This window comes from Miscanthus floridulus, chromosome 6 (genome assembly GCF_019320115.1).
Source record: "Miscanthus floridulus cultivar M001 chromosome 6, ASM1932011v1, whole genome shotgun sequence".
NCBI classification, from domain to species: Eukaryota; Viridiplantae; Streptophyta; class Magnoliopsida; order Poales; family Poaceae; genus Miscanthus; species Miscanthus floridulus.
The window spans coordinates 139,943,958-140,084,316 of NC_089585.1; the positions used below are offsets into that span (position 1 = coordinate 139,943,958).

Consider the following 140,359-nt stretch of genomic DNA (forward strand, 5'->3'; position numbering starts at 1 on the left):
CATCTAAAGGAATAGGGCGGGGGGAATATCTTCCCCATCGGCTCGACAACGGCTAGCGCGCCTTTTGAGGCAATTTTCTAGGGAGACAGAACGACGCCTGCTGCCGTAGCAGCCGAGCACAACGTGGTGGATGGGACGTAATTGTTCCCACAATTAATGAGAAAGAGGTGGGCATGTGGGTGGTAGAATCGGATCGGGGTTAACCACGCCGGATCCAGGGGAAACTTTCCTAATTTCATTGCCCGTCCGTTTCGCCTTCACCCTGCATAAATACGCAAAGAGCCCCGCCCCCCTCACCTTACCTTGCCTACGTTAGCTCTATCCCCATTGAGCCATCGCAAAAAGCAGCGGGTGCCGGGAAGAAGAAGGGAGAAGAGCAAGCCAGGGAGAGAGCGAGAAAGAGAGAGACAAACTCACTGCCGCATTTGAACCCTCCACCGCACTCATGGCCGGCGACATCGTTGTCATCAAGGCGGACCCTTGGGATCCATCTGACGTCACCGTGGAGATGCTTCAGTTGCTCGTCGATGGCGGACTTCTTCGTCCGGTGACGGACCCCAATAGGCCGGAGTGGATCACTCCGTCGGGCGAGCCGGAGCCGAGGCCTCGCGATGGTTACGTCGTGAGCTTTGTCTCATTTCACGAGCATGGCCTCGGCGTTCCGGCGGATCGGTTCATGCGGGCGCTCCCGCACTACTATGACGTGGAGCTCCACAACTTCAACCCCAACTCCATCGCGCAGGCGGCCATCTTCGTCGCTGTCTATGAGGGGTACTTGGGGATTGCTCCCCATTGGGAGTCGTGGCTCCATCTCTTCTGGGCGGGGCACACCACTAAGCCGACGGGAACGTCGGGCACGAGGAAAGCGGTGAGGGCCGGCGGCTGCACTCTCCAAGTGCATCAGGACCGCCAGCACCTCTATATCCCGGCCCAGCTCACATCATCCAATCGTCAATGGTACACGAGTTGGTTCTACCTCCGCAACGACGACGGTGGACTTCCCCCCTACACTGGGCGGATTGTGGGGAGCTGCCCGGAGAGGTGGAAGTATGGTGTCCCAAGGGAGGATCAACCCAAGCTGCAGCCACTTCTAGAGGGGCTGGAGAGGCTGCGGGGCCATGGCCTTACTGCGGCCGTGGTCGTGGCTACCTTCCACCACCGGAGGGTGCTGCCGCTGATGGCTCGGCGGCGGCGCCTGTTCGAGATGAGGCCGGGCGAGCCAAACGAGGGCATCCGAATGTCCTCCTCCGCCCTTTCCGACGAGGAAATTCTTCGCCGGGTGGGGGAGACAGTGGAGGTGAAGCTAAGGGGCGGCAACCTGACCCCCATCGCGATGCGCCCATCACGGGGGTTCCTCTCGCTGGTAAGTCGTGCGCCACTGCAGCCCTCGAGCCTCCTTCGTTTCTCTTTACTTCTCGTTCCCTTATGCGTGTTCGCCGTTCCTGCAGGGGATAAGGGACGTGTGCGCCTCTCCGCCGCCCGTTCCCGAGGATGCGAGGCGGCGGGCGATCAACCGGGCGCACGTCGAGGCGCAGAAAAAGCGGAAGGACATGAAGGCGGCAAAGCGCACGAAGAAGATCCTCGCACGCGAGGAACTGGATAAGCGCCGCCAACCGCAGAGGAAGGATGGCCTCCCGTTGGAGGAATCCCTGTCGCCGTCGCTATCGTCGGAGGCCTCGGACAGGGATGACGAGGGCGAGATGGGGCGAGGTCCCCTGGACCATCTCCCTGACGTAGGGGAGACGGTGCCCGGGGCGTCGACCAGTGGCCCGGCGCTCCCAGGAGGAGGAGGAGCTGAACTGGGGTCGGCAATTGCCCGCTCTAGGGCCGAGGCCGACACGCCCGAGGCGCGGGCGTTGGGCAAACGCGCCATCAGCCCGGTGGGCTCGGCGGCGGCGGTGGAGCAAGTGGCGGTGGAGGCGACGCAACTGCCCCCTCAGAGGACCGAGGGGACGCCGGGGTCCGTTGAGGACCAACCGGCGCCGTTGGACACGGAGGCCATGCCTCTGCCACCGCCATCGCCTTTGCGTACAAGGGTCGCCGTGGCGAAGCGGTTGCCGCCCCGCTCGAGGTAGGTGTATTTTTGGTGGGGTCGCAGTGCTTTCCGTTTGTTCTTTTGTCTTGTGCTGACCCTATGAATGTCTTGTCCTTAGTCGGAAGCGACCTGCGGAGGTGCCTACCTTGGCGCCCCTTAAAGCACTCAAGGTTAACCCCGGCTCCACCGCCCACTGGGTGGCGGAGGCGCAAGCCGCCATACAACGTGGCGCGGCGTCGGCGAGGGTCGACCCAAAAGAGCCGGCCACCCAAGGAGGGGCTGCCGAGGCGGCCCTGACACAGGCGAGGGAGGGAGTGCCTCCGCCCCGCGATGGCGAGGCCCATGGGTCGGATGCGGCCATGGTTCCCTTGGCCGCCGAGACCACCGGGATTGAGGTCCCCGGGGTTTCACTGGCCAGGACGACGGAGGCCTCGGTGCCTAGGACCGTCGAGGCTGCTGCGGTGGGCACCAGAGCCCTCACGACCACCGAGGCCTCGATGGCTGAGGCCGGAGCCCCCGAGACCACCGAGGCCACGATGGCGGAGGCCGAAGCCCCTGAAGCCACCGAGGCCACGATGGCGGAGGCCGGGGCCCCCGGGACCACCGAGGCTGACGTGATCGTGGCGAGGCTGCCGGCCCAGGAAGTGGAGATGAAGGCATCAGAGGCCTTGGTGGCGCCCTTGGTTCAAGGCCTGCCGTTGTTGCGGGAAAGCGCCCAGGAGGTGGAGGTCCTTCCGATCTCCTCCGATGATACTTCCCGAGCGTAGGAGATGGCCGGCGCTGAGGTGGCAGGTGTCATGGATCAGCCGGTTCCAACCCTGGGCGAGGGAAGCTCAGCCCTCGCGCGAGTATGACCCGAGCCTCGTGGGTGGAATCACCCGCGTGTCCTGTGGCAGAGCCGGGATGACCCTAGGGCAGAGCCTCTGTTTGCCCTTGAGGACACGGCCGAGGGCGGCCGCTGGGACACATTTGAGCAGTACCACCAGCTGGCAGAGTGGTCATTACGGACGGCGCTGTCCATGGTGGCCAATGATCTGCCCAGAGTCACCCAGGTTCGTGCTTTCTTCTCTCATGTGGTGGTCTTTTTCTGAGTTTTCTTTGTAGGAATTGACCCCTGTTCTGTTTCCCCCAGGAGCTCGAGACCCGGTCTCTTGGGAAGTCGGTCTTTCTCCACCGGGAGAGGGATGTCTAGGACCAGCTTCAGCGGTAGAAGGGCCTTCTTGTAGGCGCCAACGAGCTCCTATTGGAGCGGAGCGTAGAGGTGGAGGACCTCCGCCTTCGTTGTGCCAACGCGAAGGTCGAGGCGGCCACGGCTTAGGAGTAGCTCGCCCCTCTGGCGGTGCGGGTCAAGGAGTTGGAGGAGGAGCTCACCCGCGTGGCCAGTGATCGGGATGCCTTCAGGTCTCGAGCCGAAGAAGCTATGGCCTCGGGCAAGGCTCTTGCTGGGCAACTAGGGGCGAAACAGAATGCGCACCAGCTGACGAAAGGCGCTTTGGATGAGGCCCTTGCAGCGGCTGAGGCCTCGCGAACCGAGGCTGTGGTTTGGAGGGGAAAGGCCGAGGGTGGGTCCCAGTCCCCTCGTTTTATTCGCTTTTTCTTATGTTCGTTCCCTAACTTCCTGGTGTGACGCAGAGCTGGGGAGTGAGGCTTCTAGGGCGGCCGAGGCTTCTCGGGTCAAGGCTCAGCGCCTGAAGGAGAAAGCCGAGGCCTTTCAGGTCGAGGCCCGACACTAGGAGCTTAAGGCCAAGGGTGAGTTCCGTCGGCTTCCGTCCCTATTTAGCTTGTTTTTTCCTCTCGCTCAACCCCATTCCGTTTTCCGTGGTGCAGAGTCGGAGGCGGAGGTGACCCGAGCGGCCGAGGCTTCCATCGCGGTGCAGACAGTGCTTGAGACCAAGATCAAGGAGCACAACGCGCTGAAGGGTGCCGCCCGTGCCGCCTGCGAGGCCCTGGCGGTCGAGGGGGTTCAGTCAGGCAGCTCCCTTGGGAGCCGTCTGACTGCACTGAGCGGTCAAGTGCATGAGCGGCTCCGAGGGGCGCTGCATACAGGTGTCAAGCACGCACTGGCCGTCATCGCCTCACACTACGTCGGTGTTAACCTCCAAGCCATCAACGATGGCTACGTCTTGCCCGATGATGACGATGAGGCCGATGAGGTGGTGACGAAGCTGTTTGAGGCGGCAGAGAGCCCTGGCACGGCGCTGGCAACTTTGTTTGAAGAGGAGGTGGTCCCTCCCCCACCGTCTGCTAGTGCCGGAGGTCCTAAGCCTTGACCTGGGCCCAAGCGGCCATGTAAATAGGATAGGAATTAACGTTTGTGGCCATGGAGGTCTTTCTTTGGAAGTACTCGTGTTTCTTTAATCGTTTGTCTTGTATTTCTGAGCCTCTGCCCTCTTGTTGTCTCTGATCTAATTTCTTTGCTAAGAAAACCTCCTTGGAGCCTAAGCCGTCCCCTGGGCGAAAGGTGGTGAGGGAGCGCCATAGCCCAGAGGCTTAGGCCATCTCACGACTCTACCGGCCTTCTAGCCCCTGAGACGGGCTTTTGGTCCTTGGGTTTTCCGCAACCGATTCGTCAGAGCATGCAAGAGGGTTTGGCGTCGGAAAAAACGACTAAAAAAATGGTGCGTGGGACTTAGGGGGAATCCCCCATCTAGCCCCTGAGGGAGATTCGGTTCTGCGGGGGCAGAGCCGAGTCTCCCTTACAGTGTCTTCATGTTGCCAAGACCAACGATAGGCTCAGGGGGGTTTCTCGAAAAATTAGAATGACTAAAGAACGCTTTTCAATTGTTATCCGAGAAACAAAATACACAATGCTTGGAATTTTAAGGGTAAAAGCGACGTAGCTGTTCTACATTCCATGCGTTGGTGAAGATTTCGCCCTTCTCGTTGGCTAGCTTGTAGGTTCTGGGCTTCAGCACTTGGGCGATGATGTACAGTCCTTCCCATGGCGGGGTCAGCTTGTGGTGACCCTTGTTGCTCTACGCCAGCCTCAGCACTAGGTCGCCTACTTTCAAGTCTTGGCTTCGAATGCGCCGGGCCTAAAAGCGTCATAGGGCTTGCTGGTATTTGGCCGAGTGCAGCAGCGCGACGTCTCGGGCCTCCTCCAGTTGGTCAAGGGCGTCCTCGCGGGTGGTGCGGTTGCTTTGCTCGTTGTAGGCCTATAGCCTCGGGGATCCATATTCCAAGTCAGTGGGGAGGATGGCCTCGGCTCCATAGACCAGGAAGAAGGGTGTGAACCCCGTGGCTCGGCTTGGAGTGTTCCTCAGGCTCCAGATAACTGATGGGAGTTCGGCGAGCCATTTCTTGCCAAACTTCTTCAACCGGTTATAAATTCTTGGCTTGAGGCCTTGTAGGATCATGCCATTGGCACGTTCTACTTGGTCGTTGGTCCTTGGGTGTCCTACGGCCGACCAGGCCACTTGGATGTGGTGGTCGTCGTAGAACGTCAAGAATTTTTTGCCGGTGAACTATGTCCCATTGTCAGTGATGATGGTGTTAGGGACCCTGAACCTGTGGATAATGTCAGTGAAGAACAACACTGCTTGCTCGGACTTGATTCGATTGATTGGACGAGCCTCGATCCACTTGGAGAACTTATCGATTGCTACTAGCAGATGGGTGAAGCCCCCGGGGGCCTTTTGTAGAGGCCCCACCATGTCGAGCCCCCATACGGCAAACGACCATGTGATGGGGATGGTTTGGAGGGCTTGGGCCGGGAGGTGCGTCTGCCGTGCGTAGTACTGGCATCCCTCATAGGAGCGTACGAGCTTAGTGGCGTCAGCAACCGTTGTTGGCCAGTAGAACCCTTGGCGGAAGGCGTTTCCAACGAGCGTCCGAGGCACTGCATGGTGACCGCAGGCTCCCACGTGCAAGTCCCAGAGTAGGGCTCGACCTGCCTCGGAGGTGATGCATCGTTGGAGGACGCCAGATGGGCTTCACCTGTACAATTCGCCGTTGCTGAGAACGTAAGTCTTGGCTCGCCGAGCAAGCCATCGGGCTTTGGTCCTGTCAGCGGGAAGCTGTCCTCGAATGAGGTAATCAAGGAATAGGACTCACCAGTCCACGTCCTGGTTGGCCTCGGGAGGTTCCGGGTTGACTTCCATGACCTCGGGCTCGGTCAAATGAGCCTCGGCGACAGAGGGGGCCTCGAGCTCTGCGGCAGGCTCGACCGGTGGGCCCTCTTCCGCTGCCGAGGCGTGGTCGATGGAAGGCTTGTGGAGGTCTCTGGCGAAGACGTTCGGGGGGACCGGGGCCCGTGCCGACGCCATCTTTGCCAGTTCGTCCGCGGCCTCGTTGAATTTACGCGCGATGTGGTTGAGTTCGAGACCGTCGAACTTATCTTCTAGGCGACGTACCAGTTTGTAGTACGCCTCCATTTTGGGGTCGAGGCAGTTCGACTCCTTCATGACTTGATCGACGACGAGCTGCGAGTCGCCCCGGATGTCGAGACGCCGTGCTCCAAGTTCGATGGCGATTTGCAAGCCGTTGACGAGGGCTTCGTACTCGGCTGTGTTGTTGGAGGCGGGGAAGTGGAGCCGAACCATGTAGCGCATGTGTACCCCAAGGGGGAGATGAAGAGCAGACCCGTGCCTGCCCCGGTCTTTGTCAGAGACCCGTCGAAGTACATGGTCCAGCATTCTGTCTGCACTTGAGCAGGCGGCAATTGGGTGTCGGTCCACTCGGTCAAAAAATCGGCCCAAGACCTGAGACTTTATTGCTTTCCGAGGCGCAAAGGTCAGGGCTTCCCCCATGAGTTCGACGGCCCACTTGGCTATCCTACCTGAAGCCTCCCGATTATGGATTATCTCTCCCAGGGGGAAAGATGACACCACGGTTACTGGGTGAGATTCGAAGTAGTGATGCAGCTTGCGTCGAGCCAAGACTACGGCGTAGATCAACTTCTGGATGTGGGGGTATCATGTTTTGGTCTCGGAGAGTACCTCACTGATGAAGTAGATAGGTCGTTGGATGGGTAGAGCATGCCCCTCTTCCTACCTCTCTACTACTATGGTAGCACTGGCCACTTGGGTCATTGCGGCGACGTAGAGTAAGAGGGCCTCGTCTCTGGCCAGCGGTACCAGGACGGGAGGATTGGTGAGCAGTGCTTTGAGCTTGGCGAGGGCTTCTTCGGCCTCAGGGGTCCAGAGAAAGCGTTTAGATTTTCTTAAGAGGCGATACAGAGGCAAGCCTTTTTCGCCGAGGCGCGAGATGAAGCGGCTCAGGGCCACAAGGCATCCCATGACCCTCTACACTCCCTTGAGGTCTTTGATTGGTCCCATGCTGGTCACGGCCGAGACCTTCTCTGGGTTGGCTTTGATGTCGCGTTCTGAGACTATGAATCCTAAGAGCATGCCTCGGGGGACCCCAAACACACACTTCTCGGGATTGAGCTTGATGTCTTTCTCTCTAAGGCATTTGAAGGCTATCTTCAAGTCGTTGACAAGGTCCTCGGCCTTTCTGGACTTGACCACGATGTCATCCACATAGGCCTCGACGGTTCGCCCAATGTGGTTGCCAAAGACCTAGGTCATGCACCGCTGGTACGTGGCCCCCATGTTTCTGAGGCCGAAAGGCATAGTCACATAGCAGTACATGCCGAATGGGGTGATGAAAGAAGTCACAAGCTAGTCGGACTCTTTCATCTTGATTTGATGGTAACCAGAATATGCATCAAGGAAAGACAGGGTCTCGCACCCCGCAGTGGAGTCAATGATCTAATCGATTCGAGGTAACAAGAAGGGGACTTTTGGACAGGCTTTATTCAAACTAGTGTAGTCTACACACATCCTCCATTTCCCATTTTTCTTCTTAACTAACACGGGGTTAGCCAACCACTCTGGGTGGGACACTTCCTTGATGAACCTGGCCGCCAGGAGTTTCTACACCTCCTCGCTGATGGCCCTACGCTTTTCCTCGTCGAATCGGCGTAGGCGTTGCTTCACCGGTCTAGAGCCGGCTCGGATGTCCAAGGCGTGCTCGACGACCTCCCTCGGTATGCCCGGCATGTCCGAGGGACTCCATGCGAACATGTCAGCATTCGCACGGAGGAAGTCAACGAGCATGGCCTCCTATTTGATGTTGAGGGTGGCGCTGATCCTCAGCGCCCGGTCGTCGGGGTAGGTGGAGTCGATTGGGACGAGCTTGATGGCCTCTGCGGGCTCGAACGCCCCCGCACGATGCTTGGAGTCAGGCACCTCGCCACTGAGTTGGTCGAGGTTGGCGATGAGGGTCTCGGCCTCCACGAGAGCCTCGGCGTACTCGATGCACTCGACGTCGCAGTCGTATGCATGTTCGTACGTGGACTCAATCATGATGACACCGCCGGGACCCGACATCTTGAGCTTGAGGTAGGTATAGTTGGGGACTGTCATGAACTTGGCGTAGCACGGCCACCCTAGGATGGCGTGGTAGGTTCCCCTAAACCCGACCACCTCGAAGGTAAGGACCTCCTTGCGGTAGTTGGAGGGGGTGCCGAAGCAAACGGGAAGGTCGATGCGCCCGAGGGGTCGCGTGCGTTTCCCTGGTACAATGTCGTGGAAAGGTGCGGCGTTGCCTCGGAGCCTCGACCGGCCAATTTCCAAGAGCTCCAGGGTACTGGTGTAGAGGATGTTGAGGCCGCTGCCCCCATCCATCAACACCTTAGTGAGCCGGGTGTTGCCCATGATCGGGTCAACGATGAGCGGGTACTACCTAGGATTCGGGACATGGCTGGGGTGGTCATCTTGATCAAAGGTGATCGCCTCCCGAGATCAGTCGAGGTACCGCGGAGTGGCCACCTTGACCAAGAAGACTTCTCGGCGTTCCCTCTTTCGCTGCCACGCCGTAAGGCACGCCAAGGGTCCGCCAAAGATCATGAAGGCGTTGTGCACCTCGGGGAACCCGTCGTCCTTGTCATCGTCCCGGTCACCGGCGCCTTTCTGCTTGGCATCATCTTCGAGGAGTCCGAGCCTAGCGTAGTAACGCCGCAACATGGAGCAATCCTCGAGGGCGTTCTTTACCGGGCCCTGATGGTAAGGGCAGGGTTTCTTAAGCATGTCGTCGAAGGGCCTAGGGCCCCTGGGGCCTCGGGGATTCTTGCGTTCTGCGGCCACGACCAGATCTGCCTCGAGGATGACCTGCTTCCCCTGGCGACCCTTTTTCTTTCTTTTGGGGAGGTGGGGAACCGAGGCCTCAGGGGCCTCATCCCTCCGCTTCCCCTTAGCGTCGTTCTCAGGAAAGATGGCCCCTACCGCCTCTTCGCTTGAGGCGAAGTTGGTGGCGATGTCGAGGAGCATGGCAGCCGAGGGCGGCACGTTGCGGCCTAACTCTCGGACCAAGTCTCGGCAGGTGGTGCCGGAGAGGAAAGCCTGGACGATCTCTGAATCGCCGACGCTGGGCAACTCGATGCACTATTTAGAGAAGCGCCGGATGAAGTCCCGGAGGGACTCGTCTGGTTTCTGGCGACAGCTCTTAAGGTCCCAGGAGTTTCCAGGGCACACGTATGTGCCCTGTAAATTCCCGACGAAGATTTTAACCAAGTCGTGCCAGTCGTGGATCTGAGAGGGAGGAAGGTGCTCGAGCCAGGCTCGCGCCGAGTCTGACAAGAGTAAGGGGAGGTTGCGGATGATGAGCAGGTCATCATCCGTGCCGCCTAGCTGACAAGCCAGACGGTAATCGGCAAGCCAGAGCTCGGGGTTGGTCTCGCCGCTATACTTTGTGAGGTTGGCTGGCTGGCGAAACTAGGCTGGAAACTGAGCGTTGTGAATGGCTCTGCTGAAGACCCGAGGGCCATGTGGTTTAGGAGAAGGACTACGGTCTTCCTCACTGTCATAACGGCCAACGCGGTGCGGATGGTAGCCTCGAGCGGGCCCCTCACTATCATGGCGCCATCATCGGCCAACTACCTCGTGGTCGCCCTGCGCCTCACGTCGGTTGTCGAGGCGGTCGTGGACCAAGGGACCCTGTTGATCGTCGGTGCCTGGGCGGGCTCGGGATGAACCAAGGCCTCCCTATCCTACCGATGCGGTGCTAAGGGGAGGTCCGAGATGGCTCCGCACCACCGGGAGGCGGAACTCTCGGCCTGCTGCACCGCGGTGGTCTCGAGGAGGTCCTGGAGCTCGCCGTGAACCCGTCGTCCTTCCGTGGTGGAGGGATTGGGCATCGCGCACACTAGCATCGCCGCAGCCGCGACATTCTGGCTAGCGCGATTGAAGATTGGGGGACGATCGTCCCCTTCGTCGTCGTTGATGTGGTGGTGCACGTCGCGGGCCCGTAGCCAGGCTCCTCCGCCGTCACCATGGCCCCGCTGCTCCTGCTCGAGAGTGTTTTGAAGCTGTTGCAGGAGGAGTCGATCTTGCACGACCTTGGCCTAAAGTTCACGGAGCTACTCCAGGTCCGGTCGTCGAAACTGTCCGAGGGCCAGGTTCTCGCTCCGTGCTGCCGGTGGGATAATACGCGAAGGCGTGGCATCACCCGTTCCCTGACGAAGCAGAGTACGGTTGCCTGCCCCCTCGTCCTCATCGCCCGTGCTTGGCATCCCAAGTCCGACGTGGAAGCACTCACGAGCGGGATCGTAAGTACCTTCATTGTCAGAGTCGGAGTAGCCAAAGCAATAGTCACTCGTGGCCAGGAAGCGACGCATGGCTTCGGGGTCATGAAGTCCGGAGAAATTCACTCCGGCCCACGCCTCGTCCTCTTCTGAGGAGTCAGCGTGGGAGTGAGTCGAAGTCACGGTACCGAAGTCGAGGGCGAAGCGTTGGTGGTGTCCTGAGGGTTCCGCGTGAATGGAAGCGTAGGCGTAAGCGTAGGAGGCGGCGACATTTCTCAACCCGAAGGGGTACGGAGATAGTGCCATCGCCGGATTCCGCTTTGCCGGAGCTGGCGCCTCAGGGGGTGGCGGAGCAGGGCTCGGTGACGGGGCGCTGCCGTATGCCACCGACGTCTCTCCCTGTCCAGGTTCAGGCCAGACAGGTCCCCAACCAGGGCCCTGTGCCAATAGCTGGGCACGGGATATCGGCGGAGCGCGGCGTGTCGTCCTGGGTTCGCGTAGCATTGGGGTGATCCTGCTCGCGTCGTGCCCGGCGAGCGCCGCCGCCCGGGCGCCACCTGCGCCTGGGCTGCCGGTGCGTGACGTCGTCATCGGCAGGCGGGGCTCAGGGTGTGAGGAGTACCATGTCGTACTCGTGCCCTAGAGACATGAACTCTAGGCTCCCAAACCAGACCACCGTGCCGAGACGCAGTGGTCGTACGGGGTCTGCCATTTGGAACTTGTCGGGTTGACAAAGCTGGCACGCAGAGGCCCCTACCTGGCGCGCCAACTGTCGGTGTTTCGGACCGGGGGGGTCCTCAACCAACTAGTAAATGTGAATTGCGTGCCCCTAATCCCAGATGGTGATGCAAAGAGACACAAGGTTTATACTGGTTTGGGCAATTGGTGCCCTACATCCAGTCTGAGAGATCGATCTTGTATTCCTTGCACCGAAGTGCTCGTAGTAGGGGGTTACAAGCTGGGTGAGAGAGGGAGCTAGTCCCAGGTCTCGGCGTGGAGTGATGCGGGTTACTTGAGACGTTGCTCTCAGGCGGCCCGGGAGTATGGGTGTTACAGGGTGATGTTTTTGCGGGTGCCTCCCCCCAGAAATGGCCCAAGTCCTTTCCTTTTATAGTTTGAAGGGAGGACAAAGGTAGTACATGTGCTACTATACGACGTTGTGTGAACGGAGGCGGCATGTCCGAGCCCTGTAGCCTGTTCCTATAGCGGCGTGGTTGTCGGAGTGGTCCGTCCTTGGGGCGCTGGGGCGACGTGCTGGTCACATCCGATCCTGTGCGTCATGGGAGCTCCAGTGCTGCCTCGGAACGGGCGCGGCGGTCAGTGTGCGGATCACTGTGGTTTGACTGTGCGCGAGGCCGAGGCTCGGTTGGTGCCGAGGCGGAACCGTGGTGGGGGTCTCGGCAGACGTGAATCTCGAGATGGCCGAGGCCCTGATGTAGGGTGCCGAGGCTCGGAGGGAGCGGTCGTTCTGGTGCGCTGATTCGGAGGCGATGATGACCTAGGCCAGACTTCCCACGCCACGCTGTATTCGGGGCGGGGATCGCGGGGCACTGTGTAGTGCGGGCGCTGATCGTGGGCACAGCGCCAGAATACAGTGGCCGGTAATCCCCGCCGTGCCCTGTCTCAGCCGGTATGGCGTTGATGCGACTTCTCGTCGCGTCGGCCACTCCGTGGTGTCGAGCCGTCGTCCGGCTGAGATTGCGGGAGTGGTTGATGCATTAACAGGATGTGACATGCTGTCGGAAAGACTGACCGAGGCGGGAGTGATGAGTTATTGACAAGCCAGCCTCGAGCGATACGGAGAATAGCTGTCTCGCTCGAGGCTGTACGCACGGGGCCTCGGGCGAGACGGAGATTGGGCTCCTTGCCGAGGCCTCCTGCGAGAGGCCTTGCGCGAGGCGGAGATTTCGTCAGGGCGCCGAGACCTCCCGTGTGAGGCCTCGGGCGAGGCGGAGAGCCGGTGGGCTCGGACGGGGTCGGTAATGAACCAATGGTTTACCTTCTGGCCTCGTTGTTGATGAGATTTAAGTGACTCTTTTGGTGTACCCTCGGGGTACCCTGTTTTATGGTACCCGACAACACCGTTAAGTAGAAAAGCGGACGGAACGGCTTGGAGAGTAAAGAAGTTTAGAACTGTGGCATATGTGTGCGGTCAACTTTTTTAATGGCCTATGTGTAATTTTAAACTTTTTTAATGGCACACATGAAAAAGTCTTGAATTGGTGTTGACGTCCCCTCTTTCGTCTTTTTACACAGGAGTAGAGACTTTGCTACGCATGCTAATAACTGACATTCTGATAAATGTATGTTGCTTGGGATTTTGCAACTTTGGTATGCAGCCAACGAGAACAGAAACTGGAGCATGGAACTGCAGGCACTGCAACCTCTGACAATCATAAGGCCCGCCAATAAAATAAAGCAAGAAAGTCAATCTTTGTATTCCCTCTGTCGATAAAAACATGCAACTATGCAACTATGAGTTGCGTGACAGGAAAAAGTAGTTCACGTTTAACCAAGTTTCTAGTGAACAATATTTATATTCATGGCTCCAAATCAATTTATTATGAAAATACATTTAGTAATTAATCGAATGATATTAATTTGATACCATAAATATTGATACGTTTTTTTAATCTATAATTGGTTAAATTTATCATACTAAAATGTGACATTGTGCTAAAATTGCATGTTTTCTTGGACGGAGGGAGTATCATTTAGATGATATAAACTATGTCTATTGATTTCCTTTTGCTTTCAATCAAAGATGGGCTTTGGCCTTCTCTCTGAAAAAAAAAGATGCAATAGGTGCTTGAGTATGCCCGCAGCCATATGCTCACAGGCGAATATTGTAATTTTGAATGGTTGGGTGATAACTAATCAATAGACCAGAAAAAAATTATGTTTTCTAACAATATGCCCACGGCAAATTAACAATATGAATGATCGTATATTTAAAGGTAGACAGTGCAAAAGGGGAAAGGATGCCCCTGCCAAAGCCAGTGATATATGGAGTTGCTCTAATTATACGTAGACGCGAAAAAGCAAATATTACCTTAGCAATCAGGTAGTCTTTCGACCACATAATACTTTCTCTGGATGCCATTCCTAGATTAACGAACAATGACCTTTCTGATGTGTCTAATACTCATAAGTTCGTCTTTGCATTCATTTGGTTTTCCCTTCCTCCAAAGCTTCTTTCTGAGCTCTTCTGATGTATCACGCAGATATAATTCCTCAAGGTTTGTGAGGTGTTCAATACCTTGAGGAAGACACTTCAGTTCATGACATGCTTCAAAGTTGAGCTCAGCAAGGCTTGCCATTGCACCTTCCTCTATTTGAACTCGGTTGAGCTGAGGTGCGTGCCATATGGATAGAAAACGAAGTTTTGGAAAACACCCTGCAGTGAAGTGCAGCTTCTTCCCACCAAAAGCCTTGATGAGTGTAAGATGACATAAACCACGTAGCACCAACAGATTGGAAAATGATTCGTCATCAATATTGGAGAATGATATGTGCAACTTTGTGAGGCTATTGTGAAGGACCAAAAACGGCGGCCAGAGGAGGGGTGAATGGGAGCCTTAAATTTCTTTCGAAACTCTAAGCCGTTGTCCCAAAATCACAACCCAAGAGCAAACACACGTGAGATCGGTATGATCACAAGCCAACGGGTGGCTGTGTACCTTTGGTGATGATCAAGAAGTACAACAGATCAACCGAGAACCGACGGAAACAAGAGCTCAAAAGAACGAGAGAAAACAACACAATCTGCATAGGCCCGGACTGTTTGCCGAAGGACTGTCCGTGGGTTAGGTCCCGGACTGTCCGGCGTTCAACTCTCGAAAATCGAACTATGAGAAATAGTTCTGACCTGGACAGGAAGAACAACGGCGGATTGCCCGTGGTTGAATCCCGGACTGTCCGCAAGTCAAACACCAGAAAACGAACTTGTTGAAACAGTTCTGGACACGCTTCAACAGCAGCCCCGGATTGTCCGCGGTGAGGTCTTGGACTGTCCGGAGTTCAGAGCAGCAAAACACGACCAAAAGAGACCTTCTGCTCACGCCATGAACAGTAACATCAGACTGCCCGGGGGCAGGGGCGGAGTGTCCGCGGGTCGCGAAATCAGCACGGCGGATTGTCCAGGGGTCAGGGGCGCACTGTCCGCGGGGCGTGAAATCAGCATGAACAGAGTCGCCCGAAAATCGCCCGGAGCAAGGAAAATCCCGATTTACGGCCAAATCAAAACCAATTGCCACCAAAATTTAACCACATGGTCACAAGCCAATAGGTGAGCTACCCTAAGAGATCATCGCCCAATTTGAAGCCAATCAACGAGAAATCAAGAAACCCCGAAGAACACAGGTTTTCCAACCCTAAAGCTTTGATTCGCCCCGATCTATGAACTCGTGAGGAATTAGATGAAATCCTTCGGCGGAAAGACTCAATTCACGTCCTAGTTCATCTTAGTGTAAAAGGAACGAATCAAAACAGTCTCAAAACGACGAATCGAACCACACAAGACAAGGGAGAAAGGGAGAACGCGAAGAACACAAACACGATTCACAAGAACATCTCACAAATCGAATTCCGGAGGACACGAGGAGGTTAGGGCCTCCATTCCCGCTGCAATCTTTGGTTCTTACACAAATTCTCCAATTTGTGGACCTCTCTCACAAAAAACCCTAAGGGGAGGGGGAAAACCTAGAGAATGATGAAGCAAAAATGAAAGAGGTGAGGGAGATGGGAGCTCCCTTATCCTATTTAACAGGGCTATTAAACAATCCCAGTTTTGCCCCTAGATATTTTGAGTTGAACCACTTAACCCGAGGGCGTTATGATCCAACTCGAGGTAATTTTTATCCGACGGCCACCACACCCTTCATGAGATAGCTTCGCCTCGACGCGAACCCCTCGATGCCGCCACGTGCCGTCCGTTCCTCCTCGGAACCTCCGCCCGGGTGAGGCTGAAACCCGTGAAACCGTCCACCGATGGTTTTGAGGCCCAAACCACCAAACCGCCTGCGAGTAGCGTACTCCATACGCGTCCCCCGCCACTCGACACGTGTCACTGCCATCCTCGATCGGCCGACCGCCAAGTCCTCCTGAGCCCCGCTCGACTCGCATGTCCGCCGTCTTGACTCGGTCAACACGGTCACTCCCATGTACACTTACGCTTGTCGATGTCCCATATATATGCCACCGCAGCTGGTCACCCGGCCTCTTGGTCCCTCAGTCCAAGCCTCACGTCCGTCCTTCATCGCTCCCAGTTCGACGGCACGGCACGTCTCTACTTGACTTTCACCTCGCCGTCGACCACCACCTCCGAATTCCACACCTGCACACCACAAGCCAAGAGACATGTCGCACAACCCAACTCACGTCATGGTTAGTTCACAAACTTAACCCAAGATGCGAATCACGTTGACAATCACTCATCACAAATCCGAACCAATAGGCACATATCAACCTTGTGTTCACATACTGAGGTGAGACCAAGATGACAGAACCTGAGGCATTGATGTTTTCTCCAAGTGCCCTTCTAAATAAAGGACACAGAAGGTTGGAGGTAAATGAAGTCCCTCTAGCCGCAACACTTCTCTCTCCCCAGCTGAAATAATATCTAGATGAACAAGATGGCTCATTTTGTTGATAGCATTTATTAAGTTACTAGAGTGTTCACTTCTCACATTGCAGACACAAAATGTTCTTAGTTTTGTCAAATCCCCAACCTCACACAGAATTTCTAAACTTGCTTCCACACATTGCAAAACTTGCAGTGACGTCAAGTGCCTTATGCCACTAGGCACCTTTACACCACCGTAAGGTTTAAATTCTCCTCCTTGACAAACATAACATGCATAAAGGTATCTCAACTTCTTAAGTTTTACAATGTTGTTTGGTATGTACGACAATCGAGCATTTAAAGCATCCAATACTTCCAAGTTTTGCAACCGGCTGTTCCAAAAAGCGGCCGCTGATGGGGTAATGAGGAAGATGGAGCCGCCTGAAATCAAGTTTCAGTGCAGCCTATACGCCGATGATGTCATCCTATTCATCCGTCCACATGTCCAGGAGGCAAGCGCTGTTAAGCAAATCTTGCACATCTTCGGCGAAGCCTCAGGCCTGAAAACTAACTTGGCAAAGTGCTCCATCACGCCGATCTATGGCAGGGAAGATTCACTGGAGGAGATTGTGTCTATTCTAGGATGTCAAGTGCAGCAGTTCCCCATCAGGTATCTCGGCCTCCCACTGAGCACAAAGCAAATACCTAAGTCCCACTTCCAATCGGTCGTCAAGGGCGTGGCGAGGAAGATGCCACCATGTCACGGCAACCTGATGGCCAAAAGCGGAAGGCTCGTGTGGATTAAATCGGTGCTGTGTGCGGTACCGATCTACGCGATGATGGCGGAGAATCTGCCGCCATGGGCGAGGAAGGAGATTGACACCATATGCAGGAGATTTTTCTGGGCGGGATCGGATGCCTCGGTACAGGGAAAATGCATGGTGGCTTGGGCGACCGTCTGTAGGCCGACTAAGTTGGGGGGGGGGCGTCAACAACTTAAAGCTCGCCGGTTTTGCATTATAAGCACGGTGGCTGTGGCTCCAGAAGACTGATCAGGATAGGGCGTGGAGTCAGCTGCCGATCAAGACATCACCTGAAGTCCTGGCGTTCTTCAAGGCCTCCACTTACACGCTGATTGGTGATGGACATCAGGCACTGTTCTGGGAAGATAAGTGGATACACGGTGAATCCGTCCCAGACATTGCTCCATGCTTATGTCAGTTCATGCCTCCGAGAACGCGCAGAAGACAGACCGTGCGGTAGGGTCTGCTCAACAGGTCCTGGGTGCAGTCCATCTCTAGAGGAGTATCAATGCAAGCTATCCATGAGTACCTAGCACTGTGGGATACGCTGCAAGACATACAACTCAACGATCAACCAGACCGAACCGTTTGGCGTTGGGCCAACGATGGAGCTTACTCGGCGAAATCTGCCTACTACATGCTGCATTCAGCATCCACTCCGTTCTTGGGTCACAAACTCATTTGGAAAACCTAGGCTCCACTGCGGATCAAGATCTTTCTTTGGCTGGCATTCAGACGACGCCACTGGACCGGAGACAGGAGAGCTAGGCACGGGCTAGAAGCAAGGGAGATGTGCTACCTCTGCGACCAAGGGCGTGAAACCATTGATCATATCCTGGCCGAGTGTCCCTTCACCAGAGAGGTCTGGTTCCACATTCTCCAAGCCTTGCAACGCCCACTACCACAATCAGCCACAGCTACAACATTGCGATGGTGGCGACGACTGCGAGCGACATACAATGGTGTCCGGCGCCGAGGCATTGACTCACTGTTTGCGCTAGTCTGCTGGACCATCTGGAAGGAACGAAACGCCAGGTGCTTCAGGGAGGCATCCTCATCGGTGAACGAGGTGCTGCAGCTAGTCAAGGCCGAGGCCGATTGGTGGATCGACGCCGGCGCATGGGGCCTTGAAACGTCGGCTCGCCTGTAGGTGGGATGGTCACCCTTGAATGTTGTTTGTTTCAAAATGTAGCACTTGCAAAACACTAACGCGGCCGTGGAACGGCTTGTATTGCTCAAACTCTTTCTACCTAATACAATGATACGCATCGCTTGTGCGTATTCGAGAAAAAAAAAGTTTTGCAACCTTCCTATTGTTTGAGGTAGACTTTCAATAGCAGTATGCCTAAGTCCCAAATACCGTAGATTAAACAAATTGAATACCTCACTAGGCAACATCTTGATACAAGCCCCTTGCAAATCCAATGTTGACAACAAATATGAAGATGCTAGGATGGGCCGCACCAAATCAATATCGATATACCTGTCGAAAACATGAAGTGAACGGATGTGTGACGCATTTAATGGACTAATTTTGTCAAGGTTTCTACTCTGGATTGATATAAGTCGTATGTGCTCTATAGAAAATTCTCCTTTGCCATCATACACTTTACCAAAGCATTCTTCATCCACTTTATTGAGCGCAACAAGCCGTATGACATCATGCATCCGACAACATTTTAACCGCCCATTGTAATTCCTCTCCACTACCTGTAGTAGGCTTCGGTTCACAAGCTCAATCAAGTACTCTTCCGCCACTTCCTCCAATGTTTGGTTCCCCTTCTTCTTGATGAACCCAGCAGTTATCCATTGCCTCATTACTGTCCTCCTCTTGATAGGATAATCTTGTGGGAATAATGCACAGTGTAAGAAACAGTTTCTCAAGTCATATGGAAGGTCCTCCAAGCTGACTTTTAGAATTGTGTCAACACGGTGCATCACATTTTTAACCAATTGCAGCTCTAACTCGTCATATGTTTTTTTCCATTCAGCATAAGTTTGTCCTCTTCCAGATAGTAGGCTGCCTATACATGCAATAGCAATAGGTAACCCTTCACACTTCTCGACAAATTTCGAAGCCAAATCCTTTGAGTGTGATGGGCACTTTCTGTCAACATCATTCCAAAATGCTGATTTGAGAATAACTCCCAAGACTTATCTTGTTCAAGTGGATGCAAGTGAATAGCTGAATTATTGGTTCCCACCAATGATACTTCACGCTTTCTCGATGTGATAACAAATCGACCAATGCAATTGGATGGAAAAACTGTCCTTATCTCTGACCAGACATCAACAGTCCAAACATCATCCAGAACTAAGATGTATCTTTTACCTTGGAGGTAGTTATTGATGGTCTCAGCTACTCTTTCCTTTTCCATGTTGGCCACATCAGCTTCTATGCCAAACTCTCTAGCAATATTCCTCAGTAGCTCTTGAACATCATAAGTTTGTGACACGGTAACCCACGCGGCAACATCAAAGTCCAATTTGATGGTTTTGTACACATGAGCAACCAAGGTTGTTTTTCCCACACCAGGCATGCCCCAAACAGTGGTAATTTTGCATCTATGTTCTAAATCACCAGCTAGCCACTGAGTCAATCGCTCCTTGTTCTCAGTAATCCCCACAAGGTCCTCATCCCTGGTGAAATTCAAGGCTTGACTAGCATGAAAAGCACCACCTCCAGCACTTCTGCCCATTTGTGTCATGGCGTACTGCTGGTTCCTCTGCTTAGCTCCTTGGAGCCTACCATTGATATCTTGTAGCTTGCGCGCAAGCCGGCGCCAAGTCTCGACATGCTTGATCCTCTTCTTCGTCCTGGCAGCAAATCCTCCGTGCTTGTCCTCCAGCATGTAAGTGAACTCGTCGACAACATCCTCGATCTCAAATGCGAAGCCCCTGATCCTCTCGACAAAGAGGCTGGTGGTCTCATCAGTGTCCTTGAACCGCTCCGCCCCTTTCAGATAAACCTGCATACTCTCAAGCTCATCCTTGGCTTCACGGATCTGACTGAAGATACCCTTGAGGGCAGAAACTTCATGGCAGAGCAGCGACGCGCTGGAACTTGCTGCCTCCTTGAGCAAAGCCGCGCCGAGCTTGCCAACCAACAGCCCAACGACTGCTTCCGCCATGGTGGTTGGCTTTGCCTGTGGTTGGTTGAGAGCTCAGAGTTACATACAAGTAGATGCGTGCGATGCGAGAGAACGTGGTTGGAGGAGGCCGGGTGAGGTCAGGAAGCAGAGAAGGGGAAGGAGTGGGGAGGCACCTGCTGGGAGGAGGTAGGTCGACGCGGCGGAGCGAGGTGGCCGCAACAGGCTCGCCGTGGTGAGCGGCACGGCGGCGGCTGGCCACTGGTGGCCGGTGGCCGATGGGTTGGAGCTGCCTGCCTTGCCTGGACTCCCTCGTTCCGATCTGGAGCTTGGCACAAATGTCTTGGCTACAGGCTACAGGGGAATCGGATGCAGAGGAGAAGCTCGGCTCGGCGTTGACTGGCGGAGCGAGGGAGGGAGGTGGGAGTCGGTCGCGCACTCGCGCTGGGACACACCGGCAACTGGTGAAGCGGACGGAGGCCATGGGAGTGCAGATGCCAGTGCAGCCGCCGCCCTATTGTCCACTTCTTCTCGGGAATCGGGGCTGTGCCCCGCATGCATTCAATGCTTTTTCCATTTCAAATGCCCTACTGCGCTCGGTGATTGAGGACAAGGAGCGGTGTGCCTGAGGAGCAGAGATGAGCTCGTCGCGAGTCGTTTACTGCTTGCCAAAAAGTTTTCTAAAAAGTGGTACAGTAGCCATCACATCGAATCTTATGATACGTGTATGGAGCATTAAATGTAGACGAAAAAAAACTAATTGTACAGTTTGGTTGGAAATCGCGAGACGAACGTTTTGAGACTAATTAGTTCATGATTGAACACTAATTGTCAAATAAAAACGAAAATGCTACCGTAGCCAAATTTCTAAATTTCACGAACTAAACACACCCTAAGTGCCATGTCGTGTTTCCTTGTTGAGTTGTTGGCGTTTATGTATTGGCGCAGTGCAATATACAAGTGATCCATAGACACTTTCGGCAGAAACTTTTAATCTGAAGTATCTGACTTGATAGAGCGGTGAATGTGCATATCTCTCTCATGGTAAGAAATACCATTTTTATTGGAAAACATCGTGTACATGACACATGAAAACTGCAAAGGCGTACACATTTCTCGAAGAACATTTTATTTTTGAAACATTCGAAGAACAAAATTACCGCTGCAACATTCAGTTCATTATTTGCTTTGGCTATCAGTCTGTACTAATCATTGTTGGCAGTGTAGTAGGCGAGGAGCCGGTCCCTGTCCGGCAGGCACTGCGCGACAACCTCGTCGGAAGCGTACTCCTTGGCCCACCGGCGGAGAGCCAGGAACTCGTCGTCGCACAGCAGGCTCACTCCGGTGGACTCCTCGATGACGCCGAGCCAGTGCGCCAGCCCGCACGCCACGAGGTCGAGGTAGCCGATGGAGTCGCCGCCGAAGAACCTCTTCCCCGACCCCTCGGCCAACTGTGCCTCCAGGAGCGCCAGGTTCGCCTTCGTCTCCCTCAGGGCCTCCGCCTGCGCGTCTCCCTCCGACCACACCGACAGCCATAAGCCCATAACGGCCTCGAGCACGTACTGCATCGATGGTTTGTACGATGCCAGCGTTCATCAGTGAAACTTTGGAATCCACGAGGAGAAAGAAGCAGGATATAGTTAAGATGCCTTGTGATCGATGAAGTGCGCCCAGAAACGAGCCATCATGGCGCGGCCGTAGGGGTCCACCGGCAGGAGGGCCGGGTGGCGGCGCCCATAGATACTGATTTGAAGTAGCCATACCATAATCGGTGTGCTGCTTTCTCTCCGAGAATTCAGAGCTTTTTTCCTTTCTTTCTTCTGTTTTTATCTTCTTCTAGTCAAACGTCTGGTTTTTTGAGACAAGATGATATCATGATGACACGATAGAGTTGTAACCAGGTGCCTTAATCCAGGGACGACACTGCCGTTCCCACGGCCGTTCTGGATGTCGTTGCTGTTGCCCCACGCCGACGGCGAGTCGTCGTCGCAGGCGCGGCGGCGCATCCTGGCGGTCGCGAAGAAGAGCCTGTCGCTTCTGGAAGCGCAGCTCAGGGACAAGGGCACGCGCTTCTTCGGCGGCGACTCCGTCGGCCTCGTCGACATCGCCGCCAGCCCGCTGGCTCACTGGCTCGGCGTCTTCGAGGAGGTCGGCGGGGTGGCGCCGGCCTTGCTCAGCGACGAGGAGCACCCCGCGCTGTGCCGGTGGTCGGAGCGCTACGTCGACGACGAGATGGTCAAGCAGTGCCTGCTCAGGAGGGACGAGCTCGTCGTCATGTACTCCGCGGCGTGCAAGGACATGTTCCGGGACATGCCGCCGGCAGCCTGCTTCGCAAAAGTGAGATGTTCGGCCGGCGAGGCGATGCCAAAAAGGAACAAATGTTAACGTGTGGCCACACTCTGAAATCAGTATGGTAGAAGACTGTTACTAGTAAGGTGTAAGGATAATGATGTTCTTGGATTGGAATAATCTTTTGACCCTAGTCAACCAAAGTCCGTTGGAGCGTTCTTCTTCCCTGTTCGGCGCGCAGTCGCCGCTCTCGCCTCACGGCTGACGCCCTCATCTCGTCCATGCGAATCAGACGCCGCCGCCACCGCTGATCTGACGGACCGTACTCTCCCATCCCTCTCTGCTTCCTTCCTCCACTTTGCTGCCGCAGCTGCCGATTCACACCCGCGAAATCGTAGCCACGCTTGTAAAAACAGATGATCTTTTTTCAAAGTTTAAGGCTCAGAATCCTCTCCCCTGTTTTTCAATTGCAAGCTTAACCTTCAAAGTTGAAACGAATTTTTCATATTCACTGTTGTCAGATATCTTTATGCTTTGGACCGGAAGTTCAAAGCCTGCGTAGTGAATTTTGAAAATCTCAACTGAACGTTTTCCTAACCCAAATTGAAAAGGTCAGAACCTGAAATTTCTTGCTGGAATGATGTTCGCCCTTACGACGCTGCAGACTGAAACTGAAGCAAGTTCACATGCCCAAACTGAAACTTGTTCAGCTATGTACCGAAGAAAAATGCCCGCGTATATGACCTATGGATATGCTGAGGTCACTGCTTATGCCAGGCACATGGCTCATTATAGCTCCAGATCTTACGCCACTAAGATCTCTCTGACTCATTCACTCCAGCTGCATTAATCCAAGTGATCATGGACTAATTGCATTCGGCGATGTTTATGGGGCCAAGGAACAGAAGCATGTCCTGTTCGTTTGGCTTATAAGCCGTACTTTTTCAACTAACGAATAATATTTTTCTCTCACGAAAAATCAGCCAATAGTATTTTCAGTGAGATGCTTAACAGCCAAGCGAATAGGGCAGCAATTTTTTATGTTACTGTGTGGACTGAAGGAACATAACCAAGCAACTTCTTTCAGGATCAGATATTCAGATGGTTGTGTAGAGTGCTCCAACTTCTTGTAGAAGAAGCCAAGCAGATATTGGGTTCTCTCCTATAAATAGGAATGGTTCAGTAAGTTTGTCCAAGCAGATAGCAGCAACTAATAGTAGAAACATGTCTCCACCTGTTAAGATCGTCGGCCATTACGCGAGCCCATACTCGCACCGCGTCGAGGCCGCTCTGCAGCTCAAGGGCGTGCCTTACGAGCTGATCCAAGAAGACCTGAGCAACAAGAGCGAGCTGCTGCTCGCCAAGAACCCTGTCCACAAGATGGTGCCCGTGCTCCTCCATGGCGACCTGGCCATCTGCGAGTCCCTAGTCATCGTCGAGTACATCGACGAGGTCTTCGACGGGCCGTCTATCCTGCCGGCCGACCCCTATGACCGTGCCATGGCCCGTTTCTGGACCAACTTCATGGACACCAAGGTATGCTGCTGCATTTGTTTGTTACTTTAGAGAACCTGCTGGCCTCACCTGTTCTGTTCTTATGGAATCTGAACATTTGCTGGTTTTACTGAACACAGTTCTTCCAGCCGTTCCGGCTGGCATACTGGTCGGAGGGCGAGGCGCAGAAGGCTGTGGTGGAGACCAAGGAGAACCTGGCGCTCCTGGAAGCGCAGCTCAACGGGAAGAAGTTCTTTGGTGGCGACACACCGGGCTACCTCGACATCGCTGCGTGTGTGTTAGGTCCTTGGATCGGCGTGCTTGAGGAGGTGACTGGAGTGACCTTGGTGAACGACAACGAGTTCCCTGCTCTATGCCAGTGGGCCAAGGAGTACAGTTCCAGTGAAGCTCTCGAGCCTTGCCAGCCGGACAGGGACCGACTCGTCGCCTACTTCACTGAGAACAAGGAGAAGTACAAAATGATGGCCAAGACAATGTTGCAGCAGTAGTTGGGTGCAATACAAGGGCATGCATGCCTTTATGTGAGGAATAATGTATGGATCGAATCACAAACTGTGTGTGCACTGTGCAGAACAAAATTAAATGTGATCCTTTGAAGTTATCTGAAGTCAACATTTCAAGGATGTTTTTTAGTATTCATTTTAAATGTTTGGTGTGATATAAGTAGCTAGGTTTGTCTTGAAATTTTGTTTTATATAAAAATATGAAAAATATATACCTTCCTTATATTTTATGGATATTTACTTTTGTTTTCAGAAATATACACCTTTGTGTATGGGTACCAAACCACATAGAACTTGTCAATTATAAACTGAAAGTTTTCCCAACCCAGATTGGATAGCCAGGGACCTGAAATTTCTTACTCAAATGACGTTTGCCTTTAAAACTGTACAAACTGGAAGCTGTAAATAAGAAATTCCCCGATCCAAACTGAAGCTTGCTGAGCTACGTACGGAAGAAAGAAACGCCCACACACCACATACTGATGTCACTGCTTATGGCAGATATATGGTTCATTCTAGCTCCCGGCCCGACCAGCTTGCGCTGTGACTGTGTGGTGATTTACTCTAGCTTATAGGTAAACCAAACCTCTCTGACTAACACGGCTCCACCTGTAGGTTTGCATTCAACGATGTTTAGTGAGTTTTACTGGAATTTCTCAAGTTAGTCAGTGGAGTGAAGCAGCCAAAGCGACTTCTTCAGTACCAGAAACGAGAAGTCGAGAACAGCTTTGATGTTCTTGCAGTTGCAGAAGCAGCAGCCCACCAACCTTTGACTAATATATCGATGTGACCCAGGCATTTGCATTTCTCCTATAAATATAGGAATGGCTTACATGTTTAGTAAGTTTCTCCAAGAAGCAAGCAAGGAATAACTAGCAGAGATATGTGTCCACCTGTAAAGATCATCGGCCATTTCGCCAGCCCGTTGTCGCACCGCGTCGAGGTTGCTCTGCAGCTCAAGGGCGTGCGCTATGAGCTGATCCAAGAAGACCTGAGCAACAAGAGTGAGCTGCTGCTCGCCAACAACCCTGTCCACAAGAAGGTGCCCGTGCTCCTCCATGGCGACCGGGCGATCTGTGAGTCCATCGTCATCGTTGAGTACGTGGACGAAGCCTTCCACGGGCCGCCCCTCTTGCCGACCGACCCCTACGACCGTGCCATGGCCCCTTTTTCGGCACATTTCGTGGACAATAAGGTAAACATCTGATCAAGAAGATGGTTCTCGTGACATCTCAAACATCTGCTATCGGTTATCGGTATCGGATAATCATTCATAGGTGTAACCTTGTTCAGATTTTTAAAATCGATGTAAACTCTTAACTTTCTATTTTTCTTATACACAGGAATAACATTCAATATTCACTCTGTATATCGGCATGGTCGGATAAACTTTGCTTCTAGCAATCTTTCAGTCTTCTTTTTGATATCATCAAGAACGTTTGGGTTGAATCTCCTCGGAGCTTCTTTAAACGGCCGATATCCAGGCTTGATTGACAACCGATGTTTAACAATTGATCGGTCTAGATCAGGCATCTTATAATATTCCCAAACGAAACAATCTTTAAATTCCTTTAATAAATCTACCAACTCTTGTTTATACTCAGGATCCAACTTAACACTTACATACGTCGGCCTAGGCCTATCTCCAGAACCAATATCTATCTCTTTTAATTCATCGGCCGACGTAAAGCCTTATTTCCCCGTCCCTTGACGTCTGTCCCTACTCATATCGGCTCTTCTGTTGATCGCGATACCTTTTAATCTCTCTATACTCATCAACCGATATTTGCATCTTCGGGTTGATGGTTCTGCCTTCTTTGGCCCTAGTTGACGTTAGGACTTTAGTCGTCCCTTTGAGCAACCTAGCATCAACCATGTTCTGATCTCTTGGAAAAGGATTATCATCAACTTTTATTTTTCGAGGTGTATCGAATTTGAGCTTTCCTTGCTGAATAGCTTTCTGTATTTGTTGCTAGAAAATTCTGCACTCATTAGTAGAATGAGAAGTGGCGTTATGAAATTTGTAGAATTTCTTATTCTTTAACTAATCAGGAGGCAACATGACATGATTGAGAGGTAATTTGATCTGTCCCCTCTCAAGCAAGAAATTGAAGAGCTTGTCCGATTTTGTGACGTCGAAATCATAGCTCTCTTCAACTCCCTTTCCCCAAGGATTCGGCACCATTACTGTCTTCTTTCCCTAATTCTATTCAGCCGCAGCAATCTCTTCTTCCTCGTCGTCCTTATAGCCGTCATCAACTGAATATGGATTATAGGCTTTGGCAATTGCGGCATTCTTCTAAAATCGGGTATCTCTGCGCATACTCCGGAATTGGCTATTGAGCGCTGCCACCCGTTGAGCCAACTGACCTAAATTGTCAAATTCTTGTCCAAGTAGTTTCTCTCTCCACGTTGGCAACATTCCTTGAACGGCCAAAGCAGCCAGTTGATCATCAGTTAGATTCAATGAGAAACACAAATTTCTAGTCTCTCGGAACCTCTGAAGAAACTCAACACCCGATTCATTAGTTCTATGCTTTATGGTCGTCAAATCGGTAATTTTCTTTTCTCCTTTTCCAGTATAAAAATATGTATGAAACTTTTTCTCTAGGTCAGCCCAATTGGCAATGGAATTGACTGGTAGTGATGAAAACCAAGTGAAGGTTGGTCCTGACAGGGACAAGGAGAAGAAACGAACTCGATGGGTTTCTTCAATGGATGCTTCGCCCAACTATGTAAGATACCGACTGACATATTCTATTGTGCTGGTGCTATCTTGGCGAGTGAACTTAGCAAACTCCGAAAGCCTGTAATTTATAGAAAGAGCGACCAAATCATACCACTCTGGATACGAACGTTTGTACGAGAAGGTCTGCCTTTTTTGCTTCAAACCGAACTGATTCTTCATCATCTCGGTCACTCTAAGCAACAATTCATCAGCACTTGAATCTGGATTTCTCTGTAATTGTTGACCCATCTGTGGATTAAAATTTCGGGTACCTTGATACCCCGGATTTGAAATCATATGAAGGGTATTATAATATGTTCTATAATGATACCCTTGTGGAATTTCTATCTGCTGGGTCCTTTGCTGATTTGCTGCTTGAAGTCTTTGGTTGTAGATGCTAGGATCCATGTCTCTACGAATCCTTTGAACTGATGACGCTATTTTTTAAGCCGACGACGGTATTTGGCCTGATGTACCAAAATTACCCATTTGATTCTAAACTTGCCCCGTCGGCTGTTGCATATACTGTACTGATGATCCAAGATTATTTTGTATCTGATTAGTAGTACCTTGAACTTGTTCAGATGAGCTTTGAACTACCTGGACATTGTCATTACCAGTTAGTGCTGCTTCTTGATAGCTAGTATCGACTTGATTAGTCCCCTGAGTCGATGGATGTGGAATATTGTAGTAAGCCAATCCAACCTGATCAATTGGATATCCATGAAACACCTCTTTCATGGTATTGTGGAATATGCTCAAGAAAGCTGTATTATGGTTTAATATGACGTCATGAACAGATTTGTTTACGGGATCCACGAAGAAACGCCTATCCTCAGCTTCGTCTATATCTGACCGCCCATGCAGCAAAACTCTTGGTAGTAAAAATTTCTGAACAACTTTGTTGTCACGTGTCTTGGTGTAGGACAACAAACCCTTGTTCTAAAATTCTTCTATAGCTTTACTAATGACATCTTTATCCTCATCAGGTAGGTCTTCATAAGGCACCATAAGGATGTCACTGTTGTTGTAAGTTGCCATGACAATTATGGTGTCCCACTGGGCATGCCAGAACATGTGTCGACGCAAAAACGTGTCAATGCGCCTGGCACACAGCAAGCCAGAAGGATCTACTTAGGATGAGCCCGGAGATCCACTTGGCTTCAACGCAGGACCAGTCGACCCTGCGAATTCCTCCCAAGGGCGTGCCAGTCAATTTGACCTACAATTGACAAGAAGAGAAAGTTTATCAGTAATTTAAGGTGGAACATGCCGGTCTTGCCCAAACAGTTCCAAGTGTGCCGCTTCGGGAGCAGCTAGACGGGAAAATCGACTAAATAGCCAATACGAGAAGAAATCGGCTGTTAAAGACTGCAAAACTCGTGGGTCATGATTGATTTTACAGTAACGAATACAACACACCCAGATATAAGTAACTTCATCAGTTAGATAAAATATAACTAGTATAAGCATTGAGCCGATGAGTTTAACGAGAAAGAATATAATATGCGAACAAATCAACTGTCTGGTACGAATGGATCCACAAACGCTTTGAATCTAATCTGTTACCATCAACAGTGAGGTTCAACCGGATCGATGCAGCTATGATGATAACAACAAACTAAAGCCAAAGAATCTATAAAACCATCTATACATTGATAGGTTTCTGAAGGGCATGCTATATTTGTGAAAGCACAGGCGAATCGGCTGAAATAGCCGATTCAGGTAGAAGAAGGATCGTAGCATGAGAACAATCGACTATTTGACGCGAACAGATTTATAAACTTATCAAATCTAATATGTTATCTTTAACGGTGGGGTTCGACCGGATCGATGACAGCCATAATAAAGATAACAGATTAAACCTTTAAAGCAAACAGATCTATTCATATTTAACGAAATCATGAAGACATGCTACGAGCATTAAAGTATGGGCAACCGGCTATTTAGCCGATGCAGGCATAGCAAACAGCTAAGGTCACGCCTGGTCGAAAGCAAGTCTGCCAACTAGCATCCTCCAATCTAAAGTGCCATCAATGGGATCGACCGGATCGTTACAGCCATAATAGCAATCTATAGATCAGATTTAACTAGCTAGTAAACCTTCTCAAGATCAGACATGCATTGACCTCGTACTATGTACGATCAAGATCGAAGTAGAACATCCAATGAAACATAATCCGTCGTCTAAAGTAAGAACTATCGCAATGTAACAAAATAAACGAGGGACTAAAAGGATGTGAGGCCGATCTAGATCGATCTCGATCAATTAGGTTGATATTGCTGAAACCAGTGACAATAAGAACATCAGCAAGATCGGTAACTTAATGAATCTACCCGAAGGATGCCACCCTTAGGTAGAGCCGATAACTTGACCTTGATCTAATTCGAGCAGTGGAGGTCAAACTTAACCGATGCAGCCGTACTTGAACTAGATAAGGATCGATAACTAGCTTATACTAGAGCTTGTAGTGAAGGTCAAACTTAACCGATGCAGCCTTACAAACAGAAGTATAAGCCATGACGGTACTAACAGACAAGCCGAAGGTCGGTCGGACCGATGCAGCCCTGCTTGTTGAAGAACTCACCGAGATCTACACTACTCCTACTCCTAAGGGTTGGCGTGAAGCCAAAAAAAGCAATTAGTATTGATTGATTGGATGTCCTTTACAATAGCCGGGGTCCAATATTTATACCCGGAACCTAAGTATGAATCCTACTTAAGTACGACTCATTACAATGTTTGGTATAAGAGAAAACATTCATAACTTAAGATAACTTGGACCCTAATCTTTTCCTTTTTGTATAGTCTGACACGTCTTTCCCGACACCAATCATAGCTCATTGACGTTATTTGCTGATGTCGCCTAAAGAAAGCCGATCCTAGTGCCACATTTAAATCAGCTGATATCGATCCTTATGTAATCGATTCCTTGATGACACAATCTTGGAAGCTTCGAGTTCCTATGTTCTTCTTCCTAATTTTTGGTGTAAAAAGCCTCCACAAGTCGAAGTGGGGGCTGATCCCTAGGAATCCCTCACATAGGGCGACGAACGCCGCCATGTGTTGGATCCCGTTGGGATTGAGATGCTGTAGCTCGTTCTTATAGTAGTGCAGTAGCCCCCAAAGAAATTTGTGGGCGGGGGTCGCGAGTCCACGGTCGTGGAAGTGGGCGAACGACACCACGTAGCCATCGGGCGGCAACGGCAGATCCTCCTCACCGGGCAGCAACCACTCCTCGGCCGAGGTCTGTGCGCGGAGAAGACTGCGACAGACAAGGCCCTCCATACGCTGGAATGTGATGTCGAAACGGCACCATGGATCCATTAGAGGTGGGGGCGGATGGATGCGGGCTCAACGATGACGAAGATGCAGAGGCAGAAAACCTAAGTGATGACGGTGGCGGCGTGGCTACAGAGGCAAGAATGCAGGCATGGGTATGAAACCTAGGGGGCTAACCCCTATGTTTTATAGGGGCGAAGAGTGCGAGGAAACCAACTGCCCACCTAGATCTCCACGCCTACCACGACCTGCCACCACATCTCGCCGTGGGGCATGCGCACGCAACCTATATCCGTTCCCTCAAAGAACTCGCCGGACATTTCGCCTTCCCAAATGGGCCATGACCCATCATAGGTAAAAGGGATACAGAGCTAAAAATGCTTCTATGGCCCGTCTAGGCCTAGGAGTTTGAAGGTTGGCCCACCGATGGATTCGACAACCGCTCTGGGCACCTTTAGAGTGAGGGGTGGAAAGGGATGGGCTCGCTAGCAGCCAGAACCTAGGCGCATGAGTGCCACAGGCATCCCAGCCCATGTTTGAGTCTCGACCAGATACGATCCATGTTTTTTCCTCAAAGAAAGGTAGAGAGCCCTCGGGAATGGTCGAACGGACCCGAGAACTATATGGATTGACCGCTGAGAATCTAGAGTCGGTCACCGAGCTGACCTAAGCTAGATCCCTATGAACGAGATTCCTAGGCCCCACTCGGACTAACCCATGAACAGCTCATCGAGCACCATGATTCATCCATAGAGGAAAATCATGCACGGCTCGGCCCCTTCGTTTTTATCAAAAAAACGTTTGAGGAAAGACAACCCCAAAGACGAGTCGATCCTCGACCGGACCGCTACTACGGGCGGGGGCTTGAGGAAAGTTGGGCTCGCATGAAGACCAAACATACGGTCGTAGAATAATAGACCCCTGTAGGGGTCAAAATTAGGAAAGACCTTTTCTGACCCACCAAATCTCATGGCTATACCCTCGAGGGGTCTGATCTCGATGAAAGGGAACCACCGTCCCCAAGTCACACGTGGGCAACAAAAGAAGGCCAAGGCCCTCAGAGTCCTCCTGTTTGAAAAAGCATCCGAAGGAGTATTCTACTCCTCCGCAGGCTCGGGGCTACTATCGAGGACCAATACTAGGGTACCCGAAAAGGAGGAGCTAATGACCATCGACATTAATTTGTCCAAGCCATCAAGAGCGTGACTACGGCTCCAACTAGCCCCCAGGTGCGCGGGCTTCGCCTCAACCGACCTCTAGGGAGCCTCTGGGGGCAAGCTTTGCCTCGCCTGACCCATGGGGCGGGCTCTGCCTCGCTCGGCCTCTAGGGACGAGCTTTGCCTCGCCCGACCCTTGGAGGTGGGCTCCGCCTCGCTCGACCCCAAGGTCACGAGCTTCGCCTCACCCGGCCTCTAGGGGCGAGCTCCGCCTCGCCTAGCCTCTGGTGGTGAGCTCCACCTCGCCCAACTTGAGGGCACGGGCTCTGCCTCACTGGACCCTTGGGCGTGGGCTCCTCCTCGCTCGACCCTGAGGTCATAGGCTCCACCTCACCCGACCTCTAGGGCGGGCTCCGCCTCACCTGACCCTGAAGCCATGGGCTTCGCCTCACCCGGCCTCTAGGCCAGGGGCTCCATCTTGGCTAACCCCTCAGGCAAGGCTCTAACGGAAGCCCATACCGCCGCCAACCACTACGTGCCAGAAAGTACAACCTATGGTCAAACTTCTAGCATCATGTAGGGAGCGGGCACATCTCAACATGACCTATGCCCGCAACATGTCACTCTAGGGAACTCACATCATCAACAGTGATGGACACGTGGTCACTATGCTATCAACTCCCTATACAGCCGCTGACAAGCACACTGGTTAGCCGCGTCTCCCGTCGGGACGCAATGGAACGTCACGACCCGCTAACAACGCTAGGGCAGGGCATCAATGACGAAATAGGCGCCCGACGTGGAGCCGTCCCTGTCACCATCTACGGTGTATAGACGCCCGTGTGTGGAGTCATCTCTATCACCACCTATAGTGTCGGTGAAACCCGCGTAAAGGAGAAGAAAGGCCCAGTGGTCTAGGAGGCCTTCCTATCCTTAGCACTTCTCCCTTTTTCTCTCTGTGTAACCTGCTCTTTCCCTTCATCTATAGAAGGGGAAGCAGGACATCCCAAAAGAAGGGAGTTGACCACTCTATGGCTGAGTAGCAACCGAGCTCTCAGCACCCGTTCATTCCTTTCACCAGAGACTTGGGACCCATCCCTCTCTCGCTCATTTGTAACCCCTACTACAAACTTTCAGTGCTAGTAACATGAGCAGCAGCAACAAACTGGACGTAGGGACATTCTGCCCGAACCAGTATAAACCTCGTGTCCTCTTAGCACACCATCCCGAGCCAGATGCGCAATATTAGAAATTTACTCGTTGGTGTTCAACAGCAAGGCAAACTTGATGATATTCCATATAATGTTGAAATCAAGACTAAAGTTGAGTATTGTTGTATTGGAAGATCTTGGAAACAATCTAGTTCAAGCAAAAGACAATAATACAAATGGAATCAATGAAATGGCTTCTATGTTGTGGGATATCGTAGCATCATGTGAAAGCAAGCATATTTGGCAAATGGTAAATGAGGCATGAGTTGATGATTTTGGATTGGTCTCAATAATGGCTTGCTTTGCATGAACAAGAAGAGTTTGATAGTGGATTAGCCTTGATCGAGGATTGAAGAATGAGTCAAGAATGCATAAGTGAACAAATACCAAGCACAGGTTAAATGACAAGGGACACAACTCATATTGGATATAAGTCAGTCTCTATGTTGGTTTGCTTGTATGGATAAAGATTTAGAAAATCACTTTGCATTGAATTGATCAAGCTAGAAGTATAAAGATAAATATTAAAGTGAGTGTTAGGAGTGTCAAGGCAAAATAAAAAGGATATAAGGAATCATGAATTGGCTTGACCATATTGATGTTGATTCATATGTCTCTATGTGAATCAAACTAAAGCTTGATTGATCTCAACATTCATATCTAGAAGATATTCAAGCAAGGATCATAATATTGAAGGAATAGTTTTTCAATGGATGCTTAATATGATGTGACTTGAGTATGGCTCGATAAGGTGCAGATAGCCAGGAAAGAGCTTCAAGGGACTAAGCGAAGGTGAAGGGCAAGCAATGGCTTGAGGACCGAGGTACCACGGCTAAGGTGAAGAATAGAGTACTTGCATTGAGTCAAGGAACTAATCGAGCTATGAGGAGTCATATTATGTTGAGGATCAAATCATTAGTAGAAGTGGCTTGAAGCCATGAGGTGAACTCATATGTATGAAAATGGTTCAAGTCACATGCTCATGGTATGTTTGCTCAAAGAGAGGAGACAAAGTTGATTGCAACCCCTTATGGAGTAATATTGAGAAGAAATGGCATATGAAGACATTGAAGAGTCAAGTAGTTAAAATGGTTATATTCTCTTGATCTTAAGCATAGGTATGTTGTACTATCATGGGGGATGCAATACGAATCATAGACAAGTATCAAGTGCTCAAACAACCACAAGCGTCCTCAGACTCACAGCCAAGACAGTCTACACTTCACTATTTACCCTTACTATCGTGTGGGGTGCGAGCTCCGACTCGCCCGACCCCTTGGGTGCGAGCTCCGACTTGCCTGACCCCTTGGTGCAAGCTCTATCTCGCCCAACCCCTTAGGTGCGGGCTCTGTCGACAAAATATGGTCGACAGTCTACCTAGAGGTGTGTCTAAGGTAGTAGATTATTGGTAGACAGATGCACAAGCTACAAACAAGATGGTGACGCAAGACAGACATGAGGTTTTATCCAGGTTCGGCCACCGTGAAGGCGTAATACCTACGTCCTACGTCTGATTGTATTGATGTATGTCAATGAGAGATGTTTTTTGAGAGGGGTCCCCTGCCCGCCTTATATAGTCTGGGGGACAGGGTTACAGATCTGGAAACTAATCCTAACCAGTTATAATTGCCATAAGTGGCCGGATAAGGATTCCTATACTAACCGACTAGGATCTTGCTTGATCTCCAAGTCTGCCTTGATTCCTTGCGCGGGACTCCAAGCAAATTGGCCGGGCCACACGTCGTCTTCTAGTGGGCCAGACCCCCTGGTCTAGGCCGGCCCAAGCCTAGCCGTAAGGGTATAGGGGTTAATACCCCCACAGCTAGTCCCCGAGCACCATGTATTATGTTGCGACACGCCGTTCGATCTTCTTCGGCTAATGCGATCTGTCTTCATGTCATCTCCAACTGGTTGAAACATTGACCAAGCAAATGTGCCAGTATTCTAGTCAGCACAGAGAGCAGTAGACCATGATTATAGCCGAAGATTCCGGTTGTCCGAAGAATGCATGGTGCTCTAAAGAAAAAAGAAAAAGATTTCTTTCCTGATCAAGTGTGCCCACTTGTATTTCTGAAAAGAAATGTAAGTGACCCTTGTACAATAGTAGTTATGGCCAACAGTCAGAGCATAGGGGTTGATAAAATAAGCTCATTCACCGCAAGGTGAAGTGTGCCCACTTAGTCCCCGAGCCTGGTAGTAGGTGACGCAGGCACGTGGTGCTAGGGTCTAAAAAGAATTTCCAATTAAGTTGAGAATCTAATCGTTGTACAAGCGATACGAGATGCACCGGCAGGTCCATCGTACCGATGTAGTCCCCAAGCTTACTGGAAGGCGAGGTATCAGCCTTGTAGCAAGGTCTAAGTGAGAAAAAAATAAATGCCTCTCAACTATATGTGAGTACAAATCACATGTAGCCGAGGAGACCGGTCTCCAAGCAATGGTCGGAGAGTGGTCGGGGCAGTCCCCGAGCACGAGAGTGGTCGGAACAGTCCCCGAACACGATGGTGCTCTGGATAGTTCCCGAGCACGATGGTGGTCTAGATAGTCCCCGAGCATAAGGATAGTCACGACAGTCCCCGAGCACGAGGGTGGTCGGGACAATCCCCAAGCACAAAAAGTGTGGCAAAAAACCATATGCCACTTGTACTATTATTTTATGTATTTATCTATTTACTTGTTCCGTCATGTCCAATCTGACGCGTCTGGTCAAAAAAGTAGACGGGTATAGCACGTCATACTGTCTTTTTGTCTTGTCAAGCAAACAGTTGCGTGGCACCTGTTAGTAGGTGCGTCAGCGTGGGCCCTCCAACACTAGCAACAAAGAGGCGCATATACTGGCATTGATCTCGAGGCTAAGTAATGCTGCAAACGTGAAAGCAACCGTCTACGGCGCATGTGCACGTCCCCCAAGAATCCCTGGCAGACAAAATGGCATAACTCTTGTGTTAAATACGGTATATGATAGGTCAGTTACTATTTACTGAACCCCATTGCCATTTGCAACCGCAGCTTTCTTCTTCCTCTCACCAACCCTAATACATCCGAAATCACCACCAATCAATCCGCCACCATTTCCCCATTCACCAGCAAGGCCGAAGTCATGGCGAAAAGTGATGCGCAGAAGAAAGCAGGGGTCATGGCGAAGGAGTGGTGGAAATCAAAAAGCAATGAGCAGACCATTGAAGACCTCGTCACCATGGGGGTACTCCACAACAAGGAGCTCGCAGGATGGCGTGCGCCGGAGGGCGAGGGGTACCCCGATCCACAACTAGGTGAGATCGTAGTGTTCGAGGATTTCTTTAAACGAGGATTTGGGGTTTCGGTACATCCGTTTCTTCAGGGGCTATGTCTTTACTATGAGATTGGGATTTGCAATCTGCATCCCAACTCGATCCTCCTTGTCGCCACTTTTATACATCTTTGCGAAGCATATGGTGGCTTCCAGCCCCATTTTGATTTTTTCCACCATCTTTTCTGTCTGCGGAAGAAAGGAAGCGGTGGTTCGAAGATAGCCGGGGGTGTGTACCTCAACCTCCGTGACGGCATGAAAGCCCAGTACCTGCACTACCCATGGAACACGTCGCTCGACGACTGGTACAAGAAATGGTTCTACATCCGCAAAGAGCCGAACATGATCACGCTGTGCGACGTTGGCTACATTCCGGAGAAGAGGACAAGCTGGTCAGAGAAGCCCGAGTACCTAGAATAGATTCCAAAAATATTTGGAATGATCCCGTGGAAAAAACTAGATGGTCTGAGCATGGTCGGGAGCTTCATCAGCTGATGGATCCAGCCCTGCTAGAGGAGGGTGCATCCTGGCTATGAGTATCAAGGGAGCGTGGACCCGACGAGGATGAGGCAGGGGGCGCTTGACAAAATCGAAGTCAAAGCCAGAATTGGCGAGCTATTTAACTTAGCCGATCCAAATTATGCTAGATTGAGCGACATCGAGCACGCTTTCAAGCTTGCCCGACCTCCCCCAAAGGTAACTCGTCTTGCCTTGTACCCGTAGTCTTATATTGTGGTAGGATAAGTGGAAACTTACTATGTTCACTCCCTTTTGTTACTCAGGTTAATGGTCGGGATAGAGTGGCCACAAGGAGCTGATCCCACCACCTAGACCAGTGTCGAGATCGAGGACGAGGACGTCGACTAGGCGGTGCTCGGAGCGGGAGAGGAGGCAGCGGCCAAAGCCACTGGTAAACGGCCGGCTGCCCCCAAACAGTCGAAGAAGAGATCAGTAACCACCCTGCTCATCGGGGGCGCTAAATATCAATGAGCCCGAGGGGGACTCGGAGGAGAACCCTGCCAGCAAGCGTCGGTAGGCGATTTTTGCCTAGCCGGACGATGGCACAGAGGAGGGAGAAGATGCAGACGCCTTTCAACTTGTCCCTCGAAAAAGGAGGAAGCAACTGGAGTCGATGGAGCAAGGAACGCGACCGGCGACGAGAGCGACAACTCAACCGAGCACACCACCGACCACTGCAGCGCGAAGGACAAGCGACAGAGGAGTCGAGGACCAAGGCCCAACAACAGTGCTTGATGTAGATGGAGACCAGGAGTCATCCGCACAGCACGTGGAGCAAGTACGGTCGAAGAGACGTGCCTTCTCCACATCATTCCGCGCTTCCAACATGTAAGTATTTGTAATCTTAATATAGATTAGCAATTTGCATTTAATATGATTGCCTTCTGAACTTATCTTGGATGTACTAGCTTGGCGTCCACCGAAAGTCTGGACCAGCTAGCCGGAAGTGGCATGGCGCCGCCAATAAGTTTAGAGCATACTGTCCAGCAGCCGACCACCGAGGAACCCATAGTAGAAGATTCGTCGGGGCCTCAGCAAGCAAGCAGTCAGACAATAGTCCCTGAGCAGGTGGTCGAGGGACCAGCCGAGCCGGGCAAGAGTGCTCTGAGTGCTAAACCTGCTGAGGGCAACACCTCAGCGTCTAGGGTAACAGAGCAGACCGAGGTGCAGCGGCCGAAGGTGAGAGCACAGACCACATCTACTGACGCTGCAGCTCATGGGAAGGCTGTGATGATCATAGATGCTGCTGACGCTGGGCCAGCACCAGGACCCGAAGAAGAGCCCGAAGAGGATGAGGTGGAGGAGGTCCTAGGCCATCCACAAGACAAGCAACAACATGTGTATGTGTCGCATTGGCGGAACGACCAATGGGTTGTCCATGAGGAAATCCCGGAGGTCAAAGAAACCAAGAAAGTTGAACGGGCGGCGAAACGACTTGTGACGGAGGTGCAGGTAAGCTTTGCTTCACCCCCTGATCTTGCCGTCTAGTCGTAGCTGCCTTACTTAGCTATCTGCACCGAGGACTTAATGAAGACCGCAAGGTACACAAGAAATGCTTCGACCAGATCGAGGGGATCGCTGCAAGCAACAAGGACCTAACAGCGGAGGTGGAACGCTTGTGCCAGCGACTTGAAGCCGCCAATCATGAAAAGACAGTGCAAGAGTCTCAGAACCAGAACCTGGTCATCCAGCTCAGTAATAAAGAGTGGGAAAGAACAAGTAAGTAGCCATTTTAACATACCGACTACTGACAAGTGCTATTGCATTGTTGGTAGTAACAGCTGTAGTGCAGGCTTAGAAGCTAAAGTGATCCATCTCCGAGAGGAGAACAGTCGTGTGGCCAGGGAGTGTGATCGCCTAAACGAGGACAACAGAAAACTGGCACAAGACCAGTCACAGCTTCGGGACCACACGACCAAGATGACAGAGGAGCTAAAAGGTAAGTTGTCCAACCACCTTTGCTCATTTTTGTTGCCTACCGTAGTTTGGCGTAGTATAGCATCTTAACAGCATGTGCGATTTGCAGTTATAAAAATCAATGCAAAGAAGCATCTGGAGGCCGTGATGAAAGACCGGGATGGCTGGAAGGCGCAATGCCAAGAGATCACCAAGGACCGTGACACCTAGAGAAGCCGGTGCCAGGAGGTGGCAAAGGGCATTTTGCCGGTCCTTAACCTCATCGATCCGACGCTAGCAGAAGATGTGCCAAGGATGCCGTAGCTGGGATTGATCGAGAGATACCAAAGGGCATGGGGATGGTTCCAGGAGTTCGTGAAGGAGGCAGGAGAGTATGTAGGCGCACATGTGCTAAGCATGGTACATGCTCACTACCCCTTGATCGATCTCAAGCGCCTGGAGGCTGGATACCCAAAGGAGGTAGATCCAGACAGGAGGTAGATCCAGACAAGGCTGAGGAGCTACGGATGACCCAGCTAGACTTGTCGGCGAAAATAATTGGCGATATTAACCTGTGTGGAGGTGCGACACCATCCGTACAAGGAACGCCGTCAACAAGTTAGCTGGGAGCGCCGTCATTTTCAAGCCAACCGGCAAAGCCTACGGTCTCGACCAGCTAGACATCGGCGGGGCCATCTTCTTTAGCTCGATCAATGCCAGAGTCCCCGAGACCCTTGCACGATGTCAGGCCCAGCGAGCAGCAGGTGCTGCGTGCCCCGACCAGCCAATAGTATAGGCTATAGCTGTAGAAGAAGATGTAGTTGTGTTATTGTAAACTTGGACCTTTTCAGGCAAGCTTGTAATAATGTAACTATATATCAACATAAGCTTGTTTGTTTTGTAGAAAACGTGTTTAAGCTCGGGTATCGTGTTGATGTAACTAAGTTAGAACATGTTGGCGTTCTGTTTAGTTATACTAGTTTAGTCGACACATCATCCTGAAAGGTTTGTATGGCCCTGGTTTGTCTTATGGTCGGAGTGTAAGGTGCGTAGCTTGTGCACACGTAGAAACACACAAGTCAAACTAGAGAGCACCTGTCGATCACCCGTAGCGTAGAGAGCGGATCCCATGCACGTGTTGGGAGGAACCGAAGACAGGGCCTGCTCCGAGAACCCAAGAAGGAATGGTGGTCGGTTTTAACTGGTTGAGTTAGAATAACAATAGACTTCGAAGTGACACATTAGAGTGGTTGGAGAAATCATAATAGCTTTATTGAAATAAATCGAAAGTATAAGAGGGGTACATATCTTAGTAGTTAAGCATAGAAACGCCTAAGCTTGTCGATGTGCCAGGAATTGGGTACGTCTGTTCTGTCTAGGCGAGCTAACCTGTAAGATGTAGGGCGTGTAACCTCCTTGATCATGAAGGGCCCTTCCCATGGGGTTGCGAGTTTGTGGACACCAGCCTGATTCGTCTTCCACTTCAGGACCAGGTCCCCAACCATGAAGAACCGCTCCTTGACGTTCTTGTTGTAGTACCTGCTCAACACAGCAAGGTATTTGGCTGTACGTACGCAAGAATCGAGCCGCTTTTCTTCTACACGATTCACTTCTAGCTCCCGTACTTCATTGGCCTTGTCTTCGTCGAAGTTCTCTACCCATGCTGATTTGAAGGCTATATCTACTGGGAGCACTGCCTTGGCGCCATAAACCATAAAGTATGGTGATACGCTGGTATTGCGACTAGGCTGGGTTCTGAGACCCCAGACCATGGCTGCTAACTCTTTGAGCCATCTTCTAGGAGCTTTGTCATTCTCTCTATACATCCTCTTCTTAAGTGCATCCAAGATCATACCATTTGCCCGCTCGACATGTCCATTAGCCCTAGGGTGTGCCACCGAGACGTATTTTACTATTATGCTCCTTTCATCGCAGAAGTCCCAAAAAATGTTCCCAGTGAACTAAGTACCCAGATCAGTGATGATGCTGTTGGGTATGCCGAAATGGTGGATGACCTGGTCGAGGAACGCGATAGCCTTTTCTGAAGATGCCTTGACCAGGGGCATGTACTCTATCCAGTTGGAGAATTAGTGGATCAGCACAAAGACGCATGTAAATTTTCTAGGAGCCGGTTTGAAAGGCCCGATCATATCCAGTCCCCAGCACGCGAAGGGCCAAGAGGCTGGTATAGTCTGAATCTTGTGTGCTGGTACGTGGATTCTCTTGACAAAAAATTGACAACCTTCACAATGATGGACTAGCTTCTCTGTATCGGCTACGGCTGACGGCCAATAGAACCCTGCTCAGAAAGCCTTGCCAACCAGCGTTCTCGAAGCCGCGTGGTTGCCATAGGAGCCAGAGTGGATTTTGTCTAGGAGATGTTCACCATCCGCCTGGTTTATACACTTCATCAAGATTTCCTCCTTCGTGTTCTTATGCCATAATTTGCCATCAACGAGCAGATACTGCTTACTGCAACGCATCAGGCGTTCGTTTTCTGTCTGATCAGTGTAACCACTGCCATCTGTTAGGTATTTGATGAAAGGTACTCTCCAGTTGGGCTCCTTAGTGGTCGGAGGTGGTTTGGTGGTGTTTGACGCCGGAACCGTAGCCACCAATAGCTGGTCTGGAGGCTTGTCGACCGATCCTCTTCTTTGATGGAGGGCGTGAGTAGGTCTTGAACAAATACGCCATGTGGTACTTTGGCTCAGGATGATCCTAACTTTGACAGCGCATTTGCTGCTTGGTTTTTGTCCCAGACCACATGTGTGTACTCGATGCCATAGAACTTGCCTTCTAGCTTTCTGATCGCTTTGCAGTATGTGTCCATCTTTTCGCTGGTCGTATCCCCGTCCTTGTTGAGTTGGTTGATGACCAGAGCCGAGTCTCCGTAGACATAGAGACATTTGACACCGAGCTCGACCGTGATGCGCAGACCATGTAGGCATGCTTCATACTCGGCGACATTATTAGACGTCGGGAAATAAATCCTAAGGACATATCGGAGCTGCTCCTTGGATGGTGATACAAAAAGGACTCCTGCTCCTGCGCCATCGATGTTGAGAGAGCCGTCAAAGTACATCTTCCAATACTCGGTGGGCCCCTAAGAGGCAGGTGTGCTTAAGTCTGTCCACTCGACGATGAAATCGACAAGTGCCTAAGACTTGATTGTAGTACGGCTTGCAAATTCCAAGGAGAAAGGGCATAGCTCCATTGCCCATTTGACGATGCGCCTATTTGCATCCTTGTTGCGAATGATGTCTCCCAAAGGGTACTCAGTCATGACCACCACACGATATTCGTCGAAGTAGTGTTTCAACTTTTGGGATGTGATTAGTACGGCGTAGATCCATTTCTGAATCTATGGGTACCTGGTCTTGGATTCATTGAGCACCTCACTGACGAAATAAATTGGCCGCTGTACCTTGTAGACATGGTTGGGCTCGTCGCGCTCGACCACCATGGCAGTGGAGACCACTCGATTAGTTGCCGCAATGTAAAGCAAGAGGGTTTCGTCTTCTCTGGGAGCAGTGAGGACCGGAGGTGATGTAAGGAATTATTTCAGCTGTGTAAAGGTAGCGTTTGCTTCCTCCGACCACTCAAACTTCTTGGATGCTTTGAGTAGCTTGAAAAACAGTAGTCCTTTTTGCCTAATCTTGATATAAAACGACTGAGGGCAGCCATGCATCCGGTAAGCTTCTGAACATCCTTCACCTTTTTGGGCGGCTTCATGTCCAAAACAGCTTTTACCTTCTTTGGGTTAGGGCGTATGCCATCATGACTGACGACGTTGCCGAGCAATATACCAGATGGAACACCGAAGATGCACTTCTTTGGGTTTAATTTCCATTGGAATGTGTTAAGGGCTATAAAGGTACGTTCTAGGTTGTCAACAAGGGTGTATGCTTCCTTGGTTTTAACAACTACATCGTCAACATAAGCCTCAACGAGGTCGTCTTTTATCTCGTCTTTGAGGCAGGCCTATATGGCGCATTGGTAGGTAGCCCCGGCGTTCTTGAGCCCGAACGACATGGTCATGTAGTAGTAGGCGCCGAAGGGCATGATGAAGGATGTCTTGATCTAGTCGTCCTTTTTGAGAGTGATCTAGTGATAACCAGAGTAGCAATCGAGAAAGGAAAGCAACTCGCAACCAACAGTTAAATCTACGGCCTCGTCTATGTGAGGTAAGCCGAAGGGGTCTTTAGGGCAGTGTTTGTTGAGATTAGTGTAATCAACGCACATTCTCCATTCATTATTCTTTTTGCGTACAAGAACTGGGTTGGCTAACCACTCTAGATGATATACTTCTTTGATAAACCCGGCTGCTAAAAGCCGTGTAACTTCTACCCTAATAGCCTCCTTTTTGTCACGAGCGAACCATCGTAGCTTCTGCTTGATGGGTTTGGCCTTGCCGTCGACATTTAAGGAGTGCTCGATCAAGTTACGAGGTACACCGAGCATGTCAGTGGGTTTCCATGCGAACACACTTACGTTGCTTCTCAAGAACCTAACGAGCGCGTCTTCCTATTTAGGATCTAGGTTGGCCCCGATAAGGGCCATTTTGCTGGGATCGCCATCGACCAGCTAGATCGCTTTGTGCTCTTTAGACTTGATGTTCTTGCATGAGGCCTCGAGCTCTGGGATCTCCAGGTGATCGGCTAGGGTCTTCTTGGCGTCGAGCGTGGTCTCGGCCATGCAAATAGAGAGGTCGTGAGTCTCTACTATTTTGAAGCTGTCATCCTCACAGGTGTAAGCTGCGTATACGTTGCCCCTAAGAGTTAGAACCCCCTTCTCGGTAGGCATCTTGAGCACCAAATACCTATAGTGAGGTATGGCCATGAACTTGATGAGCGCTGGTCGGTCAAGGATAGCATGGTAGGTGCCTTCGAAGTCGGCGACCATGAAGTTGACATAGTCGGTGCGGAAGTGGTCTGGGGTACCAAATTGCACAGGTAGCGTGATCTGCCCGAGAGGTGTGGAGCTCTATCCGGGGAGAACAGCCCAGAACTGTGCCTCGTATGGCTTGAGATCAGCCTAGGTTATCTTCAGGACTGACAAACTATTCTTGAACAGTATATTGATGGAACTGTCGCCGTCAATCAGCACTCTATCGAACTGAACCTTGTTGATACAAGGATCGAGAACCAGAGGAAAATGCCCTGGCTCAGGTATTGCAGCCCATTGGTCCTTTCTACTAAAGGAGATCTTGTGGTGAGACCAAGGAGGGAGCCGCGGGTCGGCAATGAGGTTGTCGGTATTGGCCACGTTCAAACAAGCGTGGGTGAGCAGCTTGCGTTCTCATTTGGTCTCGATGGACACTCTGCCCCCAATGATGGTGTGGACGCGGTCAGTTGGCTTGATGTACTTGTGATGGGGATCTGCGTCTTCATCATCGTTGTCCTCGTTACGCTGCTCCCCTGCGTTGTTAGGCTTGTCGGATGTATCCGGAGCCTGTTGGCGCGTGTAGATAGATTTGAGAACACGGCAATTCTCCATGGTATGGTTTGACTTGGAATGAAGCTGGTAGGGTCCTTTCAATGCTTTGGCATAGTCTTCTTCGTAGTTGCGACGTCCGCCACCTTTTTTAACGGTGTTGACTTCGCCGTCATCTTCCCGAGCATGCTTGCCCCTGTAATCGTCATGACGATTATGCCGCTGATTACGCTGGCCACGGTGGTCGCAGGAAACACTGCGCTGGTTACGGTGATCAAAATTGTCGTTCCGACCATGGTTGCCGCGGTAGTCGTCGCGGTGTGGGGGGTGGTCGGAGCATGGAACCCTTGCTGCTTCTTCGATGATTATCTTTTTAGCATCATCGGCATTCGCATATTTTTTGGCAGTGGCTAGGAGCGCTGTGACCGATTCAGGTCTTTTGCGGAGGAGCTTGTCCCTTAGGGCATCATGGAAGCAGAGACCAGTGATGAAAGCTTCGATTTCCTCATTGTCGGAGATTGACGGGGCCTTGATGTACATCTCCGAGAAGCATCGGACGTACTTGCGCAGTGGCTCATCTTTGCGATCTTGAATTCGCTGCAGATCATATTTGTTGCTGGGTTGTTCGCAAGTAGCAATGAAGTTGTCGATGAATGCTTGCTTGAGCTCTTGCCAAGAATCAAAGTAGTTCGCCGGCAAGCTGACCAGCCATTGGTGGCCTGCATGGCTGATGGCGACTGGGAAGTAATTAGACATGACATGCTCGTCAGCCATGGCTGATCTGCACGTGGTTTCGTAGAGCATGACCCATAACTCGGGGTTCTCCTTGCCATCGTACTTCTAGAGTTTTTCGAGGTTGAAGTTTTTGGGCCATATGACTTGGCGAAGGTGAGGGGTAAACTGCTTCAAACCCAGAGGGCCGTGGGTGGTATCATATTCCATACGGCAATAGCTTTCGTGGGATGCATGATCGTTGGCTCTTTGGTTAATGCGATCACGCAGATCGCGTTCTCTGAGGTAATGGCAGAGATCGTTATTGCCATCACGGTGATCCCGATTGCCCCCCTAGTTGACCCCGCGACCACGATTATCACAGCAATTGTCGCGGTTGTCTCGGCGGTTGTCGTCCCGATAGTCGTGGCGGTTGTCGTCCCGACCACCATCATGACCATCGTTTCTGCCTTGACGGTTGTCTGATGGGTCATTGTTGCGCGAGCCATGTTGGTTGGGTGGCTATGAGCGGCTTGAGTACTGGTGGCTGCGGCTTGATTCGACTAAGACGGACGGAGCCTAGGCTTGGTTTGCAATCTCTGCGGTCTAGGCTATAGCAGCCGTCAGGTAAGCTTGTACATCATCACGAACTGCCTGGATTTCTAGGGTATTGGGTAGTCGTTGCATTGTCACCATAGCAACAGCTATGCTGGCGCTTAGAGTCCTAAAGACCTGCTTATCCCCTACCCTATCAAAGGCATTGTTGAGATCGTGTGGCTAGACCCTTATGCGTCGTGCCTCCTCTTCTGCCTCGGCTTCGGCTTATCGGCGATTAAACCAGTCAATATTGCGTGCTTCGTGTGCTAGCCTTTCTTGTTCTGTTTCGCCAACTGCTGGTGGCTCGTCATTACTGACGACATTGATCAAGTCTCCTCGCCTTGGTGGGAAAGATGGGAATCGTGGGAAACCTGGGGAGTGGTCTGGGATATCCAGATCATATTCAACTTCTTCATTGTCACGACGCTAGAGCTTAGTGTGGACGGAGCCAATAGATGCGATGCTAGACGGGGAGCTTGAACCGCCCTCTTGAACTGTGTGGACCGACCCTTCTTGATACTCCTCGATCCGAACCATGTTGACGAAGTTGCGTGGCTTTGGCTGAGGTCGATGTATAGAACATAGATCCGAGCAGCGTTGTATATTGTGCACATAGTTGGAAGCAGTGTTCCGCAGGCCGTAGGGCCAAGCCTGGTAGTTCTCCATCGGGGCTTCGCACTCAGTGAGCCGGAGACACGTCGCGAGGGCTGGTCAGCGACGAACGGAGCGCCCTTCAGGAGTAGACGTGACCACGAGATCCGTACCGAGTCGTGCAGGACGACTGGCCCGAGCTGGTCGGGTAGATCTATTGTGGGTAGTGGTTACCTGCTCGGTAGGTTGATTTTAAATCGAATCTACCAAAGCTAGGGTTTTAGCAAGCTTGGTGCTGACCCGATCGATGGAGTCGAGTAGGTCGGTGTTGTCGATCTGCCTCCCTTTGTAGCAAGGAAGCGGACGACGGGTTGTCGGCGTGGCTGAAGATGATGCTGGTGTGGCCGGAGCCAGATCCAACGTGGTCGGAGTCGTAGCTGATGCTGGTGAAGCAGTGGTCGACGCAGATTGGATCTGCGCCTCCTCCGTGGTCATGGCGATGAAGTTGTCGAAGCCAGTGGTCCAGGTGATCTGGTCGATGGTGAATGTGAGCCTGTTCGGCGTAGCCATGGAACCAGGGATGATGACCATCTTGTTCGTCTGGAGAGCAGTACGCACACCCCCTACCTGGTGCGCCACTGTCGACAAAATATGGTCGGCAGTTTACCTAGGGGTATGCCCAAAGTAGTAGATTATTAGCAGACAGATGCGCAAGCTATAAACAAGATGGTGATGTAAGACAGACACGAGGTTTTATCTAGGTTTGGCCGCCGTGAAGGCATAATACCTACGTCCTGCGTCTGATTGTATTGCTGTATGTTAATGAGAGATGTTTTTTGAGAGGGGTCCCCTGCCCGCCTTATATAGTCTGGGGGGCAGGGTTACAGATCTGGAAACTAATCCTAACCAGTTACAATTGCCATAAGTGGCCGGATAAGGATTCCTATTCTAACCGACCAGGATCTTGCTTGATCTCCAAGTCTGCCTTGATTCCTTACGCGGGACTCCGAGCAAATTGGCCGGGCCGCGCGTCGTCTTCTAGTGGGCCAGACCCCCTGGTCCGGGCTGGCCCAAGCCTAGCCGTAAGGGTATAGGGGTTAATACCCCCACAGGCTCCGTCTCGCCTAACCCCAAGGTCGTGGGCTCTGGCTCGCCCGACCCTTTGGTCGTGGGCTCCGTCTCGCCTGACCCCATGGTCGTGTGCTCCAGCTCGCCCGATCCTTTGGTCGCAGCCTCGTCTCGCCCGACCTCTTAGGTGCAGTGTCCATTGTGGGCTGGGGGTATATACACCTTTCCCTTTCCTCTCCAACGGCTAGTTTCTGAACTGCAATGGCTAGTTTGTTTGGGGTCGGTATAAATACCCATTCAACACCTCCTGGTGAAGGGGTTGATGCTCAGATCACTCCCAACCCTTCTCCATCCAGTTGTGAGCTCTCTCTAACCCCTCTCTTTGTGAGAGTGAGTGATTGATTAAGTGTTAGAGAGCAATTAAGAGCAAGCTAATCCTTGAGCACTTGTTAGGCAGCGTCAAGCATTCGTTGCGCATTTGTTACCCTTGGAGGTGAAGCCTCCTAGATGGTTAGGCGTCGCCCGACGAGCTCCCGTGCTTGTGGTGAGCCACGGGAAAGTTTGTATTACCTCCATTGATCTAGTGGAAACCCCTCATCTCAAGAGTTCACTCTCTTGACTTGAGAACGAGGATAAGGGTTGCAAAGCCTAAGCCTTAGTGGCTTCCTCAACAATGTGGACATAGGAAAGCCTTGGTGGCAAGCTTAACCATAGGATAAATCTTGTGTCTTATCTCCTTTATGTTTTGAATTGCATTATCCGTGTTCCACTCGATCTACTTGGTTGTGCGTGCTTATGAGTGCAGGTACTTAGTGGACTTGCCACTAGATATCTCCATGCACATCTCCGAGTTTGAGTTCTAGGCGTAGCTGCTGTTAAAGCTCTCTGCGTAGGTGCGGCAGTGCTGCAGTGCGGCAGTGCCGCGCGACGAAGCAGCAGTGCCACGCACTCTACTAATCCGCTGCAAGTTTTATTTGTTGTTAATTTTCAGTAGCGCCTATTCACCCCTCTCTAGGCGACATCAAGGTCCTTTCAGTTGTATCACAGGGTAGAGATGTAAGACAGAGCGTAGAGGGAAGTAGACCAGTTGCCTACTGGGCTCGATTGCTGCGTAGGCCCGAGAATGGGGACGTTTGGAGGCACACGTTCGGACAAACGCCCTAATCGTAGCGTTACCGTTAGGACGAGGACCACGCAACACACCAACATATATCATGCTGTCATCAGCAGAAACTACCATTTTATTTTATTTAAACAGCATCATGACCCTACTGACATAGGAGTAGTTTGCATGTTCTCACACAACGACGACACAAACAATCCCACACAAACCCATCACCGGATTACTGCTCCAGCAGCAGCGTCGCCATGGCCCATGGCCACTGATTTGACCTTGTCTTTCTTTGCAGAGAATTGGGCTTTGAGATGCTCCATGCTCGGTAGGCACTGCCTCACAGCTTCGTTGGACGTGTACTCCTCCGCCCAGCGGCGGAGACCAGGGAAGTCGTCTCCCCCCACCAAGCTCACGCCGGTCATCTCCTCAAACACAGCCGTCCAACGAGAAAGTGCACTGAGTGCTATGTCCAGGTAGCCGACGGAGTCGCCTCCAAAGAACCTCTTGCCGTCAAGCTGCGCCTCTAGGAGGGCCAGATTCTCCTTCGTCTCCCTGAGGAACCCCTCCCGCAGCTCGCCCTCCGTCAAGAACGACAGAACTAACGGCCTCCGGCACTGCTCAACAAGCAGGCACATATATATATGATATGTTCAGTAATTCAGAAAACGCATGTCATGCATGCATGTTGCAGGACGACGAGATGCAGTAACGATGAAGCATGCATGTACCTTGGTATCCATGAGTTGAGCCCAGAAACGAGCGGCAGCACGGTCGGCGGGGTCGCTGGGGAGGAGGGGCGGCCCGTCGAAGGCCTCGTCGACGTACTCCACGATGACGAGGGACTCGCAGACGGCGTGGTCGCCGTGCACGAGCACGGGCACCTTCTTGTGGATGGGGTTGTGCTGCAGCAGCAGCTCGCTCTTGTTTTCCATGTCTTCTTGGATGAGCTCGTAAGGAACTCCCTTGAGGCGCAGGGCGGCCTCAGCGCGGTGCACGAATGGGCTGTCGAAGAACGAGCCGATGAGCTTAACCGGTGGAGACATCTTAATTTGCTTGAGGTTGTGTGTGCTTGATGAAACACTGTCCCTATATATATATGGATGACGACGAAGAGTTGTCAGCATATATTGTCGAATCTTTTGTGCTTCTTCTCCAAGAACGACTGAACTCAGATGTCTCCTTCAGTCATCAGTTTGTGCTTCTTCTCCAAGAACGACTGAATACAGACTTTCTTTTTCACAAAAAAAGGATTACGTCCCAAGGCAAAATCATACGTCTTAGGTTGATTCAGTCAAACATTTGGGTTGATTCTTCTATAGATGATTTCCCGGTTATTAATTTTCAGAGTCAGACAACGCAAGGGGTCAAAGTATTGTTTGGGTAGCTGTTCTCTAGAACTGCAGACTGTACAGTTATGTATCTGTTCTAGAGCTGTAGACCGTTCAATGTTGTTTGGCTAGATGTTTAGAGGACCTTAGTGTGATTTCTAAAACATGATTCATGTTGTATTTCATGCCATGTTCCGTACTGAACCGTACAAGACCCAACTTGCATGAAGCTTAATGTCACTAAAGGACTGTACATCTTAGTCCTAATAATATCATTCCAAGTTCTTGTGTCGCAGGTATGAGCGTGTCCTCAAAATAATGATTTTGAGTGTTCTGAAGAAGACGCAGAGGCCAGTGTAGTTTCGGTTCACAATTCTTTATTTATCTCCACAGCTCAAAGTACATGAACTGTCTTTGAGTTAGTTAATTAATTAATCAATTAACAAATGTTAGATAATATCTATTGTCTACCCATCCTGCTGCTAGGATGTCATACTGCACATGGCTCAGGAATATGGATTTGAGTTTTTTTAATAAAGAAAATTTTGATTATATTTTCAAGCATATTACATCGAGTTGATACAAAGGCTTAAAAATTAATTCTTCCGACTTCTGCCTGACAAGAAGCACAAAAGCATCATAAGAGGGAACCACGCACACTCGAGTGACTATCGATCCGAAGACTAAAACGTCACCCGTGTGCCTAGGAGAAAAAAACCTTGGTCACATGTGCCAAGCGCTGCGAAGCCACCGCAACCAAATCCTATTTATTAGGCTTCTAAAGGATAGCCCACGTACGGAACCAATGAATAACGAAGAAGATACAAAGAAGATGAATATTTTTTATTTTAAAAAAATATATCATTTCTACGTAACCAAATCAACCAAACAGGTGGTGACAGCTCCTAGTAGAACTAAAGGATTCAAATCTTTACTAATCCCTTCTATCCAATTGCCAAACATATTTAACACGTTACAAGGTTTAGCTACACCTAACACCTAAGAACACTTGAATTATTGACTAAATTGCCCAGGCGAATCGGCAATCAAAAGGAACAAGTGTCTAATTATCTCTTCTGTGTGATAAAATCAACATGTTTTTTTTTTTACCTTGCGAGTTACTTTTCATTAAATTATTTTTTGTAAGTACTACTCCTCTACGTAGATACCATAAAAAATATTGACCTTCAAAGGTGCTTTTATTTGCCAGAAGTGTTGATTTAAATTCAGAGACGGACAAGTCATCCGCCTCTGACCAAAGGTTACTGTAAATCATCATTAAGGAGTCCTTCTCAGGGCTCAAACCTGCGACCTATTACTCAGCAATAACAACTCCATACCACTGCATCACATACTTGTGAGTATGTATATAAGATTATGTTAACTTAAAACAAATATTTGAGACACTAAAAAAATTCAAATAAAAAACTTATTACTGACGTGGTTTTTAAAATTAACGCATTCCAGGTTTCTGACGTGGAGGTTAAAATTAGACAAAAACCATGTACTGACGTGGTTTTTAAAACAGCATCATGGCCCTCCTTACGTGGCAGTACACTACCATTATATCTTATTTTTAATTTAAACAGCATCATGACCCTAATGACGTGGTAGGAGTTTACATGTTCTCACACAGTAAGTCAATGACACAACAATCCCCAGACCCCACACGAACGCCATCGCCGGATTACTGCTGCTGCTGCATCGCCGTGGCCACTGCTTTGACCTTGTCTTTCTTTGCAGTTGCAGAGAAGTGGCCTTTGAGATGCTCTATGCTCGGTAGGCACTGCATCACAGCTTCGTTGGAAGTGTACTCCTTCGCCCAGCGACGCAGAGCAGGAAAGTCGTCGTCTGCCAGCAAGCTCACGCCGGTCATCTCCTCGAACACAGCCATCCAATGAGACATTCCACTGAGTGCTATGTCCAGGTAGCCGACCGAGTCGCCTCCAAAGAATCTCTTGCCGTCAAGCTGCGCCTCCAGGAGGGCCAGGTTCTCCTTCGTCTCCTTGAGGAACCCCTCCTGCTGCTCGCCCTCCGTCAAGAACGACAGAACTAGTGGCGTCCGGCACTGCTCAAGTTCAGTAAAAAATAGTCTTCTGTCAGATCAGAAAACGCATGCATATGTTGCAGCCTTGCAGGACGATGAAGCAACAAGCCAACAAATACCTTGGTATCCATGAAATGTGCCCAGAAGCGTGCCATGGCGCGGTCGTAGGGGTCGGCCGGCAGCAGCGGCGGCCCGTCGAAGGCCTCGTCGACGTACTCCACGATGACGAGGGACTCGCAGACGGCGCGGTCGCCGTGCAGGAGCACGGGCACCTTCTTGTGGATGGGGTTGTTCGCCAGCATTAGCTCGCTCTTGTTCTCCAGGTCTTCTTGGATGAACTCGTAGGGCACGCCCTTGAGGCGCAGGGCGGCTGCAGCGCGGTGCACGAACGGGCTGGCGAAATGGCCGATGAGTTTAACAGGTGGAGACGACGACATCTTTGCTTTGCTTTCTAGTTCTAGCTAGTTATGTACTTATGTTTTAGCTTGGCCATACAATGTCTCTATATATGGACGACAAATAAGAGATCGATGTCAGCATATACTGTCGAATCTTTTGCTTCTTCTCCTCCAAGAATGACTTGTGTTGTCAGTGAGTGTGTATGCCTTTCTTCTCAGTCATTAGTTGTGTTTATCTGCCTGAGATCAGCAGCAGGTAGCTTAGGTTGCTTCGGGACGAAGTTAAGAACTCTTTTTTAAGAAAAAATAGGATTATATATGTCATCATACGTTTTAGTTTGATTCAGTCCAACATTTGGTTTTGACCAACTGGCACATAGTATTGACACTCTTATCCTTTATCAGTGTACAATAAGCCGCTCTCTTGCTTGATTGTGCGCTGTAATTTTAGTGGTTATGTAATAAGGTCTAAATTTAACGGAAGAGTCGATGCCACGATTTACATATAACAGAATTTGGAAAATGAGAAAAATAGTAATTTGATTTACATTCTAATTCAAAAGCAAAAATATGTAAATAAGTAAAGAGTTCATATCAAGTGCAATAGATAAATAACTGACTTTCTATTAATAATAACAACAATAATAATAATGAAAATAATATGTGGGTTTTTATTTGGATGATTGATAAGCAAAATATAAAAAATCAAGAATCCGTGCAACTAATATAATTAATAATAGCTAGAATTGGGACACTATTAAGCAACAAAAAGTATTTTCTCTGGGAAGGCAAGAAATTTACTTCTAATGAAAAACTTATTACCTTCACTAAGAGCATCCCCGAGAGTCTTTCTAAAACCCACTCTCTTATATGATCATTTGGAGATCCATTTGCATCAAAATCACTTTCTATATGTTTTCACCCTCCAACAACTTTTCTATATCTTGTGGGGCCTGTAGGGGACCGTGACGTCTAAGAGGGGGTGAATTATGCAACTTAAAAATCTACTTCTTAACTATGGTCTCTTTTTCTAACCTTAGCAAAACCTATGCAAAAGATAAACTATCTAAATGTGCAACTACGGGTTTGCTAGTGTGTTGCTATCTATACCGCAAAAGGAGTAATATAATCAATATAAATACAGAAGCTAAAGAGTAAGGTACAGATATGCAAACTCCCGTTGACGACTCCGGTATTTTTACCAGGGTATCGAGAAGCGCGCAAGCTTCCCCCTAGTCCTCGTTGGAGCCCCTCGCAAGGAATCCCTCGCAAGGGCCAAGCTCCCGGTCGGGTAACTCCGTGGATAGCCTCGGGCCTTCCCCACGCTCAAGTGGGTCTCCGACGTGCCTTCCAGCAAGCCTCTCCCGGATGCTCCCCGCCGTCTTCACTATCAAGCTTCCGGCCGAAACGCCACGGGCCTTGTTCCCTCCGGTACACGGTGGCGGACACACCACAACCGCAGTTGGTGTGATCTCGCAAGACTAGAAACCCCTTCGATGTACAACAATGGTGCGCGCAAGCATCGAGTGGTAAGAGGTATGCAAACCTCACTAAACACTAGGCCTAAACCTAGAGCAAGCACATAAGCGGTGGTCTAATCAATCTAAGCACTTCGCAAAGCACCTACGCTAATCACCTAATGAATCACTAAGCACTATGCAAGTGGAGATCACTAAAATGGTGTATCAACACCCTTGATATGTTTTCTCAGCTCCACACACTTCATTTATAAGCCCCACTGAGAAAGTAGCTGTTGGGGACGAAATCCCGCTTTTCTGCTACTGACCGGACGCGTCCAGTCGTCCCGACCGTTAGAGCCGAGATCAACTGATCGGACGCTGCAAGCGTCCGGTCACATGCCACCGGACGCGTCCGGTCGCAATTTTGCCACCCTGAAACCTTTTTGTACTCGATCGGACGCTTCTGTTCTGCGTCCGGTCGATTTGCCGCCAGCGTCCGGTCGCTGCTAACGCCTGTTGTTGCCGAGCCTCTTGATCGGAGCGTCCGGTCACTTTTCGCCAGCGTCCGGTCACCTCTGTGAGCTCGTTTCTTCGCGATCTTGCGTGCGGCTTAGTTCTATCTTCGTGCTTGGACTTTGCTTGATATCTTAGGTCTTCTCTTGTGCTTCTAAGGTCTTGCTTATGGTTTTGATCATCGGATCATCACGTCACCTTCATCCAAGTCACGTCTTGCACCCTATTGAACTACAAAACAATCACTTACAAATTCATTAGTCCAATTTAGTTGTGTTAGTCATCAAACACCAAAATCCAAAGTAAATGGACCTAGAGTCCATTTTCCTTATAGGGTCGTGCGCACTCTAAAGAGTCATTCTCGTTTTCTATCTTTGGCTAGCGAGAAATCCAAAATAAATAATGACTATATTTGGATAACCAATTAAAAAAATTATTAGAGGATTTTTCACCAAAATCTCTATTCCTAATGATCAGAAAGGATATAGAGAGTTTTTGGGAGTTGCTAGTAACTCATGTCTGTCCCAGTCCGCTTGCCTACGCAATGCGGTTCTACCTACTGCCTACTGGGGTGCAAGCTAAAATGGACTCCTTGAAGAGTTAAGGATGCAAATGCGGCGGCGGTGGACAGCCCGCCCCCGCGTCCGCTACAACTGCACGCATTATCAGAGCTGTTGCGGCAGCCCACATGTCGCCGCAAACTTTTTGTGGGTTACAGCGGCAGCCCACATAATGCTGCAGTCTGAATCTGATGCATGCAGGTGTTCGCTCGTGTGCGCTGGCAACCAAAAAGAGACGCTAGCAAAGTCACTGACGTGATCCAGTAGGGGCGCGAACATCGCGTTCGCCTGCGTGGTGGCGTAGTTCAAATGGTCCAGCCAGAACAAGGCCCCTGGCCTGAGCACCCTGTACACCTTGGGCCATCCACCCGCCGCCGCCGAGCTCGTGCCCCACGTGCACAATGTCCATGTCGAACAAGGGCAGCCGGTGCGCGGCGGTGACATGCAGCGCCACCAGGCCGCGCGACACGACAAAGCTGCCGAACGGCGCACCGGAGTTGACGGTCGCGGTGAGCACGGTGGCCCCCGCGCCGCGAACGTGCCGGAGGGGAGCCGCTGCCGAGGTCCAGGCCAATGCGCACTGTGTCGTTGGGCTGCGCCCGGAGCACGGCGTCGTTGGAGTAGGACAAAGCACCGTCGTCGGGCGCCCACCGGGCCTGCTGCTGCTTCCCCCTCTCGTGCCGCAGGTCGAAGCATCCATCACAGCCGCTGATGGCGCCGTCGTGGGGGGCCGCGAGGCACAAGTAGTTCTTGCACGCGTACGCGTCCCAAACGACGGTGGTGTCTGGCGGCGTGGTCACGAGGCTCCTGGGCAGCGGCGCCGGCTGCGTGTACCCTTGGGCGACTACGGGCGGCACCGGCGGTGTGGCAGGACGAGGAGATGCATGTGGGCGTCGGGGTCTTTGGATCGATCGGCCGAGAGGAAGGCAACATGATGGGGATCAGCGGCGAGGAGCAGGAGGACGACGGCGGTGGGGAGCCGGACGCGTAGCTCGTGTCGTCGGGCACCACGACGCCGCGATGCCCACCCGATGCGGGACGTGGGTTGCCAATGGGATTATGTGGGCCGAACGCTTCAGCCCACTCTGTCTAAGTGGGTTAGGTTTCAGTCTCATGTGGGTTGGTGGCGCAGGCAGCCCAGCGGGTTGGCGTGGCAGCCCGTCCCACCTTGCATCCTTAGTTGAGAATCATCTGGGCAAGTCCACAAGTGGAGCTTGATTCTTCACAAAATCCGAGGCGATTTAAGAGCAAATTGGTTTCTTGGCCCTAAAAAAAAGTTGAGCTTAGTTTCGTTTCTTGGCCCTATTTCAGTTGAACTTTGTTATTTGGCCCTGAACCGAATTTCGTTTGGGAATTTGGCCATTCCGTTAGTTTCACTGGTTGACGGTGTTAAAAGCAAGGTGACATGACCTTTTTACCACTAGAGCGAAATAAAACACTTGTGCAATGTAGAGTACACTCGTACATGCATCTCAGGCTGTATATTATCATTAATCTTCCAAAACAAGTAAAATACTTTTTGAAGCATGAAATTATTATTTTGCATTTATATTTGCCCATGACATCACACTGACCATTTGAAATGCATATAAATCCACACTCCAAGTGCACACGTACACAACGATTTCAAACCAATGGATGAAAACATTAAGGCGATAGGTTCAAGTCATACTTGAACAAAGTCACATATACAAGAGATGTCTAAGTTCATAAATAAGTTCACATTAACCAAGTCAAACAAACATACATTACATGGCATCAAACATGAGAACATGAATATCAAAGGCTAAGTCTTCTCTTGCTTCGTGTACTCATTGCAGGGCTAGGTGGTTGTGTTTTTTTGCTTTATATTAGTACCCTTGGATGGGCTGTCAAGTGGCACTTATGAAGTGTTAACATCCTTAGTACTTGGCACTTTCTTCTTCTTTATGGGTTTCACCTTCTTTGTAACCTTAGCCTTCACAGGTTGTTTCATATGTGAGGGATACTCGATGGAAAGTGCTTCTGGCTGATTTGAGCCACTTCTTAACCTTCAAGCGTTCATTTTCAGAAGCAAATATTGTTAGTTTAATATACAATAGTCGAATGGAAAAAATTCAGACTTAGGAAAAATACCTTTTTGATAGCCCAGAGCTAGATTTATTAGTTTTTCCCTTAGTCTTACTTGAAATCTCTAAGCTTTGGCTATGACGATAGAGAGCATATATTTAGTTTCCTAACCAAGTGGCCATTAACGATAACACAAATTTCAGCACTAGTGTCAATTACCTTCTAGATGCTTAGGGAGTACAATCATCACTATTTCTCTTTTTGCTAGTTGTTGTTTCCAAGTTTTGACTAGAGGGGGCAAAGTCATTATTTAGAATTTATGACAAGTTTCAAACAGCAATTAGAGGAAGTAATAAATTGCAAACCTTGGTGGAAAAGTCATGGATGCAGCCGGTGCATTGTCCTCCAAAGGAACAATAGAACTGTGGGCAGATTTAGCCCTCTTCTTTGGTGGACCCCTTCAAGAACAAACCATCAAATCACTAGTTTTGTGGAAAGAAAAAACATAAATGATAGTAAGAGTAGACACATTATCACCTGATTGCTTTCATAGCTTCAATGTCTTCTGGTCTGCCCCTCTTGCAGTTATGCTAATGATGTCCATAGTCCCCACAAATAGGGCACTTGTGTTGCCCTTTCTTTTTTTCTTGTCACCATTGCCTTTATGCCTTTCAGTTTTAGGCCTACCCGCTACTGGTTTCAATAAAGGTGGATACATGAAAAATCCATGGGTGGATTTAGGCTATTGTGATTTGTCAGGCATAGTAGGAATAAGCTGACTGTATGCAACTCTAAATTTATCAACTGAGTAATACAAGTCAACATATTGCTCAATTAGTGCAACTCTAAGTTATGAGGAAGTCCTTCACCTTTTCACAAATCCAATGCTTGGTTGCATTCTTCACCTTCTTTTTTCTTCTTGAACTAGAACAATTGTGAGCAAAAGGGTTTTTTACCTACAAAACATAATTAGTAACACAAAAAATAATTAGTAACCAAAAACATAATTAGTAGTAACAGCTCAAGGGATCAAAATAATAATTACTAAGGTTCAATAATTACCGTCACAGTGGTACTACCTTACTGGTAGATGCGTACAGCCACCATGGACACTTGTCCAAGTCTCTCCTTGAACAATATGCCCTGAACCTTTGAGGTCTAGCAATATTGAACTCAAACTGATGTTTGATTACATGCTGAGACATAGCCAATCTAAAAGTAGGCATGCTAGAATAAGTGGAGCCTCCTACCATTAGAGGATCTTCTGTGTCACACTCTACATTTGGAGCGTTATTTCCATCATTACATGGCACCTCATCTTCCTCCTGTACCTCATCATCTTCCTCCGCTTCGTCATCCTCACTACCATCCTCGGATTCATCACCATCCTCACTAACATCAACATAATCTGGGTTCTTTTGGTTTTCAATTGGATAATTCACAACATGTAGTGCTTTTCTGTGCTTGAGTCTCTAAGTACATTGCCTCTTCATCTACACCTACAAGTTCATTTTGTGGAGTAGGGTTTCTAAGGTAATCATCCTTATGAAGCTCGATATTGTTTTTGGGTTGGCTATCAACATTAAAATCCCACTTTGTGACTGGCTCATATGGATCAAAAGGGCCTCGATATGCAATGAAGATGATGATAACCTTGCTCTTGCAGTGCTTACTAAACATAGACATCAACTCTTGGTCGGATTTTACTCCAGGGAAGGTTTTTAGAGCTTCATCGTAGTACTGAACATGAGCTACTTCCATATACCCTCGAGGATATTTCTCTACCACTGATTCTATCAAATCCTTGTAATTTGTTCTATCTGAATCCACAACCATCTCAAAGCTAAAACAATTAACATCCTTTCTACGAGTCCTACTGTTGCCCAACAATTTAATTTCCAACTTAAAACTAGAATCCAACCTGTTAATAGAAGGAATCCACCGTGTTCATAGCCATGCAAATTTGTAGGTGATGGAAATAAAAATGACAATGGTAGACTCACCCTCCGAGCAAGTCACTGTGGTCGTCGTCGGTGCCTTCCTCGTTGGCCTGGCTCACGGCGCTCTGCTAGGCCAGCCCTGCGGCGCCCTGCCTCGCACGGCCAGCAAATAGGTCCAAGCTGACGGCGGCCAGGCCCGCAGCGCCCTCCTCAGGCTGCCCAGCGGCGCCCTGCCTCGAGCAGCCGGCAACCATGCTCGAGCTGACGGTGGCCAGCCCCGCATACTCACCCTTCGCAGCCTGCCCCGCGGCATCCTCATTCGCGTGGCCAGCGGCCTCTCCCGCGATGCCCTGGGTCGCGCGGCCGCCGCCCAGACCCACGGCGCCCTGCCTCGTGCGGGGTCGAACATCCTCGACACCAGCTGAGACGCCCTGCTGTGTCACGAACGAGGTGGATCCAGCGCCAGCCCAGGTGGATCTGCTGGCGGAGCCTCGTCGGAGCCGTCCATCTCCAGTGCCGGTCTCTAGGGTTTGCAGGGAAGCCGCCCAAAATCTTGTCGCCTCCAATTGCGGGTCACGAACGGGTACGGGGAAGGAGAGGGGAAGACTCACACGCCTATGCAAAGGGGTACGGGGATATGTTCGTCTTTTTGCACATGACCCCTCACCTAGTTGACGGTAGACACGTACGGAATGGACGGGAGGGCAAAAAAAACTAAACAAAATTCGAATCAGGGCTAAATAACTAAGTTCAACATAATTAGGGCCAAGTAACTAAGCTGAACTTTTTTTAAGGCCAAGGAACCAATTTGCTCAATAGAGGGCATGGGCCGTGCAATTTTTAGTGGGGGAAAAAGAGTCTTGCAATTTAGGCCTAGCCTGCCTATTGGGATGGCCCAGAACATGTTGGGCCTGCTTGTTGGTAGTGTCTGTTTGCTTTTGGTTAGGCCATGTAATTTTCATTGGGACGGGGCGCCACCTCTTTCATCCATCTACACAGGAACCGGCAGCCCCGCACTCCCTAGCTTCCAATCAATAGTGGTGGTGAGTCTCCTAGAAAAATGATAATGATCTGGTGAGAACGTCTCCAAACGCAATTCAAAGCCTTCCATGTCGATTCTGATTTACTTCACATATATATAAAACATCCACACACAAGTTTTCCATTTCAGATTTTGAATGGCTTCATTCCAAAATTTCTCTGGTTTCAAATTGCTCGTCTCAATTTTGAATAATTGTTCTATCAATCAGCGCTCGAGCATGGGCTAAATTTGTGGCTTACGGCTCTGTTCGGCTGGTCTATAAGTCCCTTGTGCTGATTTGTGCGACTGATTTGTTGAGAGAGAAAAATACCGTACCATGACTGATAAGCCTAAACCGGCTTATAATGGCAGACGAACAGAGCCTACATCTAATCAAATTTGTTTATTACTCGCAAACTAATGGCGTGTTTGGTTAGCCAGTTTGGCTCATCCGGCGTGGGTCAATCCGGAATGAGGTGGTCCGCTACTTTTTGACTGGATGGACTCGTTCCTCAAATTGACATGTCACTGGTATGTTTATAAGAACCAACATCTCAAACCGAACAGGGACATAGCCTTGATGGTATTTTTATAAGAACTCCAAAAATACTTTGCATTCGAACCGAGTCTCAGCTCCTTAGGCCACCGTAGCAACAGAGAATCAGAGCTAAATGAACCATTCCAAACGGATCCACTTCATCCCTTGTAAAATAACTGCACATCTTATTTTCAATATTTATATAAAAATAGTATCAATATTTATTTCTTCTAATAAATTTATTATAACAAATATATTTTATTGTTAATCTAATGATACTTATCGTGTATCATAAATAATAACATTTTTATTTTTATATATTCGGTCATGCTTAAAAAGAATTTGACTGCTTAGAAATTAAGATGTGCGATTATTTTAGAATCAATACATCACATCACTGGTTCTCTGGTGACAGAGAGGAAGGTTGTACGGTTGGAGATGAGGAAGGCAAAGAGATGTGGACGGCCGTCCCGTCCTTGTCAAAGGAACGAACGTGGGTGACAATAAGGTTAGGCTACGTTTAGTTTGTGAAATAAAATTTTTGAATGTCACATCGGATGTTTTGAATGTTGGAAGAGGTTTTCGGATACTAATAAAAAAACTAATTACATAGCTCGCCTGGAAACTGCGAGACGAATTTATTAAACCTAATTAATCCATCATTAGCGCATGTTAGTTACTGTAGCACTTATGGCTAATCATGGACTAATTAGTCTTAAAACATTCGTCTCGCGATTTTCAACCAAAATGTGCAATTGGTTTTTTTCGTCTATATTTAATACTCTATGCATGCGCCGCAAGATTCGATGTGATAGTTTGGGGTGAAATTTTTTGGGAACTAAGGCCTTGTTTAGATTGCAAGTTTTTTCACTCTCTCTCCATCACATCAAATCTTTAGACACATGCATGGAGTATTAAATGTAGATAAAAAAAATAACTAATTACACAGTTTGATTGTAAATTACGAGACGAATCTTTTGAGCCTAGTTAGGCCATGATTGAACAATAATTGTCAAATACAAACGAAAGTGCTACAGTGTCAAATACTGATTCCTAACCCCAATCTAAACCAGGCCTAACAGCCTGTTCGTTTCGCTGTGGCTTGTCGTAAACGATCGTAAATTTCCAGCCGAAACAATATTTTTCTCTCACATAAACTAATCAATAATACTTTTTCACGAACCAGCAACGATACGAAGCAGCCAAGATGTCCCGGCCTTATAAAAAAAATGTCTGAAGCTGCCACCAGAGTCCACCAAAAGCGACCGGGTGGGTCAGCCGCTGAACTGGAACTTTTTTCTTTCAACTATGGAACCGCTGAAGCTTGCTTAACAAAATGGAAGGAATTAAAAAACCCCTCATATCGATGCTGAGGTCATTGCTTATGCCAGGCAATCAGTTATGGCACTCGATGGTTCCTGATCTGCTCATGTGGCCATAAATCTAGGATTGTTTGGCCAGGATAGCAGCAAGTGAGCAAGAATAGTAGCTAGTAGGAGAAGCAGCAACTAGCAAGGTGGACATGTCGTCTCCGCCGCCGCCGCCGGTGAAGCTGATCGGCTTCTTCGGCAGCCCGTACGCGTTCCGCGCGGAGGCGGCGCTGTGCCTCAAGGGCGTGGCCTACGAGCTCATCCTGGAGGACCTCTTCGGCACCAAGAGCGACCTGCTGCTCCACCACAACCCCGTCCACAAGAAGGTGCCCGTGTTCGTCCACGGCGACGACAGGGCCATCTCCGAATCCCTCGTCATCGCCGAGTACGTCGACGAGGCCTTCGACGGGCCGCCGCTCCTCCCCGCCGACCCCTACGACCGCGCCACCGCCCGCTTCTGGGCCGACTTCATCGAGAACAAGCTCACCAAGCCCTTCTTCATGGCGATCTGGGTGGAGGACGGCGAGGCGCGGCTGCGGTTCGAGAAGGAGGCCAAGGAGCTCGTGGCGCTGCTGGAGGCGCAGCTCGAGGGCAAGAAGTTCTTCGGCGGTGACAGACCGGGATACCTCGACGTCGCCGCCTCCGCGCTTGCGCTCTGGCGCAGCGTCATCGAGGAGCTCAACGGAGTGACCCTGCTGAGCGAGGACGAGCACCCCAACCTGTGCCGGTGGAGCAGGGACTACTGCGCCTGCGAGGCTCTCAAGCCGTGCATGCCGGATCGGAGAAGCTGCTCGCCCACTTCACCAAGAACTTCGACAGGTACAAGCCACGGCCCAGGTAAGAACTTCACTAAATTTTTCATATGGAAATCGGTAAAATCCAATGTATAAATTCAGTAAGCAATGGTAAAATTTGCTCTGCAATTTTGTATTTTTCAGTAAGTACAAACTAACACAAGTTTGTCCTCTATATATAGTGCAAACACAGCATTAATTTTGTTGAAACTAGTTCTATATTTCAAATTTTGTTAAAATTATAATAACATACTGCAATACTCTCTTTGAGCTCTGACCATTAAATTTGTCACCTGTTCTTTTTTTATGAATAAACACTACATCAAAAAATTATTGTTGATTAATTTTGGAACTGACAGTGATAATGTATCATTACAGGTTCATGCCATTAGTTAACCGGCAGTGACCATGGATAGTCTATCACTGCCGGTTCAAGCCACGGCCCGGTAAGTCGTTGCTTGAACTGTCCGTGATAGGCATGTCGTGTCAGAGAATTCTTTCCCCTGTTTTAAGTTGAAAGCTTAACCTTCAAAGTTAAAACGAATTCTTCATATTCCCTGTTGTCAGATATTAGATATCTTTACATTTTGGACCAAAAGTTCATAGGCCAAACGAGTAAAGTCTCAAAATATGAACTGAACGTTTCCCTAACCGAAATTGGATGTTCAGAACCTTAAATTTCTTAATGGAATGACGGTCGCCGTGACGACGCTACAAACTGAAACTGGAAGAAGTTTCCATGCCAAAACTGAAACTTGTTCAACTATGTTCGGAAGAAAAATGCCCACACATGGATATGCTGCTGTCACTGCTTATACCAGGCCTATGGTTCAGTATGGCTCCAGATCTTTGGTAAATAAAACCTCTCTGGCCTAAGCTGCGTTAATGCTAGTGATCATGGACTAACGGGTCCACTTCCACCTGAAGGCTTAATTGCATTCGACGATGTTTATTGGGCCAAGGGACAGTTCTTTTTAAGTTATTCTGTGGATTGAAGCAACCAAGCAACTACTTGTGGAATTTTTTAAGCATCAGATGGTTGTCTCAAAGTGCTCTTTCTTCTTGTAGCAGACTAGCAGCAGCATCCCCCCTGCCTTTGACCATATCTATATGAGCCGGAGGCGGCCCTCTCTTCTACTTCTACAGCGGTGGAGACCGGTATCATGACGTCGGTCCCTGCAGCGGTGGAGGAACCAGAGTACGCCCCCGCTGCACAGGGACGTGGCCCGGCACCCCCACCACTGGAGGTCACCGCCCTGATGGCTGCACAGGGAGGTGGCTCGGCCACATCGACGGAGGAGACGCTCCGGCTTGACTCGTCGTCACCCAATGTTGAGGTGGCTCAGGTGATGGAGTCCACCGCTGCGGAGGTTCAGGAGGGGGGCCCTACTTCGCCACTCGCCCCCCTGTCCACGCCGACCGGGGGAGAGACAGTGGTGGTGCCGGCCTCTGCTACCTGGGGAGAGGTAGCGGGGACTACCGCCACTGCTACTCTCTCCACCAAGCCTGGAGAGGCTGTGGAGACGCCACTGCCTGCTGCACCCTCTCCCCCTGCTACGACCTTGGGAGAGGCAGCGGTGGCACCAGCCGGTGCATCTCAGGCCGTCTTGGAGGCAGCATTGTTGGAAGGAGCGGGTGCTACCTCACCATCTCTTGAGGGAGCCTCCAATCCCACACCTGTGGTGGTTCCCATCAAAGAACTACGACGGAGCACCAGAAACGCAACTTTAGCGGATGTTCATACACTCCATAAGGCGGAACGTTTGACGGCGAAAAAGAACCTCGAATTCTCAGGTAACTCTTTTAATACCTTTCCAGATTCGAAAATTATTTCAAACCTTGGTAGGGTAGGCATCAACCTAGAATCCTCTACTGTTGCAGTTTTAAAAAATATTGAGGTAGCTAGGTCAGCCTTTTGTCAAAATACAAAAAAAGGTTGTTCTTCCTCTAGGTGCTCTGATATAGAGAGTGATGTTGAGAAAGAGGACCACCTTGAGGGTATTCTCAGCCACGCTTGTGGAGATCTAAATGAGAATATGCCGGTTGCTGAGTTGGATTCCATCATTGATGCACCACCTCTCAGTACAAAGAAGATTTATAACAATGCCAAAATTCGTGGCAAAGTCAAACTTCTTAAAAAGGCCAAAACCCCTTCTAAAATCATTATAAAATGAAGGGAGTTTTCTGGAATAGCAGAGGTCTTGCAGACTTGGCTAAACATAGGTACTTGAGGGAACTAGTTAAGGAAGAGCAAATCAATTTTATTGCAATTTCCGAGACTGGACGTGAATCCTTTCCAGATCATGTCCTCAAAGATCTTTGTGCGGGACATGAGTTTCTTTGGCACACCATGGCCCCCCATGGTAGATCAGGGGGCATTCTTTTAGGGGTTGATCTGAATTTTTTTGATATTGGAGCAATAGATGAGGGAGATTTTTATGTAAAATTCACCCTACGGTGCAAATCTAATGACTTCAAGTTCGTACTATATACAGTATATGGACCTGCCCAAATTCAAAACAAGAATGCTTTCCTGGTAGAACTAGCTAACACTTGCTCTAAAGAATCTCTTCCTTATATAATAGGAGGGGATTTTAATATAATGCGAGAGCGAGAAGATAAGAGCTCAGGGGATTTTGACTATAAGTGGCCTAATCTTTTCAATGCTGTCATTGATTCTCTGGATCTTAAAGAGATTGTCATGTCAGGCCGCCAATATACTTGGGCAGGACCTGGAGATGACCCGACTTTTGAAAAGTTAGACAGAGTCCTTGTGACCACTGAATGGGAGAATCAATTCCCACTCACTACAGTTGAGGCTAGAGATAGAAATATCTCTGACCATACCCCTCTCGTTCTTAGCACTGGCCACTCGACCCACCAGTTAAATAATCACCCTTTCAAATTTGAGAGAGGGTGGCTATTAAGGGAAGGGTTTTATGGTATGGTTGCAAATATCTGGCAATCTCCTTGTTCAGGATCAAATTCTCTGGAGCGGTGGCAATCCAAAATCCGCAGACTCAGACAGTATCTGAGGGGATGGGCTAAACATACTGCCGGGTCTTATAAAAAAGAGAAGAAGACTATACTAGGACGCTTAGAAATTCTTGACAAGAAAACTGAGACTTCTCAGTTATCTGATCAAGAAATTAATTTAAAACATTATTTAAAAGAACGTCTAGTTAATCTGCTGAGAGAGGAGGAACTCAAGTGGTATGAGCGTGCCAAGGTGAAAACACTATTGGAAGGTGATGCTAACACTCGTTTCTTCCATCTAGTGGCTAATGGGAAACACCGAAAGCAGCATATCTACAAACTTGAAAATGATCAAGGTGCTGTAATTGGTGATGATTGCCTCAAAAGCCATATTACAAACTATTATAAGAATCTCTTTGGGTCCCCCGAACAATCTGCTATCACTCTTGAGGAGGATCATATTGTAGATATTCCTCAAGTGCCCCCGGAAGAAAATGATATCTTAATTAGTCCATTCACCGAATCTGAGGTGAGGGATGCAATCTTCCAGATGGAACATAATAAAGCTCCAGGACCAGATGGTTTTCCTGCGGAATTCTATCAGGTTTTTTGGGAAATTATCAAGGAGGACCTTCTTTGTCTCTTTGCAGACCTACATTTGGAGACACTCGATCTCTACAGTTTGAATTTTGGAGTCATTACTCTAATTCCAAAGATTCAAAATGCCACAAAAATTCAGCAATATCGACCAATTTGCGTCCTCAATGTGAGTTTCAAGATATTCACAAAAGTGGGCACAAATAGACTGAATACGGTTGCCAAAACAGTGGTGAAACCAACACAGTCGGCCTTTATGCCAGGTAGGAATATTATGGAAGGTGTGGTAATTCTCCACGAAACCATCCATGAATTACACTCTAAGAAAAGAAACGGAGTCATTTTCAAAATTGACTTTGAAAAAGCATATGACAAGGTCAAGTGGTCGTTCTTACAACAGACTTTGCGTATGAAAGGTTTCTCACCTAAATGGTGTAGGTGGGTTCAGAATATGGTCTCTGGAGGAAGTGTGGGGATTAAAGTTAATGATGACATTGGCCCATACTTCCAAACCAGAAGGGGACTCCGGCAGGGTGATCCTATGTCACCTATCTTATTTAACATCGTCGCTGATATGCTAGCTATTCTTATTAATAGAGCAAAAGCGGATGGGCAGATAAGTGGAATTATCCCTCACCTGGTTGATGATGGTTTATCAATCCTACAATATGCAGATGACACCATCATGTTTCTAGACCACGATCAAGAACAAGCGAAAAATCTCAAACTTTTACTATGCGCCTTTGAACAATTATCTGGGCTCAAAATTAATTTCCACAAGAGTGAGATTTTTTGCTTTGGGGCAGCCAAAGAAATGGAATCCTTCTACACTGATCTCTTTGGCTGTAAAGCAGGGGAATACCCCTTCAGATATCTAGGCATCCCTATGCACCACCGGCAACTCCTTAATTCTGAATGGAGAAAAGTTGAAGAGCGATTCGAACAAAAGCTCTCATGCTGGAAAGCGAAATACTTATCCTATGGGGGACGTCTAGTACTGCTTAATTCTGTATTAAGCAGCCTACCCATGTTTATGATGTCTTTCTTTGAGATCCCAAAAGGAGTTATCAAAAAACTCAATCATTTTAGGTCGAGGTTCTTCTGGCAAGGATCCTCAGAGAAACATAAATACCGCCTTGCCAAATGGGATATCATTTGTCGTCCCAAGGATCAAGGTGGACTAGGTATTCTGAATTTACAACTGCAAAATAAATGCCTACTAGCAAAATGGCTAGTGAATCTCATGAACACAGAAGGCATATGGCAAACGCTATTACAGAATAAATACCTAAATTCAAAAAGTTTATCCCAGGTCACGGCAAAGCCAAATGATTCACATTTTTGGAGAGGCCTCATGCATATCAAGGATGAGGTGCTGGCAAAAGGTTCTTTCGATATTAAGGATGGAACCACGGCTAGATTTTGGGATGATGTATGGGTAGGTGCTAGGCCTCTGAAAGTTCGTTATCCATCTTTATATAATATTGTGAGAGATCCTCACGCTACAGTCTCAAAGATAATGAGCACTAGCCCTCTGAATATTTCTTTTAGGAGGGCTCTGGTGGGTAATAAACTTACAGAATGGCTTAGTCTAGTAGCAAGTATTTCTCATGTCGAACTAATAAATGGATCTGATCATTTTAGATGGAGTTTAACCAGCTCAGGTTCATTCTCAGTCAGATCCATGTATCTCAACCTTATAGATACAAATACATCTTTTCGGCATAGGAAGATTTGGAAGATAAAAGTTCCTCTAAAAATAAAAATTTTCCTCTGGTTCCTACAAAGAGGTGTCATTCTTACCAAAGATAACCTGTCTAGGAAAAATTGGAAAGGGAGTCAGAATTGCGTTTGTTGCAATGGGAATGAAACTATTCAACACTTATTCCTGGACTGCCCTATTGCCATAATGATTTGGAGGATTATCTTCTTTGCTACTAGTTTAACTCAACCTAGATCAATCAGCCACATGTTTGGTAACTGGCTGTCTAATCAAAATAAAAGGATTAGAAATTTGATTTGGGTGGGAGTGGCTGCTATGTGTTGGGCTATTTGGAGATGCCGTAATGATGTTGTTTTTAATAAAATAAAATCTAACTCTATTATGCAGGTCATTTTCAGGGGAGCGTACTGGTTACGCTTCTGGGCCCAGCTGCAGCGTGAAGAGCAAGCTAAGGACGCGCTCTCGACAATAAGCAAGAAATTAGAAGTTATTGCTCTAGAGATATCCAATAACGGATGGAAACAATTTTATTGTTTAAGTTAGCGTCTTGGTCATGTTATAAGACCTTGGCTTTCTTTTTGGTTTTATCATTTTCTGTAATTTTGGGCTGTGTACATCTACGGATGTAGAGGCCGGATGTTTATCCATTATCTAAAAAAAAATATCTATATGAGCCAAGCAGTCTTGATTTTCTCCTATAAATAGGAATGGTTCAGTAAGTTTCTCCAAGAAAACAGCAAGCAGCCTGCAGAACCAGCTTAGCTAGCAGAAACATGTCTCCGCCTGTTAAGGTCCTCGGCCATTTCACCAGCCCATTTGCGCACCGCGTCGAGGCCGCTCTGCAGCTCAAGGGTGTGCCATACGAGCTGATCCAGGAAGATCTGAGCAACAAGAGCGAGCTGCTGCTCGCCAACAACCCTGTCCACAAGAAGGTGCCCGTGCTCCTCCATGGCGACTAGGCCATCTGTGAGTCCCTCGTCATCGTCAAGTACATCGACGAGGTCTTCGACGGGCCGTCTCTCCTCCCGCCCGACCCCTACGACCAGTGCCATGGCCCGTTTCTCCGCAGACTTCATGGACAAGGCATTCTGATTCTCATTTCAGAAACTAGAAGGCCCCGGTTCTTCTAAAATCTGAACATCTATTTGTTTTACTGAACTCTGGTGTGATGAAACAGCTCGTCGTGCCATTCTGGATGGCACACCGGGTAGAGGCCGAGGCGCAGAAGACTCTAGTGGAGGAAGTCAAGCAGAAGCTGGCGCTTCTGGAGGTGCAGGTCAAGGGGAAGAGGTTCTTTGGGGGCGACACCATCGGCTACGTCGACATAGCCGTTCTGTTCGCTTGGCTTACAAGCCGTACTTTTTTAGCTAACAAATAGTATTTTTCTCTCACAATAAATCAGTCAACAGTATTTTTAGCCATGACTTATCAGCCAAGCGAACAGGGCAATTATCTGACAATAAATGCCTCTGTGTTGACCTAGCTGCCTCTGTGTTGGGTCCTTGGCTCAGCATGGCAGAGGAGGTGACCGGAGTGCTTGTGCTTGACGAAGACGAGTGCCCTGCTCTACGCCGCTGGTCCAAGGAGTACAATTCCTACGAAGCTATGAAGCAGTACATCCCGGACAGAGACCAGCTTGTCGCCTTCTACACTGAACGGAAGGAGAAGTACAAAAGCATGGTTGAAGAAGCAATTGGGTTCTACAAGTAGCTAGAACATATCTTTGTGTGTGGAATAATGTATGGATGACAAATGGCCTGTGTTCAGATGTTTACTACTTTACAAAGTGTATTTGCATTTCTTCTCTGTGGGCTACCTGCTAATTTTCAGCCCATTCCGATGGTCAACTCATATAAATAAACCCAGTTCAAAACCTTTCATGTCCATTCTGATTTACTTCACATATATATATAAAAGAGTTAAATGCATGGGTGCTCCATCAACTTGCGTTCTAGTTTTACTTAGGTCCATCAACTCTGAAAATAGGTTTTTGGGTCCATAATCTTGGTTAGTGACGCATTCCTAACCCATACCCCATTTGTTTTAATTTTTTAACTGACGTGGCACCTCCGGGTCCACGTGGACGCTGCACACACGCATGGAGGTGCATGCATGGCTCTCGGCGCACGTCGTCGACTGGTCCGCGCACACCATCAGGTCCGCGAGGAGGCAGGGAGGAAGCTCATCGTCGACTGTGCCGCGCAGGGCGTCATGTTCGCCGAGGCCAACGCTGACCTCACCGCCGATGACTTCGGGGACGTCAAGTGCCCGCCGTTCCGTGCTTCGAGCAGTTCATACTCGAGAGCACCACCGTCGCCGACGTTGAGCCCATCGTCGACCGCCCGTTGCTCTACGTCCAGGTGACGAGGCTCAAGTGCGGAGGCTTCATCTTCGGGCAGCGGATCTGGCACTGCGTGGTGGATGCGCCGGGCGCCATGCAGTTTGAGAAGGCCATCTGCGAGTTCGCGCGCGGGGCCACCGAGGCGCTGCCGTCGGTGGCGCCGTCCTGGGGCAGGGAGATGTTCATGGCGCGTCAGCCGCCGCGGCCGTCGTACCCGCACCTCGAGTACCGCGAGCCCGCGGGAGGGGCCGAGCCCGACAGGATGATGACGACTCCCCCGGGCGACATGGTGCGCGTGTCCTTCTTCTTCGGGCCCCGGGAGATCGCGGGGTTGCGCCAGCACGCGCCGCCCGGCATGCGCTGCTCCCGCTTTGAGCTCGTCGCCGCGTGCATCTGGCGCAGCCGGACCGCCACCCTGGAGTACGCGCCGGACGAGGAGGTGCGGCTGTCATTCATAGTGAACGCGCGCGGGCGGCCCAAGATCCCGCTCCCCGAGGGATTCTACGGGAACGCCTTCGCCTACTCCGTCGCGGCCACCATCGTCGGGGAGCTCTGCGGCGGGGACCTCGGGTTCGCGCTGGACCTGGTGAGGAAGGCCAAGTCGGCGGTCACGTACGACTACCTGTTGTCGGTGGCCGACCTGATGGTGCTCACGGGGCGGCCGCTGTTCGCGCTGTCCAGGACATACATCGTGTCGGACGTCAGCCACGCCGGGTTCAAGAGCGTCGACTTCGGACGTAGCACGGCACGAACGGCGAGACGCGCACGTCCGCGGCGTGTAGGCCCACGGCGGCGGCGTCTGCGTGATCGGCGTGGCCCTGCGGGAAGTAGTAGACGGCGGTGCCGACGGGCGGCACGGCGCACAGGGAGCCCGCGCACGCCTGCCACAGCTGCGGGTGCACGCCGCGCCCCTCGGGCTTGGCACGGCCGGAGCAAGCAGCTGCCTCTCACCAACTTCCTAGAGGCCGTGCTTGTGGGCACGCTGCTAGGCACGATCTACATCCACGCTGGCTACGGCGAGGCCGGCACGCACAAGCGACTGGGCCTGTTCGCCTTCACGCTCACGTCCCCGAAGTCATCGGCGGCGAGGTCAACGTCAGCCTCGGCGAACATGACGCCCTGCGCGGCGCAGTCGACGACGAGCTTCCTCCCTGCCTCCTCGCGGACCTGATGGCGTGCGCGGACCAGTCGACGACGTGCGCCGAGAGCCATGCATGCACCTGCATGCGTGTGTGCGGCGTCCACCTGGACCCTGAGGTGCCACGTCAGTTAAAAAATTGAAACAAATGGGGTATGTGTTAGGAATGCGCCACTAACCAAGATTATGGACCCAAAATCCCACTTTCAGAGTTGATGGACCTAAGTGAAACTACAGCGCAAGTTGATGGATCACCCATGCATTTAACTCTATATAAAACGTCCACACACAAGTGTTCCGTCTCAGATTTTGAATGGCTTCATTCCAAAATTTCTCCGGTTTCAAATTGCTTGTCTCAATTTTGAATAATTGTTCTATCAATCAGCGCTCGAGCATGGGCTAAATTTGTGGCTTACATCTAATCAAATTTGTTTATTATTCACAAACTAATGGCGTGTTTGGTTAGCCAGCTTGGCTTATCCGGCGTGGGTCAATCCGGAATGAGGTGGTCCGCTACTTTTTGACTGGATAGACTGGTTCCTCAAATTGACATGTCACTGGTATTTTTATAAGACCCTGGCCCTGTTCGGCTTACCCCATATTCGGCTTATTCGGCTTCTTTTTTTCATGCAGAACAGTGTTTTTCTCTCACAACAATTCAGCCGGAACAGTATTTTTCAGTCAGTTTCAGCCAAGTTTCAGACCAGCGAACGGGGCCACCTTGACGATATTTTTATAAGAACTCCAAAAATACTTTGCATTCAAACCGAGTCCTAGCTCCTTCGGCCACCGTAGCAGCAGAGAGTCAAAGCTAATTGAACCATTCCAAATGTATCCATTTCATCCATCCTAAAATAACTGCACATCTTATTTTTCAATATTATAAAAAATATTATCAATATTTATTTCTTTCTAATATATTAATTATAAAAAAATATTTTACTGTTAGTCTAATAACACTTATCATGTATCATGAATAATAGCATTTTTATTTACATATTCGGTCAGGCTTAAAAAGAATTTGACTGCTTAGAAATTAAGATGTGCGATTATTTTAGAAACAATAGAGCACATCACTGGTTCTCTCGTGACAGAGAGGAAGGTTGTACGGTTGGAGATGAGGAAGGCAGGAGATGTGGACGGTCGTCCTGTCCTCGTCAAAGGAACGAACGTGGGTGACAAGAAACGTCTGAAGCTTATCCAAAAAAAATTGTCTGAAGCTGCCACCAGAGTCCACCAAAAGCGACCGGGTGGGTCAGCCGCTGAACCGGAACTTTTTTCTTTCAACGGATAAGGTGAAAACCAAGCTTATGTGCAAACTTTGAAAACTATCAATCTGGACCGCTGGATCTGCATCCGATGGCTTCATATAGAGGTGGGCGCGTTTTGCAATTAAACGCCCGCAATTAGCACACTAGTTGCGTTGTTTTGCGAAAACCCCCCAGCGCAAACAGGAGCCTGGTCCGTCGTTCCGGCTGGCAGCGCGTCGATTCGCGCAAGAGCCGCGGATCGCGCGTCCTTCCATCTGGCCGCCGCCGGCGCATCCAGGTCCTTCGACGAGCTGACCCCTGCGTCGGCAAGCGATCGGCAAGAGGTTCTTCCGTCTGGCCGCCGGGAGCCGGGCACGCCGGGGACGCCGTCGCGCTCGTCGGCAAGCGATCGGCCTCCACAAGCTGACCCCTGCGTGGATCGAGACGGTTGCGATTTGGAGTCCGCCGTGGAGTTCGTTGCTACATGAGTCCGGTCCTCCTGTTGGTACGTGAGTGTACCATGGATTCGTTCATGGTTGTTTCGATAGTGAGATGCTTGTAACCAATTTGTAACAGATCAGTCTGTAGGCGAAGGCACGTCAAGAGGCCGTGAGTCTGCGCCGCCGCTGCCATGGAGTCTGGCGCGCGTGACGTTCCCGCTGATGTTGTCGTCGCCGTTGATGCTGTCATCGTCGAAGATCCCGTCTCCATCGAGGCTGCCGCCATGGATCATGTCGCTGATGCCGTTGGAGCAAGTGATCCCGTTTCTGCAGATGAACTGGAACATCCTAGCACACCACGGTCAAGTTCCAAAGAAAATTTGAAGCCAAGGATTGGAGTGATCTTTGATACACTCACAGATGTGGAGGATTTCTACAAGTCATATGCACATGAAGCTGGTTTCTCTGTTCGTGTTGGTCAACACAAGAAGCAAAATGACGAAATATTATTCAAGAGGTATTGTTGTTCAAGGAAAGGGTATAGAAAGGAGAACGTAACAAATGTTAGTGATGATTCTGGGAAGAAAAGAAAGTCACATAATATCATGGAAACCAGATGTGGTTGTGAGGCACATATTGTCGTGAAGCTTGGCAGCGACAAGAAGTATCGAATAGCTTCAATGGTTGAGAAACACAGTCATGGTTTTGTGTCGCCAGATAAGAGGCATTTGCTAAGATCCAACCGTAATATCAGTGAGAGGGCAAAGAGTGCTTTGTTCAATTGTCATAAGGCTAGCATTGGCACCTCACAGGCATATCGACTTCTCCATGTCAGTGAGGGTGGGTTTCAGAATGTTGGGTGCACACTGATGGATTTGAAAAACTATTACCGTGATCTCAGAACCAAAATTAAGGATGCAGATGCACAAATGTTTGTGGCACAACTTGAGCGAAAGAAGGAGGTAAATCCAGCCTTCTTTTACGAGTTTATGGTGGATGAACAAGGACAACTTGTTCGTGTATTTTGGGCGGATGCTTTATGCAGGAAAAACTATAGTGTTTTCGGTGATGTGGTTTCGGTAGATGCAACATATACCACCAACCAGTATAACATGAAATTTGTGCCATTCACTGGTGTCAATCATCACTTGCAAAGTGTTTTCCTTGGGGCAGCATTCTTAGCAGATGAAAAGATCGAGTCATATGTATGGTTGTTTAACACCTTTCTTAAGGCTATGGGTGGAGTAGCACCTCATCTAATCACAACTGATGAAGATGCGAGCATGAAGGCTGCTATTGCTCAAATTCTACCGGATACAACTCATAGATTTTGCATGTGGCATATCATGGATAAGGTGCCTGAGAAGGTCGGGCCCTCTATAAGAAAAGATGAAAAGTTTTAGGAAAGACTAAACAAGTGTGTTTGGGGGACCGAGAATTCAGATGATTTTGTGTCACAATGGAATTCTATCATAACAGATTATGAACTCATGGGAAATGATTGGTTTTCCACTAGGTTTGCCATTCGCGAGTCATGGATTCCGGTATATTTTTTGGACATACCTCTAGCAGGAATGCTTAGGACTACATCACGATCGGAGAGTGCAAATTCTTTTTTCAACCGTTTCATTCGTAGGAAGTTGACCTTTGTTGAGTTCTGGCTAAGGTTTGACACAGCTTTGGAGTGCCAGCGCCAAGAGGAGTTGAAAGCCGACAATGCAAGTCTACACACCACTCCTAAATTGATGACACCATGGGCCATAGAGAAGCAATGTAGTGTGATATATACACATGAAGTTTTCACTAAATTTCATGAACAAATCTTAGCTGCAAGAGACCATTGCATTATTCAAGGTATTTCAGAGAGTGAAGATCTAAAATGTTTCACCCTCAACAGCTAAACTGGAAAAGACCGAGTTGTTCAAATGAACAAGTCAAACATGTTTGGTAGGTGTTCCTGTAAATTATATGAGTCTTATGGCATCCCATGTCGTCATATCATACAAGTGCTTAGAGCTGAGAAGCAAAGTGAGATACCATCGTTATATATTATGACGCAATGGGAGAAAAGATATAAAAGGTGTGTACTTTATTTTTTCTCCTTCTCTGTTTACCTATATTTTCTATTTTGTACAATAGTCTTGATCAGATATTTAATTTTACAGGGAACTATTCTTTGATGAGGAAGGTAACCTACTAGATGAAAAGCCTAAAGATCCTATGGAGGTGGCCTTGCGGAAAAAGATTTCAGATTCACGCAACAAGTTTGAAGATCTTATTCAAATGGCCAACAAAATGGAAGGAATTAAAAAACCCCTCATATCGATGCTGAGGTCATTGCTTACGCCAGGCAATCAGTTATGGCACTCGATGGTTCCTGATCTGCTCATGTGGCCATAAATCTAGGATTGTTTGGCCAGGATAGCAGCAAGTGAGCAAGAATAGTAGCCAGTAGGAAGCAGCAACTATGCCCTGTTCGCTTGATTTATAAGCCGTACTTTTTCAGTCAACGAACAGTATTCTTCTCTTGCAACAAATCAGTCAACAATACTTTCAGCCATGACTTATCAGCCAAACGATCAGGCAAGTCGCTTTGGCTGCTTCACTCCACTGACTAACTTGAGAAATTCCCCCCTGTCACTTGGCGTGTCAAACTCACTAAACATCGTTCAATGCAAACCTACAGGTGGAGCCGTGTTAGTCAGAGAGGTTTGAATGCAAACCAGGGGCCGTTCACTGGTCTTATCAGACCAGCCAGCCGGTTGATCCTCCTCTCAATACACTTTCACCAAACCAGTCAAACGGTGCTTTTCTCTCACAACAAATCAGCCAAAACAGTGTTTTTCAGTCAAGTTTCAAACCAGCGAACGGGGAAGGAAAAAAAAAAACTATACGCACGGCACACGGACGCGGTACGAGGCGAGAGCAGGGCAGGGCGTTTGGTGAAAGACTACTCGGATTAGTATTAAGTTGGACGAAAAAATATTAGTGGTAGAAATTTTGCCTCTTTAAGCACGAGGTGAGAGCAGGGCAGGGCGTTCGGTGAAAGGCTACTCGGATTAGTATTAAGTTGGATGAATAATTATTATTTACAAAAATTTTGCTTCATTAGTTTTTTTTGTTGTTGTTGTTGAGAATTACACAGACGTCCAACTCTTATACAGAGAGAAGTAACAACTACATACACTGCAGAAAAACGGTTCTGCCGAGATAAAAAGCACACGTTTATCTAGGCACACCACTTATGTTATTTCAGCGCATGCCACGTGTGATTCTTGCACCCAATTAGTTCCTGGCTTACTGCTGCAACTCTGCATTGGACAGCGTTTTGTACTTCTCCTTGTTTTCAGTGAAGTAGGCGACTAGTCGGTCTCTGTCCGGGACGCACTGCTTCAGAGCTTCGCAGGAATTGTACTCCTTGGACCACCGGCGTAGAGCAGGGTACTCATCTTCGTCAACCACCGTCACTCCATTCACCTCCTCCAGCACGCTGAGCCAAGGACCCAACTCACAGGCGGCTACGTCCAAGTACCCGACGGTGTTGCCCCCAAAGAACCTCTTCCCGTCGAGCTGCGCCTCCAGAAGCGCCAGGCTCTGCTTGGCCTCTTCCACTAGAGCCTTCTGCGCCTCGCCCTCTGTCCAGTGTGCCAGCCAGAACGGCTTGAGAAGCTGTTCAGCAGCAGGTTCAGTAATTAAAACTAGCAGATGTTTGAGATGTCACGAGAACCGTCTTCTTGGATCAGATGTTTACCTTATTGTCCACGAAGTGTGCCCAAAAACGGGCCATGGCACGGTCGTAGGGGTCGGTCGGCAAGAGAGGGCGGCCCGTGGAAGGCTTCGTCCACGTACTCAACGATGACGATGGACTCACAGATCGCCCGGTCGCCATGGAGGAGCACGGGCACCTTCTTGTGGACAGGGTTGTTGGCGAGGAGCAGCTCACTCTTGTTGCTCAGGTCTTCTTGGATCAGCTCATAGCGCACGCCCTTGAGCTGCAGAGCAACCTCGACGCGGTGCGAGAACGGGCTGGCGAAATGGCCGATGATCTTAACAGGTGGACACATATCTCAGCTAGTTATTCCTTGCTTGCTTCTTGGAGAAACTTACTAAACATGTAAGCCATTCCTATATTTATAGGAGAAATGCAAATGCCTGGGTCACATCGATATATTAGTCAAAGGTTGGTGGGCTGCTGCTTCTGCAACTGCAAGAACATCAAAGCTGTTCTCGACTTCTCGTTTCTGGTACTGAAGAAGTCGCTTTGGCTGCTTCACTCCACTGACTAACTTGAGAAATTCCCCCCTGTCCCCTGGCGTGTCAAACTCACTAAACATCGTTGAATGCAAACCTACAGGTGGAGCCGTGTTAGTCAGAGAGGTTTGGTTTACCTATAAGCTAGAGTAAATCACCACACAGTCACAGCGCAAGCTGGTCGGGCCGGGAGCTAGAATGAACCATATATCTGCCATAAGCAGTGACATCAGTATGCAGTGTGTGGGCGTTTTTTTCTTCCGTACGTAGCTCAGCAAGCTTCAGTTTGGACCGGGGAATTTCTTATTTACAGCTTCTAGTTTGTACAGTTTTAAAGGCAAACGTCATTTGAGTAAGAAATTTCAGGTCCCTGGCTATCCAATCTGGGTTGGGAAAACTTTCAGTTTATAATTGACAAGTTCTATGTGGTTTGGTACCCATATACAAAGGTGTATATTTCTGAAAACAAAAGTAAATATCCATAAAATATAAGGAAGGTATATATTTTTCATATTTTTATATAAAACAAAATTTCAAGACAAACCTAGCTACTTATATCACACCAAACATTTAAAATGAATACTAAAAAACATCCTTGAAATGTTGACTTCAGATAACTTCAAAGGATCACATTTAATTTTGTTCTGCACAGTGCACACACCGTTTGTGATCCGATCCATACATTATTCCTCACATAAAGCCATGCATGCCCTTGTATTGCACCCAACTACTGCTGCAACATTGTCTTGGCCATCATTTTGTACTTCTCCTTGTTCTCAGTGAAGTAGGCGACGAGTCGGTCCCTGTCCGGGTGGCAAGGCTCGAGAGCTTCACTGGAACTGTACTCCTTGGCCCACTGGCATAGAGCGGGGAACTCGTTGCCGTTCACCAAGGTCACTCCAGTCACCTCCTCAAGCACGCCGATCCAAGGACCTAACACACACGCAGCAATGTCGAGGTAGCCCGGTGTGTCGCCACCAAAGAACTTCTTCCCGTTGAGCTGCGCTTCCAGGAGCGCCAGGTTCTCCTTGGTCTCCTTCACCACAGCCTTCTGCGCCTCGCCCTCCGACCAGTATGCCAGCCAGAACGGCTGGAAGAACTGTGTTCAGTAAAACCAGCAAATGTTCAGATTCCATAAGAACAGAACAGGTGAGGCCAGCAGGTTCTCTAAAGTAACAAACAAATGCAGCAGCATACCTTGGTGTCCATGAAGTTGGTCCAAAAACGGGCCATGGCACGGTCATAGGGGTCGGCCGGCAGGATAGACGGCCCGTCGAAGGCCTCGTCGATGTACTCGACGATGACTAGGGACTCGCAGATGGCCAGGTCGCCATGGAGGAGCACGGGCACCTTCTTGTGGACAGGGTTCTTGGCGAGCAGCAGCTCGCTCTTGTTGCTCAGGTCTTCTTGGATCAGCTCGTAAGGCACGCCCTTGAGCTGCAGAGCCATCTCGACGCGGTGCGAGTATGGGCTCGCGTAATGGCCGATTATCTTAACAGGTGGGGACATGTTTTCTGCTACTAGTTGGCTGTTTCTTGCTTAGCTTGCTGGTATCTATCTGCTTGGAGAAACTTGCTGAACCATTCCTATTTATAGGAGATAACAAAGATTTGCTTGGCTTCTTCTGCAAGAAGTTGGAGCACTTTACACAACCATCTGAATATCTGATCCTGAAAGAAGTTGCTTGGTTAGGTTCCTTCAGTCCACACAGTAACATAAAAATTTGCTTCTGTTCCTTGGCCCCATAAACATCGCCGAATGCGATTAAGCCTTGAGGTGGAACTGTGGAAGCGTTAGTCCATGATCACTAGGATTAACGCAGCTCGAGTGAATGAGTCAGAGAGATCTTAGTTGCGTAAGATCTGGAGCTGTAATGAGCCATGTGCCTGGCATAAGCAGTGACCTCAGCGTATCCATAGGTCATATACGCTGGCATTTTTCTTCGGTACATAGCTGAACAAGTTTCAGTCTGCAGCGCCGTAAGGGCCAACATCATTCCAGCAAGAAATTTCAGGTTCTGACCTTTTCAATTTGGGTTAGGAAAACGTTCAGTTGAGATTTTCAGAATTCACTACACAGTACTTGTGTGGGCTTTGAACTTCCGGTCCAAAGTATAAAGATATCTGATGACAACAGTGAATATGAAGAACTCGTTTCAACTTTGAAGGTTAAGCTTCCAACTGAAAAAAACAGGGGAAAGGATTCTGAGCCTTAAACTTCTAAAAAAAATCATCTGTTTTTACAAGCAGAGAGGTGGAGGAATGAAGCAGAGAGGGATGGGAGAGTATGATCCGTCAGATCAGCGGTGGCGGCGGCGTCTGATTCGCATGACGAGATGAGGGCGTCAGCCGTGAGGCGAGAGCGGCGACTGCGCGCCGAACAGGGAAGAAGAACGCTCCAACGGACTTTGGTTGACTAGGGTCAAAAGATTATTCCAATCCAAGAACATCATTATCCTTACACCTTACTAGTAACAGTCTTCTACCATACTGATTTCAGAGTGTGGCCACACGTTAACATTTGTTCCTTTTTGGCATCGCCTCGCCGGCCGAACATCTCACTTTTGCGAAGCCGGCGGCATGTCCCGAAACATGTCCTTGCACGCCGCGGAGGACATGGCGACGAGCTCGTCCCTCCTGGGCAGGCACTGCTTGTGCTTGGGCGTCTCGTGGCCGACGTAGCGCTCCGCCCACCGGCACAGCGCGGGGCACTCCTCGTCGCTGAGCAAGGCCGCCCGCCGACCTCCTCGAAGACGCCAAGCCAGTGAGCCAGCGGGCTGGCGGCCATGTCGACGAGGCCGACGGAGTCGCCGCCGAAGAAGCGCGTGCCCTTGTCCCTGAGCTGCGCTTCCAGAAGCGACAGGCTCCGCTTCGCGTCCGCCAGGAAGCGCCGCCGTGCCTGGGACGACGACTCGCCGTCGGCGTGGGGCAACAGCAACGACATCCAGAACGGCCGTGGGAACGGCAGTGTCGTCCAGATTAAACGTTAAAGATGCCCCTTTTTTAGGCTCTGGAATGTATGGTGATCGATTATGGTATGGCTACTTCATCGATCAGTATCTATGGGCGCCGCCACCAGTGTCTCTGTGACTCTGTTTGGAGTAAATACGAATAACGAATGGGTTCTCATACAGAGATATCGAGAAGAGTCAGAGATGTCGCCGCCGGTGCAGCTCATCAGCGCCTTCGGCAGCCCGTTCGCGCACCGTGCGGAGGCGGCCCTGCGCCTCAAGGGAGTTCCCTTCGAGCTCCTCCTGGAAGACCTGGAGCACAAGAGCGAGCTGCTGCTCACGCACAACCCCATCCACAAGAGGGTCCCCGTGCTCCTCCACGGCGACCGCGCCGTCCTCGAGTCCCTCGTCATCGTTGAGTACGTCGACGAGGCCTTCGACGGGCCGGCCCTCCTGCCAGCGGACCCCTACGACCGCGCCACGGCTCGTTTCTGGGCGCAGCTGCAGGGGTCAGGGAAGAGGTTCTTCGGCAGGCGACTCCATCGGCTACCTGGACCTCGCGGCGTGCGGGCTGGGGCACTGGCTCGGCGTCATCGAGGAGTCCACCGGAGTAGGCCTGGTGAGCGACGACGAGTTCCCGGCTCTTCGCCGGTGGGCCGAGGAGTACGCCGCCGACGAGACCGTGGGGCCGGACAGGGACCAGCTTCTCGCCTACTACACTGCTAACAATGATCCCGCATGCATGCTGGCTCACCGTCCTTCTCCGCACGATCCCGGATGCATGCCGGCCGCCCACCCTCTTTTCCCGCTCACTTTCCCTGTTGTTGACGTGTGACGTAAAAAAATAATATTTATTTCAAATTGCTATATCTATTTTTAATTTTGTTTCCACCAATGTCTTACGAGACGAACAAAACTAGATCTCACTTATATATGTTTCGAAGAATTTTTTTTTAGCACTAATTTATGTATCGGCCTGTTCACTAGTTGATTTCTGGACTGATAAGTTCAGTTATTATTAATTTGTTACGAGAGAAAAACACTGTTCACTAGCTGAAACAACCAGTTGATTATCTCATAGCTTATAACTTATGCAACATGTGACATGTCTCCGCCGCCGCCGGTGAAGCTGATCGGCTTCGTCGGCAGCTCGTACGCGTTCCGCGCGGAGGCGGCGCTGTGCCTCAAGGGCGTGGCCTACGAGCTCATCCTGGAGGACCTCTTCGGCACCAAGAGCGACCTGCTGCTCCACCACAACCCCGTCCACAAGAAGGTGCCCGTGCTCCTCCACGGCGACGACAGGGCCATCTCCGAATCCCTCGTCATCGCCGAGTACGTCGACGAGGCCTTCGACGGGCCGCCGCTCCTCCCCGCCGACCCCTACGACCGCGCCACCGCCCGCTTCTGGGCCGACTTCATCGAGAACAAGCTCACCAAGCCCTTCTTCATGGCGATCTGGGTGGAGGAGGGCGACGCGCGGCTGCAGTTCGAGAAGGAGGCCAAGGAGCTCGTGGCGCTGCTGGAGGCGCAGCTCGAGGGCAAGAAGTTCTTCGGCGGTGACAGACCGGGTTACCTCGACGTCGCCGCCTCCGCGCTCGGAACCTGGCGCAGCGTGATCGAGCAGCTCAATGGAGTGACCCTGCTGAGGGAGGACGAGCACCCCAACCTGTGCCGGTGGAGCAGGGACTACTGCGCCTGCGAGGCTCTCAAGCCGTGCATGCCGGATCGGGAGAAGCTGCTCGCCTACTTCACCAAGAACTTCGACAGGTACAAGGCGGCCGTCAATGCGACGTTATCGCAGTCGCAGCAGTGAAAAGTCAGTAACTGGGTACCGCCGCTGGTATTTCTTTCTCACGATAAATCAGAGAACCGTACTTTCAGTGCGCTTATCAGCCAGCAGTATGCATTACCACACGTCGTGTCTGCGCGTCTACGTGGGACACGCATGGCCCAGTGAAATACGTAGTAGTAGTACTGATGTACTGTAGTTTCGAGTTTTTAATTCTGAAAACCAACAAGTTTTTTTTTGAACGAAACAAACCAACAAGTTATTACTTTTTTGATTTTGTACCGGAGTACTAGTGAAATTGTATGCAGAGTTCTTGTTTCACCAATGAACCAAAAAAAAAAAGAAATATATGTACTAGACCTTTTTTACCATTATGTAAAAAAAAGATAAATATTGAATATGTCAGTCCCCACCCAGAAAAGTAGGGAATTGCTGGCCCCCGGACGTTCGATGGGATACCAAACGGCCCAGCAAAAACGCGCCGCACTCCCAGTACAGTCCTTCACCGTCTGCCTTGTCCCGCCACACACGCATACCCCGCCCCCTCCGTCTCGCCCTGCCCCGTGCGCGCCGCTCCTTCCCCTGACCGCCTCTCTCTCTCTCCACGCGGGCGGATGCGGAACTCGGGAGTCGGATGAGGATGAGCACTCCCCGTCCGCAGGACCCAAGGCGCACCGCACGCCCCATCCACCAGCTCGTGCCCCTTCCCCTACGCCCGGGCCGTGCCCCCATGACTCTCTGAACATACACCTCTGAAACACGAAACACTGGCAACATGAAACACTTGAATGCAACATATGTCTGAAACAGATGATACATTTGGAACATACAATTGCAACATGTGTGTGAAACAAAAACAACATCCAGATAAAACACTTGCAACTTGCAACATAAAAATACTTATTGCAACATAAGACTGAAACCGTTGAAGCATTCTGAGCATACTTGTCGGTGCGAAAAGTAACCAACACGTAAATATTTGTAGTTTTGTCGTACGTTGTGATCGGATGTGGCCTAGCACTCAATGACACAGGGTTTATACTGGTTCAGGCAACGTGCCCTATGTCCAGTTTGAGTCAGTCGGTGACTTTATTCCTGAGCCCAGGTGCTCGAAGTTTGCTGTGGGGTTACAAACGAATGGAAATAAGATGGGGGTGTTAGAGGTCCGGTCGGACTCTGGACTGAAGGGCCGAGAGTGACGGGAGCTCCTACGTGCGCTAAGTATTGGAACGTACGCTCTGTGTAGCTTTAGAGTTCTAGAGCAGTGAACTGTTCTAGTGCTCAGAATGCCTAAAGCTAGCAGAGAGAGAGAGTCGGAATTGATCGTCCTTTGTTGGGAGAGAGCGCATCCCCTTTTATGGATGAAGGAGACAGCCTTACAAGTTCAAGAGAGAGAGAGAGAGAGCCCTAGTCTTGTTGCCCACGCCGTCGGGTACAAGACAGTTTGTCGGCGCCCACAATACTGTTGACGCCCACATGCATTTGGCAGCCTCCATCGTGTTCTTCTGGTATGGTAAATGTCGGCGCCTACCATACTGTAGGGCAAATATTGGCGCCTACAACACTGTTTGTGTTCTGACATGTCTGGAAGGCTGCAAAGTACCCTTCTGACAGTTCCTGACAGTACTGTCCTGCAGGTGTGCAGGGTACGGTCCTCGGTATTTGTGGTTGACTTGAGCGCCTTACCTTATTTGCTCCGCTTGATTTCTTGGGTCCTCACCGAGCGGGTATCCCCGACCGGTCATTCCCTAGTCTAGTCCGACTGCGTCGGTCAGGAGAAGAGCCGTAAGCAGAGGTTCAGTGTATATACCCGGTCGGAGAAGCGGGTCGGAGTCGGAAGCGAGCGTCGTCCCCTGCCTTGGCCAGGCCTTCCGATCAGAGAAGCGGGTCGAAGTCAGAAGCGAGCGTCGTCCCCTCCTTAGCCAGGCCTTCCGGTCGGAGACTAGATCGCTCTTCCGGCCTGTCGTTAGGTATCTGGCTCGGCCCTAGGAGTTGCGCATCGTTTGTAATGCCCTCTGCTGGGCCAAGCTTTTGCTGGGAAGCGAGCCCATTAGGGACCCCGGGTTTATGAACCCGACAATACTCTTGCAACATATGTGTGAAACATATGCAACATCCAAATAAGCACACTTGCAACATACGTCTGAAAAAACATATAAAACTTGGAACGAACGCTTGCAACATACGTGTACAACCATTGCAACATGTAGAACATCATGCTCTATTTTTGCAACATCCATATGAAACACTTGCGACATACCTCTGAAACATCTGAAATAATTAAAACGTACTCTTGCAACATGCGCTTTCAACGCAACATCTCCTTGCTGCTCGGAAGAATGGAGGCTCATTAGTGTGTGGTGTTCACCGGAGGCAGCGGCCCGGCGGCGCTTGTAGGCAGTGGCCCGGCGGTGCTTGTAGGCGGCGGGCCGGCGGTAGTGGTTGCATGTCGCGGAAGGGAGGCATCGGCCACACAAGCGGCGGGGAGGCTGCGGCCGCACGACTTGGGGAGGGCAGCAGGGCGCCGCGCCTAGCAGGGCCGGAAGCCAAGCGCCACGACTCAGAAGCGGCCGCACGCTCTAAAAAAGAACACATAGAACAAATTTAACTAGCGGACGTTCGCTCGTAGCAAACGATTCCATGGTAGTGATCCCCGAGCCTCAGCGTTCATGTAGTTTTTTTCCTCCTTTCTTTCTTCCTTTCCTTTTTTATTTTTTCATATTAACCAAAACCATTTTTCTTGTATATACTACAAAACAAATTAAGTTGATAATTTTTTTTCAAAACAAATTATATATTGCACAGGATAAGTTGCTTATATTTTTTTTTAAACATGGAACAATGAAAACTTACGTGTACAAGTTATGTTATTAGTAAATTTATTATATAAAAATTGCGTTAGAAACATTATGTGAAGAAATTGTTATGACATATTTATCCATGGATAATTATATTATAAACAAAAGTTAGTTTTAAAGGTTATATCGGTGAGCGAGATCTTCAACAAGTTTGGGTGGTGTTTTAAAAATCGGATTGAGTCCTAATTTTTATGTCTTTGCTTTGTATATGGAGTCTTAACGATTCGTATTACCGTGTGGTGGAGCATGATGTCAGTGCCATGAATTTGTACTAAACGGCTACACTCATTCATTCGTGAATGTTTGGAGACCGAAATTTATATTCCTTAATTCAAAAAAACAAAAAGTTATCGGAAAACACATTTAAGATTTAGTTAAGGAACACAGCCGCGTACCCTTTTTTTATTAAAGCAGTCAAACAAAGTTGGAACCAAACACATGCATCTGGACAGATGGCATTTGCCTGAGAGCATATCCCGGGCTTTGACAGAGCCATCATACGTGACAGCAGTCCTGTCCACTTGTTACAATACTTTTATGTTATCCATGCACCCAAGTCAACAACCCCCTCTCGACACAAACAATTCGTACTGTGGCATGCACGCAGGACTACTTCTCCGGCGCCGGCGCCATTGACCTGGCCGTGGCCACAAACGAGTCCTTCCTGGCGCTGAAACGGGCGAGGAGCTCCTCCCTGTCGGGCAGGCACCGCTTCACGGCGTCGTGGGAGGTGTACTCCTTCGCCCACCGGCACAGGTCCGGGTACTCCTCGGCGGTGACCAGGCTGACGCCGGCGACCTCCTCGCAGACCGGGAGCCAGTGTGCGAACGCGCTGGCGGCGACGTCGAGGTAGCCCACGGCGTCGCCGCCGAAGAACCGCTTCCCCTTGACCTGCCCCTCCAGGAGCTTCAGGTTCTCCTTTATCTCCTTCACGAACCCCCTCTGCACCTCGCCCTCCGTCCACATCGCCAGCCAGAACGCCTTCGAGCACTGCCGACGTCCAGGAACATGCACACCATTCGATCGATCACGATTCACGACTTCGAACGAACCTGAAGAAACCTGCGATGTCAACCGGACGGGGTTAACTGTTACCTTGTCGTCGATGAAGCGGGCCCAGAAGCGGGCGGCGGCGCGGTCGGCGGGGTCGGCGGGGAGGAGTGGCGGACCCTGGAACGCCTCGTCGACGTACTCGACGATGACGAGCGACTCGCAGACGGCGCGGCGGTCGCCGTGGAGGAGCACGGGCACCTTCTTGTGCACGGGGTTGTGCTGCAGCAGCAGCTCGCTCTTGTTGCGCAGGTCCTCCTGGATGAGCTCGTAGGGAACTCCCTTGAGGCACAAGGCCGCCTCCGCGCGGTGGCTGAACGGGCTGTCGAAGAAGCCGATCACCTTCACCGCGCTGCCGCTCATTTTTGCTTGCTTGCCCTCGCCGGCCGTAGTCACCGTCGTGATCTTGTTTGGTTGATGGTACTGGCTCCTGGTCCTGGGTGGGCTTTATTTGCTGGTGTTTGTAGCGCCTGATGCTGATGGCCCTGATTACTGAATTGAGTACTGATGGACTTGGTGTACACCACCTAGTTGACTTGATTTTTTTGCTGAATCTTCTCCAGGAAGAACTGAAGGGTTTGTCAAACGACGCATATATGTTTATGTGCACGAAGCTTCTCGACTGCGTCGTTCGTCAGTTTGACTGATTCGTTTAGCGCGCTCACCTAAACCATATAGTTTATTAGTTTAACAACATGTGAATTATGTACCAAAAAAAAATATACAGAGTATGATATTAAACTGTACTAATTTCAAGAAATTGATTGTCACGTACGAAAATATTTGACTTTGGACAAAACTAGAACAACCGTATTTGTGAAGTAGAGGCCTAGAGGGAGTAGTTTGGTACAGCAGTAGACTGTAGCTTGGAAATGGGCTAAGAGTAGGTCATTGTTTAGTTCACCAAAACTCTCAACTTTGGCACTATGCAAAAAGAAGATTTCCCGTCACATCAAATTTGCGGTACATGCATGGAGTACTAAATGTAGACGAAATCAAAAACTAATTGCACAGTTTGCTTTAACTTTGCGAGACGAATCTTTTGAGCATAATTAGTCAGTGTTTGGACAATAATTCATAAATACAAACAAAATGCTACAGTGGGGAATCTTTTACTATGCAAATTTTGGTCTTCCAAAGTTGGTCGAACTAAACGCACCCTAGGATCTACTTCATTCCAGCTTTGCGTGCTTCTAAATCATCAAAGGACGTGCATCGATTCTGAGTTGTTGTTCATGGATTCAAGGACTGATTGGAAGGAGGTGGAGAATTTGTAACCAGAGCATTTGTAAACTAAACATGTAGTCCGTACTTGCAACCAGAGCATTTGTAAACTAAACATGTAGTCAAAACTTGGTGGATTATGATAAGGGCACTGCAAGCGCCCCCACGGACGCCCGCGTCCGGCCATGGGTGTAGTCTGTTTCTGCGCCGTCTGCTGCTCTCAGGAAACCGCGCCCCCAACTCGCGCCTCTGTTTGGACGCCCATGGCTCCTCCGCTTTTCGCCCAGGCCCCTCCGCTTGCCGCACCCGGCACCGCATGCCACGCGGGGACCGCCTGCGCCCCTACCGCCATCGCCCTCCGCTCCCCATGCGCATGCACGGCGCCCAAGCAGCTGCAGCAGGCGGTTGTGGCAGGGTGGGTCACATTGCAACATGTGCAACATCCCGATCTACTTTTGAAACAACTAGATGAAACACTTGCAACATACGTTCGAAACAGCTGAAACATGCGTCTGAAACACTTGCAAAACACTTCAAAACTCTTGAAAATTATTGCAAACATATGCAATATCTAGATAAAACACTTGCAACATACGTGTAAAACATATGCAACATCTAGACGAAACACTTGCAATGAACGTCTGAAAAAACAGATGAAACATATGGAACATACACTTGAAACGTACGTGTATAACCATTGCAACATATACAACATCACGATCTACTTTAATTTTGCCACATCAAGATGAAACACTTGCAATATCCAGATGAAACACCTTAAACACTTGAAACATAAGCTTGCAACATGCGCTGCGCAAATGTCACCTTGCTACTTGGACGAGGTAACAGAGCAATGCGGGCACCGACGAAGGAGAGCGTCGCAACGGCTAGGAGCTTCCACACACCGAGGTCGAGATCCTCGCCAGGAAGGTCCACGTTGATAAGCGCCGGAGGAGGTCGTTGTTGTCCTCGTGCCGCTGAAGACGTCCAACTCGTCGACCACGCCGACGTCGACGAGGTTCTGGAGGAGGAGTGGGCACGTCATAGTAGCAGACACGGCGCGAAGCGGGATGGGGGGCCCGCGCAGCGCGCAGCAGTGAGGCGGAGTGGGGCGGGCGCCAATGTGGTGAAGCCATGAATTTATGTCGATAGGGGTTTGTCGGGGACCAATACTAGGGTACCTAAAGAGGAGAAGCTAATGACCATCGACATTAATTCATCCAAGCAGTCAAGAGTGCGACTACGGCTCCAACCGGCCCCCAGGTGCGTGGGTTCCGCCTCGACCGACCTCTTGGGAGCCTCTAGGAGCAAGCTCCACCTCGCCTGACCCCAAGGTCATGGGCTCCGCCTCGCTCGGCCTCTAGGGACGAGCTTCGCCTCGCCGGACCCCTGGGGGCGGGCTCCGCCTCGCCCGACCTCTGGGGACGAGCTCCGCCTTGCCCGACCTCTAGGGGTAGGCTCCGCCTCGCTCGACCCCAAGGTCACGGGCTCCACTTTGCCCGACCACGAGGCTACGGGCTCTGTCTTGGCCAACCCCTCAAGCGAGGCTCTGACGAAAGCCCATACCACCACCAACCACTACGTGCCAGAAAGTACAACCCAAGGTCAAACTTCTGGCATCGTGCGGGGAGCGGGCACATCTCAACCTAACCTATGCCCACGACATGTCACTCCAGAGAACTCACATCATCAACAGTGATGAACGCGTGGTCACTATGCTACCCACTCCCTGTATGGTCGTTGACCAGCAAACTGGTTAGCCGCGTCGCCCACCGAGACGCAATGGGACGTCATGACCCGCTGACAACGCCAAGGCGTGGCATCAACGATGAATAGGCACCCGACGTGGTGCCATCCCTGTCACCATCTGCAGTGTACAGACGCCCGACGTGGAGCCATCTCTGTCACCACCTACAGTGTCAGCGGAACCTGCGTAAAGTAGAAGAAAGGCCCGGCGGTGCGGGAGGCCTTCCTCTCCTTAGCTCTTCTCCCTTTTTCTATCTGTGTAACCTGCTCTTTCCATTCGTCTATAAAAGGGGAAGCAGGACGTCCCAAAGGAAGGGAGTTGACCACTCTACACGGCTGAGTAGCATCCGAGCTCTCAGCACCCGTTCATTCCTTTCACTAGAGACTTGGGACCCGTCCCTCTCTTGCCCGTTTGTAACCCCTACTACAAACTTTTAGTGCTAGTAACACGAGCAGCAGCAATGAACTGGACGTAGGGACATTCTGCCCGAACTAGTATAAACCTTGTGTCCTCTTAGCACACCATCCGAGCCAGACACGCAATATTAGAAATTTACTCGTTAGTGGTAACTCGAAACACCAACAGTTGGCGCGCTAGGTAGGGGCCTTTTACGCATCTCGACATCAACACCAGCCCTCAGATGGCTAGTCATGACGTCAGCTGGGTCCCGAGCGCACACGTGCGCTTCAAGGACCTATACTTCATCGTCACAACGAAGGGAGAGTTGGTGCGGGCTCCTGCCGCTGTCCAATCTCTCCACTTCACCGGCCTCGACGCGATCACCGAGGCGCTTGAGGAGCTACAGCTGCATGCACCGGAGGCCCACGCCCCCAGGTGTGACTAGCTCCTTGGCTTCGACTATGGAAGGTTAGAGCGCCAGCTCGGTGCCTTCCTAGGACCCCGACCGTCCCGGGAGGACCTACGCCACCTCACCTTCTCGTTTGCCAATGTCATGGCACAGCTTGCCGGAGGAGAGCCGCTCTCTCTGTAATACCTCATCCGAATCGCCTCAACAGCGCTCCTGTCTGGTCTATGCAATGCCACAGATACCATTGGCCACCTTGTGGGGCAACGCACGCCTCCATCCCCCATGAACGACGAGTTCGCGGGGATGACCGAATATGTCGTGGAATCTTTCCATGACCTCCTCGTAGGAGAATCGGAGTTGCCCTCCAGCTCTGACACCAGCAGGGGAAGCCATCACCCCTCTCATGAATGTTTCATGGCAGGTACCCCTGAGGGATACCTCGAAAGCATCCACGAGGGAGAGGCTGCCCCAAAAACAACCTTGGCGATGAGGTCGAGGGGGATGCAGGGGCCCCACCTCGCCTGCGGGTAGAGCAGCTGAAGGTCCGGCACCAAGAGCTCAAGGAAGCGCGACTCCAGCTCGAGCAGGAACGCACAGAGATCAAGCAGCACGGAGATGGTGGATGTGCACGTGTCATGGCTCACGACATGAACCGGAGGATCATCGAGGATGATGAAGCCCTCTCACACTTCACCCGGGCAAGCCAGAACATCGCCGCCGTAGCGGCCTTGCTCCGAGGGCTTCTGGAGCCCACGACACCCAGGATCATCGAGTCCATCATGAGATTCGCACGCTACTCGAGCATGCGAAAGCGTAACAGACCGAGGGCTCGGTATCCTGACGATGCGAGCTTAACGCCAGTCAGCACGCACCCTCAGAGCCACCCGATGAGGACGTGTTGGTCCACCAGGTGTAGCAAGGTGGTAGGCCACGCACCGCGTTTTCGGTGCATGAGCGTCTCAGCCTCCACCGAGACACATGCGACACCCTCGATGCCTGCAGACATAACGCGCCCTCAAAACAATTCGACGAGGACATGTCGGTCCACTAGTCGTAGTAAGTTGGCAGGCCACGCGCTGCGGTTCTGGTGCATGAGCGTCTTGGCCTCCACCGCGACGCATGTGACACCCTCGACACCCGCAGGGGTACCCACGATGATGTTAGGGAGGGGGCTAGCTGTGGCTACCACCCACATCATGGCGGACGCTACGACAGCGATGAGGACCGAAGCCCGAGCCCCGACTTGTAGCGACCTCAGGCCTTTGATCGACACATCCTCAAAGGCAAGACGAAGCGGGATGAGGATGCCGGTGAAGGCGCCTTCAACCGTCCTAACAAGAAGAAGAACAAGCAGCGGTGCGAGAGCTCACTCGTGGCCACCGCCGACCGTAAGGGGGTCGAAAGCCCACTTAGGATAACTCGAACCACTTCGAGAAGCTGCTCGAAGGGTCATGCCCGAACCATGCTTTCCCCGTTGAGCACCTATACAAGGATTGCGGCCTCTTAAAGCGATTCTTGTCCAGAGGCTCCGACAAAGGGGGAGCATAGGAAGGAGACCAGCTAGATGAAGTGTGCGACATCACCGTCCTCCGCTCGACCAAATACCAGCAAGCCTTGTGCCGGCACCATAGCCGTCGAGTGCGGGGTCGGGCCTTCAACGTTTGGGACCTAGTGCTTCGCCTCATCCAAAGCAACAAGAACCACCACAAGCTCTCTCCGCTGTGGGAGGAACCATATGTCGTCGTAGAGGTGCTCCGACCAGGCACCTACAAGCTCAAGACCATCGACGACGTAGTCTTCGTCCATGCCTGGAACATCGAGCAGCTAGCTTTTACCCTTAATATATGCACACTTTCTCTTATCAGTTTTTGCTATCGACTCCTCGATCTTTAGTGACACCCGACCCCAGCAACGGTAAGGGGTTGGGCCTCATTTGGGGGCTAATAAGAGCATATATATGCGGTAGACATTCTCTACGTCTGACCCTCTCCCATGTTGAGACCTAGAAGCAAAGGTGTGTGGAAACAAACTCTGAGTAAAACTGGTCGGACTGCGAGAAACCTACGCCCCAACGGCTATGGTGCCTATTCTCACCAGTGTGATCAGAGTTTATTCACCCACACCCCGAGCTTTTTAGCCTTAGCTATGGAAAGAGTTGGTACGTGTTTAAGAGTATATCCACCTGACAAATGTTCTCTATGCCCGACCCTCCCTCACGTTGAGACCTAGAAACTAGGGTTGTGGAAACGAACGCTGAGTAAAACTGGTCGGACTGCAAGGAACCTATGCCCCAACGGATACAACATTTTTGCTCACCAGCGTGATCAGAGTTCGCTCACCCGCACCCTAAGCTTTATGGCCTTAATGACCGAAAGGGTCGGAACGCACTAACCTTTTTATACAAAAAGGGGAGAAGGGCTAAAAAGCTGTTTGGCCATAACGAAATTTAAGAGCTTGTCCATTTATTATAAGTTCACCACCTGGCTTATCTACCTAACTAATTTCTTGGGTGAGATGTTCTCATCCTCTATCTCTGCAGGTAAATCCTATGCCAGCGGGTCACACAAGTCGATCGGACGACTTGGGCCGCTGCTGAGAGACGGGTAGGGAGCAATGGGATGCCCCATGCGGGTTACGCCTACTCCATCATGAACGATGAACCTAAATTCCACTCGAACATATCCGGTAAGAGCTCCTCGAACCTGTCACTCATGCCATCGAGGTAAGTCCTGTGCCAATCGAATGGCTTCAGCCGCTGCCGAGAGACGGGTCACCCTTAATTTACGCATGTTTCCTCTTATTAATTTCGCTATCGAGCCCCTAACCCTAGCAATGGCAAGGGGTCGGGCCTCACTCGGGGGCTGGCAGGAGTGTCTATTTGGTAGACATTCTCCACGCTCGACCCCTTTCTAGCGCTAAAAACTAGAGGCAAGGTGTGTGGAAATAAATTCTGAGTAGAACTGGTTGGATTGCAAGAAACCCACTCCCCAGTGACCATGACATTTTTGCTCACCAGCATAATCAGAGTTTTTGTGCCCGCACCCTGAGCTTTAGCCTCCACGTTCCTAGGAAGGGTTTGGAGGGGCCCACTTGTGGAATCTCCATGGAGGAGAGGCCGCCAGGTCGCCTAGGTCGATCGAACAGCTCGGGCTGCTGTCGAGAGACGGGTAGGGAGCAACGGGATGCCCCATGCAGGTTACGCCAACTCCATCACGAACAATGGACCCAGACCCCACACGGACATATCCGGTAAGAGCTCCCTAAACCCATCACTTGAGCCATCAAGGTAACGTTACCAACCCCTATTTCTACTTTTCCAGTACATGATCATTCATTCATCCATTCTCATGCATGCATTCATACTGTCGGGTACCTTAGAACGGGGTACCCCAAGCAAACATCAAATGGGTCGCTAAAGTCCCATCTAAAAAATAAAGCTAGAAGGTAAGCCGTGGGCCCCTCACCCGCCACGACCGAGCTCGCTGGGTCCTCCTCCTCCTCGCCCCGAGCCTCGAGCAGGAGGTCTCGGCATCCGGACACAAACTCCGCCTCGCGCGAGGCTCTCCAGGGAAGGCCTCGGCAGGGAATGCCGTCTCCGCCTCGCCCGAGGCTCTCCACGGAAGGCCTCGGCAGGGGGTGCATTCTCCATATCGTGCGAGGCGTCTCGCGCAAGGCCTCGGCAAGGAGCCCGATCTCCGTCTCGCGCGAGGCCTCATTCTCCGTGTCGCTCGAGGCCGGGTCGTCCGCAACCCATCACCTCCCGCCTCGACTGACCCTCCAGACAGCGCGTCATGTCTCATTAATGCTTCAACCACTCCCGCAATCTCAGCCGGACGATGGCTCAACGCCACAGAATGGCCGACGGGACCCGAGGTCGCATCAGCGCCATACCGGCCGGGACAGGGCACGACGGGGATTACCGGCCACTGTGTCCCAACGCTGTGCCCACGATCAGCACCATACCGGCTGGGACAGGGTACGGCGGGGATTACCAGCCACTGTGTCCTAACGCTGTGCCCACGATCAGCCGCCCACTCAAGGCCTCGGCACTGTACACCAAGGTCTCAGCTATCTTGGGGTTCGCGCCTGCCGAGACCCCCCAGCCTCGCGCACAGTCCGTCCACAATGGCTTGCACGTTCACCGCCGCACCCACTCCGAGGCAGTCCTGGGGCTCCCACGACGCACAGGATCTGATGGGACGACCATGCCGCCCCAGTGCTCCAAGGATGGACCACTCCGACGACCACGCCGCCACAGGAACAGGCTACAGGGCCCGGACATGCCACCTCTGTTCACACGACACCGTATAGTGAGCTCATGTACCGTCCTTGTCCTCCCTTCAGGCTATAAAAGGAGAGGACTTGGGCTGTTTTAGGGGGACGAAGGAGAACACCTTGTAACACACACACGCGCACATCCCTGCCGCCTGAGAACAACGCCTCAAGCGGCCCGCACGATACCTTGCCGAGACCTGGGACCAGCTCCCTCTCTCCCTCAGCTTGTAACCCCCTACTACGAGCACTTCGGTGCAAGGAATACAAGATCGACCTCTCGGACTGGACATAGGGCCTCGATTGCCTGAACCAGTATAAACCTTGTGTCTCTTTGCATCACCATCCAGAATTGGGAGCACGCAGAACAAATTCACTGGTTGGCTGAGGACCCCCCGGTCCGAAACACCGACAGTTGGCGCGCCAGGTAGGGGACCTCTGCGTATCAGTTTCGTAATCCCAGCAGGTTCCGGATGGCAGACCCCGTACGACCATTGCGTCTCGGCACCGTGGTTTGGTTCGGGAGCCTAGAGTTCATGTCTCTAGGGCACGAGGACAACATGGTACTCCTCACTCCTCGAGCCCCACCGTCCGACGATGAAGTTACGCACCGGCAGCCCAGGCGCAGGCGGCGCTCGGGCGGCCGCTCTCGCCGCGCTCGCCAGGCACGACACGAGCAAGGCCACCCTGACGCTATGCGAATCCGAGGCAGCACGCCACCCCCCACCGATATCCTACAACCAGCCGTTGGCACAGGATCCCTGGCTGGGGACCTGTCTAGCCTGAGCTTGGACAAAGGAGAATCACCGGTGACACACGGCGATGCCCAGTCATCAAGCTCTGCTCCACCACTCCCTGAAGAACTGACCCCAGCGGAGCAGAATCTGGCGACGACACCATCCCCATACCCCTTTGGGTTGAGAAATGCCGCCGCCTCTTACGCCTACGCTTACACTGCCGCTCACGAGCATCCCTCGGAACGCCGCCAGCACTTCGCTCTCGACCTGAGCACCCACGCCGACTCCTCGGATGAGGACGAGGCATGGCCCAGAGTGGATTTCTCTGGACTCCACGACCCTGGGGCTCTGCGCCAGTTCTTGGCCGCAAGCAACTACTGCTTCGGCTACTCTGACTCCGACGACGAAGGCACCTACGACCCCACTCACGAGTGTTTTCACATCGGGCTCGGGATGCCAAGGGTGGGCGAAGAGGACGAGGGGGTAGGTAGCCGTTCCCCGCTCCACCCAGGTGCAGGCGCCGCCACACCTCCACGCGCCGTCTTGCCGGCCACACGAAATGAGAACGTCGCTCTTGCGCGATCTCAGCGCCCAGACCTAGAACAGCTCCATGAGCTCTAGGCCAAGGTCGAACAAGACCAACTCCTTCTGCAGCAGCTTCGAGACTCTCTCAAATAGGAACAGCGAGGTCGCGGCGAAGGCGGGGGAGCCCGACGGAGGGCTCGCGATGTACATCATCGCATCCACGACGACGAGGGGAGCGAGCAACCCCCAGTCTTCAATCACGCCAGCTAGAACGTCGCGGCCGTGGCAATGCTGGTCCGCGCGATGCCCGAGCCTTCTACCACGGAGGGGCGGCGGGTCCACGGCGAGCTCCGAGAGCTCCTAGAGACCGCTGCGGTTCAGCAGGCCGAGAGTTCCGCCTTTCGACGACACGGGGGCGTCTCGAACCTGCCTGCGGCACCGCCTCGGCAAAACAGGGAAGCCCCAGCTCGTCCCGAGCCCGCTCGAGCACCGATAGCCCGCAGGGCCCCCATGCTTCTGGACCACCTCAGCAACCGACGTGAGGCGCAGGACGAGCACGAGGTAGTCGGCAGGCGATGGCGCCATGACAGCGAGGGGCCCACCCGAGGCTACCATGTGCACCGAGGTGGCCGCTACGACAGCAAGGAGGACCGCAGTCCTTCTCCTGAGCCACCTGGCCCTCGAGTCTTTAGCAGAGCTATCCGTGTCGCCCAGTTCCTGGCCCGTTTTCGGCAACCAGCCAATCTCGCAAAGTACAGCGGTGAGACCAACCCTGAACTCTGGCTTGCCGATTACCGCCTGGCCTGCTAGCTAGGTGGCGTGGATGATGACCTGCTCATCATCCGCAACCTCCCCTTGCTCTTGTCAGACTCGGCGCGAGCCTGGCTCGAGCACCTCCCTCCCTCACAAATCCACGACTGGCGCGACTTGGTTAGGATTTTCGTCGGGAACTTTCAGGGCACATACGTGCGCCCTAGGAACTCCTGGGATCTTAAGAGCTGCCGCCAGAAGTCGGACGAGTCTCTTCGAGACTTCATCCGGCGCTTCTCCAAGCAGTGCACCGAGTTGCCAGCGTCGGCGACTCGGAGATCGTCCAGGCTTTCCTCTCCAGCACCACCTGCCGAGACTTGGTTCGAGAGTTAGGCCGAAACGTGCCGCGCTCCTCGACATCGCTACCAACTTCGCCTCGGGTGAGGAGGCTGTCGGAGCCATCTTCCCCGACAGCAACACCAAGGGTAAGCGGAGGGACGAGGCCCCCGAGGCCTCAGCCTCCCACCTCCCCAAGAGAAAGAAAAAGGGGCGCCTGGGGAAGTAGGAGGTCCTGGAGGCTGATCTGGTCGCGGCCGCAGAACGCAAGAACCCCCGAGGCTTCAAAGGCCCTAGGCCCTTCGACGACATGCTCAAGAAACCCTACCCTTACCACCAGGGCCCGGTCAAGCACGCTCTCGAGGATTGCACCATGCTACGGCGTTACTACGCCAGGCTCGGGCTCCCCGACGATGACGCCAAGCAGAAGGGCGCCGGCGACCGGGACGAGGACAAGGACGGCGGGTTCCCCGAGGTACGCAACGCCTTCATGATCTTCGGTGGGCCCTCAGCATGCCTTAAGGCGCGGCAGCGCAAGAGGGAACGCTGAGAAGTCTTCTCGGTCAAGGTGGCCACCCCCCAGTACCTAGACTGGTCTCAAGAGGCGATCACCTTCGATCGAGATGACCACCCTGACCATGTTCTGAATCCCGGGCAGTACCCACTGGTTGTCGACCCGGTCATCGGCAACACCCGACTCTCCAAGGTGTTGATGGACGGAGGCAGCAGCCTCAACATCCTCTACGCCAACACCCTGGAGCTCTTGGAGATCGACCGGTCGAGGCTCCGAGGCGACGTCGCACCCTTCCACGACATCGTGCCAGGGAAGCGCATGCGACCCCTCGGGCGCATCGACCTTCCTGTCTGCTTTGGCACCCCCTCCAACTACCGCAAGGAAGTCCTCACCTTCGAGGTAGTCGGGTTCGGGGGAGCCTACCACGCCATCCTGGGGCGGCCGTGCTACGCCAAGTTCATGGCAGTGCCCAACTACACCTACCTCAAGCTCAAGATGCTAGGCCCTAGCGGTGTCATCACGATTGAGTCCACGTACGAACATGCATACGACTGCGACGTTGAATGCATCGAGTACGCCGAGGCTCTTGCGGAGGCCGAGACCCTCACCGCCCACCTCGACCAACTCAGCGGCGAGGTGCCTGACTCCAAGCGTCGCGCGGGGGCGTTCGAGCCCGCGGAAACCATCAAACTCGTCCCGGTCGACCCCACCTGCCCCGACGACCGAGCGCTGAGGATCAGCGCCACCCTCGACATCAAATAGGAAGCCGTGCTCGTCGACTTTCTCCGTGCGAATGCCGACATATTCGCATGGAGTCCCTCGGACATGCCGGGCATACCAAGGGAGGTCGCCGAGCACGCCCTGGACATCCGGGCCGGATCTAGACCTGCGAGACAACGCCTGCGCCGCTTCGATGAGGAAAAGTGTAGGGCCATCGGTGAGGAGATACAGAAACTCTTGGCGGCCAGGTTCATCAAGGAAGTGTCCCACCCAGAGTGGTTGGCTAACCCCGTGTTAGTCAAGAAGAAGAATGGGAAATGGAGGATGTGTGTAGACTACACCGGTTTGAACAAAGCCTGTCCAAAGGTCCCCTTCCCATTACCTTGAATCGATCAAATCGTTGATTCCACTGTAGGGTGCGAGACCCTGTCTTTTCTTGATGCGTATTCTGGTTACCATCAAATCAAGATGAAAGGGTCAGACCAGCTCACGACTTCCTTCATCACACCATTCGGCATGTACTGCTACGTGACTATGCCTTTCGGCCTCAGAAACGCAGGTGCCATGTACCAGCGGTGCATGACCCAGGTCTTTGGCGACAACATTGGGCGGACCGTCGAGGCCTACGTAGACGACATCGTGGTCAAGACCAGGAAAGCCGAGGATCTCGTCGATGACTTGAGGATGACCTTCAAATGCCTTAGAGAGAAAGGCATCAAGCTCAACCCCGAGAAGTGTGTGTTCGGGGTCCCCCGAGGCATGCTCTTGGGATTCATAGTCTCAGAACGCGGCATTGAAGCCAACCCAGAGAAGGTCTCGGCCATAACCGGCATGGGACCAATCAGAGACCTCAAAGGAGTACAGAGGGTCATGGGATGCCTTGCGGCCCTGAGCCGCTTCATCTCACGCCTCGGCGAAAAAGGTTTGCCTCTGTACCGACTCTTGAGAAAATCCTAGCGTTTTTCTTGGACCCCCGAGGCCGAAGAAGCCCTCGACAGACTCAAGATGCTGCTCACGCATCCTCCCATCCTAGTACCCCCGGCCAGGGACGAGGCCCTCTTACTCTATGTTGCCGCAACGACCCAGGTGGTCAGCGCTGCCATAGTGGTAGAGAGGCAGGAAGAGGGGCATGCTCTGCCCACCCAACGCCCTATTTATTTCATCAGCGAGGTGCTCTCCGAGACCAAAGCATGCTACCCCCACATCCAGAAGCTGGTCTACGCCGTGATCCTGGCTCGGCGCAAACTGCGTCACTACTTCGAGTCGCACCCAGTGACTGTGGTATCATCTTTCCCCCTGGGCGAGATAGTTCATAACCAGGAGGCCTCGGGCAGGATAGCCAAATGGGCTGTCGAGCTTATGGGGGAAACCTTGACCTTTGTGCCTCAAAAAGCGATCAAATCTCAGGTCTTGGCCGATTTCATGGCTGAATGGACAGATACCCAACTGCCACCTGCTCAAATTCGGACGGAGTGCTGGACCATGTACTTCGACGGATCCCTGATGAAGACCGAGGCAGGCGTGGGTTTGCTCTTCATCTCGCCCCTCGGAGTACACATGCGCTACATGGTGCGGCTCCATTTCGCCGCCTCCAACAACACGGCAGAGTACGAGGCCCTCATCAACGGCTTGCAAGTCGCCATCGAACTTGGGGCACGGCGCCTTGACGTCCGAGGCGATTCGAGGCTCGTCATAGATCAGGTGATGAAGGAGTCAAATTGTCTCGACCCCAAAATGGAGGCTTACTGCAAATTGGTACGTCGCCTAGAAGACAAGTTCGACGGCCTCGAACTAAATCACGTCGCGTGGAAGTACAACGAGGCCGCCGATGAGCTGGCAAAAATGGCCTCGGCACGGGCCCCGGTCCCCCTGAACGTCTTCGCCAGAGACATCCACAAACCTTCCATTGGATACACCTCGGCAACAGAGGAGGGCCCACCTGTGGAACCCGCGGCGAAGCTCGACGCCCCCTTTGCTGCCGAGACCCCCTCGACCAAGCCCAAGGTCATGGAAGTCAACGCCGAGCCTCCACGGACTGATCAGGACGCGGATTGGCGAGTCCCATTCCTCGATTGGCTCGATCGGGGGGAGCTTCCTGACGATAGAACCGAAGCACGATGGCTTGCGCGGCGAGCCAAGACCTATGCCCTCTACAACGGCGAATTATATAGGCGAAGTCCCTCAGGTGTCCTCCAACGGTGTATCAGTTCCGAAGCGGGCCAAGCCCTGCTTTGGGACTTACACGCGGGCGCCTGCGGGCACCATGCGGCGCCTCGGACGCTCGTAGGGAATGCTTTCGCCAAGGGTTCTACTGGCCGACGGCAGTCGCTGATGCTACAAAGCTGGTATGCTCCTGCGAAGGATGCCAGTACTACGCTCGGCAGACACATCTCCCGGCCCTGGCCCTACAAACCATCCCCATCACATGGCCGTTCGCCGTGTGGGGGCTCAACATGGTCGGGCCTCTGCAAAAGGCCCTCGGGGGCTACACCCATCTGCTGGTATCAATCGATAAGTTCTCTAAATGGATCGAGGCTCGTCCGATCAATCGAATCAAATCTGAGCAGGCGGTGCTGTTCTTCACCGACATTATCCATAGGTTTGGGGTCCCCAACACCATCATCATCGACAACGGGACGTAGTTCACCGGCAAAAAGTTCCTGACGTTTTGCGACGACCACCACATCCGTGTGGCCTGGTCGGCCGTAGGACACCCAAGGACCAATGGCCAAGTAGAGCGTGCCAACGGCATGATCCTACAAGGCCTCAAGCCAAGGATTCACAACCGGTTGAAAAAGTTTGGCAAGAAATGACTCGCCAAACTCCCGTCGGTCATCTGGAGTCTGAGGAACACTCCAAGCCGAGCCACGGGATTCACGCCTTTCTTCCTAGTCTATGGGGCCGAGGCCATCCTCCCCACCGACTTGGAATATGGTTCCCCGAGGCTGCAAGCCTATAACGAACAAAGTAACCGCACCACCTAAGAGGACGCCCTTGATCAACTGGAGGAAGCCCGAGACGTCGCGCTACTACACTCGGCCAAATACCAGCAGAGCCTGCGGCGCTATCAGGCCCGACGTGTCTGAGGCTGAGACTTGAAGGTAGGCGACCTGGTGTTGAGGCTAGCACAGAGCAACAAGGGTCGCCACAAGCTGACCTCGCCATGGGAAGGACCGTACATCATCGCCCAAGTGCTGAAGCCCGGGACCTACAAGCTGGCCAACGAGAAGGGCGAAGTCTTCACCAACGCTTGGAACATAGAACAGCTACGTCGCTTTTATCCCTAAATTTTCGAGCATTGTATATGTCGTTCCTCGAAATACAATTAAAAAGCATTCTTTAGTTGGTCTAATTTTTTGAGAAACCCCCCGAGCCCATCGTAGGCCTCGGCGATACAGTAACACGGCAAGGGAGACTCGGTCGTGCCTCGGCAGAACCAAGCCTCCCTCGGGGGCTAGAAGGGGGACTCCCCCTAGGTCCCACGCACCATTCTTTAGTCGTTTTTCGCAAAAATTCCTACGCCAAAACTCTAGCATGCCCTGACGAATCGGTTGTAAAAACCCCTTGGACCAAGGTCTGTTTCCTAAGCAAGAGGCCGGTAGAGTCGCGAGACGGCCTACGCCCCCGGGCTACGGCACTCCCTCACTACCTCTCGCCCAAGGGACGGCTTAGGCCCCAACGGGGTGTTTTGCAAATGAAATCTGATCAGGAGCAATAGAGGGCAGAGGCTCGGAAACATAAGAAAAACAACTAAGAAACACAAATACTTCAGAAATAAAGGCCTTGACGGCCACAAGCATCATGATACAAAAATAACTCCTACTCTATTTTTACATAAAGCCCCTGGGGCCCAGATCAAGGCTCAAAGCCCTCAACACCAGCGGGTGGTAGGGTAGGAACCACCTCCTCTTCAAAGAGCATCGCCAGCGCCGTGCCAGGGCCTTCCGCCGCCTCCATCAGCTTCGTGACCACCGCGTCCGCCTCCTCGTCATCATCAGGCAGGACATACCCATCGCTGATGGCCGGGAGGTCGACGCCGATGTAGTGAGAAGAGATGACGGCCAGCGCGCTCTTGACACCCGTGTGCAGCGCTCCTCGGAGTCGCTCGCGCATCTGGTTGCTCAGTGCGATCAAACGGCTCCCAAGGGAGCTGCCCGACTGAACCCCCTCGACCTCTAAGGCCTCGCAGGCGGAAAGGGCAGCACGTTTCAGCGCCTCGTGCTCCCCGATCTCGGTCTCGAGCACCGTCTACACCGCGCTGGAAGCCTCGGCGGCCCAAATGACCTCTGCCTCTGACTCTGCACCACGGAAAATGGAATGAGGTTGAGCGAGAGAAAGAACAACCTAAGTTGGGGACGGAAGCCCACGGAACTCACCCTTGGCCTTCTGCTCCCAGCATCAGGTCTCGGCCTGATAGGCCTTGGCCTTCTCCTTCAACCGCTAGGCCTTGACCCGAGAAGCCTCGGCCGCCCTGGAAGCCTCGCTCCCCAGCTCTACGTCACACAAGGGAGTTAGGGGGCGAACACAAGGAAAGGAAAACAAAATGAGGGACTAGAACTCGCCCTCGACCGTCCCCCTCCAAATTATAGCCTCGGTCCATGAGGCCTCAGCTGTAGCAAGGGCCTCGTCCAAGGCACCTTTCGTCAGCTGGTGCGCCCTCTGTTCCGCCCCCAGTTGCCCCGCGTGAGCCGTGGCCGAGGCCGTAGCTTCAACGGCTCGGCCCCTGAAGGCATCCCGGTCGCTGACCATGCGGGTGAGCTCCTCCTCCAACTCCTTAACCCATGCTACCAGAGGGGCGAGTTGCACCTGGGCTGTGGCCGCCTCGACCTTCGTGTCGGCACAACGAAGGCGGAGGTCCTCTACCTCCGCGCTCCGCGCCGATAGGAGCTCGTTGGCGCTGGCAAGAAGACCCTTCTGCCGCTAAAGCTGGTCCCAGACGACCCTCTCCCGCCGGAGAAAGACCGACTTCCCAAGGGACCGGGTCTCGAGCTCCTGGGGAAGCAGAACGGGGGTCATTGATTGTAACAAAACCAGAAAAGGACAACGTCGCGCGAGAAACGAAAACGCGAACCTGGGCGACTCCGGGCAGGTCATCGGCCACCACGGACAGGGCCATCTGTAGTGACCGCTCCGCCAGCTGGCGGTATTGCTCGAAGGTGCCCCAGCGCCCGCCCTCGGCCGCGTCCTCAAGGGCGAACAGGGGCTCCCCCTCAGGGTCGTCCCGGCTTCGCCACAGTACCCGCGGGTGATCCCACCCGCAAGGCTCGGGTCGCACCCGCACAAGGGCCGAGCCCCCCTCGTCCAAGATCAGCGCAGGCTGATCCACGGCACCGACATCCTCGGCGTCGACCACCTCCCATGCCCGGGAAGTATTGTCGGAGGAGATCGGATAGACCTCCGTCTCCCGGGCGCTCTCTCGTAACAACGGCAGCCCCTGAACCAAGGGCACCACCAAGGCCTCTGCCGCCTTCATCTCCGCCTCCTGGATGGACGGCATCACCGCCATCGCGATGGCCTCGACGGTCTCGGGGGCTTCGGCCTTCGCCATCATGGCCTCGGTAGACGCAGAGACACCAACCGCGGCCACTGCGGTCTCGGTGGTCGTGGGCACCGTGGCCTCCGTCGCCTCAGCCTCGAAGACCCCGGGGGCCTCGGCAACCAAGGACACGCCGGCCCCAACCGACTCGTGAGCCTCGCCCCCACGAGGCGGAAGCGCTCCCTCCCTCGTCTGCGTAGGGGCCGCCTCGGCAGCCCCTCCTTGGGCGGCCAGCCCCTTTGGGTCAACCCTCGCCGACGCCGCGCCGCGTTGGATAGCGGCTTGTACCTCCACCACCCAGTGGGCGGAGGAGCCAGGGCTCGCCTTGAGCGCCTTAAGGGGCGCCAAGGGGAGCTCGTCCGCAGGCTGCTTTCGACTAAGGAAAATTAACCTACAGGGTCAGCGCGACACCAAGAAAGCAAACGGAAGGCACTATGACCCTGCCAAAAATGCACTTACTTTGAACGGGGCGGCAACCGCTTCGCCACGGCAAACCTCATCCGCAACGGCGGAGGCAGTGGCAGAGGCGTCGCCTCCGTATCCATCGGCGCCGGTCGGTCCTCAGCGGACCCTGGCGCCCCTTCGGTCCTCTGCAGGGGCGGTGGCGTCACCTCCACCACCACCTGCTCCACCATGGCCGCCGAGCCTACCGGGCTGACGGTGCGTTTGCCTAACGCCCGCGCCTCGGGCGTGTCGGCCTCGGCCCCGGAGCGGGCAACCGCCGGCCCTGGGTCCGCTTCTCCTCCCCCTCTCGGGGGTGTCGGGCTGCTTGCCGACACCTCGGGCACCACCTCCACGATGTCAGGAAGGTGGTCCGGGGGACCTTGCCCTCCCTCGCCCTTGTCGTTCCCGTCCGAGGCCTCCATCGACAACGACGTCGATGGGGATTCCTCCAACGGGAGACCATCCTTCCGTTGTTGACGGCGGCGCTTATCCAGCTCCTTGCGCGCGAGGATGTGCTTCGTGCGCTTCACCGCCTTGGCGTCCTTTCGCCTCTTCTGCGCATCGGCGTGAGCACAGTTGATCGCCCGCAGCCCCGCGTCCTCGGGAACGGGCGGCGGAGAGGAGCGCACGTCCCTCATCCCCTGAAGGAATGACAAACGCGCAGGAGGGAACAGGGGGTAAGGGGAGACTGAGGAGATTCAGAGGCTACAGCAGCACACGACTTACCAGCGATAGGAACCCCCGCGATGGCCGCATCACGATAGGGGTCAAGTTGCCGCCCCTCAGCTTCGCCTCTACCGTCTCCCCCACCCGACGAAGAATTTCCTCGTCGGAAAGGGCAGAGGAGGACATCCGGGTGCCCTCAATGGGCTCACCCGGCTTCATCTCGAACAGCCGCCGCCGCCGAGCCATCAGCGGCAGCACCCTCCGGCAGTGGAAGGCGGCCACGACCACAGCCACGGTGAGGCCATGGCCCCGCAGCCTTGCCAGCCCCTCCAGGAGCGGCTCCAGCTTGGGCTGGTCGACCTTCGGGACACCCCACTTCTATTTCTCTGGGTAACTCCCCACAATCCGCCCAGTGTAGGGGGGAAGCCCTCCGTCGTCGTTGCGGAGGTAAAACCAACTCGTGTACCACCGGCAGTTGGAGGACGTGAGTTGGGCCGGGATGTAGAGGTGCAGGCGGTCCTGACGCACTTGGAGAGTGCAGCCTCTGGCCCTCGCCGCCTTCCTCTTCCCCGACGTACCCGTCGGCTTGGTAGTATGTCCCGCCCAGAACAGATGGAGCCACAACTCCCAATGGGGAGCGATCCCTAAATACCCCTCGCAGACGGCAACAAAGATAGCCGCCTGAGCGATGGAGTTGGGATTAAAATTGTGGAGCTCCACGCCATAGTAGTGCAGGAGCGCCCGCATGAACCGGTCCACCGGGAGGCCGAGGCCGCGCTCGTGGAAGGAGACGAAGCTTACGATGTAGCCGTCGTGAGGCCTCGGCTCCGGCTCACCGTATGGAGCAATCCACTCCGGCCTAGTAGGGTCTGTCACCGGGCGGAGGAGCCCACCGTCGACAAGCGACTGGAGCATCTCCTCGGTGACGTCCGATGGATCCCAGGGGTCCGCCTCGACAACGACGTTGTCGCCGGCCATGGGTGCGATGAAGGAATCAGGTGCGGCGGTGACTTTTTTTCTCTCCCTCCCACGCTCTCGCTTTTTTCTCGCTTTCTCCCTAGGCTCGCTCTTCTCTCCTTCCCGGCACCCGCTGCTCTAGCGATGGCTCGACGGAGGCGGTGCTAATTCAGGCAAGGTAAGACGAGGAGGAGTGAGACTCCTCGGGTATTTATGCAGGGAGGAGGCGAAACGAACGGGCGACGAAATCGGGGAGGTTTTCCCCCCGTCCGGCGCAGTTAACCACGAGCCGATTTCGCCGGCCCATGCGCCCACGTCTCCCACATTAAATGCGAGGACAGTTATGTCCCATCCACCACGTCACGCTCAGCCACTATGGCAGCAGGCGTCGTTTCGACTCCCCATGAAACCGCCTCAAAAGGCGCGCCGCCCGTGCTGAGCCAATGGGGGAAGATATTCCCTGTGGCCTATTCCTTTCGTATGAAGGAACCGGGCTCCGAACCTATTACGATCTAGGGGTTCGAAGGCTGGGCCCCAAAGGGTTTCGACAGCCGCCCCAGGATAACAGAGTCAGGGACGACCGCGAGCGAGCCCATACGGGGCCGAGGCCCAAGCAAGCGAAACGCTTGGGACGCCCAAAGTTGTGTCCGAGACCGGAGGAAAGTCTCCGAATGGGATCCCACCGTAGGGAGGCACCGAGCCACCGAGGCCCAGCGAACGGCCTCGGCACCCACTAGAGACATCCTCTGGTACTCTTGGAGTGTGTCTCTCGACCGCTAGCCGTCCCCTAGCGAACGGGGTTCGGGCCTCCACTCGGACTACCCGATAACAGCTCACCGGAAGTGCCACCGCTCGTGCCCACCGAGGGTAGCGAGGCACATTCCACCCCTCCTTCCGAGCGAAAAGGAAGCGTGAGGGTCGTACAAAAAGTCAGGGGAACCCTTGACGGCCCTCTCACCCTGTGCAGAGGCTAGGGGGCTCTTCCTGCAAATACGCCGAGACCCCACAACTCGGGCTCGCGCCCAAAAGGGGGCTCGGTAGACAAACCCTCACACGTGAGGGGCGTATAAAAAGTAAGGGGAACTCTTGACGGCCCTCTCGCTCCGCGCAGAGGCTAGGGGCTCTTCCTGCACCCTTGTCGAGACCAGAATGGGCTTAGCAAACGAACCCTCCATCCAAACGAAAAGGATATGTGAGGGGCGGATGAAAAAGTAAGGGGACCCCCGACCGCCCTCTTGCTCTAGGCGGAGGCTCGGGGGCTCCTCTTGCACCCAAAGACCAAGACAAACGGTCCAAGCCCACGCTAGAGGTTTCATTACAAGACACGACAAAGGGCACCGAGCCCGTTACGGTCCAGGGGTTCGAAGGCTGGGCCTCCGAGAGGTTTCGACAGCCGCCCCAGGGCAACAAAGTCAGGGACGACTTCGGGGCGAGCCTACGAATGGCCCAGACCCGAGCGAATAGTCGCTCGGGGCATCCTAAGTCGTGTCCAAGACCGGTAGGGAAGTATCCGAATGGGATCCCACCGTAGGGAGGCACCGAGCCACCGAGGCCCAACGAACGGCCTCGGCACCCACTAGAGAAACCCTCTGGTACTTTTGGAGTGCGTCTCTAGACCGCTAGCCATCCCCTAGCGAACGGGGCTCGGGCCTCCACTCGGACTACCCGATAACAGCTCACCGGAAGTGTCCACACTCGCGCCCATCGAGGGTAGCCTGGCACATTCCACCCCTCCTTCCGAGCGAAAGGAAGCGTGAGGGTCATACCCAAAGTCAGGGGGCCCTTGACGAACCTCTCGCTTCGTGCGGAGGCTAGAGGGCTTTTTCCTGCAGCCTCGTCGAGACCCCCGCAACCTGAACTTGCGCTTATGGGCTCGGCAAATGCAATAAGAGCTACTCGCTCAAATGCGAAAATGGAGAAAGCCCCTGGAGGAGTCACTTCACTCCTCCAGGGGCTCGGGGGCTACACCTGGCGGGTGCGCTCGCGCGCACCCACCGGAACCTCAAAAAACAAACCCCAATTCCTACGGAGCAGGTATAAACCCAGCCTCGGCAAACCCTTAGGGAGAGTGCACGCACTCCCCCCGAGGCTCGGGGGGCTACTGTCGGGTACCTTAGAACGGGGTACCCCAAGCAAACGTCAAACGGGTCGCTAAAGTCCCATCTAAAAAATAAAGCTAGAAGGTAAGCCGTGGGTCCCTCACCCGCCACGACCGAGCCCGCTGGGTCCTCCTCCTCCTCGCCCCGAGCCTCGAGCAGGAGGTCTCGGCATCCGGACACAAACTCCGCCTCGTGCGAGGCTCTCCAGGGAAGGCCTCGGCAGGGAATGCCGTCTCCGCCTCGCCCGAGGCTCTCCACGGAAGGCCTCGGCAGGGGGTGCATTCTCCGTATCGCGCGAGGCGTCTCGCGCAAGGCCTCGGCAAGGAGCCCGATCTCCGTCTCGCGCGAGGCCTCATTCTCCGTGTCGCTCGAGGCCGGGTCGTCCGCAGCCCATCACCTCCTGCCTCGACCGACCCTCCAGACAGCGCGTCATGTCTCATTAATGCTTCAACCACTCCCGCAATCTCAGCCGGACGATGGCTCAACGCCACAGAATGGCCGATAGGACCCGAGGTCGCATCAGCGCCATACCGGCCGGGACAGGGCACGACAGGGATTACCGGCCACTGTGTCCCAACGCTGTGCCCACGATCAGCACCATACCGGCTGGGACAGGGTACGGCGGGGATTACCGGCCACTGTGTCCTAACACTGTGCCCACGATCAGCCGCCCACTCAAGGCCTCGGCACTGTACACCAAGGTCTCGGCTATCTTGGGGTTCGCGCCTGCCGAGACCCCCCGGCCTCACGCACAGTCCGTCCACAGTGGCTTGCACGTTCACCGCCGCACCCACTCCGAGGCAGTCCCGGGGCTCCCACGACGCACAGGATCTGATGGGACGACCACGCCGCCCCAGTGCTCCAAGGACGGACCACTCCGACGACCACGCCACCACAGGAACAGGCTACAGGGCCCGAACACGCCGCCTCTGTTCACACGACACCATATAGTGAGCTCATGTACCGTCCTTGTCCTCCCTTCAGGCTATAAAAGGAGAGGACTTGGGCCGTTTTAGGGGGACGAAGGAGAACACCTTGTAACACACACACACACGCACATCCCTGCCGCCTGAGAACAACGCCTCAAGCGGCCCGCATGATACCTTGCCAAGACCTGGGACCAGCTCCCTCTCTCCCTCAGCTTGTAACCCCCTACTACGAGCACTTCGGTGCAAGGAATACAAGATCGACCTCTCAGACTGGACGTAGGGCCTTGATTGCTTGAACCAGTATAAACCTTGTGTCTCTTTGCATCACCATCCGGAATTGGGAGCACGCAGAACAAATTCACTGGTTGGTTGAGGACCCCCCGGTCTGAAACACCGACACATACATTCATTCATACATTCATACATACATTCATCCCATACATTCAAGCATTGCATATGCAATTATTGCATCACAACGCTTCACATCTCATGACAAAGCGGTAGTCATCTCATTCAACATGAGCGGCGACCGATCGAGGTTCGAAGGCCAGCCTATGAAGGGCTCGAGGCCGCCTCGCATCAAATAGAGCCAGGGAGAAAACACAGATGAGCCCCAGCGGCCTTGCCCAACCCCGCTCAAAAGCAGACAGGGACATCTCGACCTTCTTGTTCGATCCTAACCGCGAGCCAAGCCCACAGAATCTCCATCGAGGAGAGGACAGTGGGCCACCTGAGTTGGTCTCTGGAATGACTCGAGTATCTGTTGGGAGCTAGGGTTAAGGAGCAGTGGAATGCCACATGAGGGCTATGCCAACCTCATCATGAATGATGGACCCAGATTCCACTCGGACATGCCCGTTAGCGAGCTCACCGAGCGCGACACTCGAGCCATCGAGACAATTGTCATTAGCTCAGCCCCTCTGATTGCAGAAATCATAGATGGGGTGTGTTGATGCAAAAGTGGATCTGCAAACACAAAGGGCTAATACCCGAATCGATATCCAAAGCGTGCCAGTCGATTTGACCTGTTAATCGACAAGGATGAAGATACGAGCACTTTGGTCCTGACAACAGCGATACGCCCGGAAGTCACGGCCAAGAGGTACTCACACGGAACTCGAGAATCGCCGAAGGTCGCACTGAAGCTATGCAACTCGCCGAATCAATGAGAACTCGTAAAAAGGAAAAATATGCAAATTGACGAAGTCGCCGAAAAGTAAGTAGATGCAAATAGGAGTAAAAATTGGTTTTGATATTGATTGATATATATTTTATTACATTGCCCCTCACTCCATATTTATACCCTGATCTAAAGAGACACAACCAAACACAACTAGGACACCAAGCCCATATCTAAGGAAACACGTGACTCTTACATGAATCATACTCTAACAAATATAGAAAAGGAAATCAACTCCTATCTATTTCCCTGTCCGCCTCAATTACGATGGAAATCTCACCGTCCTCCTTTCCATCGGCATACTCCCTGTTTCATCGGCAGTAGTCTTCAAGCCTTCCTTCATCGGCATCGACAATAACATCTCCAACCTTATCGGCAATGCCCGAGTCTAAATCAACCTTTCCATCGATCACCACCATTCATCGGCAACCATCTTTACAAACTGATTTTCATCGGCTGTCAGCGTGCACAGTAACTTTCCTCTGCCGATTAGCCCACTCTGATCATTTTAACACGTGCAAAAAACGGTGTCAACACATGCCCCCCAATTTCAGAGTATAAAACCATTAATGCTCCAAAATTTACTCCAGATAACGTTTGCCTTCGCCCAATTACCGTAACTCATCCTTCAAGCCAAAACTTGATCTGTTATCAAATCTAATCAAATCTAATCCTGATTCACGCACCTCAGTAAATATCGCACAATTGCCAACCACTCTTGTCTTGATTATGGTTAAGATACCGAAACAATAATCCATCGGCAAGATCCTGACATAATAATGTCGCCACTTTCAGAATTAAAATATCCTGTACCGATATCTCTTCCAAGTCATGATTACTTGCCATCAAATCATCTGTACAATCCCTTGATTATCGTGCGAACAGTTACCATATCCATCTGAACCACCTCGACCTACATGCGCGCGGTATAGAGATAAGTCCAAAATACCCCTACTCCAAGCGGCTTATAAATAGATTTCTCCGGAACGCTCGTCTTCTACCCTCAGACCCTAATCTTTGACATTCTCTCTTTCCGGCGGCGACTCCGATGAACAACTACGTGACCTCAAACAACAAGAACTTTTCTCCAGCGTCAACCTCGAGTCTCCGGCTCGTGCCCCCATCTACCTCAAGATAATGGCAATCAACTTCGACGTCCCTGCGGTTCGTTCCACTTCCGTTACCTTTTACCTCGATTCCTCTGGTCTTTGCGAGTTCATACAGTCGGTAATTTTTTCTTTTCTTTTGTTCTTCGGATTCTCTAAATTTAGGAACTGCGTAACAAATTGGTTATTCCAACCGATCAGCCACATGTCCAATGCCTAAGACCAATGGGTAACCCAGATCCAACCGATCTAATTAATGCAGAAGTCAATAGAATCCCCTTTAGAGCCCAAAATTTCTCTCTGAATTTATGGAAAGATACATTCCGAACTTGGCCCAAAACCACCAAAGGGTGGAAAGATTGGTACTTAAGGGTCAATAGGTCGATGCAAGTATACTGGGCAGAACGGAAGCTAGACCAATGCATTAGGCTATCTATTGCCGATATGCAAAAGAATGAGTCAATGATGATTGCAGCTGCTTACTTCTGGTTAGACACAACAAACACTTTTATGTTTGGACATGGCCCAGCTACTCCCACACTTGCCGATGTCCACATGCTCACTGGCTTGGATATTTCAACTGCCGATGAAGGCTCCATCTATGGCAGAAAATCTGAATATAGGGTGAATACCCACAACATCGGCGGTTGGACAGGATACATTCAAGAATGCCAGAAGACCGGGACAATTAACCAGAGGGAACATGCCACATTCTTGAATATGTGGTTACAAAAATTTATCTTCTGTGGTCGATCAGTAGGACCAACCAACGCCTTCCTCCCCGCAGCTGAACTTTTGGCTAATGGTGTAAGGTTCCCTCTTGGCCGATATCTTCTGAGCTCCACTTATCATCTTCTTCATCAAGTGTCTCAGAAACTTTTGCTTGGCGAACCCATCGGCAACTTAAGAGGCCCATGGTGGTTTATCAACATGTGGCTGAATGCCCATATGCACAAACGTTTGCAATGGGACTTCTTTGCCCAACAATTCCCACGAGAAATTGCTGAAGACCATGTGCTTGGGGACGAGGAATCGGCAACACGCTCACCCCTCAATTTTGGTGAAGCAATAATTGTCCTTCCTGGAACAGAGGCCAATGAAGACCAGATCGACAGATTCTTCCAAAGCTTCTACAATGGTCTTTCTCGTGATCATAGAGCCTGGGTACCTTATATTGATGAAGAAAACAGATTCCCCCTTCTTTTCAACTTTGCCGATGACACTCTGAATCAGGATAATGAACTCATGATGGCCATCATTACTTCCAGGGCAATTCCAGTAAACACATTCGGTAGCAGGAAAAACACCACTATCACGTACGAATTTTACAACCCATCAGCAGTATCCTGTCAATTGGCTTTTGGGCAACTACCAATCAAACTTTGTTTTGCCGATGTGATCAAACCCAGAGAAACAATCACCTGCGGAACAGATTGGAACAAGGTAGTGCGACTTTCCCCCGATGCCGATACTACAGATGTTGATATATCCATCTGGACGCCAGTATCTTTCATCACCGAGTCATATAAGCAATGGTGGCGAGAGTGGAAGGAACAACTGTTTGCAACATCTGCTCACACATATCGGCACATGATCGACCCTGAATACGCCATCCCTGACGATGCAGTAAGTTTCTTTTAACTCCCTTCTGCTTTTTCTTTTCATATATTGGTAACTAACTTTCTCATGACAGGTTAACAACCCAGCACCATCTATGAGTAAAAGTGGGAAACCTTTCAATCTTCAGCCTGTTTCCCCGATATCACCGATCGGCTACAACGCCCCCACCTTAGCTGCTTTGACTCACCAGAAGACCCGTACCAAGACCATCACCTCAAAGTCCAAATTGGCTACAGCTAGGGCCACTCCATTGGCTGCTGCTACAACCCTGATCAAGGCATTCAAGGTAACAACCCCGCTTAGTTCTACTCATGCCGATCACAAACTGCATTAACATTAATCATCAGGGTGTAAGAGCCGCTGCTGGATCGTCATCGGCAATTCCTCCGACATCAAGCACCACTACTTCTGACAAACCTTCAGAGGTATTCCTTCGATTTTACATTTTATCTATTAAATATCATACCTTACACTTGTTTTGCAGCAACAAATGGGTACATTGGCAAGCGTACCAGATGTCCAAGCTCCACAACCAACAAGTGCCGATGCCCCCCAGCCAATCGTTGCTGAGACCCAAGCAAAGCACAAAGCCTTAACATATGCCGAGGCACAGCCAAAACGACAGAAGTCCATGCCGATCCCCACATCTGCCCCAACGTCTGCAAATCGGCCAGAATCAGTCGATGCAACTGAGCAAGCAGTTAATCCTCCTGTACAGGACATACCATCGGTCATCATACCCCAAGAGCCAACCACCAATGAGGCCACAGAGGATATCCCATCGGCAATCTCAGCCGATCCTCCACACGGCATACTCCAGGCTGCTTCCTCCAGCCAAGCACAGGAAATTGCCTTGAAACAGGTAAGCCGATTGACCTAGTCGATTTATAATATTCATACTTATCCTTAACTGACCTCTTTTTCTTTTCCTCAGGAACAAGACTCCCCAAACAGCCTATTTTCCTTTGCCATTGACGTTTCTGATGATGATGGAGAGGAAACAAGTTCTTCCCTTGCACTGGGAACAATATCGGTAGAAATTAAGTCCAAGTTGGAAGCTCTCCTGAACTTGCTACAGCAGGATACCGCCCAACTGGTAGATGACTCGGACCCCGCAAAGGCAATTTTCAAAACAATCCATGGCTAGGTCCCTGCCGATGTTGAAGAAGTACTCTTCCCAGCAGCCCATTTAGAAAGCCGCCAACTGCAATATCAACGGGCTGCTCAACGTATTGCCGATAGAGCAGCTCAAGCCCAACTCAAAGAAGAGATGCTACAACTGAAACAAATTGCCGATGAGAAGCACAAGGGCATCGGCAACTTGCAGACTTCGGGCGCTGAACTTAAGCAGAAAAACTTAGATTTATCGGCAAAGAAGATGGCTCTATTGGCTGAATTGAAAGAAGTCGATGCAGCCTTAACTCATGCTCAACAAGAAGAAAGCCAGCTACCCAATGCCATCAAGGCCCTTCAGCAAGAAAGAGACATCCAGGCTCGCAAAGCTTTGGCCATGAAGAAAAAACTCAAGCCTGTGGAGGGTGCTGCCGATGACGACATCAAAGAAATGGAGGAAGCCGACCAGATTCGCCTGCGTGCGATATTAGCTATCCAATCCTTGTTAAACTTGTAATCTTGTTTATTGTATCGGCACTTTATGAGACATTGACATCCTTGCATAATTCTAGCCGATAGGACTGTTATCGGCACTTATACTTTTATGCATCCATCCAGATACTAGGGTAATATTTCTTTAAATATTTTCTATTTAATGCTTTGGGAAACGCAACCCCATCGAGGGTTTCTAGAATATATGCGTTACCAGGAACAGACTGATTTATCCGATATGGACCTTCCCAATTAGGAGACCACTTTCCAAACTTTGAACTTTTAGTCCCAATCGGTAAAATCAATTTCCAGACCAGATCTCTATCGGCAAACTCCTTTACCTTCACCTTCTTGTCATACCATCTGGCTACCCTTTTCTTATTTTCTTCGATGCTAACTAAAGCCCTTAATCGATGACCCGCCACATCTTCCAACTCATCCTTCATAAGAGTATCATAATCATCGGCTGTCAGCTGATTTTGAGAACGTATTCGCCTAGAGCCAGTTTTAATTTCCCAAGGCAATACTGCGTCGTGTCATACACTAACTGATAAGGCGTTACTTTGGTTGCACCATGATATGACATCCGATATGACCACAAGGCTTCATTTAATACTGTATGCCACCTCTTAGGATTTTCTTTAATTTTGCGCTTAATGAGTTTGATGATCCCTTTGTTAGAAGCCTCAGCCTGACCATTAGCTTGAGCATAATATGGAGAAGAATTTAAAACTTTAATTCCCATACCTACAGCAAACTCATCAAATTCTCCTGATGTAAACATAGTACCCTGATCGGTAGTGATAGTCTGAGGAATACCAAATCGGTAAACAATATGCTCCTTCACAAAATCGATCATATTAACCGATGTCATCTTTTTTAAAGGAATTGCCTCAACCCATTTTGTGAAATAATCGGTAGCAACCAGAATAAATTTATGTCCTTTGCTCGATGGCGGATAAATCTGACCAATGAGATCGATAGCCCATCCCCGGAACGGCCAAGGTTTGATTATAGGGTTCATAGCCGATGCAGGCGCTCTTTGAATATTACCAAACTTTTGACACCCCTGACATCCTTTAAAATATTTAAAACAATCTTCAAGAATAGTCGGCCAATAGTATCCATTCCTTCTGATCATCCACTTCATCTTGAAAGCCGATTGATGCGCCCCACACACTCCTTCATGAATTTCACCCATCAAGCTTTTCGATTCATCACTTCTAACACATCTAAGTAAAACTCCATCTATAGTTCGATAATATAATTCATCATCGAGGAGCACATACTTGGTAGCTTGGAACCTTATACGTCTTTCAACCTTTTTATATGGATCCTTTAAATAATCGACAATCTCCTTCCTCCAGTCATCGGTATCAACTGCCGATGTTAGCACTTCCTGAATAGGCTGATACCCTGAAGCATGCTGAGCTAGTCAATTAGCCTCCTCATTATGCAGTCGAGAAATATGTTCAAGACGAAAATCTCTAAATCCTTTCAACAATTGCAAACATCTTTCATAATACGAAATCAAAACTTCACTTCGGCATTCATAAATTCCAGCCAATTGATTTATAACTAGCATAGAATCACCAAAGATTTCAACAGCATCGGCACGTATCTCCTTCAGTAATTCTAACCCTTTTATCAAGGCTTGGTATTCAGCCTGATTGTTTGTCGACATAGCAACAATCGGCAATGAAAACTCATACTTCCTTCCTTGAGGTGAAATTAACACAATGCCGATACCTGCTCCTTCACCACATGTGGACCCATCGAAGAAAAGTGTCCAGGGAGCAACCTCCAGAGAGACCACTGTATTACAATGCTGAGTGACAAAATCAGCCATAACTTGCCCCTTAACTGCCTTAGTTGATTCGTAACGTAGTTCAAATTCTGATAATGCTAAAATCCACTTGCCGATTCTACCACTTAATATCGGCATTGACAGCATATACTTGACTACGTCGTCTTTGCATATGACCGTACATTCGGCAGATAACAAATAATGTCTTAATTTGACACAAGAAAAGTATAAACACAGACATAATTTTTCGATGGCCGAATACCTTGTCTTAGCATCCACTAATCTTCTGCTCAAATAATAAATAACACGTTCTTTCCCCTCAAATTCTTGAATAAGAGCTGAACCGATAACGGTATCATCAGTTGACAAATACAACCTGAAAGGCTTCCCGTGTTGAGGTGGAACTAGCACTGGAGGACTTGTTAAATATTTCTTAATTTCATCGAGGGCTAACTGCAGCTCAGCTCCCCATACAAATTCCTGATCGGCTTTCAATTTAAGTAGTGGACTGAAAGCCTTGATCTTACCCGACAGATTAGATATGAATCTTCTAATGAAATTAATCTTACCGATCAAAGATTGCAATTCAGTCTTATTGGCAGGAGCAACCACCTTGTTAATTGCATCAATAGACTTCCTACTGATTTCGATGCCCCGCTGATGCACCATAAAACCCAAGAATTGTCCTGCCGATACACCAAATGCACATTTATTAGGATTCATCTTCAATCCATGCTTCCTTGTGCACTCCAGTATCTTTCGTAGATCGGCTAAATATTTTGTGACATCTCCAGACTTAATCACTACATCATCAATGTAGATCTCCACTAATGTGCCGATGTATTCATGAAAAATAAAGTTCATAGCTCTTTGATAAGTAGCGCTGGCATTTTTCAAACCAAACATCATGACTATCCACTCAAACAACCCCACATGACCTAGACATCTGAAAGCAGTCTTGGGAATATCTTCTTCAGCCATGAATATTTGATTGTAACCTGCATTACCATCCATGAAGATGATAATTTGATATCCGGCTGCAGCATCAATCAACAAATCAGCAATCGGCATTGGATAGCCATCCATCGGTGTGGCTTTGTTGAGATTCCTGAAATCAATACAAACACGAAGTTTTCCATTTTTCTTATAAACAGGAACCACATTAGAGATCTACTCTGAATATCGACACTGCCGAATAAACTTCGCCTCAATTAATTTAGTTATTTCGGCCTTAATATCAGGAAGTATATTAGGGTTGCATCGGCGCGCTGTCTGCTGATGTGGCCGAAATCCAGATTTGATAGGTAACCGATGTTCAACTACCGATCGGTCTAATCCAGGCATCTCAGTATAATCCCAAGCAAAACAATCTTTATACTCTTTTAACAAGTCAATTATTTGCTGCTTACACTTGGAATCTAACTTAGCACTAATAAAAGTAGGTCTTGGCCTATCGCCATCACTAATATCTACTTCTACTAAATCATCTACCGATGTAAACCCTTGACCTAATTTTCCATCATCGGCAAACCCATCCATTAAAACTCTTCTCCAGAACCGACTGCTTGGATCGGTGGAATTTTATAATCAGCAACTCTAAGGAACTCTTTTTCCCAAATTTCTCCTGATATGCATTTAGTTCGCTCATAAGTATCTGATTCTGCCGACGCGATGATATAAGAAGAATCACCAGGGACAACCTCAATCTTATCCCCAATCCACTGTACGAGGCATTGATGCATTGTAGAAGGAACACAACAATTAGCATGAATCCAATCCCTCCCTAGAAGCAGATTATATGCACCCTTGTCATTAATAACAAAGAACGTCATCGGCAAGGTTTTGCTGCCGATGGTCAATTCAACGCATACTGCCCCTTTAGCCGGTGACACATTGCCTTCAAAATCTTTCAGCATCATATCGGTTTTGGTCAAGTCTTGATCTCCCTTACCAAGTTTCTGATACACATAAGGCATAATATTAATCGTAGCCCCTCCATCGATAAGTATCTTAGATACAGGCTGCCCATCAACTCTGCCTTTCACAAACAAAGCCTTAAGATGCTGTCTCTCGTCATCGGTAGGTTTCTCAAAAACAGCCATCATTGGATCTAGTGTCAACTGAGCTACTTGATCAGAGAGAACAACTTCTTCCTCATTATCAGATAGTGCCAAAAACTCCATCGGCAACATGAATACCATATTAACATCTGCCGATGGACCCTTATTTTTGTGTTTTACCTGCCACTGTTGATGACCAGACCTCTCATTGGAGGAATTTTCCTCTCGGTATAAATCCTCCTGATGTTCACGTTGCATCCTCCTTTTCTGTGTCTTTGTCAGACCCTCCGGACACCATCGAGGAAACTTGGTTTTCCAAACCGGCTGATAATAGGTCCTAGTTGATTCTACACGGCGTATATTAGAGTCCCTATAGAATATTTCTTCATCAGGAACTCTTGCGTTTGCCATCTCCTCAAGCTCCTCTTGATTCCTTGGAAAATATCCAGTGCGTTTACCAAGCCTCTCATGTACACTAAGTCTGCCCCCAGCCGATCATGCACTGATGCTCTGCCTCTGATCGGCTCATTGATAAATAAACCCTAATTGCCAGGTTGAAACCTCCTTTCTGACCGATTGACCCCATAATAGCCATTGCACTCAGGGCAATTTTCAACAGTTGGCAATTTAATACCTTCTTCCCAGCAATGGATGAAAAACGGGCACCTCCAATGATCTTTATGCCAATGCCATTCTTCCCGACGTCTCTCTTCTTGCTGTTGTCGATATCAGTCATTTCGCTGACGCCAACTCTCCTGCTGCCTTCGATGAGTAATCACAATGCCAGGTCGAGGAGGATTTTTGGAACTACTGCTTTCTCCCAGCAGACCCTTACTTTTTGCATCATCGGTAGTTATCCGATGTTGGGGATCCACTGATGCGTTTTTCTCAGCAGCCTCTGACGTCAATACCTTGGTCTTCCCTTTGGCCTCCAACATATTTGCTGAAAAAAGGTGTTGATCAATTTTCATCGGCTTCTGGGCCTTGGAAGTACCAAACTTAATTCTTCCAGATTCAATAGCCGATTGTAACTGTTGCCTGAACACCTTGCACTCATTTGTACTGTGTGAAGTTGCATTGTGCCATTTGCAGTACAAGATTTTCTTCAACTCTTCTGCCGATGGGATCACATGATTAGGTGATAGCTTAATTTGGCCCTCTTGAAGCAGAAGATCAAATATCTTGTCGGCCTTGGTGACATCAAAGGTAAACTTTTCTGGCTCTTTCTGACCAAAGGGACAAGATATCGGCCTTTTATTCTTAACCCACTCAGCTAAGCCGATAACTGGTTCTTCATCAGAATTAGAATCTCCTACTTCTTCAACAAATGATACTTTTTTACTCCAATTCTTTTTAGGTTCAAAAACCCTAGTGTCTTGATCAGAAATCCTTTGCATAAGATGACTGAGACTTTCAAACTCTTGAGAAGCATATCTGTCTTTAAGATGTGGCAATAACCCTTGGAAAGCCAGATCGGCAAGCTGCCGATCATCCAGCACCAGACTGTAGCACTTATTCTTTACATCTCTTAGCCTTTGCACAAAGCTTTCTACCGATTCATCATTACGCTGTCTCAATTTTACTAAATCGGTAAGCTTCTTTCATGGATTCCAGCAAAGAAATACTTATGAAATTGTTTTTCTAGATCAGCCCAAGTAATAATAGAATTTGGTGGTAATGAAACGAACCATGTAAATGCCGATCCAGACAAAGATGATGAAAATAATCGAACTCTTAATTCATCTCTGCTAGCTGCCTCTCCACATTGAATAATGAAGCGATTGACGTGTTCCATTGTTGATGTATCATCTTGCCCAGAGAATTTAGTGAAATCTGGTACCTTGTACCGATTGGGGAGAGGAATTAAATCATATGCAGGAGGGTATGGAGTCCGATAAGAATAAGTATTGACCTTAGGCTTTATCCCAAACTGATCCTTCATAATTTCTGCTATCTTATCGGCCCAAAAAGCATCAGCCTCCTGCCGACAAACTGGCTGAATTTCTACAGGAGGTACCTGCTGATATCCCTCCACATATCGTTGTGGCCCATGATCTCCAGCAATCGGCATATTTGCCGTTACTTGTGGTCCATTAATCTACTGGAAAGGATTCATCGGCTGAGCTGCTGATGCTTGATTCTGGAAACCAGCTTGCATATGACCTTGTTGAATCCCTGCAACCTGCTGATTTTGCTGAACTGTATGTTGAATAGGTAACTGTCCTGACCAACCATTATTGGAACTCATCGGTACAAAACTTACCGATGGCTGGTAATTTGCTGACATTGTTGGATAATTATAACCAGCTTGAGGCATGAACTGAACCCTAGTTTGACTCATGGCAGGGGCTTTCTGCTGCATCGGCAGTAAGCTTGCCGATGGACTTGAATTGGGTGTTTGAACCAAAGGCATCTGGAAACCTCCTGGAGTTGGTTGCACAGTAGTTGCTGTGGCATATTGAGGCACTTGAGCTATCGGCGAAACAGCCGATGGTATAGGAGCTTTTCCTACTGCATCAAACACTTGAGGTAACCTAGGATTGAAAGCAGATGACTCTGGAGGCATACCATATCCCCACCAATTAGCAGGAATCTGGCTATTCTGAGACACAGGGCCTGACATAGCTGATGCCGATAGATTTGTATTAAGCTGAACTCGTCCTCCTGGTAGTACCGGATCTGATCGTATTGGTGTAGATTGAATATTAGGTAAGTCTACCGATACTAGAGGGGAAGTAACTTCTGTACCCACAACGGCCGAGGGAGCCGATGGAGTATTGACAGATGCCGGCTCTGGTTGGTGATAGGCAGGCCCAACGTAATGCGGTGACGCTTGTCCTTCTTTGAGAGTTCGAACCACATCATTATGAACAGTATTGGATAGCACATTGGAATGATTAATCAAAGCATGATTTACTGCAGAATTAACCATCTCTTGAAGTTTACCAGGATTGGAGTCAAAGGTAACCTGCCGAGGCAACGGCAAATCTTGCTTCTGGATGACTTGTCCACTCTTGTTCAGGCTAAATGATTTCAGACAAAGCTGCCTGTATTCTTCTACAACCTTTTCCATAACCTGCCTCTGCTCTTCCTTAAGATCTTCTTCTGATACCGCGATAATGTTCTCTGAATTGATCTCGGAATTGAACATATTGATCGGATTGATTTGTCTCACCGGGCGTGCCAAAAGATGTGTTGATGCAAAAGTGGATCTGCAAACACAAAGGGCTAATACCCGAATCGATATCCAAAGCGTGCCAGTCGATTTGACCTGTTAATCGACAAGGATGAAGATACGAGCACTTTGGTCCTGACAACAGCGATACGCCCGGAAGTCACGGCCAAGAGGTACTCACACGGAACTCGAGAATCGCCGAAGGTCGCACTGAAGCTATGCAACTCGCCGAATCAATGAGAACTCGTAAAAAGGAAAAATATGCAAATTGACGAAGTCGCCGAAAAGTAAGTAGATGCAAATAGGAGTAAAAATTGGTTTTGATATTGATTGATATATATTTTATTACATTGCCCCTCACTCCATATTTATACCCTGATCTAAAGAGACACAACCAAACACAACTAGGACACCAAGCCCATATCTAAGGAAACACGTGACTCTTACATGAATCATACTCTAACAAATATAGAAAAGGAAATCAACTCCTATCTATTTCCCTATCCGCCTCAATTACGATGGAAATCTCACCGTCCTCCTTTCCATCGGCATACTCCCTGTTTCATCGGCAGTAGTCTTCAAGCCTTCCTTCATCGGCATCGACAATAACATCTCCAACCTTATCGGCAACGCCTGAGTCTAAATCAACCTTTCCATCGATCACCACCATTCATCGGCAACCATCTTTACAAACTGATTTTCATCGACTGTCAGCGTACATAGTAACTTTCCTCTACCGATTAGTCCACTCTGATCATTTTAACACGTGCAAAAAATGGTGTCAATAGGGTGACACATAAAACTTGGTCGACCCCTACCGAGCCCAATGGGGCTCAGGGGCTCGAGCTGCTCGACCCCAACTTGGGAATCCGATCGACCGAGGTTTGAAGGCTGACCCACGAAGGGCTCGAGGCCACCTCGTGTCAAAAAGGGCTAGCAAGAGTGTCTATTCGTTAGACATTCTTTGTGTCTGACCCTTTCTGACACTAAAAACTAGAGGCAAGGTGTGCGGAAACAAACTCTGAGTAGAACTGGTCGAATTGCAAGAAAACCACGCCCCAGCGGCTACAGCATTTTTGCTCACTAGCATGATCAGAGTGTTTCTCCCCGCAACCCGAGCTTTAGCCTCTGCCTTACCAGGAAGGATTTGGAGGGGGCCACCTGTGGAATTTCCATCGAGGAGAGGCCTATGGGTCACCCAAGGTCGATCAGACGGCTTCAGCCGCTGCCGAGAGACAGGTAGGGAGCAGTTGAATGCCACATGAGGGCTATGCCGACCCCGTCATGAACTCACTGAGTGCATCACTCGAGCCATCGAGGCAAGTGATATTAGCTCAACCCCTCCGGTTGTGGAAACCATAGATGGGGTGACGATCACAAAGACAAGCCGACCCTCGATCGGACCCCCGCTACGCGTAGGGGCTCGAGGAAAGTCAAACTCGCAAGGAGACCGAATGCGCGGTCACAGAACGATGGCTCAGATCCTAGGGAGGGGGTACGTGTGAAAACTAAGAATAATATTTCTAAAACAAGAGACACTTTCTCCTACTAGTTTTGCTATCCTCTCCTCGATCTTTAGTGACACCCGACCCTAGCAACGGCAGGGGTTGGGTCTCACTCGGGGGCTGTTAAGGGTATATACATAGCCTTTCTGAAACAATCGCTGTGCCTAACCCCTTCCTCACATTAAAAACCCTAGTGGCAAGGTTTGTAGAAACGAATGACTGAGTAAGGCTGGTCGGACTACAAGAAACCTACGCCCTAGCAGCTACGGCTTTCTTTCTTACCAGCATGATCAGAGTTTTCCTCCTACACCTTGAACCCTACGATCTTAACAAACGGAAGGGTCGAAATGCATTAACCCCTTTTCACACATAAAAAGGGAGGAAAAACAAATTCGTTCACACCGAAACAAAAGAACAGATTTGATCAAACAAAATGACAAGTTTGTTTAAACGATACAGAAGGGTCAAAACTTGTTCGCTTAATACAAGAACGACCGCCTGACCTATTGAACTAACTAACCCCTCTAGGGGAGAACTATGCCTTTGATCCTATCTGCCAGGTCCTGCAAAAGGGAAGCCACCGCCGTCTCCATCTCCTCCAGCTCATGGACTTCATAGCCAGCCACGTAGCCTTGGCTTATCGCCTCTAGATCGATGTTGTCCCCATAATGAGAATGAGCAATCATGAAGGACTGATTGACCCTAGCACAGAGGGCATTCCTCTCGATCTGACATACCCAAGCCATTGTCTCAACGACACGAGCCATGAGCGAGCTGGTCCCCTCTGACTTCACCACCTCAAGGTCATCGTAGACCACTCTGAGGGTGGTGCTTAGGATACTAAGCTCGTCACTCTTCGCCTAAAGATTTCTCCTCACTTCGGTGAGGTCCACAGCTAGCCCGGTAGAAATGCTCTCAGCCTCCAGCTTTTGGGTCGTCGCGCTTTTCGAGCTCAGCCTGGAGGGAGCTGACCTTCTGCTGTGCGTCGTTGTGCTCTTGGTAGGCCTGGTCACGCTCTTAGAAATCCTAGTCACGCTCCTCGCAAGCCACGCCATGTTTCGAGTGAAGCCTCTCCAAGGTTTGGAGCAGCTCATCCCGCTCCTTGCACAACCGAGCGACTGCCGCGGCATTCAGGCTCGCCCTCTTCTCTAGGTCCACGAGCTTCTCCTTGGCCCCTAGCTTCAGATCCCTTTCCTTCTCAACCTCAGCTAGAAGGTCAAGGATCCGCTGGCGGGTCTCGGCGTCCTTCTAGAGCAACTCATCCCGCTCCTTCCTGACCCTAGCAGCCTCCTCATCGTCCTTCCGTGACCTCGCCGATAGGGCCTTGAACACCTTTTCAGCCTCATCAGGATCCTGACGGGCCTCGGCCTCCCGCGACTGGAGATTGGCCACCTCCTTGATAAGGGGAGTGAGCTCAGCCACCCTTTGCTGGGTGGCAACAAGCTAAGCTATCGCCTCCCCACATAGTCGCGCCTCCTCGATGAGGCGGTCCTAGGCTTCCTTATGTTGACGAAGGAACTTAGACTTCCCCCAACTACGAGCTATAAGGGACTGCAGAAAGACAATGGTTAGGATACAAAAAGTATATAAAGGAATATAAGGGCAAGAGGCAGGAACAAACAATACCCAACTGGAGGAAACAACAACATCGCGCAACGCGCCCGTGGCGTGGTTCAGGGCCTCGAGCACGGACACGATCCCTACATCGAGGCTCTCCCGCTCCATGCTCTCTATGGCAGCGTCAAGGGGGAAAAGCGCCGACATCGCATCCCACAGATCTACCCATTGGAGCAGGGGCTCGCCCTGTGTAGGTGGGTCACTGCCCACCGACGTTAGGGCCAGGGACAACTCCCCGCTGGCTCCAAGTGCCCCTGACCCCTCTCGCGTGATGCCCCCATCGGGACGCCCCCTCCAGCGATGGAAGGGGACAGCGATACAGACACCAACCTCTCGAATAGCACCACGACAACCAGGGACCCCTCGATCGCATCCTCCTCCATGCGGCCCGCACCAGGCGCCATCGCTTGGGTCACCGATGGCACTGGTCGCGCTCGTGCCTCAGGCACAGCTACGGTTGTGTCCGGCTATGACCCATCTATCACGGCCACCACCACCACCTGCGTCGGTGGGGTAACGAACGTAGTCAGTAGCCCCATCCGCCCTACCATCGGCAGCGGTATCACGGCCATCGCCGGCTGCTCCACGACCTCTGAAGCCGCCCCTTGAGCCCCCGCGTCAGTCCATCCCACCAAGCGCACGGGCGCCACCATGGGCGATGTCCGACTGGCCGACGACGCGGTCACACTAGCGCCGCTCCTGCCTGAAATGGGCACAACACCAGCCGACGGCTGTCGCCTCGATTGGAGGGTGATGCTCTTCTTCGGTGCCAGCGCCAAAGGATTCTGCTGCCTGCCGATGCCATATTGGATGAAAAACATAAGTCTTGATGAAATCCAATCAAAATAGGAAAAAACAGAGGAACTGGTAACTCACCGCAGCGCCGACGGGCGACAGATTCATTTGGGGGGTGAACCCATCGACCTTTGCTCTGCCTCATCAGAACAAGGCCGTTTTGGGCCCGCTCCCCTTGGTTCTTGAGGCTTGACGGTGGAGCCACCCGCCTCCGCTGGCACCTCGGGCTCGACGGTAGAGCCGCCTGCCTCTGTTGGCTCCTGGGGCAGGCCGATGGTATGTTTTGCCCCCGTCGGCTCCCTAGACGTACCCTCTCCTCCGTAGAACGGGAAGGGTCCCGATGCTTGTAAGGACGAACCGACACCTGTCAGCACATCCTCGTTCTCCAGGTTGTCCCACTCAATATCATCGGCTACCTCATCATCGTCACCATCGTCATCATTGTCATCACTGTCGGTGTCCTCCCCCCATTCCCGTGCCTACAACTTCCGCTGCTTCTTCCTCTTCTTGTCCTTCTTCGCCTTCCTCAGCTGCACGCCCTCGACGCGATTCACCATCCTCATGGTCGAATCCCTCGGCAGTGGTGCTAGGTGATCCATGAGAATGAGGTCCCTCGACTAGACCCACCCCTCTCAAAGTTAGTCTCAAGGGGTCGGGAAATCGATTGGAGAAAAGGCAGGAGAAAGGGGGACTTATGAAGACGATGTAGCCTGGCTCTGGCCACATTGAAGGATGCCCCAGCACCGGGTAGACGAAGTCAAGGGCGGCACCCACGTTGTCCCACAGAGGCTCCATCGCCTCCTTGATACATTGTGCGATCTCGAAGTTGGGGAGCATCCCCTCGGTGAGTGCGTTCCATCGAATGATGCCTCGGGCGCCATCATATATAGTGGGAGCGCGTGCGTCATCAATGACGCCACCCTCCTTGCATGGTAAGCCCTAATGACGCCTGACCCCTTTAGGCCATTCTCCTTCAAGATGTGGATGGCGATGATGTGGTCTTGGATCTTCTTCTTGTCCTTCTCTGGGACGCCCCACTTCCTCCATGACTTTGGGGCCTCTTCGATCAAGCGCCCGATGAACTCCGGCAGAGGGGCAGCGGCATCGTTCTTGAGTTAGAACCACTGCGAATGCCACCCCCTTGTTGCATGTCGAGAGCCACATGGACGGGTACTGGCTAACTTGATTGTTCCAAAGCTGGATGCTGGCGCACCCCATCGGCATATGCAGCTCCTGCCTGCTGCTTTTCTCCCTCTTCTTCTGGAGGTTGATGGCAAAGAAGTGTCTCCACAAGTCGAAGTGGAGGATGATCCCTAGGAATCCCTCACACCGGGCGATGAACACCGCCATGTGCTGGATCCCGTTGGGATTGAGATGCTACAACTTGATCCTATAGTAGTGCAGCAGCCCCCAAAGAAATTTATGGGTGGGTGTCATGAGCCCACAATCATGGAACTAGGCGAACGACACCATGCAGCCATCGGGCGATGACGGTAGATCCTCCTCACCGGGCAGCAGCCACTCCTCGACCGAGGTCCATGCATGAAGAAGACTACGACGGACGAGGCCCTCCATACATTGGAAGGTGATGTCAAAACGGCACCACGGATCCATTGGAGGTGGGGCGGATGGATACGGGCTAAACGACGATGGAGATGTAGAGGCAGAAAACCTAAGCGATGACGACGGCGGTGTGGCTACAGAGGTAAGGATGCAGGTGCGGGTATGAAACCCGGGGGGCTAACCCCTTGGTTTTATAGGGCAAAGGGTGCAAGGAAACCAACCTCCCACCTAGATCTCTGTGCCTGCCACAACTTGCCACCACGTCTCACCGCGGGGCGTGCACACGCAACCTATATCCGCTCCCTCGAGGAACTCACCGGATGTCTCGCCTTCCCAAAATGGCCACGACTGGTCACAGGTAAAAGGGATACGGAGCTAAAAACACTCCTATGGCCTGTCTAGGCCCAGGAGTTTGAAGGTTGGCCCACCGATGGGTTCGACAACTGCTCCGGGCACCTTTAGAGTGAGGAATGGAAAGGGATGGGCCTACTAGCAGCAATAACCCAGGTGAACGAGCACCGTAGGCATCCCGGCCCATGTTCGAGTCTCAGCCAGATACGATCCATTGTTTTTCCTTGAAGAAAGGTAGACAGCCCTCGGGACCGGTCGAATGGACCCAAGAACTATAAGGATTGACCGCTGAGAATCTGGAGTCGGTCACCGAGCTGACCCAAGCCGGATCCCTATGAATGGGATGATTGGGCCCCGCTTGGACTAGCCCATTAACAGCTCACCGAGCACCATGATTCATCCATAGAGGAAAATCATGGCACGGATCGGCCCCTCCATTTTTATTAGAAAAAATGCTTGAGGGAAGACAACCGCAAAGACGAGTCAATCCTCGATCGGACCCCTGCTATGGGCGGGGGCTCAAGGAAAGTTGGGCTTGCATGAAGACCAAACGCATGGTTGTAGAACAATAGACCCCCGTAGGGGTCGAAATCAGGAAAGACCTTTTCCGACCTACCAAATCTCACGGCTATACCCCCGAGGGGTCCGATCTCAATGAAAGGGAACCACCGTCCCTAGGTCACGCTGTGGGTGACAAAAGAAGGCCAAGGCCCTCAGAGTCCTCTCATTTGGAAAAGCCTTCGAAGGAGTATTCTATGCCTCGAGGAGGAGCTAATGACAATCGACATTAATTCGTCCAAGCCATCAAGAGCGCGACTACGGCTCCAACCGGCCCCTAGGTGCATGGGCTCCACCTCGACCGACCTCTGGGGCGCCTCTGGGGGCTAGCTCCGCCTCGCCTAACCCCTAGGGCGGGCTCTGCCTCACTCGACCCCAAGGTCGCGGGCTCCGCCTCGCCTGGCCTCTAGGGACGAGCTCCACCTCACCCGACCCCTAGGGGTGGGCTCTGCCTCGCCTGGCCTCTAGGGGCGAGCTCTGCCTCGCCCGGCCTCTGGGGGTGAGCTTAGCCTCGCCCGACCCCAAGGTCGAAGGCTCCGCCTTGCCCGACCCAAGGGCGTGGGCTCCACCTCGCTCGACCTGAGGGCGCGGGCTCCGCCTTGCCCAACCTCTGGGGGTGGGCTCCGCCTTACCCGACCCCGAGGCCACGGGCTCTGCCTAGCCTGGCCTCTAGGTCAGGGGCTCCATCTCGGCCAACCCCTTAGGCGAGGCTCTGATGGAAGCCCATACCTCCATCAACCACTATGTGCCAGAAAGTACAACCCAAGGTCAAACTTCTGGCATCGTGCAGGGAGCGGGCACATCTCAACATGACCTATGCCCGTGACATGTCACTCTAGGGAACTCACATCATCAATAGTGATGGACGCGTGGTCACTATGCTACCCACTCCCTGTACAGCCGCTAACCAGCACAATGGTTAGCCACGTCGCCCGCTAGGACACAATGGGACATCATGACCCACTGACAACGCCAGGGCGTGGCATCAATGATGAATAGGCGCCCAACATGGAGCCGTCCCTGTCACCATCTACGGTGTACAGACGCCCAACGTGGAGCCATCCCTGTCACCATCTCTGTCACCACCTACAGTGTCGGTAGAACCCGCGTAAAGGAGAAGAAAGGCCTGGCGGTCTAGGAGGCCTTCCTCTCCTTAGCTCTTCTCCCTTTTTCTCTCTGTGTAACCTACTCTTTCCCTTCATCTATAAAAGGGGAAGCAGGATGTCCCAAAGGAAGGGAATTGACCACTCTACATGGCTGAGTAGCAACCGAGCTCTCAGCACCCATTCATTCCTTTCACCAGAGACTTGGGACCCGTCCCACTCTCGTCCATTTATAACCCCTACTATGAACTTTCAGTGCTAGTAACACGAGCAGCAGCAATGAACTGGACATAGGGACATTCTGCCCGAACCAGTATAAACCTCGTGTCCTCTTAGCACACCATCCGAGCCAGACACGCAATATTAGAAATTTACTCGTTGGTGGTAACTCGAAACACCGACAGGGTTGTTGTAAGTGTATCTAGCCGCTTAGTGGGTTTTGGTGAATTGAATGACAACACCATTAAAGCTCTAATAAGTTTGCTAAGTGTTGAATAGGAAATTGAGTTTATTGCATACACCTGTGAATTGTGAAATAAGAAGTGTATATAGGTTCAACAGCAAGGCAAACTTGATGATATTCCACATAATGTTCAAATCAAGGCTAAAGTTGAGTATTGTAGTATTGGAGGATCTTGGAAACAATCTAGTTAAAGCAAAAGACAACAATGAAATGGAATCAATGAAATGACTTCTATGTTGTGGGATATCATAGCATCATGTGAAAGCAAGCATATTTGGCAAATGGTAAATGAGACATGAGTTGATGATTTTGGATTGATCTCAATAATGGCTTGCTTTGCATGAACAAGAAGAGTTTGATAGTGGATTAGCCTTGATCGAGGATTGAAGAATGAGTAAAGAATGCATAAGTGAACAAATACCAAGCATAGGTTAAATGACAAAGGACACAACTCATATTGGATATAAGTCAGTCTCTATGTTGGTTTGCTTGTACGGATAAAGATTTAGAAAATCACTTTGCATTGAATTGATCAAGCTAGAAGTATGAAGATAAATATTGAAGTGAGTGTTAGGAGTGTCAAGCCAAAATAAAAAGGATACAAGGAATTGGCTTGACCATATTGATGTTGATTCATATACGTCTCTATGTGAATCAAACTGAAGCTTGATTGATCTCAACATTCATATCTAGAAGATATTCAAGCAAGGATCATAATATTGAAGAAATGGTTTTTCAATGGATGCTTAATATGATGTGACTTGAGTATGTCTCGATAAGGTGAAGATAGCAAGGAAAGGGCTTCAAGGGACTAAGCGAAGGTGAAGGGCAAACAATGGCTTGAGGACTGAGGTACCATAGCTAAGGTGAAGAAGAGAGTACTTGCATTGAGTCGAGGAACTAATCGAGCTATGAGGAGTCATATTGTGTTGAGGATCAAATCATTAGTAGAAGTGGCTTGAAGCCATGAGGTGAACTCATATGTATGAAAATGGTTCAAGTCACATGCTCAAGGTATGTTTGCTCAAAGAGGAGACAAAGTTGATTGCAACCCCTTATGAAGTAATATTGAGAAGAAATGGCATATGAAGACATTGAATACTCAAGTGGTTAAAATGGTTATATTCTCTTGATCTTAAGCATAGGTATGTCATACTATCATGGGGGATGCAATACGAATCATAGACAAGTATCAAGCGCTCAAACAACCACAAGCATCCTCAGATTCACAGCCAAGACAGTCTACACTTCACTATTACCCTTACTGTCGTGCGGGGTGCGAGCTCTGACTCTCTCGGCCCCTTGGGTGCGAGCTCCGACTCGCCCGACCCCTTTGGTGTGAGCTTCGACTCGCCCGACCCCTTGGTGCGAGCTCCGTCTCGCCTGACCCCTTGGGCGCCGGCTCCGGCTCGCCCGACCACAAGGTCGCGGGCTCCGGCTCGCCCGACCCTTTGGTCGCGGGCTCCGTCTCGCCAGACCCCATGGTCGCGGGCTCTGGCTCGCCTGATCCTTTGGTCGCAGTCTCGTCTCGCCCGACCTCTTAGGTGCAGTGTCCGTTGTGGGCTGGGGGTATATACACCTTTTCCTTTCCTCCCCAACGGCTAGTTTCTGAACTACAATGGCTAGTTTGTTTGGGGTGGGTATAAATACCCATCCCATGCCTCCTGGTGAAGGGGCTGATGCTCAGATCACTCCCAACCCTTCTTCAGCCAGTTGTGAGCTCTCTCTAACCCCTCTCTTTGTGAGAGTGAGTGATTAGTGATTGATTAAGTGTTAGAGAGCAATTAAGAGCAAGCTAATCCTTGAGCACTTGTTGGGCTGTGTCAAGTATTCGTTGCGCATTTGTTACTCTTGGAGGTGAAGCCTCCTAGACGGCTAGGCATCGCCCGGCGAGCTCCCGTGCTTGTGGTGAGCCGTGGGAAAGTTTGTATTACCCCCATTGATCTAGTGGAAACCACTCATCTCAAGAGTTCACTCTCTTGACTTGAGAACGAGGATAAGAGTTGCAAAGCCTAAGCCTTAGTGGCTTCTTCAACAACGTGGACATAGGCAAGCCTTGATGGCGAGCTAAACCACGGGATAAATCTTGTGTCTTCTCTCCTTTATGTTTTGAATTGCATTATCCGTGTTCCACTCGATCTACTTGGTTGTGCGTGTTTATGAGTGCAGGTACTTAATGGACTTGCCACTGGATATCTCCATGCACATCTCCGAGTTTGAGTTCTAGGCGTAGCTGCTGTTAAAGCTCTCTGCGTAGGTGCGGCAGTGCCGCACTCTCAGTGAGATAGTGCTGCAGTGCGGCAGTGCCGTGCGATGGAGCAGCAGTGCCACGCACTCTACTAATCCGTTGCAAGTTTTATTTGTTGTTAATTTTCCAAAGCGCCTATTCAACCCCCCCCCCCCCCCCCCCCCCCCCTCTAGACGACATCAAGGTCCACGAGGTAGAGATGTAAGAGAGAGCGTAGAGGGATGTAGACCAATTGCCTATTGGACTCGACTGCTGCGTATGGCCGAGAATGGGGACGTCTGGAGGCACACGTTCAGACAAACGCCCTAATCATAGCATTACCGTTAGGACGAGGACCACACAACACACCAACATATATCATGCTGTCATCAGCAGAAACTACCATTTTATTTTATTTAAACAGCATCATGACCCTACTGACATAGGAGTAGTTTGCATGTTCTCACACAACGACGACACAAACAATCCCACACAAACCCATTACCGGATTACTGCTCCAGCAGCAGCGTCGCCATGGCCCATGGCCACTGATTTGACCTTGTCTTTCTTTGCAGAGAATTGGGCTTTGAGATGCTCCATGCTCGGTAGGCACTGCCTCACAGCTTCGTTGGACGTGTACTCCTCTGCCCAGCGGCGGAGACCAGGGAAGTCGTCTCCCCCCACCAAGCTCACTCCGGTCATCTCCTCAAACACAGCCGTCCAACGAGAAAGTGCACTGAGTGCTATGTCCAGGTAGTCGACGGAGTCGCCTCCAAAGAACCTCTTGCCGTCAAGCTGCGCCTCTAGGAGGGCCAGATTCTCCTTCGTCTCCCTGAGGAACCCCTCCCGCAACTCGCCCTCCGTCAAGAACGACAGAACTAACGGCCTCCGGCACTGCTCAACAAGCAAGCATATATATGATATGTTCAGTAATTCAGAAAACGCATGTCATGCATGCATGTTGCAGGACGACGAGATGCAGTAACGATGAAGCATGCATGTACCTTGGTATCCATGAGTTGAGCCCAGAAACGAGCGGCAGCACGGTCGGCGGGGTCGCTGGGGAGGAGGGGCGGCCCGTCGAAGGCCTCGTCGACGTACTCCACGATGACGAGGGACTCGCAGATGGCGTGGTCGCCGTGCACGAGCACGGGCACCTTCTTGTGGACGGGGTTGTGCTGCAGCAGCAGCTCGCTCTTGTTTTCCATGTCTTCTTGGATGAGCTCGTAAGGAACTCCCTTGAGGCGCAGGGCGGCCTCAGCGCGGTGCACGAATGGGCTGCCGAAGAACGACCCGATGAGCTTAACCGGTGGAGACATCTTAATTTGCTTGAGGTTGTGTGTGCTTGATGAAACACTGTCCCTATATATATATATGGATGACGAAGAGTTGTCAGCATATATTGTCGAATCTTTTGTGCTTCTTCTCCAAGAACGACTGAACTCAGATGTCTCCTTCAGTCATCAGTTTGTGCTTCTTCTCCAAGAACGACTGAATTCAGACTTTCTTTTTCACAGAAAAAAGGATTACGTCCCAAGGCAAAATCATACGTCTTAGGTTGATTCAGTCAAACATTTGGGTTGATTCTTCTATAGATGATTTCCCAGTTATTAATTTTCAGAGTCAGACAACGCAAGGGGTCAAAGTATTGTTTGGGTAGCTGTTCTCTAGAACTGCAGACTGTACAGTTATGTATCTGTTCTAGAGCTGTAGATTGTTCAATGTTGTTTGGCTAGATGTTTAGAGGACCTTAGTGTGATTTCTAAAACATGATTCATGTTGTATTTCATGCCATGTTCCGTACTGAACAGTACAAGACCCAACTTGCATGAAGCTTAATGTCACTAAAGGACTGTACATCTTAGTCCTAATAATATCATTCCAAGTTCTTGTGTCGCAGGTATGAACGTGTCCGCAAAATAATGATTTTGAGTGTTCTGAGGAAGACGCAGAGGCCAGTACGTAGTTTCGGTTCACAATTCTTTATTTATCTCCACAGCTCAAAGTACATGAACTGTCTTTGAGTTAGTTAATTAATTAACCAATTAACAAATGTTAGATAATATCTATTGTCTACCCATCCTGCTGCTAGGATGTCATACTGCACATGGCTCAGGAATATGGATTTGAGTTTTTTTAATAAAGAAAAATTTTATTATATTTTCAAGCACATCACATCGAGTTGATACAAAGTCTTAAAAATTAATTCTTCTGACTTCTGCCTGAGAAGAAGCACAAAAGCATCATAAGAGGGAACCACGCACACTCTAGTGACTGTCGATCCGAAGACTAAAATGTCACCCGTGTGCCTAGGAGAAAAAAAACCTTGGTCACATGTGCCAAGCGCTGCGAAGCCACCGCAACCAAATCCTGTTTATCAGGCTTCTAAAGGATAGCCCACGTACGGAACCAATGAATAACGAAGAAGATACAAAGATGATGAATATTTTTTATTTTCAAAAATTATATCATTTCTATGTAACCAAATCGACCAAACATGTGGTGACAGCTCCTAGTAGAACTAAAGGATTCAAATCTTTACTAATCCCTTCTATGCAATTGCCAAACATATTTGACACGTTACAAGGTTTAGCTACACCTAACACCTAATAACACTTGAATTATTGACTAAATTGCCTAGGCGAATCGGCAATCAAAAGGAACAAGTGTCTAATTATCTCTTCTTTGTGATAAAATCAACATTTTTTTTTACCTTGCGAGTTACTTTTCATTAAATTATTTTTTGTAAGTACTACTCCTCTACGTAGATACCATAAAAAAATATTGACCTTCAACGGTGCTTTTATTTGCCAGAAGTGTTGATTTAAATTCAGAGACGGGCAAGTCGTCCGCCTCTGACCAAAGGTTACTGTAAATCATCATTAAGGAGTCCTTCTCAGGGCTCAAACCTGCGACATATTACTCAGCAATAACAACTCCTTACCACTGCATCACATACTTACTTGTGAGTATGTATATAAGATTATGTTAATTTAAAACAAATATTTAAGACACTAAAAATTTCAAATAAAAAACTTATTACTGACGTGGTTTTTAAAATTAACACATTCCAGGTTACTGACGTGGTTTTTAAAACAACATCATGGCCCTCCTTACGTGGCAGTACACTACCATTATATCCCCGTTTGGCAGGGCTTCTCCTCCGGTTTCAGGAGTCGTTTGGAGCCGTTTTCTACCAAACGGGGTAAAGTAAAATAGCTTTACTTGTGAAGCCCCTAAAAACATGCTCTTACAGTGATTTAGGGTGGGATGGAGCCAAAAAAAAAGTGGCTTCTCCCGGCTCCTCCTCCAGACCCCTAAAAACATGTTCTCACAGGGAAGCCATTTTGCCAAACGGTTTACCAAAACCGCTTCAGCTCCACCGGTGGAACTGTTCGTGGAGCTGAAGCAAAAAAAATGACTTCACTAGTGAAGTGAAGCCCTGCCAAACGGGGACGTGGCAGGAGTTTACATGTTCTCACACAGTAAGTCAATGACACAACAATCCGCAGACCCCACACGAACGCCATCGCCGGATTACTGCTGCTGCTGCATCGCCGTGGCCACTGCTTTGACCTTGTCTTTCTTTGCAGTTGCAGAGAAGTGGCCTTTGATTTGCTCTATGCCCGGTAGGCACTGCATCACAGCTTCGTTGGAAGTGTACTCCTTCGCCCAGCGACGCAGAGCAGCAAAGTCGTCGTCTGCCAGCAAGCTCACGCCGGTCATCTCCTCGAACACAGCCATCCAACGAGACATTCCACTGAGTGCTATGTCCAGGTAGCCGACCGAGTCGCCTCCAAAGAATCTCTTGCCGTCAAGCTGCGCCTCCAGGAGGGCCAGGTTCTCCTTCGTCTCCTTGAGGAACCCCTCCTGCTGCTCGCCCTCCGTCAAGAACGACAGAACTAGTGGCGTCCGGCACTGCTCAAGTTCAGTAAAAAAAAAGTCTTCTGTCAGATCAGAAAACGCATGCATATGTTGCAGCCTTGCAGGACGATGAAGCAACAAGCCAACAAGTACCTTGGTATCCATGAAATGTGCCCAGAAGCGTGCCATGGCGCGGTCGTAGGGGTCGGCCGGCAGCAGCGGCGGCCCGTCGAAGGCCTCGTCGACGTACTCCACGATGACGAGGGACTCGCAGACGGCGCGGTCGCCGTGCAGGAGCACGGGCACCTTCTTGTGGATGGGGTTGTTCGCCAGCATTAGCTCGCTCTTGTTCTCCAGGTCTTCTTGGATGAACTCGTAGGGCACGCCCTTGAGGCGCAGGGCGGCTGCAGCGCGGTGCACGAACGGGCTGGCGAAATGGCCGATGAGCTTAACAGGTGGAGACGACGACATCTTTGCTTTGCTTTCTAGTTCTAGCTAGTTTTATGTACTTATGTTTTAGCTTGGCCATACAATGTCTCTATATATGGACGACAAATAAGAGATGTCAGCATATATTGTCGAATCTTTTGCTTCTTCTCCTCCAAGAATGACTTGTGTTGTCAGTGAGTGTGTATGCCTTTCTTCTCAGTCATTAGTTGTGTTTATCTGCCTGAGATCAGCAGCAGGTAGCTTAGGTTGCTTCGGGACGAAGTTAAGAACTCTTTTTTAAGAAAAAAGAGGATTATATATGTCCCAATGTAGTATCATACGTTTTAGTTTGATTCAGTCCAACATTTGGTTTTGACCAACCGGCACATAGTATTGACACTCTTATCACTACGGAAACAGGGCCTTTGCCGAGTGCAACTTTCTTTACCGAGGGCTAAAAGTCGGACACTCGGCAAAGAGCTATTTTGTTGAGTGCCGTACTCGGTAATGATATACACACGGCAAAGAAGGCTTTGCCGAGTGTTAGGCACTCGGCAAAGCCAGACATTCGGCAAATGCCCTTTTTGCCGAGTGTCAGGCCCTTGGCAAACCCTGGCGCTTGGCAAAAAGCGGCGTTAGGTAACGGCCGCCGCCTGCCGTCCAGGTTTGCTGAGTGCCAGCGGGTAGGCACTCGGCAAACCACTTCTTTGCCGAGTGCCAGACCCTGACACTCGGCAAAGAATAACGACAAACTATTTTTTTCCCACTTTTAAACTCCAAAATTTTTCTCGAGTCCTCCTACAGTACATGAGACTCCATGTTAGAATTTGGTACATTTTATGGCCTTTTGCTATATTTAGTTAATTTATTTCATTTAATTGATTTTTTTCGAAAAATGCAAATTTGAACTGCACGTGCATCGAATAATGGAATTTAATGATTCAAAAAATGATATTCATGGTATTGAGTGTAGTGTGAGGCCGTATCCAGAAACGGACCCGAAATTTCGAACATCTTGTTCACGAAACATGATCACGAACTTGCGAACGAATTTAAATTCTATAAAATGCAAACGAAGTCCGAAAATTATGAAACTTGTCAAGATGTGATGATATCGTATGTGGAGGATGTGATAAAAATTTAAGAAGGTTTGGTGCATGTTATCACGTACGATGCTTATAAACCAGGACATCTCCATATGTGATATCCGATATCACATGTGGAGATGTCCTGGGCCCGCCGTCCTGCCCCGCCCCGCGCACGCCGTGCCCGCTCACCCACCGGCGCGCCCCCGCCGGCATGCCCCCACCACCTTCGCCCGCCCCGCCCCGTCGACGTGCCCCCGCCCGCCCCGCCCCACCGACGCGCCCCCGCCGGCGTGCCCCCACCGCCTTCGCCCGCCGGCCCGCCCACACCGGCGCGCCTCCGCCGGCCGCCCCGGACACCGCGGCCCGCTGGCGCCCGCCACTCCAACCCCGCGGCCCGTGCCCCGGCCCACGGCAGCGCCGCCCTGACCCTCTCGGCGTGACCCCGGCCGTCCTCGGCGTGCCCCCGACCACCACGGCCATCCTCTCCCCGTCCCCGGCGCGCCTTGGCGAACCCCGACGCCCCGACGCCTTCCCAGCCCTCGACACCATAGGTGAGTAGTAGAGTAGTAGTGGTAGTATGTTTTAGTAGAAGTAGAGTTCGGTAGAGTAGTAGTAGTAGGTGGTTGTGGTGGTGGTAGTAGTAGTACAGTAGGTGGTTGTGGTGGTAGTAGTAGTAATAGGTGGTGGTGGTGGGGGTGGTTGTAGTAGAAGAGTAGAGTGGCGGTGGTGGTGGTGGTGGTGGTTGTAGTAGTAGAAGAGTAGAGTGGCGGCGGCGGCGGTGGTGGTGGTGGATGAATGTGACTTGGCAATGATATGTTGAATTGAATGCATATGTATATGTGGTTGTCGACCAACGTGTCGTATGTTTTTTTGCAGGTTTTGGATACCTCACCGTGCAGGGGAGGTTCTGCCGAAATTTTGAACTGAGATAGTATTTTGTTCTTTTTTTTGCAGAGAAGAGCCGTCGTAGCCGAGCCGGAGTATCTCGGCGACCTCGATCGTCTTCCTCGCCGCTGTGGGTCTGCCTGCACCGCGTCGCCTCACCACTGCACCGACCCGCCATGGCTCCGCTAGCCTGACTCCACTGCCACCCTAGGTATAACCCCTCTTTCCGTATCATGGTCGTAGATCGCGTAACCCAGTTAGACGTCTCCCGTTTGAAAGAGATACGGTTGGAGGTATGCAGATCTTTGCATATCTATGACCGTATCTGTTTTGGATTGTCCACGTTTTTTGGACAGCCCGCGGATGCGTAGATGGGTTAGTTTTCATGGTCTGTTCCGATCCGAGATAGAGTTTCGGCGTCACCTCCCTGTTGTTCTCTAGATACACACTCTCCCTGGTAAGACGTGTATCTGGAGAACAGCGGGGAGGTGCTACCGAAATTCTGTCTCGGATAGGAGTAGACCATGGAGACTAACCTCATCTACGCATTCATGGGTGGGATTAGGACCGATCCTCACCTATTAGACAGTAGGAACACCATGTAGATGCAATTGATGGTTACTTTGCTCGGTGATATATATGTTAGAGGATGGATGACCGTCAGTGGATGTACACGGGCCGGAGAAGTCAAAGTGATTACACCAATGAATGGATGAACAAGACCAATGCTTTCTTGAACCGTGTATTTGGCAAGGCAACTAAATCCCCGAGTCTAGTTTTATGTCCCTACAGCAAATGTGCAAACAGGAAAAGGGTAAACAAGGACAACATGGGTAAACATCTTTTGAAGAATGGATTTACGCCGGACTATACCCAGTGGGTCCACCATGGTGAAGCCCATCGTATGAGAGAGGAGGTGGTGAGACCACGCGTCGAGGCTTATGATGCTGATGCCGGGGTAGCAGACATGTTAGATGACGTTCACCAAGCATAGTTCGCTGAAGGACATGAGGAGGAGATGGAGGCAGCCGCACAGGCGTTCTACGACATGATGGACTCGACACAGAAACCACTTCATGATCGGACAACGGTTTCTCAACTGGATGCCATTGGACGCGTAATGGGGTTGAAGTCCGAGTTAAACCTGAGTCGAGAAGGCTTCGATAAGATGTTGGCCATGATTGGCACCCTGCTTCCGGCGGGCCACGTTCTGCCAAAGAGCTTGTACGAGTCATAGAAACTCCTTCGTACACTTAAGATGCCGTATGAGCAGATACATGCTTGTCCGAATGGCTGCGTCCTATTTAGGAAAGAACACAAGGATGCAAAGTACTGTCCAAAGTGTAAATCCTCCAGGTACCTAGAGGTAGACTCTGGTGATGGCCAGAAGAGGCAGCTTACGATCCCCGTGAAAATCCTACGGCACCTTACATTCCTACCAAGGATCAAACGGCTATACATGACCGAGGAATCCACGAAATAGATGACATGGCACAAAAAGGGCAAACGATACAATGTTGGCAATATGGTACATCCATCCGATGGTGAAGCATGGACCCGCTTTGACGACAAACATCGTGAGAAAGCCGATGAGGCTCGTAATGTACGTGTTGCGCTGGCAACAGATGGGTTCAATCCTTATGAACTAATGTCGGCCCCATACACTTGTTGGCCCATGTTCGTTATCCCCCTCAATCTTCCCCCCGGCGTCTCCTTTCAACGACAGAACGTATTCTTGTCGTTGATTATTCCTGGACACCCGGGGAGTAATATGGGAGTGTTCATGGAGCCTGTGATCGATGAATTGGTCCGTGCTTGGGAGGAAGGGGTATGGACATACGACCGAGCTACAAAGACAAGCTTCAAAATGCACGTTTGGTACCACTACTCCCTGCATGACTTCCTGGCGTATGGGTTATTCTGCGCCTGGTGTGTTCACAGGAAGTTCCCATACCCAATATGCAAGGAAGGTCTGAGGTTCATTTGATTGCAGAAGGGTGGCAAGTATTCATCGTTCGACAAACATCGTCAATTCCTCCCTCTTGACTGAAGAGTTTTGGGTAAGTCTCCCTCGCACTACACTGCTCAATACATCGCATTCATTGAACTTTTCTTGAAATAATGAATGGATACATCGTGTCTGTATGCAGACTTATTTCAGATGCGAGGAGGGATCTGAGGCCAGGGAAGATTTGGTGGCTACCAAAGCCTGTAAAAAACTCGTCACCGACATGCATCACGAGACGCACATCTAGGCCATCATAACCTACTACGGGTCGAAACTTGGAGAGAAGGTCAGCAAAGAAGAAGCAAGAAAGATGACGCTGACCCGGGACCAGTACCTTGAGGTAGATAAAGAACATTAATATTGATTCGTTTTGAGATTAAGTTGGTTTAATTTGATCTTTTTAGATGTCAAATACTTGATGATGTGTAGATGTGTCCCTGGTGGTGCTCCTCGTATCCCAAGTGCTGGGAGATGATCGTGGACAAGTGGTTCACGCCCGGGTGGGCCGAGACGCACGATGCTGCTCGGGAGCGGCATTTGCAGATGCAAGGTCCAGCACACCATCAAGGCAACCGCAACCTCGCCGGATACAAACAATTATGGGTACGCGAATTCATTTATCTATTCTGACACTCAATTATGCCTGATTTCTAATCATCTTGTTGTCTTTCTCGCCGTCGGATGCACATGGTGGCCAGCAATGCTCCGACTTCCAGGCATGGTGTATGTCCCACAAGGGCAAGGCGACGTCCGGCGTCTCCTACAACCCGGAGGACCCGCCCGAGGCATACACCAACCCGAGCGTCCACACCCGCATCAGTGAGTACACGTCAGCGGCAAGGTGGTCCATGGGCCAGAGTATGACCCGAGCACCGAGGACTTTGATGCAGAGATCGTCACGAGGGTGGGTGGAGGCAAGAAGCATGGGCGGTACTGGCTTGGTGATGGCGTCATCGACTCGACCTCTACTCCCTCTCTCTCCCAGATCCGAGCACGGAGCACGAGCGCAAGCCTGGCCATACGGCCACGGCCAAGCGCTTCACAGCAATGGGTCGACGCACTCTAGGTTATTCATGTTCTATTCGTCGTACATTGATCTTTACACACCTTAATTAGCTTTGCATTACTGAAACATTGGAGTGAAATATTGCAGGCCCGGCTAGAAGAAGAAGCAAGGCAACATCAGGACCTGGCGGCCCAGCTGCAGTCCGAGCGGGCCGCGCGAGAGGCCCGGGCGCAGAGGATGGCGGAAATGATGCAGTTCATGCAGACTCTTAGGCAACATACGGGTCTAGCTGTGCCACCTGGGCTGTTCGCTCCACCTCCGACTCCTACAGCTGCAGCTACTCCTGTGAGTTTTCGCTTGTGCTTTGCTTGTATGACCTAGATTAGCTATCCAAGTAATCTTGTCTAACGTATGCAATCTCTTCTCCTTTGTGCAGCCTCAGTCGGAGGGTTCAAATAATCCAGCTCATGCGCCTCCGACTGATCCAGTTTTTCCTTCATCAGGCACTCAGTTTCCACCTTGGTGATGAGTAGTATTAGTTGTATTTGCATTTGTTGTTCACTTGGTGATGGATTTCTGATATACTTGTCATGCACTAGTGGTATATTTGGATAACTGTGATATATGTGACAGATGTTTGGATTGATATATGTGATATATGTGATATATTGTGATGAATGTGATATATGCGATGGATGTGATAAATATGTGATGTATGTTTGGATGGATGTGAGATATATGTGATAATTTGTGTTTGTCGTGATGGAATGTAAAAAATGAA

The 140,359-nt window shown here is 50.8% G+C and overlaps 12 protein-coding genes and 5 pseudogenes across 17 annotated transcripts; 7 read left to right on the forward strand and 10 right to left on the reverse strand.

The window, feature by feature from the left end:
- Positions 1–13,669: 13,669 nt before the first annotated feature.
- Positions 13,670–20,246, reverse strand: LOC136461362 (disease resistance protein RPM1-like; annotated as a pseudogene).
- Positions 20,247–21,219: 973 nt separating this feature from the next.
- Positions 21,220–21,582, reverse strand: LOC136457134 (glutathione transferase GST 23-like). Its single transcript, XM_066457176.1, has one exon. It carries the CDS (start codon positions 21,580–21,582, stop codon positions 21,220–21,222), a length of 363 nt encoding a protein of 120 aa, XP_066313273.1.
- On the forward strand, positions 21,367–22,511 carry LOC136457133 (probable glutathione S-transferase). Its single transcript, XM_066457175.1, has 2 exons — positions 21,367–21,486; positions 21,930–22,511. Exon 2 carries the CDS (start codon positions 21,962–21,964, stop codon positions 22,397–22,399), a length of 438 nt encoding a protein of 145 aa, XP_066313272.1. The 5' UTR covers positions 21,367–21,486; positions 21,930–21,961; the 3' UTR covers positions 22,400–22,511.
- A 989-nt stretch (positions 22,512–23,500) lies between these two features.
- LOC136459896 (probable glutathione S-transferase) lies at positions 23,501–24,544 on the forward strand. Its single transcript, XM_066459749.1, has 2 exons — positions 23,501–23,839; positions 23,938–24,544. The coding sequence occupies exons 1-2, from the start codon at positions 23,528–23,530 to the stop codon at positions 24,304–24,306; spliced, it is 681 nt and encodes a 226-aa protein (XP_066315846.1). The 5' UTR covers positions 23,501–23,527; the 3' UTR covers positions 24,307–24,544.
- A 23,479-nt stretch (positions 24,545–48,023) lies between these two features.
- LOC136459897 (probable glutathione S-transferase) lies at positions 48,024–48,970 on the reverse strand. The gene is made up of 2 exons (XM_066459750.1): positions 48,647–48,970; positions 48,024–48,532 (listed from the first exon to the last, which is right to left on the reverse strand). Exons 1-2 carry the CDS (start codon positions 48,959–48,961, stop codon positions 48,140–48,142), a joined length of 708 nt encoding a protein of 235 aa, XP_066315847.1. The 5' UTR covers positions 48,962–48,970; the 3' UTR covers positions 48,024–48,139.
- A 1,704-nt stretch (positions 48,971–50,674) lies between these two features.
- Positions 50,675–51,879, reverse strand: LOC136459898 (probable glutathione S-transferase). The gene is made up of 2 exons (XM_066459751.1): positions 51,413–51,879; positions 50,675–51,314 (listed from the first exon to the last, which is right to left on the reverse strand). The coding sequence occupies exons 1-2, from the start codon at positions 51,728–51,730 to the stop codon at positions 50,934–50,936; spliced, it is 699 nt and encodes a 232-aa protein (XP_066315848.1). The 5' UTR covers positions 51,731–51,879; the 3' UTR covers positions 50,675–50,933.
- Positions 51,880–58,341: 6,462 nt separating this feature from the next.
- On the reverse strand, positions 58,342–59,324 carry LOC136461363 (uncharacterized). The gene is made up of 2 exons (XM_066460688.1): positions 59,217–59,324; positions 58,342–58,647 (listed from the first exon to the last, which is right to left on the reverse strand). Exons 1-2 carry the CDS (start codon positions 59,322–59,324, stop codon positions 58,342–58,344), a joined length of 414 nt encoding a protein of 137 aa, XP_066316785.1.
- Positions 59,325–61,141: 1,817 nt separating this feature from the next.
- On the forward strand, positions 61,142–67,913 carry LOC136457135 (probable glutathione S-transferase). Of its 6 annotated transcripts, none has more exons than XR_010759681.1 (4): positions 61,143–61,979; positions 62,315–62,382; positions 63,005–63,730; positions 67,620–67,913. XR_010759681.1 is itself a non-coding variant. In XM_066457179.1 (2 exons), exons 1-2 carry the CDS (start codon positions 61,295–61,297, stop codon positions 67,670–67,672), a joined length of 738 nt encoding a protein of 245 aa, XP_066313276.1. In that variant the 5' UTR covers positions 61,142–61,294; the 3' UTR covers positions 67,673–67,913. The 6 variants fall into 6 exon arrangements, 2 of the variants coding, with proteins under 2 accessions (XP_066313276.1, XP_066313277.1); XR_010759679.1 differs by having other exon boundaries at positions 63,008–63,730; XR_010759680.1 differs by lacking the exon at positions 63,005–63,730.
- A 92-nt stretch (positions 67,914–68,005) lies between these two features.
- On the forward strand, positions 68,006–70,854 carry LOC136461364 (benzyl alcohol O-benzoyltransferase-like; annotated as a pseudogene).
- A 1,738-nt stretch (positions 70,855–72,592) lies between these two features.
- Positions 72,593–74,801, forward strand: LOC136461365 (protein FAR1-RELATED SEQUENCE 5-like; annotated as a pseudogene).
- A 707-nt stretch (positions 74,802–75,508) lies between these two features.
- Positions 75,509–76,502, reverse strand: LOC136459899 (glutathione transferase GST 23-like; annotated as a pseudogene).
- Positions 76,503–77,181: 679 nt separating this feature from the next.
- On the reverse strand, positions 77,182–78,193 carry LOC136459900 (probable glutathione S-transferase). Its single transcript, XM_066459752.1, has 2 exons — positions 77,850–78,193; positions 77,182–77,751 (listed from the first exon to the last, which is right to left on the reverse strand). Exons 1-2 carry the CDS (start codon positions 78,159–78,161, stop codon positions 77,380–77,382), a joined length of 684 nt encoding a protein of 227 aa, XP_066315849.1. The 5' UTR covers positions 78,162–78,193; the 3' UTR covers positions 77,182–77,379.
- A 1,613-nt stretch (positions 78,194–79,806) lies between these two features.
- Positions 79,807–80,437, forward strand: LOC136461366 (probable glutathione S-transferase; annotated as a pseudogene).
- Positions 80,438–80,673: 236 nt separating this feature from the next.
- Positions 80,674–81,428, forward strand: LOC136459901 (probable glutathione S-transferase). Its single transcript, XM_066459753.1, has one exon. The coding sequence runs from the start codon at positions 80,708–80,710 to the stop codon at positions 81,413–81,415; it is 708 nt and encodes a 235-aa protein (XP_066315850.1). The 5' UTR covers positions 80,674–80,707; the 3' UTR covers positions 81,416–81,428.
- A 3,215-nt stretch (positions 81,429–84,643) lies between these two features.
- On the reverse strand, positions 84,644–85,779 carry LOC136459902 (glutathione transferase GST 23-like). Its single transcript, XM_066459754.1, has 2 exons — positions 85,345–85,779; positions 84,644–85,239 (listed from the first exon to the last, which is right to left on the reverse strand). The coding sequence occupies exons 1-2, from the start codon at positions 85,660–85,662 to the stop codon at positions 84,859–84,861; spliced, it is 699 nt and encodes a 232-aa protein (XP_066315851.1). The 5' UTR covers positions 85,663–85,779; the 3' UTR covers positions 84,644–84,858.
- Positions 85,780–130,742: 44,963 nt separating this feature from the next.
- Positions 130,743–131,622, reverse strand: LOC136459903 (probable glutathione S-transferase). Its single transcript, XM_066459755.1, has 2 exons — positions 131,303–131,622; positions 130,743–131,192 (listed from the first exon to the last, which is right to left on the reverse strand). Exons 1-2 carry the CDS (start codon positions 131,615–131,617, stop codon positions 130,800–130,802), a joined length of 708 nt encoding a protein of 235 aa, XP_066315852.1. The 5' UTR covers positions 131,618–131,622; the 3' UTR covers positions 130,743–130,799.
- Positions 131,623–133,835: 2,213 nt separating this feature from the next.
- LOC136459904 (probable glutathione S-transferase) lies at positions 133,836–134,644 on the reverse strand. The gene is made up of 2 exons (XM_066459756.1): positions 134,316–134,644; positions 133,836–134,216 (listed from the first exon to the last, which is right to left on the reverse strand). Exons 1-2 carry the CDS (start codon positions 134,631–134,633, stop codon positions 133,836–133,838), a joined length of 699 nt encoding a protein of 232 aa, XP_066315853.1. The 5' UTR covers positions 134,634–134,644.
- Positions 134,645–140,359: the final 5,715 nt, after the last annotated feature.

Bases quoted from the DNA above. Each gene is read 5' to 3' on its own strand.
- LOC136459903 (XM_066459755.1), bottom strand. From the start codon at position 131,617: ATGTCTCCACCGGTTAAGCTCATCGGGTCGTTCTTCGGCAGCCCATTC. The intron at 131,193-131,302 runs GTACATGCATGC...CTTGTTGAGCAG, and splicing joins CTCAACTCATGGATACCAAG to TGCCGGAGGCCGTTAGTTCT.
- LOC136461363 (XM_066460688.1), bottom strand. From the start codon at position 59,324: ATGGAAGGCTTTGAATTGCGTTTGGAGACGTTCTCACCAGATCATTAT. The intron at 58,648-59,216 runs GTTCCTGTGTAG...TTCGTGACACAG, and splicing joins TAGGGAGTGCGGGGCTGCCG to CAGGGCGTCTCAGCTGGTGT.
- LOC136459900 (XM_066459752.1), bottom strand. From the start codon at position 78,161: ATGTCCCCACCTGTTAAGATAATCGGCCATTACGCGAGCCCATACTCG. The intron at 77,752-77,849 runs GTATGCTGCTGC...TACTGAACACAG, and splicing joins CCAACTTCATGGACACCAAG to TTCTTCCAGCCGTTCTGGCT.
- LOC136459898 (XM_066459751.1), bottom strand. From the start codon at position 51,730: ATGTCGTCGTCTCCACCTGTTAAACTCATCGGCCATTTCGCCAGCCCG. The intron at 51,315-51,412 runs GTATTTGTTGGC...GAACTTGAGCAG, and splicing joins CACATTTCATGGATACCAAG to TGCCGGACGCCACTAGTTCT.
- LOC136459896 (XM_066459749.1), top strand. From the start codon at position 23,528: ATGTCTCCACCTGTTAAGATCGTCGGCCATTACGCGAGCCCATACTCG. The intron at 23,840-23,937 runs GTATGCTGCTGC...TACTGAACACAG, and splicing joins CCAACTTCATGGACACCAAG to TTCTTCCAGCCGTTCCGGCT.
- LOC136459904 (XM_066459756.1), bottom strand. From the start codon at position 134,633: ATGTCGTCGTCTCCACCTGTTAAGCTCATCGGCCATTTCGCCAGCCCG. The intron at 134,217-134,315 runs GTACTTGTTGGC...GAACTTGAGCAG, and splicing joins CACATTTCATGGATACCAAG to TGCCGGACGCCACTAGTTCT.
- LOC136459897 (XM_066459750.1), bottom strand. From the start codon at position 48,961: ATGTCTCCACCGGTTAAGCTCATCGGCTCGTTCTTCGACAGCCCATTC. The intron at 48,533-48,646 runs GTACATGCATGC...CTTGTTGAGCAG, and splicing joins CTCAACTCATGGATACCAAG to TGCCGGAGGCCGTTAGTTCT.
- LOC136459901 (XM_066459753.1), top strand. From the start codon at position 80,708: ATGTCTCCGCCGCCGCCGGTGAAGCTGATCGGCTTCGTCGGCAGCTCG.
- LOC136457133 (XM_066457175.1), top strand. From the start codon at position 21,962: ATGTCGTTGCTGTTGCCCCACGCCGACGGCGAGTCGTCGTCGCAGGCG.
- LOC136459902 (XM_066459754.1), bottom strand. From the start codon at position 85,662: ATGAGCGGCAGCGCGGTGAAGGTGATCGGCTTCTTCGACAGCCCGTTC. The intron at 85,240-85,344 runs GTAACAGTTAAC...GGACGTCGGCAG, and splicing joins CCCGCTTCATCGACGACAAG to TGCTCGAAGGCGTTCTGGCT.
- LOC136457135 (XM_066457179.1), top strand. From the start codon at position 61,295: ATGTCGTCTCCGCCGCCGCCGCCGGTGAAGCTGATCGGCTTCTTCGGC. The intron at 61,980-67,619 runs GTAAGAACTTCA...TCTATTATGCAG, and splicing joins AGGTACAAGCCACGGCCCAG to GTCATTTTCAGGGGAGCGTA.
- LOC136457134 (XM_066457176.1), bottom strand. From the start codon at position 21,582: ATGCAGTACGTGCTCGAGGCCGTTATGGGCTTATGGCTGTCGGTGTGG.